Raw genomic sequence first — 102706 nt, 5'->3', positions numbered from 1 at the left:
ATTGAATGAAAGAAAGTGTGGTTTGAAGTTATTTGGAGCAAAGAGAACGGAAAGAAAGGCACATGAAAAAGATATAAGGCAGGACAAAATTTTACATCTTTCGTATCTGTTCTCTCCCCCAACCCCGTGGTTGCTACGCCGCTGGCGTGGATATTGAAGTCGCATGTTTTTTCTGACATCATGTATCCTCTCCATTCTTCTCGGTATAGCTAATTTCAGGTCACTATTTCATTCATGAAGTCCAACATGACGCACGTTAACGTATTTTCTTTATGGGGCGGTACACCAGTACACAACGAAACTATTGCTGGAATTTAAAAATATTCTTACCATGTGTTTATAACTGCAATAGTAACCGAGTTGGCCTATGTGCTCTAGACTTTTGCTCCACTCTGTATATATACCGCCTCCTTACTGGGAACAAATACTGTGCTGAAAACAAGCCAGCCAGGCAGCGACATAGCAGTTGGAAGAAAACATTAGATTCTTCTGTAGAAGTTTAGCTGTTTAAACGCTTTTGCATCAGACCTAAAAAAGGCAACAATACTAGTGACAATTGCCCTAGAGTTTTTTTTTTTAATACAAGGTACATCTGAATATAACCGTCCAGTGAGGACACCTTAGATACTTGAAATCGCATTGAGGAGAATTCGATGTATTAAAATAATGTGCATAATTATAATTATTTCTCAATTAACTGATTCGTTACCTATCAGGTAATTGAGGGCAGGTTTTTTATAAAGGTAAAAATAAAAAATGCCTGCTACAGAAAGTCCACGCAACGTAAGTGCGACATTTCTGTGACCTCCAAATATCCGCTCTGGTTACATCCCATGTGAAGTCGCTGGGATAATCGATGCAATGTCGCTGCGATCTCTAAATGTATGTTTTGGTTACATTTTTGGAATATCCTACAGGATGTTCCTGCGATATCCACGTTACCTCATTGGAACATATATTGTCACATGTTCCAATGGGGTTGCACTGTTAACTACAAATGTGTGGCCACGCCGCGCATGTGTCTCGGGGTGTGAAATGTATGTTACGAAATTCAAACTGCATACCAATGGATTAATAATCGTCACCTGCCAGTTTTGAAAGCGGCTCTATTGGATTTTTTTAAGAAAATAGGAAAAGGATTCAAGTTTAGACATCAACTTCAACAAGGAATTGTTACCAATTCTTTTCGTATTTTAAAAATAATAAATCCAATATAGAAACTTTCAAAATTGGCAGGCGATGATGGAAAAGACACTAATATGCAGTTTGAACTTCGTAAGGGCTCATAAGACACCGCAACATAATGCACGACGTGGCTGCACAAAAATAATTAAAATATTTGCCTTGGATTTATATATTGTGTCACAAACGCAACACACTGAAAAGCATGTAAAGGGTAAGGGAGACAACAGCTACAACTGAAAATTACATACCTAGATTGTAACTTAATTGCGAACATTGTAACATGTTGAAGCAGTCACACTCTTAATTTTAAAAAGCATAGATTCTTATAAATATTAGAATTACAAAATACATTTAACCCTGAAATACACAGGGGGCGCTGGTGCACCTGGGACGTTATACTCATCGCCGTTGTAGCTCTGTTCTCAGGAACATTTGTTGGTGCTTCCGTGTATTCTCATTTTTGAGCATAGCGTTCACGGTGGTGGGTCTGAATCAAATTGTCTCGTTTCAGAAGAGAATACATTCAACGGGTGGGGTTCTTTAGCACCCCACCTGTGTATTTACGTATGTGAGATTCAATTTTTGACGAAATTCGCTTTAGATACTTTACGTGCATTGCATGATAGCGAAAGTGTGTGTAGGTTGAAGCAAGTTTACAGACTTTGCACTGAACACATTGGAAGACGATTATGGTTCTGAAGGTAGTTTTAGTGAGTCGGATGACAATATTGAAGTATAATCGGAAGTCGATACTGAAATTGATCCAGCTATAAGGGGAGCCTCTATATTAGGAAGAAACGGTCATAAATGGAATTCTCAACCAGCCGTTCGGAGTTTATTAAAAAAAACTGGGTTTGCAGTTAGCTAGACTCTACATGCTGGAGCTCCTCAAGAAGAATAGTCCGACTAATGTGTCTATTGGTATCAGAAATATCCTTGGAATTCAAAAAGAACTGTCACATGTAATTTATTCAACATCTAGTCTTCCGAAGCAAGCACGATATCAAATGTGCCCTAGAAATTGACAGAAAACTAAATATTTTTGTTTCAGATGCAAAGAGGCTGTTTCTCCTAAGCACAGAAAGGAAGTCTGCATTTCGTGCAGTAAGGAATAGCTGTGTCTTCAAAAATACATACAAACTCCTAATGTGTATTCTTGTGACTGCTAAAGTAAAATAAATATATTTAAGTTCATGTATTATAATTTTAGTAGCGTTTAATAATATGGGATGCGCTGGCACCGCACCTGTGTATTCACGTAAGCTTTTTTGTCTGTATTCCAGGGTTAATTTATTTAACACTTTGCTGTAACTAAACATCTGGTTCACTTATAACCGCCAGCAGGTTATAGATGTATTTTTTGTGGACGCTCCGTATATTTCGTAAAGACAGTGATTATTTGTTCGATTTATACTTTATTCTGCTACGCAAACAAGTTCTGTCTTCGATGAAAGATGTTTTCCTTCCCATGCAACTGGACACAGAAGTCTTTCATTTATATATATATATATATATTTAAAACATCCCTTTGTGTTGAGAACATTTCAGTAAGGGACAAACCTTCTCAGTCTTTCTCCCTGACTTATTAATATAAACAGTATATATTCACAGGAATTCAATTAAGTGCATTCTTTAATCGTTTATGGAAACATTGCAGTAGATTAGAGCAGATATGAGTAGACCATATGTCCAAGCGTCAGATCTTCGCCAGCCACATCGCTCTACCTGTTCGTTATCTATACGTTCACACCCCCGATTTATCGCAATGTCTTGTGCGTCGTGGTCAGTGGAGGAAACTTAACATCAATTCTTTTCCATATTCTGTTTGCGTGTACAAAAGGTAATTTAACCTAAGTGTTTTTAAGAATGAATTACCAACCTTGATTAATGGAACAATGCAGTTCGTATGTGGAAGCTCTTAAGTTCGGGGAGTGTTACTCCATGTTTCGAAGCAGCAACCACGCACGTCGATTCGAGCATCAAGTATAATATTGTGCTAAGGGGCACAAGCTATTAGCCGGTGAAGGACGTTTTCTTACGGCTAGCCCCAATCAATAAGTCCCAAGTTCATATACCCTATGCGTTAAAGTTATAAACGCCCTTCAACATTAGCATTCCATTTTGGAGACTATGTAATTCTGCTGAAGACTCGTGTAGACTCTTCAGGATTGTTTGTAGCAGCAACCAGATTACTACGTGGGATTATTCCGGGAAAATATTTCCCCTGTGCTAATCCCCCAAGTTCATCAATGGTGTGAGAAAAGTATTTATAGTGAAATCTCCATTATAATCTTCGGTATATATATCAAAGTGATTAAGGTCTACCCTATAGTGAGAAAGTAAAGTGTTAATTTGTTAATGAAAATAATTATACATATTCAGTGTTAAGTGTTGTGATAGTGTCTCCATTATTTTCTTTTTAATAGTATTCTAATATATAAGTATAGTGTCATTTAATCCAGTGTGTTTTCGTTGTTTGTATGAGTGGCGTTTGTGTGTGTATTGGTCTGGGTGACCGTCTGATCGTCCGTGAGGTTTCCGAGACGAGACATCCGAACCTCTCGGCGACGAATGCTTATCATGTCATTGAAACCAACGAACAACTTGAAAACGACCTTATAATCCTTTCTTGGAGACGTTCTTCAATGTCTTACAAAGGTAATTCCAGGTCTCCAGAAGATATTCATTGGCAGGACCGCGGAGGAGAGACCACGACTAATTGATTACAAGTAAATGGTACCCAAACAGCTTTCCGACACTGTGTGCGATTACAAATTAATGGCAGCCCGAACAGAGACGACGAATCGATTACACACTCTCTCAGTCGTGCTACGTAAATCGAAAATGAGAATGTTACAACTGAGACATATAATGTCAATTAGCAGCATAGAATAGAACAAAAATCATCAGAAATATTCAAAAAGAAAAATAATAATTAGAAAACGTGACAGTATTTCAATTGATGAAGAACTAGCTTCCCATTCCCAAGTCTCCGTTCTCAAATTTTAGTCCGATCATTCTTTTTCCCTCAGTCGCACGAGGTGAATACAGATATAGTTACTAAGGCCTTGATGACGGCTACCTTTTCAATTTATTTCCCACGATGCAGGCCATACATACTACTTTCCCTTATACAAATGAATAATTTTAATAACGTTGCAATATAAAGAATAAAAGAAATCGCGAAAGTAGGGTTTAATCATGAAATGCTCAAGGAAACTATAAACATGGCAGAACAGTTCAGAAAAGGGCTGAAATATACTTTAGGCTTGAGCGAATGATCCCCAACCTTAAAATTATCCCTCCAAATGCCATAAAACTACTATAATTTGCACCAAACTAACATTTCTTTTCTGTAAGACTAAGATTTAGAAGCATTTTTTTTCAACGGAAAGAGCAAATCAATCTTCTTGTGTCAGCTTGTGACAATCGCAGGTACCTTACCCTTGTAACGTTGGCAAATTTGACTCATTATCTGTCAGCATGTAGCCTTCGCGCCCTTTTGATAGTTTTACATACATATTCATCTTTCTATCACCGACATACATACTCAGCTCTCTCTCTTCCACGGACGCTTAAATTTAACCAGTCATTTGAAGAGGGGAAAGTTGTACATTTTTCCAAAATGAGGATTCCGGTCTTTTAAGCGTTATAACATGCTTTTCCAAAATAAAGTTTACAGGAAGATGTTTGTTACAAGTATTCATGACACAATACACTAGACTCTCTAACCCGGCCATTCTTGGCAAATATGGGTGCCGGATTATTGAGCGTCAAACATTTATTTGCTTTATTTGTTTATCTTGTTTTTCATTTATTTTGAAAACATAGGGTATATACTGTACTGTACTTTATTAAATGGAAGGATATAATTTTAAAACTTAAAGGATATACTTTATTAAATCCAAAATGTACATTAATTTTCAAAGGAAACTTAGTCCTTGTGTAGTATCACTCACTATGAATCATGTCCTTAATTTTCAACCGTCGTAATGATGATACGCGATGGTTGCATGCTTTATCACGTAACCGAACTGTAAAGCATGCTACAATTTCGAATATGTACATTATATAAAGCGTTGTTTAAATAAGCGCTGTTGAGCATACGCACGATAATTCATTGTGCACGTGTTTTGGTTCGATGTGCGCCGGATTATTGAGAGGCCGGATTAGCGAGAGTTTAATGTAGCATATATTTAAAGCGAAAAAATGGGCATGAGAAAGTTTCTTTAAACAATAGTTTAAACATAGAGTATCCCTCTTCAAATAACAAGTTCTATTTTTTTTTCACTCTGAAAATGAGATAAAAAATGAGAACACTTTCTCTTCCGCTTTCCCCTCCCATAATGAATAATAATATACCAAATATATTTGGACGTTTTCCACCAGTTGATAGGCGGTATGTGAACAAATATATTCACATATCCCCTAGCAATAATATTATTTAACAGATATGAATTTCTTCTTCAACCCCCACAGTAATTCAAATACGTACTAAATAGAGTATTTTCATATTCAATTTTACGTATTTATGTTCATACATAATATATTTACTGTATATTACTGCATACAATTAACTGTTGTGAGAAATTTTTGTAACCTCTCTGTAGCGGAGGAAAATTCATGTCCCATTGGTATCCATTATTCAGATGGTTCACTGTATAACAAACGGTTCTGCGAACTCGAAATATTTTCACCGGTTCTAACGAACCAGTTGAATAGCACCACTGGTTATAATGAGTTCACCTTATATGACTTATAGTGACAACAAATTAACTAAAAGAAAATAAGTAAATTACCTGTCACTTCACTTCATTTCGCATGCAGTTCTTCTGCCAATGTCCCGTGCTGGCCACTTTTGACAAGCTAATACAAAAGAATACTTGAAGCAAAAGTTGAATGAGCCGTTTACAATAAACGTATGTGCCTAACTTAGGCCCTGTGGGTTATTATGAATCTGTAAGCAAATATTCGGCCATGCACCAATCAGGTAACATTTAGAACTAGCTCAACATACCTGCTTCACTGTGTTAGACTAACAAATGAACACCTTTCATTATAATACACGGAAGTGTCAGAAACTCGGACACGTGTTTGCTTTTTTCTACCTCTTTTCTCTCTAGATGACCATCAGCGCACCTTATCTTCTATTCAAGGACCTATATTTAAAAATAACGCTTAATTTCGTATCTATTTTTTTTTCAAATTAGAAATCAAATACCAAATTCCATGTTACTACCCTTCAAACGAAAACTTTATTGTTTTCCCCTCTTTTCTTCCGATTTTTACTAAATTATTAATAAACACTGAAACAAGTTCAAATTATTTTAAATTAGGAGCCTAAATACAAAAGATCAAGTTTCTAAGCCTATGGGATTAAGGGATATGAAAATCTTATTAAAATACTTCCCACCTCTTTCCCTGTCCTGACCCTTTTCTTCCATTCTCGGTTGTATGGAAAAAAAAACTGAAATACGAGGCTAACTATTTTGAATGACAAGTACAAATAAATCTTCAAGAATCTAAGCCTAAGAGATTTAGAGATATTGTCACATTATTAAAACACTTTCCACCCCTTATTCACCCTTTCCTGTAGAATTCCTTAGCGGTACCATACGTCAGAAATCCTATGTATTGTCCAAATTTCAAGTTTATAACTTAAGGGGCTTGACTGGTGCGAGGATCAGTCAGTCGTCTCTAAAAACTTTGAATTTTAGGTTCTGGTTTACTTTTGACGCACCACACTTTGGAAGACCTACAGGCAAACGATTCTGCGAAATTTTGACACATTTCTTGGACTTTGCGGTTTCATTTTGGACAACATGCACTAAATGAAGAGCTCAAAGAGTACAATGCACAACATAAACCAACTAAAAAGCACCAATGCTATCTAACCGAGTTAAGGCGGAAGCGCGGCAGGGGGGCCCAAAAGGCAGCAAGGGGATGCGTCCGTAGGAAGCAGGCACGTCATCGACGGGGGGGATACGCATAAACCAGGATGAGGAAAACACTTAAAATACCTGTAAGAATTCTTATCTTCGAGCACACCTAATTTCGATCCTTTAAGAAAAACTCACAGCTGATACACGAGTGTTAGACTGTCTTCCTTTCTAATCTTTACGACAGAAAATAGTAAATGTAGGCTTATTGTCTCTGTTCTTAATGTTTACCTCTTTCCCACACTTTCTACATTTGAAGGGTAAGGGGGAAAACGAAGAAATATCACGAAACTGCATTTTTGAGAAAACGAGAGTTTTAATATTGCAACCACGTACGAAATGAATAAGGGTTGTCAAATTTTTTACCCTTTTTACATGTAGCCTACATTTCTACATCTACGCATGCATAGCATATACTGTCAAATAGTACGAAGAGTGACCAACAAATAGGACAAAGCACTCGTTGAAACACACACATGGACATTCCTTATTTCTTCTCATACCCTTCATTTAATTTTACGCTTAATCATACCATGACTCTGCAGAAACTTTATAATCCTTCTCTCTTTATCACATTTTTTGAAAGTGTGTAAGTATTACATGCATCAAATATGTCCATAACCGACGTTTAAACCGGAAATACCCGCCGTTTCCTTTGCCCTTTAATAAATGACAAAATGAACTTTAGAGGGCAATAGTTCCAAAAGATCTTACCTACAGTAGTCGAGTCAAGACTTGATTTAGGATCTAATATGTGCATAATCAAAAAATACACGTTTCACAATCCTAAGGTACTCACGCAACAATTTTTATGGAGGAAGTTTGGTTACGGGCATAAAATTTGAAGTACTCACTAACTACATTTACACAAATTGTTGATGAAGTTGAGGAAGGAGATATTTGGATAGGGCACATATTATTCCTAAGTGAAGTCTTGACCCAACTACAGTAGGTAGAACAATTTTGGTGTTAAGGACCTTTAAAGTTCATTTTTGTAATGTTTTGGGCCGCCTATAACACCGAAAGGAAACTATTGTGCACCCAGGTTTGTATATGCCTTTAGTCTTGCCTTGGTGTCAAGAATCATCTCCCAAAATTTGTCGGTGTTGTTTTGAGACACACTGTCTTTACGTTACTATAACTTACGTTTGTATTATTTTGTACCATTTTTTGAAAGAGAACGATGAAAGACAAATAATCAGCTACGTATATATATATATATATATATATATATATATATATATATATATATATATATATATATATATATATATATATATATGTATATATGTAATGGCGAAAATATATTAATACAACTGAGGAGAAGTTCCTCAGTTCATTGCAGAGACAGTACGGGTGCTAGGACCATTATGTGCTTAGTTCCACGGGATTGAAAGTCATCACACATCGCGAACAGCTGCAGCAGAGCAGAACAGAAGTCTTCGCCATATACTGTTAAAAAGCTTGACTGAACCCTGCAATAAAACATAACCTAGGTGACTAATGGAAAGTGTGCCTTATACCACACTGACAAGGTCAGACTGTATATATTAATGAAACGTTAGAAATATAGAAAACGTAGCTGGGAAGTCTAAATGCATCTACTATTTATCACAAATATGATTGAGTTAGACTATTACTTGTTTTGGTCTGCAAAATATCCGAATGGTAATAGTGTAAAAAGAAGCCACAAAAAATGTAGATGACATATATTAATTAGGAAAAACCAAATAAGCGACGTGATGGGATTATAGAATTTCCGAAAAAATCTCAAAACATAATTGAAAATTGTTATTCATCTATCGTTTCATAATGATATTCTCCAATCACAATAAAACCCTTCTTGATTTTAAGCTTCGAAAGCTCAATATCTTTAGATAATCTAATACTAAAAAAATTAACTTATACGTGCTCCGTGTTACTACATTCCCTCTCCGACATTGTATAACTTCGTTAGGTTGATTGCTTGATTAATAGTTTCGGATATAGTACCCGTTTCTAGCACTATTTATGTATGAGACAATTTACTTTACAGTATAATACGATTCAGTACCCAAATGGTAATTCAAATTAAACATCTTCCTTTACGGAAGTCGGTTATGATACAGAGCAATTTTAATAACGTGTATATATAACCATTGTTTTCAACAAATATTGCAATTTTGTCATTTCATAATGTATAATAAAACAGAGTACACAATCTAATTTGTTGGCAAAACTTGTTTGATGATTTTGTGCTGAGGTGTAAATGATAGTGGTTGGTTAATTAGAATTTGGAGGTACACTATACTCTCGCTAATCCGGCGCACATCCAACCAAAAACACGTGCACAATGAAATATCGTGTGCATACGCAACAATGCTTTATATACTGTACGTATTCAAATTTGTAGCATTCTTTACAGTTCGGAATCTTGTCTTTTAAAAGGAAACACGTTGCGCTAGACCTTAAGCACAAATTCGAAATTTTAGATAAGCTAAATCGAGTTTGTTCGCATAAAGCCATTACTGTTGAGTTCAATGTTGAACGAACAACAATTGATGACATCAAAAAGAAAGAACTCAATAATCCGTCACGAATATGTGCCATAAATGGACGGATTAGCGAGAATCTAACAACAAATTAAATTGCGTGTAATTCAACAACGAACTCAAACAGGTGATCCGAACCACATTAACCCTTACTAAAATTCAAATCATAGTTTCTCGAGAGCATAATATAATATTAAATCCATATATTAAAGGAGTTGGTAAATATATACACTAATAAACATTATTAGTCTCCGGATTAGGTTAACAAGAACAAGGAAAAACAATAACTCTAAGTTACTGGGATCTGAGCACACAGGTAAATTATTTGTCAATATTCCCTCAGATATTTCTCACATTAACTCAAACCTATTGTGAATGTGTTTTCCGTTCTTTAGTTCGTTTTGTTCACAGTCAGGTAGGACTGCATTTGCTGAGAAATAATTGGAAGTTACAGCAAACACTGTATATACGTATTTTCTGGACAAGTTACACTTTCCCGTATATCACAATATCTGATAGAATACATATTAAGCATGTGAACAGAGGGATTCTGAAAAAATATTTAATAAAAACACGGCAAAATCATAAGCGCGGTAACAATTAAATAACTATGTTATAAAACGTGATTGAGAGCGTTATTTTACTAAATAAATTATTATAAATATATCTTCATATATAAAACTACATGTACTGACATAAAATAACGGGTTCTTCTTGTTGACATGGAAAGTTGAGTTTTGCGTGATTATAGCTTTTCTGGAATAACCAATAGAAAATTTGCCAAAAGTAAATATTGTTAAATTTAAGGGGTTCTTCAGACGGGATGAAGGGATTTCCTCTTATATTTAAATGGGCTTTTCCTTACCTACAATTGCATATTTCAGACACTTGGGGCATGAATAAAAGCTTGCCATTCGGTATGTTTTCACGTTTTTGTTATCAGTACCTAGGAAAATCACCAATAATAAGCATTCCCAATTTTAGAGTGGTTTTGTAGGGAATTGAATAATCTATGCTTTCTTATTTACGTATACAGTACATCTACACCCTAACATTATTGGCTACTCCCTAGAGGGTTACAATGATTACATTTAGCATGATTGTAAGTTTTTGGGACGAACAAACAAAAATCACATAATTGAATATATTCAAAAAAAAAAAAAAAAATTAGGGTGTCTAAATGTCGATGAAGAACATTCTATGTTATTTAAATAGTTCGTTCTTGTACGTAAAATATCATATTTAAGGTACCTGAAATTGGAACAAAAGTTTGAAATTCGTTATCCTTATATGTTTATGTTAGCAGTATCCAAGTAAATAAGAAAAAGTAAAAATTTCCAACTTCAGATGTTTCCCATTTCGGGAAGCAGAAGGTCTTTGTGAGTTTTGCAATTTTGACTAAGAGGAGCAAACCTATGTTGCACATCGCACGTCCTCTTATATTTAGGATATCACACAGATTTGTTTCTGCGGACCCTGTAATATGTACCACTTATGCACAGTAGCCAAGTGAAAAGAGGCCCCGTGTTGTACCGAAAGTGAAATTTGCAGCTTTCTGAGGGTGGTTATTTCTTAACGTTAGTGCGGCTTTCAAGCGGCGTCATGTGATCTTGAGTGCGTCTTAGTGACCAGTGTTGCGTTTTCAATAGCCAGTTTGGAGCTTGTTGTACCACTTAATACAGTGCTGCTCAATGTATCTTTCAGTCGAACAGTGTTTATTGTTGAAACTTATTATGCATGTAAAACATTTAAAACATTAAATGATATATTCACAATGAAATATCCAAAGACACATGTTTCTGCAAAAAGTGTTTTGCAGAAATTGGTTACTAAATTTAGAGCAACAGATTCAAACTCTCACATCAAACGTAACTCTGCAGCAACAGCTTGTTCGCCAGAAATTATATAGTGTGTGTTGAGACTATGGTAAGATGTCCATGAAAATCAATTAGATGGCTCTACTCCCAACTAAACATCAAAGGAAAGTCATGTCAGAACATGTTGCAGCAGTTACATATACGCGCATACAAAGTAGGAGTCATGCACACATGACAACCTACAGATTACACACAACGACAACACTATTCCCAATGCTTACTGACACATATAACTGATGGTTATCTGCATACAATTTTTAACTTCATGACAGGTAAAGCATTGTTTCAAATTTGCGAGTACGTGAACTCTCAAAACACACAATGTTATTCAACATACTACCTCAGGAACATTTTGACTTGCCTCTCCATGATTGGGAAATAAGCCTTTGGTGTGTCGTTTCAAGCGAACGGACTTTAGGCCCCAGTTTCTTCAATAACAACGTGAACTTCACGTGTAAACAACAGAATTGTTGCAACCATTCATATCGCACCTAACGGGGGAATAACGAGAATATGCATTTTTTTCCAGCAAGTGGCGCTCCGGCGCATATTTTACAGTTTCCCATACGTCCATGTAACTTTCGGAGAAGAACATGCAGTTTCCACGGTTCACGGCCTCCCTGATCGCCCGATCTATATACCTGTGACCTGTGACATATCTGTCTAAAGAGGAAAATCTTCAGTAACAACACGCATTTACTTGAAGAGTTGGAAACAAAGACTTGCAATTCGACTCTGGAAATCACACCAAATGAATTGGGAAAAGCTTACAGAGACACGTTGAGACGTGCTGAATGGTGTATCGAAATTTATGGTGAATATTTTCAGCACCTGTTGTGAACTATTGACTTTTTGAATATCTAGTATCTATTATATTGCTTCATTATAAGAAATTACTGTTCTGTAACCTGTATTTACAAAAAAAAAAAAAAAGTTTTGAGACATAGGTTTCTTTTACCTTTGCTAACCTGTACTATGTACAGAAGTAAGTTAATCCGCAGGATTAACGTTTATGCAATCCTACATGCACTAAAGAATTTGCATTTTCCCTGCCTCCCATGCCACTATAGACAGTATTCGAATATTTATGTATGTAGAGACCTTTCATTCCTTTAGATGTGTGTCTTTATGTGTCTTTTTGATATTCCAAAATTGAAAATTTCGATATTTTTAATACTTTCATACTATGTCTTCAAACGTTCTCAAGCTAGAATCTAAATAATTAGTAAATGGCCTCATAAGATATTAAGTCATTTTATACATAACACGCTACAATAATTCGCCATGAAAAATATATTAACCACCCTCATATTGGGAACTTGGTTGTAGTTTATAGTATATAAATCGTCTTAGTATATGGATTTTCTGCTATATTAATATAATTTTACTCTTGTTCTGCTGCACGTATTATCTTATAGCATTTACCTAAGGAAATTGACACAGTCGTACTTAATATTACTGAAATAAGTAGTTCGCTAATTTTACATTTTTGTTGCATTATGTAAACTTACAGTTTGTCGCCTAAATTATTCAGAATAACATTTATTTTTAATAACATTCTTTTCAATTCAATAAATCAGCATACCAATGTGGATATGAATCAATAGGAAATGAGTCTTAAGCGTTGTCTGCATAGTAAGTAAATGAAGTTCATTTCAACCCACAAAAGTCACTAATTAACAGTAAGGATCATTAATTAAACAAATGTATTATTTTATCTGTCATTAATAAATGTTTACGTTTTATGCTTTTATTCATGTATTTGTTTCTATTTGTAGGTGAATTTTGTCTACTTCTTACGCTATGTGGCCTCAGTATGTTTCCTTTCATATACGCTTTAAGCTTCATTATTTCGAGTTTATTTATGATAGTTTTGATTATATATGCTGCTACTGCCGTACTTCGTAAGTGATTTTTATTTATTAATTAACCCATTAAAGATTACAATAACTGCACTTTTCTAAGTTTTCAGTAAATTCGAACAGAAATATACGTATTTCCCTGCAACAAAATGCAACGAAACATATTCAATAAGGTTTATTTTCCGTCTGCAGGTACAATGCCAAAGATAAACGATCTACTTACCGTTCTATCGTATGATACCAATTCATTCCTCCTAATACCTCAATTTCAACAAAAAACATTGCTTACCGTTGCCTTTCTACTACACTGAGATGTACATATATCCTGGATATTTCAAATTTTTGGAATCTCATTATAGTTTAATACTTTAGCATGTCTTCAACAACAATTCGCACTACAGACGTAAGATGATCTTTAATTTTACGAACATTTTGAAATATATGTGATTTGTACACAATGAATTTGGTTTAGCCCCACGTGAAATACAAGTTAAATCAAGTTATGTTATTGGCCAAATTGAAATCTGTAAAAGTTCAATTCACATCCCATCCAGATTTGATTCAGTGTTTCAGTGGTAGAGCGTTCACCTCTGGTATTTAGGGTCCCGGGTTCGATCCCAGCCCTCGCAAAGTGAACTTTGTGGTGGACAAACACCGTGTGCGTGGGTTTTCTCGGGGTTCTCCCGTTCCCTCCCACTTTCTTCATTCCACCATTTCATTCATCACTCATCATCACCGTCTCCTTTAGCCTAAACGGCATTACCGTGGGACGTAAAACTCACAGATTTCATTTCATTTCATTTGATTCAGTGTTTCCTGAATGTTGTGTGTATTCGCAAACGTAACATTAGAACGAAAGTGCCAAGGAACTTCATCCAGTTAAGATACAAAGCTGCATTATCACATTCAGTCTCTTGAATAATAATTCACTGAGTAAGGAATACAGAAATAATTGCGGAGTTAGTTTCTTCGGATAAAAGTAAATTTTCTTTTGATGAATGACGCACAATTATAACGATGTTATGATACTTCTACAAACTCAAATACTATACGTTCATTCTTCTCGTCATAGAATGTGACATATCAGTGAATCACAGCTTGGTAAAAAGAAAATAAATAGACTTAATAGTAATACTCTTGGAATAACTCCACATTAATTACTTTAAGGATAATTATTGGTTTTAGTTGCAATATGAACACCACCTTGTACAGATACATCTCTCAACGCCTCTGTACTACGCGTAACATATGTATTTAAAGTTTTTGCTAGCTTTTGCTGCAGGCTTTTTAGGATTTGTTAAAAGAAGCTACAACTGTCTGGACATCTGCCACAAACGTGTAAGATTTATCAGACATTTTTTCCTCTCAATCCTTACATTGCATACAAACCTTGATACTGATTCATTTCTTTGATACTGATGTTTATGCTATTTATACGAAATCCACTTTTAACATTCACATCGTAATCCTAACGTCTAATTGTGGGCCGTAAAGTGCCCTATCTGCATTACAGGTTGAATATTCCAAGTATTCCATCTGGAGAAATAATTTCGAACTACTGCTATCTAACCAAACATCGTTTGAGGTTGAGGTGTAAATTACTTTAATACAATTTTAATACTTAATGTAATTTTAGTTTTTTAACATTGTGAACCCGCATTTATTGATAGTCTGATGAACGTTAAGTTATAAGACAGAAACGTAATATAAATGTTTCATTTTATTTTCCTAACAAAGTGCTTTACAGAATTTATTTACTTTTAATAATGTGCATTAAATCTCTGGAATTGTATGCTGTGCTGTACATTTGAAGTACAAATTAAGATTTATTATGGAATTTGTTTAGAATCAATGTTGTTAACTTGATGGATATAAATTAAATCATAGGAGGAGTGGATATAGATTAAATCGTAGCCTAAAGGTCCACAGATTCTTATGTTGAAATTTTTTGAAACACGCTGTACATATTTGTTTGTATAAATGTTTACTTAATTTAAGAGTTACCAAAAGATCTTTCTTACAAGGACGGAAGGGAGACACATCGATTTGCACCACCAATGGTTAACGGAATTGCCTCATCAAACAAGCAGGCAAATATAATCCATCAGAGCCGATATATTCATTAATAACATTTCAAAACCCTCAGCATTGTATAATCAAAATACTTTAAAACAGACATTGTGATGCGCAAATGGATTATTTACATTGTTTCATCTATCCTGGGAACACAAAGTTAATATACTCTTGAGCAATAAGTACATGATGACGGAATGTGATTTTTTAATTTTACAATGTACTGAAGGAAATTAGTTAACATTCTCGAAATTTGAAAATATTAAAAGAAGGCCTCATTGTTGCAAAGGAACTCAAAAGCTTCAAACAATGTTAGTGAGTTAAGTGTTAGTTAACCTGACTAGACGTGTGTGATATAGAATATTGCCATCGATTCTTCTTCTTAGTCTGAGCGCACAAAACACAGTTTATGTGCTGACAATTATTTTTCACAAACGTATTTATAAGATAGACAATCTTGTGGTCAAATTCTTATTTTCTAAAAATGAAAAATATTAACAATGACTGTTTAAACTTCTCCCAATTTTACGTTTCTGAACTCAATACCTTAGGAATTTAAACCTTAGAAAACTATTATTAATTCGTTATTTATGTTTTAATGTTCAATGACGTCTAAATTAGAGTAAGCCTCCGATTCAAAAAAAAATAATAATTAGTTTAACAGTGGAACGAAATTGATAAAAAAGTTAAAAAAATAAAAAAAATAGAATGAACCATTAAGGATAGTAATAAACCACATTAGCATTGGGAAACATGAGTATTATTATTGTAACTGAATTAACAATAAATACTGCTGTTAAAATGTATTTCTCCTTGTGATAATTATTTAGTTTTCTGAAGGAGGTGGCAGCAAATAGAAGAGAGTAAAAAATGAAACCACAAAGCTGATTTTTGACTAGACTTTCGTTGGCGACTTTCTGCGTCTTGTGATTGTTGCGTAACATTAAACAGATATTTAGAAATATCATGGTGATTGAAAAGTTATATCACTAATTTCATAAACAAATGACAAAGTAGCAAATGCATATGTCTATGATGGATAGCAATTGTAAAAGTCTGTTTAGAAAACAACGATGTGTATCAAACATCTTACATACCTGAAAGACGTAGAATATAATCTAAGTCTGATATTGATGCTCACAGTGCCATTAAACATACTCGCATTTACACATAACCTCTTCAGCTTAAATCAGCAAAAGTAGATCACATGCAATTAAAAAAAACAATATGAAGAAATTAGTATTTTAATTTGGAGTCATTTAAATTACTCCATACTTCATTTTTTTAATACAATTAACTAAATAACCTGAATTAATGGAAAGCAAACTAGAACGACAAATTTAGAAAATGAAGCACTCAAGGTTCAATTTTACAATTAATTTTAGTTTCCTATAATTCTTGATTGGTATAATCATCAAAATAAATCTCTTATTATATTTGAATTTAATATCTTCAATAACACATGTTAAAAAACAAGGTAACAATAATATAGTACATAACCACAACTCACGTATCTAGTTTCTTGTATACTACGTCACAAACCTTTTAATTAACAATGTATTACTACTTTGCCGTAATTTACAAAACTTCATAAATGTAGAAACGAAACTCTATTTGAGAACAATATTAAATTCGGAAATTTTAATTTACTATTCTTAATTTATACAAGAAGGTGAAAAGGGCAATTATTCTGCTAATTTCACTTTTCACTTCGAATGGCTTAACCGTACTTGAGACAGACTTTCAAAGTCAAGACATCCAAAAAATCCGCCTGTAGCGCCAAAGCTACATTTAGATGGTCGGAGTTGAATATCTAGATTATTATTTATTTATTCCTTTATTTCTTTTATAGTGTGGAAAATACCCTTCATGCGTAAGAGTACTAATTAAGGATATATGACAAATTCAAGTAAGGCCTGTCTAAAATCATTTCATTTCTTTGTAATGGAGAATAATTCACATAACTTTTCCCTTTATTGTAATTGGCATTGTTTCAAGATTTTATCAACCACACACAGCAAACATTCTTTTCAAAGGAAAATTCTTACTAATAGATTATAGTCAAATTTCCTTAGTGTAATATGAAGTCGTAACGTTTCGAGAACGTATTTACTAACTTGATTCTGTTTAAAATTAAAAAAGAAAAATAATTAGAATAGTCATCATACCTTCAGATTTAGGCAATCAATTGGATATGAAAATACAAACGATCGATAGATTTTAATCTATTAGTGCTGTCGAATGAACATATTTATGATTCGACTGGGGAAGAATTGAATCCTTACGTTGTATTCGTCAATGAATTTTCTATCACCAAGTTATCAAAAAATCGTTGTTTTTATAGCTCTTATTGAGATTATGTACAAATTAAATATTTTACAACAAGTTTTTTAGATCCTATTAATGCTAAATAACTTCAAAACATTATACAAATAGTTGATTGTCCGTGCTAAAAAATCCCCAGCATAATTACCTTAACGAAAGCTAGTGGAGTGGCAAACACCGGGAAAGGACTATAATCTGTCACTTCAGAAAATGAAGATACTGTAAAATTAAGATTCAGTTTCAGCGTTTTGCACAGTGTTCCAATGCCACTATATTAATTATAATTACTTCGAAATCTCTTATGAGAATGACCCTATTGAAGCGGGCATTAGGCAAAACAAATCAATGATTTGATTCGTTTACTCACAGTTCTAATAAGTAATGCTGCCGTAATATGAGGTGGGAGAAGATTTAAGTGTCAAGGCGGAGTTCTTCCAATAGAAACAAAATGCATTTCCGTGAAGATACATTAATTTCACTTTAACGTTCTGAGAGAAAGGTCAACCGTTGTCCCAGAGACAATATTTTTCAAAAGATGGAACATTCATTTTTTTCTAGAGGCCTGCTGTAAATGAAGGAAGGGGTCAATTGGATTTGTTACCAATCCACATTAACAAACTTTGATTATACACTTACCATTCTTGTCATCTCATATCCTTTCTTCCAGACTCTTACTCTGAAAGCTAAGTGAATTTAAGAAACGATGAAATCCAACGTGTTTAGCAAATAATTATAATGTGCATTTGCATAACATTGAACGTTTAGTTAGTTACCACTTTGTTCTTTAAAGTAAATGTTTCAGACGATCTACGAAATAGAAAGGAATGTAGTCTGATACGCTAGATTGGTTCTATAATTCAACTCCTTTATTATATTTACTTCCATAGTATATTATTTGCAATATATATATATATATATATATATATATATATATATATATATATATATATATATATATATATATATATTAGTGCTCTCCAGCTACATTCGAGGCAACTTCTGATTCTGGTTCCAAGCTGACGTTAATGTTATACCCAGGTATAGGCTCAATGTTTAATAAGGAAAAAAAAAAACTAAAATTCAAATACTAATTTTATGACTTGTACATAATGCTGATTTTCTAGTGTCGTTCATTGATTTTCTTACAGTTTTCTTTCCCTTCTTTGTTTTACTCATTTAGAATCCTGTTGTGGTTCTCTTTTCACGTTTACTTTAAGAACATGTATTAAATTAAGGTCTCTCAAAATCCTCATAGAATATTCTGCGCTACGCGTGGAAGTTGCTTTAAAAATCATTTTATGGTATATACAGACCAATCAGTAGCTATGAAGATACCAGAGTACCCTTTTAAGCAATTTATTACACTAAGACAGCCATTCGTTTTCGACCTCCAAGTTTTTTTAATCTTATCCCCTAAAATTATCCTATATCAGGTCAACGCAATCCATGCTAAAAAAAGGCCTGAATAAAATAAAATAACATGGTGACAAAGCGACTTGATGTTTTGAATCCATTCACAGTATAATAACAACACTGAAATGCATCTTTCAAGTATACAGAGGATAAGGGAAGTAACACCATATTTTAATGGACTTAATGGTGGTAGAACTGAATATATTACTGTATAGTACTATCATGGTAGCAGTCTTAGAGTTCTCCACCTTGGATTCAGGTCCAAATTTTTAAACATAAGTGTTCATGCAACATATGATATTCGAGTAGCTTCTCTGTATAAATGAATGCTATTTCAATCTTGTCTATAATCTTTCAAATAATATTCATTAACTTACAATCGTTTTCGTGAACTCGGAAGATATCTTTATCCCAAAAATGTCTGATATTGCATACTGCATATACACGCATTGAAATATTGAGTTCGCATTTCATACAATTTAATATCATTCAATTCATTTAATTTATCTTCTGCGTTACTTTATATCTGATATAGGTTGTGCGAGCCAATGAAAGTTGGAAGCAAAATAATATGGAACACTAACATTTCAAATTCGCTATCACTGCTATGATTAGACACTTTGATACGGAAACTACTCTGATAGATTGAGTGCTGAGAATCACAATCTCAGTCAGTCGTACATCAGAGTATTAATTGCAAACCTTGATATTTTTAAGTAAATCATCAGTGGCCAAATTCATTCCGAGAGGGAATCAACTAATTTCTCAATATTTTAATTAAACATTCGTGATGCTTTAAAGGAACATATGCGACAACTATCACGCAAACGGATACCAAAGTTAAAGCATCAAGTCCTTTCCATTCTTTCTTATACTTTTTTGCTTTTTTTATCTTTGTTTTGTACTACAGAGGTACAAAATAAGAATTAAAATTGTAATGGATGTTCTATCTGATACTGGGAAGAGACAATGTTAGAAAAATACAATGTTGTAGAAAGTATTGAAGCGATAAAGTATCCATTATCAAACGCGGGACTAGGTTTTAGTTCTCTAAAAGTAAAACGATAATATTTGTATTTAATACTTTTGACGTTTCTAAAAATCCGTAAAATTCTTCACTTACAAATTTTACCATTCCAAGTATTTCCTCATGCAAATGATGGTCGTAGTATTTTTTATTTAATTTGGTTAAGGCATATACTCATTGTAATTCTAACATTTTCTTTGAAAGTTTTTACCTTTATACACCAAAGAAATGCCAAGAACGACATTTGCTATAGTTTTCACTTGAACAAATCCATTCACTGTTGTAAAATTAGCTATTTATTCTGAGTCTTCCTAGAGCTGTTGTGCTTCACTGTCTGCCAGAGATACAAAACTTCATTTTATATCTTAGTCGCTTCTCTAGTTGAAGTAACTATTGTATCATCTTTATTATAACTAACATCAACGTTGTTACTGTATTCTCTCATTATAGCGCCAATACTAAAGACTGGTATTAGTCGGGCTCATAGCCAGCTGAAAAATGTAGTGGGGGCCCGATCCATCCATATTTAGTTCATCACCATATAATAGTTTATAACTATTCTATCAGGCCTTTTTCCATTTTGTACTAATACACAATCACACTGAGCACAGCTATGTGATAATATGTAAAAATCACTATCACGTAACAGTTTTAACACAATAACTTTGTCTTGATCAGACTTCAACTCCTTCTCAAGGGTCTGGTATTAATTAAATTTTGACGCTTCACTTAGGAAGGAACCTATGAATAATAGGAATTGAAGAAGTATTTTCGCACTAAAGCAGCGAATTAATGAAAACTTAATGAATTACAATATGTTAATTGGAATGTTTTATTAGGTCAACCCAGTCGTTTGCGCTAACGGCTTCACGTCAATAATTGGCGTCACGTCATTAATCAATAGAATGATTTCCATTTACAATGTGGCTGAAATGGCCATTAGAAAAAGTCAAAAAAGTTATCAGGGAAGAAACAATATATGATACCTTTATACGGGTTATCCCGCGCGAATTAGATACCAACATACACAATTCATAAGGGATATTTAAAATACCTAGTTATTTCATAAAAACGTCAGAAATTTGAAAATACTATATAGGTAAAGCGTTTATGTAATATTGCTGTCCTTTTTAAATATGATTCATGGAAACTGATAAGTACTAATCAGGTTCCAAATGTTTCATTTTGAGACTGTATTAAGGCTCGGAGTCTGAAGGGTAACTCGTCAATGGAATTGGGAACAGTGTCTATGGGGAAGTGGTGGGTTTCATGTGCCACGACTCGCTATAGGAGTTATTATTCTGCACATTAGACCGTTTCTTGATGTTTCTTCGCTTTGTAGTCGAGCAAATAAAGATTCGGTTTCTAGAGGAGAATCTGATGTACACCTTGTCTCAAAAATGTTGAGCGCATTCTTTATAGGTGTTTTGAGGCAAATTTTTTTAAAGTCCAACTTCGGGTATCTTCGGAAAAAAGTAAGCCAGATTCGAACCTCCAAGCCAGCCTTTGCAATCGGGAAAAAGTTTGCAGATGTGTTTTTTCTTCTTTTAAATATAATAAGACTTGTTATCAAGTGTAGAAAAAAACAACATTGATTGAAATACTTAATGATATAATATTTCGAAACCATGTATTAATGTCTGCACATGCTTGTTTGTCATTTAGCTCTCCATACGTAATGAAACATTTAGATATGTAAACGAATGTTTCCATATGTAAAAGAATGCTCAAAGTTAAGACATAGAACATAATTATCGCCTGAGTACTAAAATAAAAGTCAAAGTAGAACAAAAACAGCGTTTGTAGTGGATATGAATGTCATAATTTTCTAGAGAATCGGTATACATCGCTAAAAGCATGTTAGCAGAAGTCCTTGTGTTAGCTCACTGGTAAGTTGTAGGATTTCAAATCATAAGGTTGTGAGTTCGATTCCCATGTGGGTCAATGCTTTTTTAAAAATTATATTTTCAGCAATGCATGAAAGATTTTATAAAATAATGACATTAAATACATCAGTTGTATATATATATATATATATATATATATATATATATATATATATATATATATATGAAATAATCATTGCAAAATATTATAATTATTATGTTTAAAATATAACATCTGAAATATGTAGGTGTTCACAGTAGGTCGGTATTATATATATGAGAATGTTAAATACAAGTTAAGAAATTCGTTCAATAGCAATAAATAAATCAGGCAGTGTAGTAATTTGCAGCTATTTGTCATATAGAGGGTAATTCTCAACATTCATAATACAGCATGTCATTTATGTTCTTGAAAAATTATTCGATGCATAAACACAAGGTTTAAACAGAGAATCTAAAGTCGCAACGCGCGCAAGAAATTCATGAACCCCAAAGGTCAGTGAGCAGACTGGAATTGTCCTTATGAAGCATGCCACAGCAGAAAGTCTTTACATAGATTTTCAATTCAATTCCTGATATAAATATTTTGCGATGTGGAAGTGGTGATGCCTTGAGTCGCTGTGTCTCGCTCGCTCGCTCACTCTCTATTTATACAGAATATGAAAGTGGATGTATGTGTGTGTTTCAACATAGTTCTGATATATCTAGCGCAATTTTAACTATATTTCTTACAGTTTGGAAAAGAGTACTGCCGGGATACATGTCAAAAATGCTAGAAACGGGTCGATATTAGTATCGAATCCATAGCTTCGTGGTTGCTTACGTGAATATTTCTACTTCCAATTCAAGTCCAATTAAGCTCCCATTAGCAGCCAGGGTGGTTACGTAGCGACATAAAAATAACGAAATCAACCGATATTAGAATCGAATCGTAAGTTTTCAGCGCCGCTAACAGTGCCGCATTTCCCATTAGTCCACATTAGTCCACATTTCACATTAGTCCCATTGCCTTGAGGGAAACATATTTTCAGAGTGCAAAGTTTAAAACTAGAATAATATTTTAATTTTTTCGGTATGAAAATGTTGAAAATCAAGAGCAAATACATTATTTCATGACCAATCCTCTTTTACTATTCTAATATGTTTAATAATAGCGTAAGAAATCTAAAAATAATTCAGAACATGTTTCACATTTGTTATTTTTTGTTACGTAGTTCTAGCTGTAGCATGTAGTGAGTGGTATTTAACTGTAATAAATTCACTAATTAACCATATTCGAATTAAGTTTATTTTTAAGTTAGTGATGAAGGCCGGAGAAATGTGTAGTTATTGGGGGCGCCGAGAGCAAAAGTGCGTAGGGGCGTCGAGCTTTAAAATGCAACACTGGTCGTTAAATTAATAGGTAGAAATTTTAATGTCATTTAAGACCAAATTTAGTCCTAACGGTGGCAGTATCCGTTTGCTCTTCCAGGAGAAATGAAAGGGGCTCACATCAAAATTATATATATATATATATATATATATATATATATATATATATATATATATATATATATTAAGACCGACATTAGTGTCGAATCCATAATTTTCGGGGTGGATTAGATAAAGAGTGGCACTCCTGGTGCTTAATTATATAAAAAAATAGTTTTTCTTTCTTTTTTTTTTACGTTGGTCTACTTTTCCTAGATTTGAGACTTTCAAATTTCATCCTATTTTCTACTGAAATGTGTCTGTAAGGCAACAAAAAAATGATTATATATGATAAAATTAAATTCATTTTAATTCGGAAGGTGAGAAACACTTTGCCATTATATATCGTAAAGGTCAGATCCACCTGTATTGTAACAGAGAGGTGATGAGCCATAGACGGTAGAAATTCGAACTCCGATAAGTGATAATTTCACAGTCTTGTTTTATTACAAGTGTAACCTCTTTAGTCAACGGAGAAGATGACGTGGATCATGGGTCAGAGTTGATGTCGATGGGTGTTGGTGGGTCGGAGATGGTCGCAATGGTTCAGAGTGGTTCATAGTTGGTGGTGGCTCAGAGTGGATCACGATGGATGATGGGTCAAAGTGGGCCAATGTGTCATTTGTGTGGTGGGCGACAGTGGGTCATGGGGGGTCGTGGATCAAATTTTCATTGACCCACACCATCTCTGGTTAAAATTGTACTAGAGATAAGAGGCCGAAGATGCATGTCGGCTATTATGCTCAAATTTTGCACATAGATAGTACCCCACCAGAAAGCAATAAATCTGAAACGATTCACGGTATCACCTCCTAGGGATTTGTAGGGATTGCGAGATGTAGGGATTTGTCTGATTTGTTAATTAAGACGTCAATGATTTATCCCTCAACAAGCGAGCTTTTTGTGATCGTTACCGTGGGAAACTTATAAGAACACGTGCCTAGTAATCGTAATATTGATAGTTCGCGTCCACCCCATGGTATTTGTTTTGTGTTTTTTTGACTCACCTAAATATAAACAAATCACACATATAGCCATTTTAACATATTTTGGGAGAGTAATCTTGTGGTTCGTTAACGTTTCATCGCGCCTCTGCCGCTGGTAGTAAAGTTTTCAAAATGAAACTGGGGACACCGCGGATTGTCGCTGCGGGGCCACCAATTTTTGGCGAGAGTTCAATATTTGACCATCTGTAGTCCACCGACGCTTACAGCTTAGAGTAATGAACTATGTCTTTGCTTTGTAGACTTCATGACTACCGACGTCAGCAGTTAACTAGCTTTTAGTATTCCTTTACTAACCAACTATCGTTCATGTTTATACACGGTGATGTAATAATAATAATAATAATAATAATAATTATTATTATTATTATTATTATTATTATTATTTGTAGTAATAGTAATATAATTGATAATAGAATAATTATATTGTCTATGTAGGACCGCACACAGGATTTGGCTCGTTTTGGTTCGACTCGACTCTGATCCGAGTCGATTTGGAGGATATCTTTCGCGCCGAGTCCTAGAGTAGACCTCAAAGATGTCTGTTTCGAGTCGAGTCGAGTTTCAAAGAAAAGTCACTCGTGCCCATCCCTACTAATGAGAGCTTAATCGGAGTTAAGCGAAATCGAAAGTCACACTATTTATTTAAGCGACCCCGAAAACTATGAATTCGACACTAATACCGATCATTTTCTAGCAATCTTTTATATGTAACCCACTCCCATTCACCATAGGTAACCCGACAGCACTCTTTTTCAGACTATAAGAAATGTGGTTAAAATTACTCTAGGCCAGTGGTTCTCAATCTAATTCCTATCACGATCCCCTTTCACCACATCCCCTTGCCAGCGACCCTTTTATAATTTGTGTTTTATAATTAGTTTTTGTGGGATTTTTAACATATCTATTTCTATAATAGTAGAATCCATTTCTTGTTTATAGTGAACAGTGCCGTGGCATTTAAAAATATCTCTCGGGGCGAGAGTATACGACGATGTCTCCGTACATATGAGTGACGTCGATAGACTAGCTGCGAAGCGCCACCATGGTTGGCACGAAGCTCAATAAAATTTTCAAAAGTAAACCCTGCCTTTTCTTGATTTTAAGCACATTTTATTACGTTTTTCCTTCTATTTTATACATGTGCCCATGCACTTTCTTAATATGAGTAACACACTTCCTCCGAAATTTGTGCCCCCTTTCTTCGGCGCCCGGCATTGACAGTGGATACGGTAACTGTAATATCTATATTCCCAACGACGAAGGTGCTGGTTCAAGATGGATGTTAAACTCCTTCATTGAAGAGGCCATTAACGTATCTAATCTAAGCCCACAACTTCTTGACCAAATAATAGAATGATCATGCTACAAGTCTTTGCAACTGGTTTTCTGTAACGAAGACTTGGACAAGTTCTGCCTGATGAGGAGAGAAGAATATCCTGGTCTGGTTTATGCTGCTTTAAAAGAATAATTCCATTTGCTACATCGTACCTGTACAAAAGTGGTATTTCTTCCATGGTAAGCATTAAAATAAAGACAAGAAATCACTTATCACTTTAAAATAACTTGATAATATGCGTCACGAAGATTGAACTTGGCATTGCTGCACTAGTGAAATTACACCATGCTTAGGTATCTCATTGGGTTCAATTTTAATTGTATTTCAATGTGCAGGTTTTCTTGCATGTGTATTTTTCTAGTATTTCTGTATACAGTTCTCATTAGTTTCATATCATAACTCTTTCATTTAAATTCATTTTTAAACAACTCTGCAACAAATGTTCAGTAGACTTATCTTTTATTGTCCTTTACAGTATGTATAAAAAATAAAAGTATGCCTATCAGAACAAAATTCAAAATAATACTTAAAAATAATTTTCGGTATTAGATTCTAACTATATTTATCTCTTGCGCTTATCTTCGCGATCCCCTAGGGGTCACGACTCCCAGGTTGTGAAACCCTGCTCTATGCATACATGAGTTATGTTGGAACATACATACATACACTTTTATATGTATAAATCCAGATAAGAGAGAGTTGAGAGAGAGCGATTAAGGTATTACCGCTCTCAATCTCTTCACTTTACTTTTGCGATTCGTGAATTTCTTACGTGACACTTTGGGGCTAGTTAGTTTTTTTGTCTTGAACCACGATCCGATTTTCGATATGCTCTACCTAAATGCTGTAATGCGAATATTGAGAAGTTACCTGCGTATGAAAATAGCTGCAAATAAATACATTACATAACTTATTTATTGCTATTACACGATTTTCTTAATTTGTATTTATTATTCACATATAACATACCGACGTTCTGTCAATACCTCAAATGTTATATTTTGAAGATAAAAATTGCTTATGTCGTGAAATGATATGAATATATATATTCAACTGATATGTACAACTGATGAATTGTAATGTAACTATTTTACATAATTTTCATGTATTGAGGAATGTAGAATATCAAAAAAGAATCTCACCTGAACGGGTATCAAACTCACGATTTAAACGTTCGGGAGTGTTCCACTGAGCTAACATGACCGCTTTTCGGAAGCTGCTTCTGAAATATAAGTGAGCTCATACGTAAATGCTCTTTTCCGTATGGAAATCACAATGACGAAACAAGAGTGTGAATACATAGTTTCGAAATATTGTATCATGAAATATTTCAATCAATTTTACTTTTTTTCAACACTTAATACCATTTCAACATGTCTTATTATATTTAACAGAACCAAACAACATATCTGTACATTTTTTCCCGATTACTAAGGTTGGCTTGGAGGTTCGAACCAGCAGCTTTAATTTACTGTTTTGAGGAGATACCCGAAGTTGGAGTTCGAAAATGTTCGTCTCAAAACAGCTATCATTATATCGCTCAATCTGTTTGGTATACGGTATGTTTTTATATGTGTAAAGTCAGTATAACAATTCATTCTTTAAACAGCTTTTCGTATGTATTAATATTACTATTTAAAAACTGTTTTTAATATTATTATTACGGCGCACCATTTTCAGATTTCTTTCGCGAATCGTTGACCAAGTCGTTCCCCACAATAGGTGTGTCGTGCAAGTAACCAATCACACGTCTGGTACTAGCTTTTACCTATTGCTTCCTGCTCACAGCTCAGAACATTGGTAACTATGGATAGACGTACAGCAGTAATTACTTTATGCGAGTTGGAAAGCTATTCTGCAACTGCAGCTAGCAGGCGAGTAGGTGTCCCGGCCTCTACAGGAAGGCGATGGTTTCGGAAATATGGTGCTACACGTCAAACTGGTAATTTACGATCTCCTGGTCGTCCGCATGTGTCAACCGAAGCTTAAGATGCGAGATTAGTAAACGAAGCCCGGTTAGACCCACTAAGGACGTCTAGACAGCTAAGAGAACTTTCTCTCTTTCCTGGTAGTAAGCATACAGCTCTGAGAAAGGCTTCGTCATGCTGGGTTACGTGGCCGTGTTGCTGCCGTTAAGGAAAATCTCTCAGACGACTACAAAATTTACCGTCTCGCGTTTGCACAGGCGAATATGGGTCACAATTGGGAAACCGTAGTTTTCTCAGATGAATCCATATTCACAACATCAAATGAGGGACGCCGTTTTGTGTATCGTCCGAGAGGCACCCGATATGACCTTGGATATGTGGCTGCTTGAAATCGCAGTGGTCATGTATCTATTTCATGTTGGAGTTGGATTTCCAGTCGCGGAGCAGTACAGCTTCACATAATTGAAGGACATCTGGACAGTGCTCAGTACTTAGACATTATGAGTAATATCATGGTGCCATCTGTACGAGTATTTCAGCCTGATGGTGTAATTCAGTTCCAGCAAGACCAGTCGCCAATACATACTTCCCGTGTGGTTCAGGAATGGTTCGCAGGGTAGTCTGAGATTAATTTAATTTACTGGCCGCCTCGTGGAGCAGACCTCAATCCCATGGAAAATATGTGGGCAGAAGTGAAGCGTACTCTAAGGGACAGTTGGCCTGAGGCAGATCCACCAAGAACCCAGGATGACCTGTGGCATCTTGTTTCCGAAGCATGGCCGGAGCTAGAGGAAGGATATAGATTTGTCACCCATTTAATAGATTCCATGCCCAGAAGAATGGGGCGTGTAATAAATTCAGAAGGGTCTTAGACACAATATTAATGTTCCGCCTTAACTCCCGAAAACAGCCCTTTTCAGGGCTACCTAAACGCTTCTGAAAATATTTGTAGAAGTAAACCACTTCCTGTATCCGATTTCTGTGCACTTCTACTAACATAAAAAAATGATAATTCTCTGCAGGCTTTAAACTCAAGACGACCTCATTAACAATCCCGTACTCTACCAGTGAGCTAACATGGACACGCAAATCCAACCTGAAGAAACACGACTTTTCATTTCCGGTATTCCAGGACACTGATGTTCATATACTTTGCAAATGTTGTATTCAACTTGGGATATTCCGCAACACACATACACACATAAACAAAGCGAAAGAGGGAGAGAGAGAGAGAGAGAGAGAGAGAGAGAGATGAATACACAAAAGCATATTCTACGTATTCGAATTAGACTCTAAGTAACGACATTCCGTTCTAAAGAGAATTTGTGTTTCTTCCCGTGACGTTAAGGGGATCAGGAAGAGTTATGTGTCTTGAAGCAGGATCCGACTTTGGATACTGTGTTTATACACTTTCTATATACGTAGGAATATACTGTATTTCACGAATGTAAATGACATGCTGTAATGAGAATATTGAGAAGTTACATGTGTATGACAAACAGTTGTAAATAAAAACACTACATAATTTGTTTATTGCTATTAAACGATTTTCCTAACTTGCATTTAACATTCTCATATATAATACCGAATTACTATGAAAATCATCTCAGATTTCATATTTTGCACATAATAATTACTATCTTCTGCAACGATTATGTTATATATATACAACTGATGTATTTTAATGTAATTATTTTATATAATTTTTCATGCATTGCGGAAAATATAATTTTAAAAATAGCATTGACCCACATGGGAATTGAACTTACAACCTTATGATTTGAAATCCTACAACTTACCAGTGAGCTACCACAAGAACTTCTGCTAACATGCTTTTAGCGATGTATAAACGTCCTCAAGATAAATATGACATTCATATCCACTACAAACGCTTTTTTTGTTCTACTTTGACTTTTATTTTAGTACTCAGGGGATAATTATATTCTATGTCTTAACTTTGAGCATTCTTTTACATATTGAAAGATTCGTTTACGCATCTAAATGTTCCAATACGTATGGAGAGATAAATGACAAACAAACATGTGCAGACATTAATACAAGGTTTCGAAATATTGTATCATTAAGTATTTCAATCAATGTTGTTTTTTCTTCTACGCTTGGTAACAAGTCTTATATATTTAAAAGAAGAAAAAAACACATCTGCAAACTTTTTCCCGATTGCAAAGGCTGGCTTGGAGGTTCGAGTCTGGTTTACTTTTTTCCGAAGATACCCGAAGTTGGACTTAGAAAAATTTTGCCTCAAAATACCAATAAAGAATGCGCTCAACCTTTTTGAGACAAGGTGTACATAAGCTCCAGGACGTAATCATTTCTGTGTAGATAGTGTCTTATGCGAGGAAGCAGAATATTATTGAATCTTTCACCATTGGTAGGGAAATAACGTAGTACGCAGTCGTTCCACACCAGACTCCAAAGCTGTAATTTGCTACACTGTAACTGAGTTCTTTAACACTAGTTTGCGAACACGCTGCCTCGTTATGAGTCAAGTGCACACAACTTGCAACAGCATGACTTATACTTTGTGATAGAATATTGGACTCTAGAAATATGATCACCAGCTTGCAGTGATGATGATGCCTACACGGCTACTTTTAGTACTAAAGAGTTAGCTATCTATGAACAGCTCTTAACAAAAAATTGACATGTGTCCATTTCCTGCGCAATAGTTTGTGAACTTTGCATTTCAGCACTCTGCTGGCACTAGTAAGAAAGTAACCAGGGCGTTGTTTGTAGGCTCTAAGAATGATTCTGATTGAGTGCTTGTGATATGGCTGGTTTCGAAACTGAAATCCCTCAGCTCATCAGTGCTTGAATACTGATAGATATTGACGATCCTTACAGTTATGATATAAACTGTTTGTGGTGTCTTCTTTGTGTGTGGTCGACCCCTCCGCTGAGGGTCATTGACAATTCCCACTTTTTGTATTGTGCGGTATTCATGTTATTCACTGATTCGTATGGCTCCAAGCTGCCGAAGATCCGTGATATTGGCAAGTCCACCTTTTGTAGCGCTATGCCTTTAGTGCGATTCTGCTAGTCGTCCCACTGAACTGCTACAATTTCCAACAGCAACACTTATTACAGACAAATGAGCAGATCATTGAAGCATTTTGCATACGATACCTAGACTGCAGCACTTCATAATGTCCAGCATTGTCAAACGGCGGTCAATATCTCTGACAATATTTATGAAATAATTAGGTATATAGTGCTTCTTCTGACTTGTGATTTTGAATACTTTGTGTTTATCTTAGAGGAATATCAAGTGATGTAGTTATTTTTGTTTTAAATATTTTTGGTTTACGTCTAGGAAATGCTTATAATTCTGAAAATGAGCACATTTATTTATTTCTATATACGTGTAATTTCAGTCGTTTTAGGTTTTCTCCACAAAGCTTTGATGATATTGACATACTTTCTTCCAACTTGTATATTTTTGAGAAGTTACAGTAAACTTTTACGCTATGCATTCGAGACTAAATACTGTGATATAATGTTGCTGAATTCGAAAAGTGATAAGTGTGCTCCAGGAGCCCAAGGTTTTATTGCTCAATGTTGTGGTAAGTTTTTCTCTCATTATTCAATAGCAATTTTACTAGTATAGCAAACATTGTAAATTAATAAATTTACCATACATACTAAACATAGGATATTATCTATTTTTTTAAACATATCAAATATCTCAATATTTCCTTAGAAAGTTTAGTTAATCCAATGGCCATTCAACGAGAAGGAATTTAGTAATCGCGTGGATAGCTAGCTATTAATAACGGAAAGACGCTAACAAATGGAAGGACGCATATAAAGGGAGTAACAATAAATAATACATATTAACGTGATAGCTACACATCATGCAAATTTATTTTCGAAGAATATGTTAATGTTATATATTCTTAAAGTAGCAAATCGTGCATAACAAGTATGCTTGATGACTTACTGTAATCGACATATTCACCAGTCTGAATTTCTCTATACAAACACTGGGGAGGAAAAACGTTGAGACGAATCGAGTCAGACGGATAATTTACATGCAATTATGTTCCCGTATGACATATTCTTACTCCCATCTTATATGTATATTCAAACCTGAAGTTATTAAAATTAACGATTTCTGGAGTTAACGTTGACCTACGTGCAACAAAACTACCCTCTCTCTCTCTCTTTCTCTCGCTCTCGCCCTCTCACACATACACATACACATACTCTTACGAAATTAATCATCGTCGAAACAATAGCTTTAATCTCATTGGCTAATCTGTATTTAAACACTAAATTAAATAGAAGAAACGTGTCTTTTTTCAATATTTATCGATTAGGACACTAAGAATGGAAACAGTTACAGCATTTCCTTTAAACTATGCAAATATCAAGAATATTTACTATCCTTATCCTTAATGCTACACTAAAAGTGTAGTGGTAATTTTTCAAAGACAATATTGACGTCCATAGAGGGTGTTCAAAATATCTCTTTGCACCTGAACTAAATGCGTATAATTATGTAACATGTTGAGATATTTAAGATTTCAACTTCCTATCCTGATCATTGATACAGCAACCACATTCTTTGAATTGTCACGTGACTGCCCACAGAAGGAGGAGTGCAAAGCATATACTTCGACCTGTTTATTGTATTGCCTTTCCGCGTTTGGTGAGAAAGAATGGCAGAACCAGCGAATGGAAGTACAATGACAATATCCTGTAACTAATGGATAGGATTCATGAAAGGTTCGGAAAGGAGCCATTAAGTCGTCAAACTTTGAATACCTAAGACAAGAAAGTTTTTCGTTTGCAAAACTGACCAGAAGGCGTCGTGCAGAAATTGGAATTTCGAGGAGAACAATATAGTTGGAAAAGTAAATAATACAGGCCTGCGTTCTTTGCGGCCAATGGGAATGATTTAACAGATGATGATTTAAACGAGCAAAGCAAGCATTTAGTATCTGTTTGAAGGCTTTCCCCTCCATTTCTGCTCGTAGATGTCTTCTTTTTGTTTTCTTAATATGATATTTATCAGAGTCCCGGATCTTCGTGTGGACAAATAAAAGCCCATAGTTTTAGAATTAAGTTTGAAAAAATCCTCCGCGCTTCATACCATTGAAGGGAATTACTTGAACAACACATCTTTGAGCCGTATTTCTTTGAGAGATCCCTAATTCAGGTTACTTATCTGAAGATTTTGAGACTGACGTCTTCTCAGTTGCAGAATCTGGACATCAGTAATATGATGTTTTAGCAACAGAATGGAGCTGCTACCATGTTCGCTATTGAAGAGTAGGATAAAAGAAACAGGTAGATTATTTTTTTAGAGAATTGGAGATTTTCACAAGGTTTCAGTAGGAAAAAATATATCTATGTTCTGTGCAAGAATCTTATGGATCCGATGATCATGTTCAGTGTTATAATGCAAAAGCAGATACCTACATACAGTGCCATCGTAAAGTTATAGCAAGAAACAGGCATCTCCGGAAAAGTTTCTAAAAACGAACATAACTTGTTCTAACATTCAACCCTACAATTGCTGTTCGTGAACTCGTGAATGCACTATTGCATGGCCTTTGGATAGGGTGTGGCTTCCTACATTAAGCAGTTGTTTATCCTGGCCGCCTAGAAGTTAAGCCCAAACGACACCAGAATACCCTGTAAGGTATCAGCAAATCACATGTCAGGGATAAATAGTACATAGACAATCATGCTTACAAAGGAAGTTGTTTGAATCATTCCAGCTTGTGACACCGCAACTGCTAAATCGTATGTGTACGAAAACATGGGGTGATATCAGTCTACACATGGATTGTGGAAGTACACATACAAACGTTTTGTCGTATAGCTGCAAATATTATTTTGTATTATTATTAAAGGTGTAAAATATGTTTCACTTTCCCACATATGTGAAAAGTGAGAAATTTAAGTGGTTTTTGAATCATAAATGTACTTACATACTGTTCAAATTGTTTCAACCTAAGTTTAATAAACTAGATGGTTTATTCTTTAGGATATATTTACACATATTCTGACACAATCGAATATTGACGTCCACTATTTTGAATCATTGTTCGAATAGATCAAGTTATATAAATCCTATGGCAAACGTAGAACATCTAGTCTTTGATTACACTGTTCAACAAATTTTGATCGAAAGTATGTAAATTCTTTGAAATTGCGATTTTTACATTCATTTAAGCACAATATGAAAGGAAATGATACTAGAAGAATTTCCTTAGCTCAGGTTGTGAAAAAACGCCCTTGTACAGCAGTAGCTGTATATATACAAATGTATTAATATTTATAGAACATTTAAGCAAAATCGTTGTAAAAACCTACATTTCACTTTTTTTATCTATTTCACTGTGATGTGATAAGCTGGGGAGTTAAGAAGTACCCTAACCTATAGCTTTCTATACCATTGTACTTCCTTTTTCAAAATTGCGCAAATACCAGTTTCACAGCGATACAGAAAATAAAGTAACCGTGGTCAAGTTAAACATTAACAATTCCGTAATAAAAATCAGTATTAACATCAAAACATGAAAAATGTGTACAAATATCTTTCTGTGCAAGAACTACGCTGCAATGTAGACAAAAGTTTCAAGTGATCCCTTGTACAGGATTATGTTTATTTTATTTTGAGCGTCTTTGCTTGGCTTGCATTTTGTAGGTTACATCTGGAGCATCCCTTGCAATTGTCCAACGATAGTCGGCCAATATGTCAGAACTCCACTTTCCCTCATATCTCTTCTCCATGGCTACAATATCTTGATGGAAACCCTCACCATGTTCGTCACTTACTGCTCCACAATCTTCGGGAAAGAAGTCTAGATGTGAATGAAGAAATTGGAGTTTCAGAGACATATTGCAACCAATATTTTCGTAGAACAATAACAATTTTGCTACCAGTTGTTTGTAATTTGTTGCTCGTTGTCTTCCCAAGAACTGTGAACAAACACTCTTCAAGCTTTCCCACGCAGCTTTCCCCTCACCTTGGAGAATTTCGTCGAACTTGTGATCTTTGAATAGTTGCCAAATCTGTGGCCCTCTTTAACTTTAGCATCATTTAATAGAGGGAATTGTCCTCTTAGGTACTTATAAGCCTCATGCTCTTGGTTCATGCTCTTAACAAAACTTTTCATAAGACCTAACTTGATATGTAGAGGGGGAAGCAAAATTCGGTTACGATCTACCAGCGGTTCATGCAGCACATCTTTCACTCCCGGCTGAATAGTTTCTCTGGTACTCCAGTCACTTTACGGTAATGAGATCCACGATATCTACTGTCCCATTCACATATAAAGCAACAATACTTTGTATACCCTAACTGCATACCTAGCAATAGTGCTATTACTTTAAGGTTACCACAAATGAGCCACTGAAAATCGTAATATTTAATGGCATGAAGTAAACCTTTCAAGTTTTCATAAGATTCCTTCATATGAACTGCGTAACCTACAGGAATTGAAGGACGTTCATTTCCAATATGTAAAAGCACTGCCTTTAAACTCACCTTGGACGAATCTATAAAGAGCCTCCACTCCGTAGGTTCGTAATTAATGTTAAGTGCCCTCATGAGACCATTTACATCTATACATGCCACAAGTGTGTCTTCCATAGTAAACAATGAAGTGAACATCTTCTCCCTATTCCGATACACTGAAATATTTACTTTTTCCTGCAATAAATTCCATTGCCTTAAGCGTGACACTAAAATTTCGGCTTTGCTTTTCGAGAGGTCCAAGTCTCTGATTAGATCACTTAGTTCCTCTTGAATAAGTCTATGTGGTTCACATTGAGGTTCTTCTACAACAACGTAGGGTCCTTCGAAGTACTTTATTCAGGAGCTTCAACTTCTTGATCACCATCAGAAAAAAGATCGTATTCTTTAGATGTGTCAGGAACAGGTAGTCCTTCTCCATGTGGAACAGGGCGCATTGCAGAAGAAATGTTAGGTTAGATCAAGGCCCGCTTCTTCTTCGCAAAAATTCCCTTCTTGACGGAAGGAACCATACAAAAATAAGTCTCTGATGTGGTCGCTTAACTCCCTCCAAATCATGGGCACTGCAAAAGGCATTAAGCGCCCCTTCCCATTAATCCAATTTCTGAGATTGCTGGCACAAGTGTTACTCACAATGTGGGGTGCCCAAGATTTATCTTGGTCTCCAATTTTACAACCAAAGTAATATTGATAGGCTTTTCTTATTAGTGGTGTTATAGTCTGCTTTTGTGAGGAAAATGTCACTTTTCCACACACGTAGCAGAAGCTATCCGCACTGTTTACACAATTTCGCGGCATTTTTGTTTATTGAAATCCTCAAAATGTCACTTGAAATAGTTCCGGCAACTATTTCAAAATATACATTCGAAATACCAGTATTTTTGCGTACTTGTAGTTGTATTTTTATGCCCTGCACTACACAAACGTCACACCAAAAACGGTGATAACTGTACTAAACCTGTCTTTTCTGACAATAGCAGAACACTACTGAGATAAGGAACACAATGAAACCAAGCGTTCATATAGTTTCTCCAGTGTTGTCGGATCAGTGTAACATTTTACCCCAAACGAACCGAATATATTTATTTTTAAAACGTTATTATTAGACATGCCTGTAAAACGAAAAGTAGAGCTAATATTCGAAAATAACTTTCAAATTCGTGATCAGCACTACAAAATCAATAAGAATTAGCTGATTTTGTTCAATTTACATTTTCGCTGTTGAACAGTGTTACACACCATATTTAGAAGTCCCATTATATAGAGTTAAATGAATGATATTGCCAGTGTGTTGTACCCAGAAGATATTAGCTTTTTGTTGTGTTTCTCCAAAGCTTTTAACATGGTAACATCTTCCTCTTTGTACCAATGCGATTTCTATCTTCAATTTTGCTCCTTGAAACAATTTCACTCAGTAAACAAGTCTGAAGAAGGAGACACAGTGACATTGTTACTAATCAAAGCTACAGAATGATACATAACAGTGCCAGTTCTAGAGTACAAAATAAATAAATAAATAAATCGACGACAGCTCGTTTGCTCTTGGTTTATTACTAGTTTGTTTCAAAGCATTTTTGCGTTCACCCTATAAGCCGAGAAGCACTTTTCGGAATTATTCACTGTTTAAGAATAGTTTCATCTATTCTGTTAACATACCAACATTACTGAAAACGAAAGTGATAGAAAGAAATTATTCGGGTTACAACTTTAATTCTAACAAAGCGAAAAAGGACTATTACATTTTATTCCGTTCACTTGATTTGTTGTTTTAACAAAATCTTTCATCCTCTCCTAAATGAATTCCTGACTAACCCTATCAAAGGCTACCCTATTTGGTCCAATAAACGAGAAGAGAAATAAAATGCTAGTGTTTTACATTGAACATGTTGTAGTGTATCATCACACACAAAAAAGAAAAAAAAGTTCCCATATATCGTAACTTCAACGTTTTCATTAATAATTGATTTTCCTTGAGACATTAATGCTTCTTTGCGCTTTTCATAACAAGACAGTGTTGTAAGGAATAACTATTTATGACTGGAGAAAAATAAAGTAAATTAGGATAATTTGAAGCAGAAAACTTTTGTTATGATGAAATCTTGTTCGGGCAAATATTTACGCGGAGATTCTTCCAGGGAAATTTTGAGACAAAATGACTCAATACAGTTCACAGGTCTTTAGGAACACTTACAAAGATGTGAAGTCGAAACGACAGAAAACTACGTATTTTAGCGGTTATCATACAATTCACACATCATGCACGGTTTCAATATGCAAAATCAATCAATGTATTCAGCCAATGTCAATGAAGCAGAAAATGGCTATTTAAAACACTAAAGTGTCAAGCTGCTCATGGAGGTTTCTAGCAATATTACAAATCATTCTTGCACAAGTTGCATTCGTGGTCAAGCGAGTTTGATAATGATTTTGAAGTTCTAGAAATAACGAGCGGCAGCTTGAGCCTTAATTCTTTCTCAATATGCAGAAACTTTCTAATTAAAATATAAAGCTCTCTTTTGAAGTTCTTGAAAACAAATAATCAAATGAAATGTCACGTTTCGAAACTCAGTCATATTTGCTATCAAAATACATCATTTATATATGAAGATGTTAAAATGAAGAACGTTCAGAGTGTTATAATGAGAACAGGTTTCTACGTTATATACTAACCTGAAACCACACACGTTAAAATGAAAAGTAGTCATGCCCCTTGATGAATAACCCTAGTATCTGTATCGCACAATGACTATATACATACATTCATACACAAGTATACAAACACACACACACACACACACAAACACACTCATATATACTTGTGTTTTTCATTTAAAAGTTACTGCAGTTCATAATCTAAACTTTTAAGCGATTTGGACAATCATTGAAGTAATGCATAATGCTTAAAATTGAATAAATTCGCAATTCCAATAGCATGTAACATCTTTCTAATTTATTTACAACAAATGATCACTTTCTTTATGCTTTGTAGCGTGAGTATTTTCTGATATGTGAGACACAATTACGTGTCTATAAAATGAATTTAGTTAGAAAATCGATATATTTAAAAATTGATACGATTGCTATAAGAAGTAGTTTACGAAAATGAAGTGTATAATAATGATTGTATTTAAAATATTTTTTGCGTAAAGGTCTAAGAATCGCCCCCCCCCCCACTCAATACTTTTGTAACAGTTGGCAGTCCAAACTGTTAATCCCATCATTGTACTTATTTCGCTTCAATCTTCATGGAACTTAGTATAAAATTAGGAAATATTCATTAACCCCGTCAGTGATAAGGAGTCAGATTTAACATATTTACTACAGTTTGACCTCGCTTTCCGGTGGAACAGATTTCAACGCATTACGAGGGTTTGGAACACTCCTTTTAATAGAAATACAACTCTCAGAAACACTAATGTTTAGGGACGTTAACTTATAAAGCAACTATTATCTTAACCAAGAGACTAGCACCTTGACTTGGAATTGATCTTCTCAATTTCGATTCTCGACTTCCTTGTTGAAACTGTTAACTTTTGTAACACGCAATATTTTAATTAAACACACGTAATCTATCTCGAAGCATTAATATTTGTTTCAATAATTTAATTTCTAATAACATGTCCTCATGTTAAATCTTGAGCGATAAAACCTGTTTTGGGGTAAGAATTTCAATATCATTACATGGTAATTACAATCTACAATACAGTTTGTAATAAATACATTGGTTTGAACTGTTTTAATATCCTGTTAATGTAACATTTGCTTTAAAAAAACCTTGATAATATGGAAGGAAGGCAAAGGTGAATTGCCAATCTTTTTTAATTCAAAAGGAAATTGCCGATCAGCTCAGGTGATAGATTAATTTAAATATATAAAAGCAGTAAACTGTCTTGGAGCCTTTTACATTTAAGTGCTTGGCACATTAAATGGTAACTCCAAAAAATGCTCTACTACATTTTATAAGTGCATTTTAGAGGAGTATTCCACCAGTATTGCACATACTAAAATTAAAATAGCGCTGCCATACTAAAGTTTATCACCTTTAAAAGCGAATCCCCTAGTGATGAAACATATAGCAGCATGGCTGCTACTTTTTGGTTTGAAAATTAGTCCTTGAACTGTAAGTTAGTTTGAATCTGCCATGTGGAGAGGATGTGATTTATATGAAATGAACTTTTTACGATCTTAAGTATGGTTTAAGACAAGAACAACGCCATGACAATTTTAAAAAATTCTTGAGAACCCTACTACTTTACGTGCTAATACTTTGTAGATTTATTTGCGGATTTCAAAGGCGGCCGGGGAAACCTAAAAAGGTGAGTCACTTTGTAGTGCACTGAAACTCTTTGTTCGAAAGTGAACAGAGAACGGAACGGGGTTAAAATTTTGTGGAATGTTTCTTTCTCTAAGAACTGCCACGTAAGAACTATATAGTTCGATGATAGACGTTCAGTAAGATTAAAGAGCTATCATCGAACGTAACATATTACCTTCCCAGTTACCTTAAAGCTTGGAGATCTGTCCATCCAAAGTATCCACTCTCTCATCTTTGTCCTCATCACGAAAATATACAGCCACAGACACCAGATAAAATATTTTAGAAGAAAGTTTTAATCTGTATTCGACTGCACCCGGCTTATTTTCCAGATTTATCCTAAGGACCCTGCATTCAAAGAATTGTTAGAATTGTTAGACACAAATAATAATTGAATTTGTGATATTACAAAAATCAAATTTTTATAAATACTTAACTCATGATTTTTAATAGTGCAAAATTTAATGTTTCTGAGCAAAGCAAAGCAAAGCAAGATTCCAAGAGCATATCTTAGGTTTCCAAAAAAATACGTTAAAACATTCAAACTTTCGCATGCAACTGCTGGATAGTCATTTGGTATTATAGTCACAATAACCTAAATTAACCAATAAATTGAGTAACTGAAAGAAAATTGGAAATAGTTTCTCTCTGACCGCTTTCATTGGGAAGTGGCCACATGACGGTGACTCCTAAATTGATAAATAAACTCGAATCACTTTTATTAGATAATCAAGGTCACTGAATTTATATCTGAAATCAGTTAATACCTGTCTTCACCATGTGGAAGACATAGTCGGATCGACAGCAAACCTTGGCAGCATGCCGTCAAAAATTTGGCGCGCCGATTGCGGCTAACGCGGTTGTACCCTTATGACAGTACACCAATGCCGCTTTTTGCCGATATGGTAGTAGGAAGGTGGCATCCGCTATTTCAACTCGTTTAGACCACTAGTGCACTTGAAATCATCAGTACGGTTATTAACCAGAAACATGGACTCTTTGCTGACTTCTTGAATACTCTCAGTTTTACCTACAAGGTGTTGCATTGGTATTTATTCACTGAAAGTTCTAAACGAATACATGGTTAAAAACAAAATAACTACGACAGTAGCGTGTTACTTGAGAATTTATTTTTTATTCATTCTCTAGCGGAAGGTTAGCTAACTTGCGGAAGTTTCGTCCTCTATTCGGAGTGTGAGGTGCAGATACATTGGGAGAAATGTTATCGGAGATGGTCAATAGGAAGTGTGGATAAGAGTAAAGAATCATTTACGTTATTTCTACATTATAATGACAGTATATGTTTTTATGACATTGTATTGTATTCAATTGCAAAGGACATAATGAATTTTGTTCATAATGATGAGGACGGAAAAAAGATAATAATAACGGTTAAATGCATATCACTGGACAAATCAAGGAAATGTTAGACGAATGCTGATTATCTTCTTGTCCCGGATTTGCTCTGGACAGTAATGTGGACATGTGGATCTCTGTTAGCACAATAGTTTACGGTACAGGGTATGTAGGTGACGTATGAAGTGAAACACCAAACGTTTTTGATGGTATACCCGTTTAAGAGGTCTTGCCCTTTGTTCGGGATCACCAAACATATGGTCTTTCAAGCATATCAGAAGTAACTAGTAAATATCAGTGAGATTTTTAATTGGATTTTATTGTTTGCAATTAGATAAGCTCTACGCAGTACGCAAAGTACCATTATGCTAAGTATCAGTTTAAAATTTTTGCTAAGTAACGAACAACGTAATATGTACTGCTGTAATCGGAACGGAGGTAGTTCTGTAAGCAAATGCAAACAATGCAAAGTTTTTCATTACTATTTAATACATCTATGGTTTTCTGATATATATAAACTAAAATCCGTTCCTGATCCAAAATCCGTTAGAAAATCTTGCCTACTAGCAGTTTCAGCACTTATAACTAAGGTGAGCACAATATCAAAAGAAACAATGTGATTTTCACCCACTTGGCGAGGAGAACTATATTTGGTTTGTTACTTCACTATATTTCTTCTCTCGTTCTCGTTATCGCCACTCTTTAACTCTGGTTTCCTACGTTTCTTTATTATTCTGGCTAGAATAAAAGAGACAGGGATATTGAGAAACGAAGGAAATGGTGGAATGAAGAAACTGGGGGGAAACCGAGAAACCCTGACAAAATGCTCTTATCTTTGGTCGGAGAATATTGCCCCCTATCAGTCGTTTGAGAAGAGTAATCTTTATAACAAGAAGTATCATCGACCCATACCTAACAGTTTATTTGAACGTCGAGTACATATTCAAATAAGCATTTGGGTGCATGAGTTAGAAACAATGTGGCAGGAATTACACTATCGGATTGATGAGAGGAATTAAAGATGCACTCTTATTGATAATCTTTGACCTATGACATAATGCGTATGTATTACAAATTGGTTATTCTTTATCTAAGTTTCATGTTCTTAAAAATAACTAAACGTGAGTTATTAAAATTGTAAAAACGGAAATATTATTTACACTTGCCATGTCTATATAAATATAATCATGCATTGCATTACCACTGCCGTCCGTGCATGTAACTTGAGATCACATATTCTGCAAAGTCATCGCAAATCCATATTTTGACATAATCACTGAATGCATCTTCACCGAATACTTAAATGATCTTTTTTTCGTTCCCAGATAATTTCCAATTGTAGTTTATTCTTTGAGTAATGTTTGCGATTTACTGATTTCGGTCGCTTTAACATTTACTTTTTTTTTAATAATGATCTATTTGTATTTTCCTACACATTTCATTTTTAACTATATCCACTATTGGCAACAATATGTTTTCTCAGACTTTAACTTATCTTTTATGAAACATTTTACGTAAATAGCCATTATTATTTTGCCATCGCGTGTAGACCATTTTTACATCTTCCTTTCAATTCACTCATGATGTCCTTTGTAATCTAGTAGCAACACATACTCACCTCAGCATATTATGATTTGCTTGACTAATACCCATGAACAATAATGCACAATACTTGAATACCATGTTACTAATTATATTATACCCAGCTGTGATGATCCTTACAGCAATTCCAAAAGTTAGAGTTTGGAATAATAAACGTAATATAGAGACTAGAAATAATATACTTAATTATGATTCACTTTTTTAATGTCTACACCGAAAATGAAATCCATATTTCATAGCAGATTGAATTGAAGATTGAACTTTACAGCTTAATCTCGAGAAGAAAAGATATGAATATTCATCAATACAGCGAACTCATTTTACTGTCGTTAATTGCTAATCTTCAGCTATGATTCGAGAGAAAATAACGACATTCTTGAATCTAATGGAGACTGAGATTCAAAGAAATTTTTGGTTTCATAAATATGTGTTTCGAGAAAGAGTTACGTGACTGTGCTCTTCACCTCCCCCCATCTGTTAACTTCATTTATTGTCCTTTCCCTCAATTTAATGTAAGCAATAGTCAGTTTTATAATGGATATTTTTTCATCGCGTGTGCAGTTTAATGGTAGAATATTGTGGCTGGTATCATTTCCTTAGCTATAAGGTACAGAATGACAAAGGTGATGGTGGTGAATATGTGAGACCAGCGACTGGGAGGATGGAGAGGGTGGGGGGAAAGTGATGAGTCATTGCTCGCTTAACCCCTTATAACTTCGCTCCTGATCATTCGATTTTTATTTTCTTTTTAAAAAAGAAATGTCTAAGTACGTTCTACGCATTATGATATTAGCACATTTTACGTATATGTAGCCGTTTTGGTTAAAATTTCAAAAGAGGATATATTTCAAATTTATAAAATTACCATTTTTCTATTATTTATCTATGCCAAATAGATAAACATGATATACGATTAAACTTTTTTATTTTCAAAATCATTATTATATACGATTAAACTTTTTTATTTTCAAAATCATTATTATATAAAATGTTATCAAAATAACAGTGTACAAAATCTAATATTTCACTCAAGAGAAGCAATTAATAAATTTTAATGTTCATTACACCTATTCCTACTATTTATTATATTATGTGATCAATATTAATAATAATTCTGTAGATGTTCATAAGTATTTTAGAAATATGTTTTAATTATCACGGAATAACTAATCCAATCATGTGTTTCCTTACTATGTTCATTTACTTAGTACACTTCACAAACCAGAAGTTGTCCTTCTTACTTACATTGATTGTTCTTATATTTTAATATATACTGCACTACACTATGATCCCACATTCAGAACGTACTAAGAAGTAACAAGAAATGGTTAAAAGAGGGACGAAGGAAAAACTCAAACACTTCCTGATTCCCGTTTCTTCATGCCACAGGGATTTTACGCTATTCAACCGATCGGGAGTAGATTGAAAGACGGACGGACTGGTTCACGAAAGAATAGAATAAGAAGTCACATAACAAAGGCTTTCAATATGACATTGCTCAGTTTCTTCTTGTTTCACGAGAGTTTATCATTCTTCGCATTATTCTAAACACAGATTACCTGTCTGCGTATCCGCTTTGGGGTACTCATAACCATGATTCAAGTTCATCGCTGACAAAAGCTCTTTTGGTCCACAAGGAATATAACACATGATTGGCTCTTATTAACCTTTCCCATTAAGAGTCTAACACCTGTCAGTCACTGTATCTACTTCAGGATTTGTAATATATGCTTTACCCCATTACCCCAGGGCTCTCTGCGTCTGGCCATAGAAAGAGCACATTTTCAGATTTGACCGCCTACCTTGGTCGCAGCTGCTATCCATTTTTTTAAAATTCGTTTGATTCTCATTCTTATATCTAAAACTTTCTAAAAATGTTACTTCTCACTTTTATAAAAGCACTTAGACTTTCACAGATCTTGTAGAGGGTTAGTTACAATACTGGTTTTGTGCATAGTATTATGAGAAAATTAGTGTAACAGATAAGGAGTTTTACGCACTGTTTGAGCCCGTGTTTTTACAAATCAAACAAACAATTCCCGGAAGAGTTTCTTTTCTGAACTTTAGTTCAACACGTTAACTCAAATTGAACAAATGTACTCCATAAGCTACTTAAAACCCGTGCGGGCAAATTTGACCCCCCTGGTCCTTCGCGTAGCACACGGGAGCATGGCCTTTTTTAGGGCTAATGTGCTTCATGTACAAAGTACATTAAAAGTAACGAAATTTAGTGTTACTACTAGAAATAGCTTTTTTTCTGTGCACACTGAAGTGGAGGTAAACCTTATGTTTATTTGACGTTGTAGACACGTTATTCTCTATGAAACTCTCACTGCATTCCATTGTGCATTACTCCACGGTTTTTTCAATAAAGTACAAACATATTGACATTTCCAGCACATGTATCACTCGACATAGTGAAGAGTTTTAACTATTTCAAAAACGTCCAACCTCATCCTACCTCGTTTTATTACATAAATATTTCGGTGCATTCATTGAAATAAATCTTCAACACACAATGTATCATTCTTATTTTAATATCCAAATTACATCGTGTTCACCTTTTGCGTATCAAATAAATGCGTGTTTCAGTAACAATCACATCATCAGGATAAACTTAGCAAGGACTCGGAACGTATTCAGTGAGGAATTTATAATTGAGTTTTGGATTTTTCCAGAAGTACATATGATTAAGTAAATGAAATAATTCTAACTGTTGTTTTATGTGTAATTGTAAACTTACATATGCTGACAACAAAGAAAATAAAATATAGAGCGATATCAAATTCATTCATTTCGGAAATAATAGTAATAAATATCATTAACACACGACTCTATTAGACAAATAATACAGACACCACTTATTAGCTTCCAAATTGATTTTGTGTATCACTGTTTATTATATTGAACAGCAGTTCTCTCTATTTAAATGTTGAATGACGAGATTTTGAATTTGTGTCAATTCTTGCCTAAAAAGAATAACATATATTATTTTTTGATCGTTTTCAATGTATTCTAAAATTGTTTCAGATGACTTGTGTAGTGCCAGGAATAATTGTTACGAACCACCTCAGTCATCATTGCTATCAAGATTAAAAGTAGAAATAGGCATGTATTTTGCAGATATTTTTCTATACACAATACTTTTGCTTATTCTTGAGACGGAATTTTGTACGAAATGTTTGGAAGAGTGTAAAGAGAAAGCTTGCAAGAAAAAGATTCCCCTCTCTTTAGAAGAAGAAAGTATAGACAACGATGACATCCGTGAAGAAGTATTAAGAGTAGAAAGTCAAATTGCAGGTAAGAGAAATTATTTCAAATATAGTCATCTAACACAAACTATAATAGTAAAATATAGATTATTAGAAACAAGTAAAAGCTCTTAATGCTATTATTAGATTGAAACTTTGACAAGAACAGATACGTATCACAGCACCGTTGTCATTCCTTAAAACACCTGCCGCAACTAAAAGCTTCCGTCCTCCAGGGTTTTAAGCTAACGTCTTGGGATTAACTTCGATTTTTTGTGTTTGGATAACGTCTGTGAACTATGCATCTTTCTTCCTCATCTTTCTACGCCTCTTCTCTCCCACCTTACCCTCCAGCATGTCTCTATGATGTAGTTTCCGTTTAAGCAATGGTTTAACTAGCTTTCCTTCATCTTTTCACTGATTTTTAAGATTGTTCTTTCCCAGCATTTTTAAGATCCACTCATCAAGTTTTCACTCAACCCAAGTGATTTTATGAATTTTCCCCGATACTAAGGTTTCGAAAACTTTCAATCAGTATTTACTACGTTCATTTACGTACAACATACAGTACAACACTCCACAAGAAGCATTTTATGAGTTCATTAACTGTGTTTTCAACAGTCTACTAAAATATATTTATTCCTCCTAAAGGAGTATTTTGCTATTCGAAGCTTTGATTTTATTTCACCTTTTCACTTTACATCATAACTAATTACTCAATCCAGATATTGAACACTACTCATTTATCCTCCTTACTTACCTCTGAATTTCTCTTCGAAATCTTCATTCCATTCATTGCGGTTTCAGGTTTCCTAACTTTCTTTCCATCCAGTATTTGTCACAACCCTTTATGAAGTTTCTAAGGTCTTTTTGGTATTCCTCTCAGATTCAGCCGTAGGGCATTATTGACTTCAAATTGTATTCACCTAATTGATGTACAATCTACCGAAATGCCGTGTTCATTAGCAAGGCTCTTTTCCACTATCTATTCCATAAATTTTTTTTAAAAAAAAATGGTAATTAATAGTATTAGTACTCCCTTTTATATTTATTTCCTTCCTTACTCTAATACTTACTTGTTTGCTTATATAAGAGTTTCTTTGAGTTTTCGATCTTTACGTTCCAAGGCATTCTTCTTTAGAGCTCCTAGCTATGAATCCTAATAAACACAGTCAAAATACATTTCCAGATTAATACATACAACATACACTTCTTTCACATTTCAAAAAAAAACATTCTGTGATCACCCTTAATAATAAAATTATGTCTCTTGTTCCCTTACCACTTCTAAACCTGTACTTCTCAATATTTTCGTTTCCTTTCCACACAGCCTTTGTTTTAGTATTCGTGGTAAATATTTCCTGCATACTACTTGATACTAATAGTTCAATACGTGACTATGAACTCGATTTCTTACCCATCAGTTTCAGATTGTCCTTCGGAAATATTATGCCACTCCTAAATCATACACTTTATTCCAGAGTCGAAACAATTAAATCTTGCCCTTCTCTCCCACATTGTTATGAATTACGTTAGTATGTTACTTACCCGGTTATATTTGACTCATCCCCGGGAAAAGAAGGATAAATCAAAAACGTAATTTTACAGGGGAGCCTTTTTTCATTTTTCAGAAGTATTACTGGTAAAATGAAGCTAAAATTAGTAATTATACTTACCTTTATGCATAATGTTTTATTTAATACTGAAAACAAATTATAATTATTATTTATTACAATTTTAAGTGACTTATCTGTGATTGACCAATGTTAAGTCCGACATATCTTCTGCTAATTCGTAAATTTGACTTATCTGTTATTCTGGTAAATGTGACTTAAAACTCTGTGATCATTATTTTTACCTTTTATTGATACAGAAAATGAAACAAAAATTACTATTTACTAATTTTTCTTGAAATGCACTTAAGGAGTTGATACAGTAATACGAATATGACATCAAACATGGTGACGTGAGTGATATGCAAATAAATATTCTTATATGGAAACAAATAGCAGTGCCAATCACAAAACTTTAAAATGATTATTGACTGCTAGTTCTCATCACTGAGTCCGCACCCACAAAGCACACGACGTCTCTAGGACGTTCCACTTTTATCCTAATTATTCTATATAGTTCCCAAAATTATCGGGACAACGAGTAGACATCTCATGGACATCCTGCATGGGACTTCCAAAAGGATTTCCACGTAGCATGTCCATGGGACGTCAGGGATGACACAGGAGATCCCACTGAAATCCCACGCCGGAAACACCTAGAACCACATTATCCGACGATTTATCACTGGACATCCATTTGGGGCCCTGCTTCATATCCAGTTTCTCGGTATATTAGCGGATTGCTGGATATCCCGCGAAGATCCTATGGATGTGCCGGGAGCAAATTCAGATGATCCCGGGATGTCCCGTTGACCATGGGGATGAGTCTTGGATATACCGTGGATATCCGTATGCTATGTGGGCATATTATTAGAAACCCAATATGAGTTGCTACAGTAATAATGATATAACATCAGGTATCATGGTGGCATGTGAAATATGCAAATAAATATGCATACATGAAAATAATGAGAGATCTGTACGAAATACCCATCACTAAACACAAGACTTCAAAACTGCAAGTCCTCATCACTTTGTCCATTATTGTTGAAACATTATATGAGTTATTACAGTAAAAAGGATGTGACATTAAATAACATAAATAATACTATACTAAATATTTATATCATGAAAACAATAAAAGAGTTGCTCCAGTAGCTAAACATTAGACATTAAAGTTCTTGACAAGGGATATGAGTGTGGATCACACTCTTTAACGTGTGAGTCGTTTGTAAATTTTGATAGAAATTTTGGAATATATGATCTGTAAATTGTAGCAGGGAGAGATCATTCTTCTTCTTTTCCAAAATTGGGTTGAGTCCCTCATAATACTTCTTAATTTCAAGACATAGGTTTTTACCTCAACATTGCCTGAAATTTAATTCATGGAATACATCATTTTGGTCATGTGATTCCCTGTATAGAATAGTGCCATAATTATTAGAGTAACGTACACACTTTGCGTGATAACATATAAAGTGTTTCCCTTCCTAGTTCTTCTTGCGGACTAGTGACTCCTTTAAAAATGTTGAAAAAATCAAGAAAACATTCATTTTTCATTTCAGTCACCGTAAATGCCTTCTTGACAGATGAAATCCATATAAAACCAGTCACTTTGGTGAAAAATTTGAATATCAGTTTTCTTCTGTTTCCTTTAAGCCACTGAATGGTCATAATCACATTCTATATATGAATGTCCAGATATAAATTTATAGTCTACGGTTTCCAAATGTTGGATGTTTTATAGTGCAGTGTATAATATTGTAACATAATATAATTCCTATTTTGACCACCACATATATCGCTGTAAACTGTTACATGCTTCACATCAGGAGGCAGGTTACATAAATGTTGTAAAAGCATGATGATATTTCATTTGCGCCTCTTGTATCTCTGCAAAACCTTCATGCCACATGTAGCAGGTATCTTCTTTCGTATTGCTATCGTGAATAGTTAAATTATAAATCCATAGCTGTCTTTTGTAAAACGAAACGTTTGTTTACAAATTTGTTGTACCTGCAGCAAGATGTCTCATAGACTGCAACTCAGTGTAGTTCGACTCCAGAAATTTTCAATGCTTTATATAAAACAGGAATAATTTTGTTGGCAACATTGTGTTACATTGTTGAAACCTGACACTTATAAAGATTTTCATTGGTAGAATATTGCCAAAATTTGCAAGCAAAGAAGCTCTAGATCGAAAATATTATTCACTACATAGTAATGAATGGTAAATTGAGTAAAGGACATAACCGATTTTTCACATAGAAAGCGGCATTTACTTACTGTGCAAACCAAGATAATTGTATTTAATTGATTTTTCCCAAGTAAATTTATACATTCAGACTTAGCTGGTTAATGACTTAACCGTTTTCGCACGTAATCTTTCGTGCAAGTTTCTTGGAATTTGTCTCAGAATATGCGGAATGGAAAGGTGAAAATTTTCATATCAAAATCTCATTTTCGAAAAAAGTTGACTTATCGTGTTTTTCCCGTGGATGAGTGACTTGAATTCTAAATTTAGGATATAGCTCAGGATAGCAAACTCATTTTGGAGAATACTTAAGTCATTCACGTGTATTTATTTATTCTGTTTGAACATCTAGATAGCAGTCCCTTCCCTACTATAAGAACGCAGTATATTCTTTCCAACTTTCTAATATTTCATTTCTCTTGGTGACTGTCTTCTAATCCTTTTCCTGTCGCAATTACTCCTTCCAGCACTAACCAGTTCACTTGTGAGTGTCATGGTGTGGTAAAATGTGCGACCTGACAGACTTCCAAATATGCATGATCGAGGGTGCCCTTCTGGTTGGAACTTCAGTGGCAAAAGTGACAAACATTGTGGGGGTTTGGAAAGGCAATGAATCCAATGTGAAGAGGGTATACATAAGTTTTGAAACAACGACGTCTGCGAAGCACGACAGTGGTCGAAACACAATCCCGTCAGATAGGGAAATGAGGGCATGGTAGCAGCTAAAGGAAAAGCACTACAATGACAATTAACCCCGAACTCAATTCCGGCCTACATAACCCGGTTTCATCGAAAACAATACGACAAGAACTTCATAAAATCAAAATTCATGGCCGGAGCGCTATCGCCAAAACAATGGTCACAGCAGTAAATGCGAAGAGGCGTATCCAGTGGTACAAGGACCACAAGGCGTTTAGCCATTGTCAGTGGAAACGCGTAATGTGGTCCCATTAATCGACCTTCACCTTGTTTCCAACAACCGGTCGTGTTTATGTATGGAGAACAACGCCTCAGAGACACGAGACACCTATGATACAGAGTGTCTGCTCCCAACTATAAAGCATGGGATTCGTTCTGTTACAGTATTGGCAGTGATATCGTAGTATTGTGCAGGTACCATCATAGATATGCATGGAATGATGAATACTAATACGTATGAGGCCATTTTGGGGGATCGGGTTCTACCTATGGATCAAATATTGTACCCTGATGGTGATAGCGTCTACCAAGATGATTTGGAACCTTGTCACGCTGCAAAAACGGTCAAACCATGGTTTGACAAGCACGACCAGGAACTAAAACACCTATTCTGAGTCCCACAATCACCAGATCTGAACATCATTAAGCCATTGTTGCCTGAGTTAGAAAGGTGTATTCGGATTCATTATCCTTTAGAAGCTTCTCTTAAGGAACTGGAGCATGTTTTGTAGGAACAAACATACAAAATTCCACACACCACAATTCATAAGCTGTATACGTCTATTCGACGTCTGTCCAAGCTGCTTTGTAAGCAAACGAAGGGCCCACACCATATTAGATATGATTTTGATGCCTTTCCAAACGTTTTAGTTTTTTCACCAAACAGTATATATATATATATATATATATATATATATATATATATATATATATATATATATATATATATATATATGTACATAATTCACTTGCATTGATTGAGCCAAGTGGTTTCTACTACTACTTACTTCTGTCTACAGAAATTGACAAGCCGATCACCCCTTCCATTTCTTTCTCCTAAACCATACTTGACTACGAGATTACCTTCCTGTTTTTCTCCACAACTGCATTGAACTATTTCTTTACAATTACCCTAGTAATCAATTTCTCCCTGTTAATGGGTTTTGTATTGTCTCATAACTTTCCAGTTCTACTTCTCCAGTTATATGCGAGATCCTCACTGAATATGTTTGAATTTTCACTTGGTCTTTTTTTTACCTTCAAATCTTAATATTATAACTGTGGCATCAACACATTCTGTTTTCAACCTGTGTGTTTTAAGCACTTATCAACTGTTGTTCATGCATCATTATAAATGCCCTTTTCACAATCTGTGCCAAACATTTCCTATATTTCGCCTTTCAACTGACGATTATCTTTCCATCTCAATTCTTTATTTCTTATTTACGATTTTCTTACTCACTCCTGTAACATGGTAAGTGCTTTCGATGTTTCTATTCTAAATATATTGCTTTTGCGTGTTTAACCTTCACTCCCTATGCTCCTCATATTGTAATTCTCTCGTTCAACAGTTCTATCCAAGGCACTTGCATCTCGGTTATCCGAATTTTAGGATATTTTATCTCCTAAACTTGCTCTTTAGTAAATGATTGAAATTCGAGGTAAAAAAATATATTTAAGACTATGTATTGAGTAAGTATATAAGCAAGACTTAGGAAATGGATTTTCAGATATTAAAATAGATATAAAAAATCATTTACATAATTTAATCAATATTCAAGTGTTAAGTAAAGCATTATATAACTATACGTGAAGGTATTAAAACTACTTCACCCACAGTTTTATTTAAATATTAAAAACTTTTACTTACAATGTGTACATGTATAAGTGTAACGATATGTTCTTCGACAAAATTTTATTTGTGTGCAATATAAGTGCCTAGCCTTAAGAAGTATTCTATGGCATTTATCAACCAAGCTCGTGATATATATTATGCTTCTGATGATAAGGTTGTCTTTCCAAACTAAAAACTCCTTACTTTTGCAAAGGGAAGTTCCAAAAAAACAAAAATATTTTGCAATACTTGGTCACTAATTGTAATTGTATCTTTTCAAAATGTGTCATGAGATTAATGCTTCAGAATCATGATTAACTAAAGATGTTGAAATCAGTAAATATACTTTGTTAAATTACCCATAGTTATATTAGTTGCTACTCTTATATGACCAAGTATATCATTAATTTTTTAAAATCAAATAGTAATAATTTGAAATCTTAAGAAATGTGATACATACTTACCCACAGCTTACGCAGTTTCAATGATACCTCGCTTTAGTAAAGACGTCTCATAGTTCTTTGGAAACATTTGAAGGCTGAAATCTTCTCCCACGTACTTGATACTATAATATGATTTGCTTCTTTTGTACTTTTTCTTACACTTTCGAAAATTAAATGTAATCTGACAATGAATCTCAGTTGTTAACTCCTGCAAGCACATATCGTATGTCCATGGCACTCCAATTTACACTTGTGCAAAGTTTTAATTTGTACGTATAGCTTCATAGTTACTCTCTTGTATTGTCCTTAATGGATTTACAACAAGTTACAAACTGTCGGTAGTAATACTTCTTATAAACGTATGTGAGTTTGAAGGTTAACTATAGAATAGCCGTACCAAATTAAATCGGAAAACACATTTCTCAATATCTATCATATCTATCTATTAATATCATACATATTAATAGATAGATATGATAGATATGATAGATAGATATATATATCTATTAATATATCATCATACATATCTATCAATTAACTATAATTTATTGTCAACTGATACAATGAACTCTTAGTGCATAGTTTGTTAATAGAACCCTGGATCCCTTTATTAATTACTATGTAGAAAAAGGCGAACACTTACTTTTGAAAGACAAACTTGTTTTAAATATAAATTACAGCTACAGGAGATAATCGAGCATAGATGCAATAAATACATATACTGTGGCAATGTGCCTTTATATAGCATGCTGAAAGCACTCTGGTATATGTTTTCTAATGCAATTAAAGATTGCTTTAGGCCTGTATATGGCTACACCAACACTGACATGCAAATTATAGTAAACGAACTCCCCAACTAATTGTCAATGGAAGGGAAGATATATGCAGATTTTTGATACATTTTAAGTAGATATTAGTTTTGCGACCTTACCTCTAAGAGCATCACTGACTTTTTGAAACGTTATCTAACATATAATTTAAATTTTTATGTAAATTCAGAATCATAACCATTCACAGTTGATTGGCTAAGTTTGATAACCATATTGTACGACAAAAAGCGAATAAACGTTTTCACAATGTATAAAATACGAACGCTGCTTTCCAACAAATTAGTAACACAATTAGTGATGTGTTGTCCTTCGCACTCCAACAACCGCAAGGAAACAACAGGGAGGCTTAGGTACCCGAATTTTACAGTAACTTGTAGAAAACTGCAAGCGAGCATTAGGAGTGACACGTATTCAATGTCAACCATGTACTATAGCGAGAAGAAAAAAGTTCTCGATTTCAGTGGGCCCTCACGTCCCTAACTAATGGTTAAACGTGATCAGTTATGAAAGTAATAAACATGAAAATTATCATGAGTATTATCAGTATTATCATGAAAATCAGAGAAATATTTTATTTAATTTGAGACGTAGTATGAGGCTGCTAAGATACATACATTTATATCTGATATTAATAAAATAATGCATCATTTCAGAAAAATCCACAGCTGAATTAGAAAAAGTTACCAGCGAATATATGGAAGCACCGGAAACGGACAATTTATTGGTTGACAAGGTGGCCAAGCGATATTTTAATTTCGTGGCTGTCCACGGTGTTTCCTTTGGAGTGAAACCTAGAGAGTGCTTTGGTCTTCTAGGAGCAAATGGAGCTGGCAAAACGACAACATTCAAAATGATTACGGGAGAAGTAATACCTACGAAAGGCAACGCTTATATCGACGGATATAATTTGGCTAATAACAAGCGAAAGGTAACGTAGTTATTGTACTTACCACATTTCATAATGTGTACGTTATGAATAAATATATCATGTAGCTTCCTTATATGAGTTCTAAGGTTTGTTTGATGACACAGGAAAGTGAAGCAATACTCAGATGATCAAATTATAGAAAAAAGGGCTAAGTTTAGAATTATAATTTTTCAGGAAACAGGTATAGGTGAGTTCCCATTTTTATTAACATTACAGCATTTATCACCCTTAGTTTAAGTTATAAATTTATGTAATCGCATAGCGTTGTGCAATATGATATACATAGATCTTTCTGTTTGTATATTTGTTTATTTAGATATAAAAGTACCGTAAACAATTTTAGGTTTTATTTTTCTAATTAAACCATCCAATCCCAATTTATTTGGTATACAGCTAGGTACTTTAGAAAAACATGGTTGTAAACAATATTCAATTTTTGTATATAAGTAGTTTAACCTATTCTAATTTTCTCAAAATACAAATTATTTTGTACTCCCATTTGTAACACTCCCCTGAGCGTCACGGCGTTTCAGACCGGAATTTTGAAGGTTTATTATCCGAGAAAAGAAAAAACTCAAAGGTCAATCCATGATAACTATACAAAACAGGCGTTCACGGAATATGATCCAGCTAGAAGATATTTTACGTTGAGATTCCATTTATAAAACAGTTCAACCATTATAATGTTTATTTGAGGCTGCAATATTCAAAATAAATATTAAATTCCAATGGTAACAATGTATTATTAACACTTTTCTAAATAAAATCCAGAATACAAGACAGATACTTGATGAAAATTTGAATATTAACGATCGAATTCAACATCAGACTTAATTACCCCCGTTTATATTGAAATTCCAAAGATTACTGAAAAATACAGAAAAATACTGCGATATATATATATATATATATATATATATATATATATATATATATATATATATATATATGTATATATTTCCTCCGAATGATATGACAAGCTCGATTATATTTTTATTTCTCGAAATTCGAGAATTGAATGCAATCATAGCTGGAAGATACGCAACACGGGAACTCAAGTCTTTTGCCGATGACTGCAATGCAAAAATTAATTTAAAAAATCAAGTTTTCATAATTTGGTTAAAATTGTTAAACTCAGTAATTTTGACTCCGAGCCATGAACAACAGACAGTTTAAACGCTATTAAACCTCAAAATATATTAAGTGTTATATCTCTAGTAAAAACCCTAAATACGTCGCTCTTCGTTGTAAGTGACAATTTTCAACAGAAAAGGCCTGGATGAAACTTTAACTTTACACCTGCAAATTACTTTAAGCAAGTCTTATATTAATTTCTAGTGGAATCTAACCGGAAATGAGCTAGTGGTTAACTGCACGACCAAAAGTGTCGGAGTTGAGACAAACGTAATTTAGTCCCAATGAAAAAATACAAAAACACACAAATATCAATTAATAGAATCTGCAAGAAGCGAATTTAAATCAGAGTTGGGCCTCAAAGCCAACTTTAATCAGTCAAAACAAGTGGTCAAACTGAACCGTGAAACAAAGTGACAGTCTTACAAGTTGACCCAAAGCTAATCAAATATTGTTAATAATGATTACAATAGGAAGCTAAAGAATTTTTAATATTGAAAATAAAAAGAAAGTAAGCTACTACAAGAAAATATAATTTTCCTATCTTTTCCACACCAAGCTGTCGGTCCACGTCTCAAACAAAACAAGAGCACAATTGTCTTACTAACAAAAGTTCGAGAGAAACCTCAAAATCACTTACGATTAGTAAACCGAACGTTCATATATATAAGAAACCAAACTCAAAGAGTTAAAAGCTATTAATATGATCCAATTAGCGACTTCTTTTTTTAAAGAAATTGTTGCACGCGGTTAAGATACTGGAATCCGAACTGGCTCACTTCCTCTTCTACTGACAATTCTCCGATCCCGGTGGCTTCCTCCGCTGAACTAGTTGTTCAACCAAGCAGGCACACACCACAAGGCGCAACCAGTGTTACAATGTAACACCTGGCTATTCAGATTTTTCAGATTACAAATTCAGACATTTTTGTATATTTTAATAACATTTCCAGCATCGGTGTAAAGGTTCCAATCTGTTTACTCAATGTAAAAGCATCCTTCCAAATAACAATTTATCATATTTAACATAAATATACATATAATTTCTAATAATTTCTTCTTTTTAACAAAACATTCTTTTCACTTCACTTTTGTTCCTTTCATATTCTTCATTTTCTCGGCACATGACAGCATCACATATACGATAATCTGTAGTAGCTCCAACGCTAGTACAATCTCCCCCAGTTGTAAAAAATATTACGAAGTAGAATTTTTTGATCCATATCTTCGTGTGCTTTCTCACCTCTAAGTAGTTCTCACAAAAATGAAAAGCAGTTAAAAAAAACAAGCATTAACCCTAGATGGGTATATTATTAAAATTTCACGCATTCACCTTGTATTTATGTATGGCACTGCGCACCCACATCGCGCAGCAGGCTATACCACCAAGAATGCCTCCACTGTAGAAATCTCTATATGTAGCCGAGAGAACTTGCCAGTCTTGCTTCAACTGCTGCCGTCGCTGGGTCTCTTCTGAAAGAGAGTGATTAAATTTTACGCATATCTACCCTTGCACGAATAAATTTATCTACGTATTTTTTCGCATGTATACCTTAACCCGAGAGAAACGGAATGGAACGTGTGCCTGACGAGAATGTGTTGGCGATATTATTTGGCGAAGATGTGTCTGAAGAAGAAGATAACGTTATTAATGACCTAAGCGACCACGATGTAGATGATCCAGATTACGAAGCACCTGATAGTCGAGCGGAGGAGGCTGACGAACTCAATGAAGTACAAGTAGAAGAATGGTTGTTAGAGACTCTCTTCAGTGTAGCAACAAACGGAATAAAGAGGAAAAGATCAGATACTAATCTAATTGGTATAGCAGACGAAGAGTACATACTAAAATTTCCGAATTCCCATTTTATAGGAAGAAATGCATATGTATGGAAAACGGAAACAACTCGAGTTGCTGGCAAGGTTGCTCAAAAGATCATAGTCCACATCTGAGCAGGCCCCACGCAGGATGCACAACAAGCTAAGTTATGTCTGACCTAATGACTGTTTTAAGTTATTTTTATCAACTGATGTTTTAGAGAATATTGAGCGCTGTACAAATCTTGAAGCCGAAAGTAGACGTCAGTCATACTCAAAGAAAGATGACCCTTCCATTGCCGATATGACTTTGGATGAACGGCTTGATTTACTGGGTTTGCTTATATTATCAGGAGTAACAAAAAGCAATCACCTGTCATGTGAACTGCTGTTCAATTCTTCATATTGCGGCTCACGATGTAAATCAACCATGTCTGAAAGAAGATCCAAATTTTTGATCAACACACTGCGAATTGATGATAAAAGTACCCGAAACGAGGGGAGAAAACTCACAAAATTCGCTCCTATATCAGAAATCTTCCAAATATTCATTGAAACCTTCAAGAAAATGTACGACCCAGTTCTTACCTTACCATTGACGAACAGCTCATTGGATTACATGGCCCGTGCCCCTTCAAAATGTATTTGCCATCTAAGCGAGACAAATACAACATAAAATAGTTGCAATACGTGACAATGCTACAAACTACCTGGTGAACGCCATTGCATATCTGGGCAAAGGAACGGTGCCTGCTAACGAACCTGCTGCTAATTATTTTGTAAAGAACTTTTTATCAGTAGTGAACGGAACTCATAGAAATATTACAATCGACGATTGGTTCACCACTATATCATTGGTAGAGTCTCTCCTTCTTGAGCATAAGCAGACTTTAGTAGTTACAATCAAGGAAAAACAGAATATAATTTCCCGTAAAGTTCAATGATGTGAAGTATTTGGGAAGAAAAGTGAATTCATCTGCTTTCCTCTGCGGTGAGAATGTCACTGCTGTTTCTTACAAGACAAAGCACAACAAACTCGTCAAGTTGATTTCAGCAATGCAGGACACTAGAACAAAAAACGCAATGTCAAAAAAGCCAGAAATTGTCATGCACTGTAACGCCACTATGTGGACACTATGGATCAAATGTGCAAAAGCATGTGTTGCAATAGAAAGACTCAAATGTGGCCAATGTGCGTATTTTATATGATCAACATTGCGTGCATTAACGGTTTTGTAATTTACGTACATAATTACTACAGAGAGAATAGAAATAAGAAACCACTAGGTCGCCAGAATTTCTTGTTGCGACAGCACGACGAGTTAATCGAGGAAAAGCAGCAAAGAATATTGGAAATCCCAACTCTCAGAACGTCATTGAGAACTACCATAAAGGAGTCCCTTGGTAGACCTGGAGGAAATTCCTCAACAGCAGGATCCGAAACTGAAGGCAACGTCTCCCTTGAGAAGAAGAATTATTGTCCTTTCCACAGTTATAAAAAGCAGATACATACGACGACAGGGTGCAAAATCCGCAAGACACCTATCTGTGGTGAACATCAGCTGAAAGTGTACTCTAAGTGCGCTATTTAACTGAAGATGTAAAGAAAGAAGATTGGACTGGAAACCCTTTTTCGAACAATTATCTAATTTCTGCTACTGTAAAATTGTGTATACGTTTTTTTCGTGCAAGAATAATATACTTGCAATTTTAGAGAAAGTATGATGTAAGTGTGGTATTAAAATGAAGATGTAAAAGAGACTGGAATGGAAGAACTTTTGTCACGATTGTCTAGTCACTCTGAAAACAAAACAACAAACGACAAATAGGTAAATTGTACGCATCTCTACCCTTTACGTGATATTTATGAAATCTACCCATCTAGGGCTATTAAATACATTTTATAGTTCACACATTTAAGTAAAATAGTTGAAATTTCATCATGATCACAATCAATGAAAATTAAAATTCTTAGAAACTTTACCCTATTTTCCAAATTACCAATGGATTTAATATTTTCCCAACAAGCTTTATTTTAAAATTAATATAATCAGAAAATATGTCTCAGATAAATTTTTAATTCATAAATTTACTAATTATAAAAGTTTAAGCAAATCTACTTTCACAAAATTTTCGATTATCACTATATTTTCAAAAGTATTGAATAGCAATTAAACTTTTTATATTTCTAAAAATAACAGAACATATTCGTACAAACTAGAGTAAAGAAGAATAGTTCAGGTGGGAGTTCTTTTACATTGAGTAGTAGGAAAATGTTTCTTAATATCTGACACATGCGAACGTCGAAAGGATTCCTGACTAGTGTTCTCATCAGATAACAAAACCGTATTGGGAGTGAGGAATCTTCTAACAAGCAAAGATCTGAACCATTGATACTTAGAAACTTCCTAATTATATCTTTAAGAGGTGATTTTACATGAGACTTAACAAGAACCATATCTTCAACCAAAATATCTACTTCCTGCTTCTAGCCAACATAATCCTTTTCTTCCTATCACAGGCTTGTTCCATGTTCTTGAGAGTTTCTTTCCAAAAGAAAGAGTTCTTAACATTATTAATATCGAAACTTCAAATCCTCCAGCGTAATTCAAGATGTGTTGATATCGGGAGTCCTAAAAATAACGCATCTGAAAAAGATTTAAACTCTGAATGCTCACAAATATTGAGTGTGAATTGCACCTCCGAAATAGATTTAGACCGGTCTCCTTGTGACTGAAAAATGTGATTTAAGGGAGTATTTCAACATTTTACAAACCTTTCATCAATGTTCGCCTCCGCATGATATGGACTGGTTTTAATATGCTTAATACCACGTGCGTACAAACATTGTTTAAACTGCTGGGACAGAAAGACAGATGCATTGTTAGTGGATAGTCTCTGGAAATCCTATAGGAAAAAATACATCCATCAATTTCTTGCAAATAGCTTCTGTATTCAATAATTTTATCTTTCTTAAAATAACACATCTAGACGCATTATTTTCGCCTATCAAAACGAATTTAAAGCCAGCCGAATTTGGGAGAGCTCCAATAATATCAATCATAAAATTTTCACTACACGACTGCATACTTTAAAGACTAAAGGTTCCAATTTTTCTATTATTATCTTCCTTCACGTTCTGGTATCTATCACAGGTCTTTACATATTCCTTTATGTCAGCAACTAAAGATTCCCATGTATAATACTTCATGATTCTTTTAGTGTCCGATAAGTCCCTCTGTGCAAACATGTCATACACGAATCATGGAAATATTCAATTACAAATTTCTGAAGCTGCTTACGAATATCTACCTTACAGGGACAATTCAATGCCCTACTCTTTCCATAAGGACATTCTTGTTCAATTTGTAATTACTAATATTTGGCCACATTCAATCCCCTGAATTATCTCCATAGCATTATTATCCAGACGCTGTAAAACGTCCAGAGGTTCTTTGATCATAAATAAATTTCAAGTATTAGCCATTTGGAAATTTCTTCTCATAATGACTAGACCAACTGGTCTATTTTCTTGTACGAATTCGAATCGGATAAGCATTAGAATCATGAAATGTTTAACTACATTTTCGCCCGATCGAATATGTTTAATCGTAAATGAGAATTAGTGCAATGTCTTAACAAGCGGATCATATCGGTACAGTCCGCGGCATTAAATTTGTTACAAAAATTCTAAGTCCAAATGAATAACAAACTCTTGCCCAGTTTTCTTATGCATTCCCGCAATATGTGTATCAATCGATTAGTTGCTTCTAGTATTTATTCCAACTCCTCCCCGTCCTCCACCTCTCCTTGTCTAAAGCAGTGTGTGTAACGTAGTACACTCTTTCCATTCAGCTGAAAAAGAAACAGGAATCAAGTTTACAACATTATAGCTTTAAAACAGTCTTTTCCATTCGTTTGTTCTGAAATATTTCTAAGAGCCTAAATTAAAGGAAAGTCACACAATCTTCCCAGAGCTTCATAAATATCTTTAGTTTCATTCTTTTCTTTCTTTAAAGAGTGCAAGCTAGTAAGATGCTCCCTAAGAAATCTATAGACATTGCCAAGAGCTCTAAAATATCTACGGATAGAAACGAGTTTTATTCAATGATTCATTTAATTTCTTTTCAGTAAGTGGAAGGAAATGTTTCAGGGGCGTCATTTGGGCAGGACAGGAGGGTGTAATTCCCCCTCTCTTGAGCTTCATAAATACGTATTTTTTGATCAAATGTATAGTAATACACTAATAAAAAGTTAAAATCTTATGTCGCCGGGAAATCTCTTCCTCCACCCCCCCAATAACGTCTAAAAGACACTGGTTTTAACAACAAACCTATAGAGTTACGATAGCACATTACTAAAGAGCTTACATTTGGTTTCAAGAGTCGAAGGTTTGATCTCAAGTCATATGACTTCCTGGGGGACATTGAGAGAGAAAGAAAGAGAGAGAGAGACAGAGAGAGAGAGAGAGAGAGAGTGGGATTCAAGTATGGAGACAGAGAGGGATGATTTGTATACATAGATTTAGAATTGGGGAAAAAGTGATCGGACAGCATTCGTATTATGACGAAAATTCTGATTTTGTGAAAGATAAGAAGGGAAGTTTTCGAACTGCAGGGATCACATTAGGCAGTTTTCGAATTAATGTGGAGAACTCTTATTAGAGTTGAGTTGATTTTAGTTTAGCGTCCCTTTCAGCAGTGAGGCTATATGAGACGTGGACCTACTGATTAACGTGGAATCCGAACCACATGAGCTCTCGCCGGGAAGCGAAAACTCTTATTAGAACATCAGATGATTACGAAAGGAGAGAAAGATCTTCAGAACTGAGGAATTAAGATTTTAAAAAATCTGATTTCGGCGACGGGTTTCGAACCACGAACCTTTTGGCTATCGAACCTTGACTTTATCCATTCTGCTACGGAAAATTCTATGACTGGTTCACATACGTTTCCCTTAGCTGCGTTGAAAGCTACCTTAAGGGGATATTCCAAAAGTTGACTGTTGATGCGCCGTTTAGATAGAACGTAAAGCTCTTGTAACTTTGTTACAATGTGCAAAATGAACTTCCTCTTCTTCAGGACACTTTTTAAAGCTTTGAAATTTGTTACTATTCTTTTCATTATGTTACATTTGATAGAACCATCTGATAAAGTAATGTCAAGCCCTGTGCGTCATTGTCTGTTAGGTGAATGGTTAATGTAAGTTACTTCTACTTGGATGGTCCGAGCTACCAATCAAGACCATTTTTATTGATTATTTTATTTGAGCTACGCTCATACTGTATATTCCACAAGATCAAGTTTGAAGTAATGTAGTCACAGCTATTTTAATTCGAAATAATTTTCCAATATTATATTTGTTACTAAATTTACATGGCACTCCTCACTGTTTGTAGCACTGCATAAATGCAAAGTTGTTTTAAAAGTATATTGTAGTTTCTATTGCAATCAAGAGAGCTTTGGCCCCCACGAAATCACTACTTTTCTTTGTAAATTATATCTAATTTTAGAGATGATGATAGCAGGGGTGAAATAAGGGGAATGCGTTCGGGCGATCACGTCCCCCAGAATAGGGAACAGTTTATACTTTTTATTTTAAAAATAAAACATATCCTAAGTATTTTTCATCTTTGTATTATAAACTTAAATTAAAACCTAAAGTAGATAGGCCTTACGTTCTTAAGAAAGTTACTTCTGCAGAAGAGCTACTTCTCCTTTTCTAAATTTCTTTTTTCTTTTCTTTTCTTTTCTTTTGTTTTTTGCAATCCGCTCTTACCTTGATTTGACTTTGAACGACCGCCCCTCCCAAACAATCACCCTGGATCCGCCCCTGGATGATAGACATTTTAGTAAAATATGCCCTCAATCGCTGAAATAAATTCCTGTCATGCTTTCGATCCCTGAAATAAATTTCTGTTCACGGCCCTGCAAAACAGTGACGATTTTAAGGAGTGATCAATTAGTAATGCCTCCCTGGACGAACGACACTTCACCAGAAGTCATATCTCCGATAATTCAGAATGTGATTTGTGCATTATCACTTTTCACTCTCAATGTCTTGAAACGCACCAAAAAGGAACTGTTCTTAAGTATTTACTGGTTCTCCCTATAACCCAATTTCAATATGGCCAACCTTGGACATATACACATCTGAAATATCACCTTTTATGTCAGTGATCCCAAGAACTATCCATTCGACACAAATATAGGATATTTTCGATTCTTTATCCCTGTCACCCTCCCATTTTTCAACTCGAAGCCAATCAAGGCATATTTTGGACTTACGCAGCATTCACAGTGTCACTTTTCATCTTTGCATATGAATTAGACACTGATTTCGTTCGTATTTGACTACTTTTACATGTCACCTTCACCTCTTGGTAAGGATTTTTTCAGTATCTCGCCCCCACAACTATGGAGAAATTTCAACCAACTAAGTATAATTATAAATTATCATCTGAAACACAACAGTACGGGTGATCTTTTTAACAGAGAAAAACGTTAACTACTGTTTCAATATCAATGTATTGGCTTTTTTTTTGCTCTGCATGCTGGAGATTGCCAAAGAGCTAAACTTCATTCTGTACTATTGTGCTATGAATATAGTGGTTTAATTCACTGAATACTCGCTTAGATGATGCTGTCGTCACAGGAAAGGTGAGATACAGTTATAAAAGAAAAACGAAACGAAATATTTAAGTTTTACATCTTACGTTATGCCGACTACGCTAATGGAGACAGTGATGGTGAGAAACGAAAGAAATCGTTTAATGAAGAAAGTGGGAGGAAACTGGAGAAACCCGAGAAAACACATGCACACGGTGTTTCTCCGTAATAAAGTTCATTCAGCGCGAGCTGAAATCTAACCAACAATTCCATGCACCATAGGTAAAGTTATAAAAGAATAGGCGTCTAAACAAATACGGAACACTACTATCAATGAGAGTTATATAAGATTAGATTTTTATGTATTTCAATCTAAATTGAAATTTCAATCAATCTTGATCTTCATTACTGTTCGAAGTCCGGACCAAACAGTATTCCCTACTAGGGTAAAGATTAATTGATAGCCAACAGAAATCCAAAATCCTCTGTATAACCCCACGTTCCATTATTCCATATAGACAATTAAGAGTCCAGCGTAACCTACCAGTTAATAAGTTTTCTTCTTATTATTGTTATTTTTAACACCTCAAAAATATAGGCTCATAATTGAACCACTGATTGGAGAAAGGGAATTAGTACATAAAAATATGTTTTCCACTTTTAAGCTTTTCTCACCAATTGCACTGCTACAATACAAGATTCTTCTTCTTGTCTTAGAGTTTGTCAGTTCTTTTGCTACAATTTATAAGTTAGACACTTGTTGAAACAAATACAAATACGAATCGGGAAGGTTTTTTTAGCGTTTCTGGAAACTTAGGTCTGATGTACTTATTCCCTTTTGTTGGAAATAGTTGCTGCAAATGGTTGCTGCAAGGACATGATAAATCTTTTCGGTAGACTTCACAGTCTATAGCTCCTTCACAACTTCCTTTTCATCTAAGGCTAAGTAGTTACATTTTAGACATTGAGGAAAAGTTTGAAATTAATTAAAACCTTTCAAAGTGGTTACGAACCTTCAATGGACCCCATTTTGCTGTTGGCCTCGCTCAGCGCACTCCCGCCACTGTTGAGGGTACACGAAGGAGTTTCTTCCTTTCAGGAATACTTTCTAAGACAGTACTAGTTTTTTACAGCTGTTTCAATTGAGTTGTATTTGCTAGAACTGTCGGTTAAAGGAAACAAAAGATCCTATACTCAAACACAAATCATCTCTCTAGAAGCTCTAATGGAAAACGAAACGAATCGTCGTAAACATGTTACGTTCTTGAAGAGGAAAACAGCAAAACATTGATTGCAAAAACGTATAATGGTATCATTTGCTTGCAAATTTAAAACTTATAGAAGTTAATGACTTGTAAGGTGAGGGGTTAATGGACAAGATTTTTGTACTAGTGGTCCAGGGTCGAATCTCGTCCGTTCTTCTTAGGTTTTTTTCTTTAAGCTACACTGAGTTTGTTCATTACAATTCTTTAAGCTTGAATTAAATCTAATACCAGTTAGTGAATTAAAAGTATCTAACATTATTTTAAAATACGAGACGTTATTACATGCTTGTCACTAGCTCACAATACTCAGCTTTGATATAAACTCTTGTAGCTTTCATTTAAGTCATTTCTTGACGTGTTTTGTTACAAAACTCATGAATCATGGTGAACAAAATTGCTTTACCAGATAATGGTGACTGTTTTGAAACCAAATGACAAGTATGAGAATTAAACGTATCATATCTGTAGTTTGGGGTGGAGAAGAAACCAAATAACGAACGAGAGGTTTAAGAACAACCACGTTATTAATATAAACTATGTCAAAGATTATTGACTTATATGATTAAAAAAATCGAAAGAAATTTTGAAAGAACAAAAAATACTAACTTAGAATTTTGTAACTGGAGGCAAGGAAATCTAATTTAAACATACTAAAACATACCATTTAGCGCATATAGAGCGTGGATCTGTGCTCAAGCTAATAATCTGGAGGTTCTCAAGTCGGAACCATGTGTAAATATTTTGTTTAAATTTAGAAGTGTTGGTGATCATTAGTCGGCGATGACACACGTATAATTGCCTTAAGGTATTTGAATATTTTGATCTTTCAATATTTGAATGATCAAACCTTCAATAATAATAATAATAATAATAATAATAATAATAATAATTATTATTATTATTATTATTATTATTATTATTATTATTATTATTATTAGCAAAGTAATTCAATCACACGTTAATATCTTTAATTATTTCTCGATAACTACTCGAACTTAAGACGTCCTCGAATCTAAGTCGCACACAGATTTCGCTGGGCTAAATTAAAGAAAAATAGTAATATGTTATGGTTTTACTATTACTAAAGCACTCTTTGATATTGGTCATTTTCGATGATTTTATGTATCCTTCTCCCCTCTCCATGTTGGGGGCACGGTATGACAAAAATTATCCCAGGCCCAAATGTCATGTACGTTGAAAATTTGATCGAAATCTGTTGGATGATTCAAGAGTTGTTAAGTTTTATTCATTTTTATAGATATCTCCCCTCCCCTTCCCATACCCTACGTTCTACCATCAAAGGGATATGATAAAAACCACCCCAGGTTCGAACTTCATCTATGTTGATAATTTGATTAAGATCAGTTCGGTGGTTTAAGCGTGATGAAGTCCAAGACAGCATTTTTATTTTTATTTTTTTACATAGTCCTCTGAATACGTTTCCCGTTCTGGTCGAATGGGACATGTAACTTTCCACTGTCGGGCATGGATATGCAAGGCTGCAAATTTCGGAGGAATCTACAGGATTCCTGGTCGCCTAAACGCCCACAAGTATGTGGAACATCTGGATGAAACGCTTCCGGAAATAAAAGCTCATGTAGGTGACGGCATTTATATTTGCAACAGGACAATAGCTCGATACATAACTCAAATGTGGTTCAGACATGGTTGCAGAGGCAACCTGATGTCGAAATAGTTAACTGGGTTCCTCATGGAGCAGATCTGAACCCCATTGAAAATATGTGGGCCTCTGTTGCAAGAACATTGCGGGAAATCTGGTCGAACAATCCTCCACGAACATCTAATGATCTTTGGGAGCGTGTTGGAGATGCGTGGTCGATCTGTTGCACCCAACGCTATATCTCTCGCCTGGTGGATTCAATGCCACGGCGTATGGCAGCTGTAATCGAGTCCCAAGGGGACTATACACACTATTAATAAATGCTCGCCCACAACACCATCAGCCCTCTCGAGGGCTACCTAATTCGACCCACTTATTAACAAAATGTTATGAAATACATTACGCGACACCAGTGAATGTAAGTGTCTCAGTATGTTCTACATTACTAAAGAGACTAACGTGCGAGACTTGGTGGCCGAGTGGTATTATGCTTGCTATGTAAACCAAAACCGCCTGTAACAGTGGTTCGAATGTAGTGAAGAAGACCCCTACTTTTTATCACCGGGGATATTTGCAATACGCCTTCTGCTATGTCCGCCTTCGTACGGTCTATTATATGACACATAATGTGGACCGCCATAAGTTTTTACTTAGTAAACAATTTATAAATATATGAACAAATACCTAGGTACAATGGAGTAACAATGGAATATAGTACTTTCGTCCGACTGACTTCGCTCTGCAAATGTTCATTGTATTACACCGGACGATGAATTAAATAAAGACTGGAAAATTTGATATAAAAATTGATACGTAATAAGTTAAAGACAAAATATGTAATTATAATCTCATATTTGAAACTAATTTCGACTACAATTAATTCTCTTCCTGCTTTCATAAATAATCCAAACCAAACTTCGAGGTTTGGAATGCATAAACTAAGTGTAGCTAAGAGAAAAAAGTAACAAGAAGAGCAGAGATTCGAACCCACGACCACCAGCGTAAGAATTCCTTTTACTAACCCTTCATCTATCAAACCATGATGTGAACATGACTTTTGTAAGTTATAAATTTGTATCCAAGAAACACCATTAAGCGTATGTGCAACTACTGCTTTGCTCTTTTTCTCTTCAAAAGCGTAACATGTTTAAGACGATTCGTTTCGTTTTCCAGTAGAGTTTCGAAAGAGATTATTTGTGTTTGAGTGTAGGATGTTTAGTTTCCTTTAACCGACACTTCTAGCAAATACAACTTAATTCACACAGCAGTTAAAAAAAACTCGTACTGCCTTAGAAAGTATTCCTAAAAGCAGAAGCTGCATCATGCATCCTGAACAGTGACGTTACTAAGGCAGGGCGTTGAGGTAGCCAATAGTAAACCGGGGCCCATTGAAAATTCGTAATTCCACTATTTTTCCCCGATGTTTAAAATGAGACTACTTTAGCCTTACATGAGAAAAAAGCTGGGAGGGGACTGCAAAGTCTACTGTAAAGATTTATCACGTCCTTGCAGCAAGAACTTTAAGTTTTCGAACAGTAATGAAGAACAAGATTGATTGAAATTTTAACTTAGAATGAAATAACTAAAAATCTAATCTTATATAACTCTCATTGATGGTAGTGTTCCGTATTTGTTGAGACGCCTATTCTTTTATAAATTTACCTATAGGGCATGAGGTCCTTGGTTCGATCCCAGCCCACGCCGGATGAACTTTATTATGGACAAACACTGTGTGCATGAGTGTCCTCGGGTTTCTCCCGTTTACTTCCACTTTTTTCATTAAACAATTTCATTTATTTCTCACCATTACTCTCTCCATTAGCATAGTCGGCATAATCGTGGGACGTAGAAATTAGAAATTTCATTTCATTTTTCTTTTATAACTGTATATCACTTTTTCTGTGACGAGAGCAACATCTTACCTTTCGAGGATTCAGTAAATTAAACCACTAAAACCTATATTCATTGCACAATAGTGCATATGAAGTTTAGCCCTTTGGCAATCTTCAGCATGGACAGCAAAAAAACCCAATACATTGCTATTGAAACAGTAGTTAACGAATCCCTCTGCGAAAAAGATCACCCGTACTATTGTGTTCAGATGATAATTTATAATTATACTTAGTTGGTTGAAATTTCTCCATAGTTGTGGGGGCGAGATACTGAAAAAATCCCTACCAAGAGGTGAAGGTGACATGTAAAAGTAATCATATACGAACGAAATTAGTGTCGAATTCATATGCAAAGATGAAGAGTGACACTGTGGATGGAGCGTAAGGCCAAAATAAGCCTTGGTTGGCTTCGAGTTGACAATGGGAGGGTGACAGGAATAAAGAATCGAAAATATCCTATATTTGTGTCGAATGGATACTTTTCGGTATCACTGACATAAAAGGTGATATTTCAGATGTGTATATGTCCAAGGTTGGCCATATTGAAATGGGGTCATAGAGAGAATCAGTAAATACTTCAGAAGAGTTCCTTTTTTGTGCATTTCAAGACACTGAGAGTGAAAAGTGATAATGAACGAATCACATTCTGAATTATCGGAGATATCAGATCTGGGGAAGTGTCGTTGGCATTACTAACTGATCACTCCTTAAAATCGTCACTGTTTTGCAGGGCCGTGAACAGAAATTTTTTTCAGCGATCGAAAGCTTGACAGGAATTTATTTCAACGATTGAAGGTAAATTTTACTAAAATGTCTATCATCCATGGGCTGATCCAGGATGATTGTTTGGGACGGGCGGTCGTTCGAAGTCAAATCAAGGTAAGAGCGGATTGCAAAAAAAAAAAAGAAAAGAAAAAAAAAGAAATTTAGAAAAGGAGAAGTAGCTCTTCTGCAGAATTAACTTTCTCAGGAAAGTAAGGCCTATCTACTTTAGGTTTTAATTTAAGTTTATAATACAAAGATGAAAAATACTTAGGATATGTTTTATTTTTAAAATAAAAAGTATAAAATGTTCCCTATTCCGGCGGATGTGATCGCCCGAACGCACTCCCCTGAATCCGCCCCTGCTATCATCATCTCTAAAATTAGATATAATTTACCAAAAAAGTAGTAATTTCGTGGGGGTCAAAGCTCTTGATTGCAAACGCCTGCATCCTGTGTATGTCCTTGCTGCTCTGAATTGTCAAAAGCTCCTCTTCAAAGGTAAGACATAAAATATAAATAATAAACGTGTAACATAGAAAACAATATAAATAGAAAATATGTTATAATTAAGAAATAGAAAATAAATATAAAATAAACTTGAAGGACAATTAAAAAATACAATAAAACTTGAAAATAAAATATACTTTTAAAACAATTTTGCATTTATGCAGTGCTACAAACAGTGAGGAGTTCCATGTAAATTTAGTAACAAATATAATATTGGAAAATTATTTCGAATGAAAATAGCTGTGACTACATTACTTCAAACTTGGACAAGTGGAATATACAGTATGAGCGTAGCTCAAATAAAATAATCAATAAGAATTGTCTTGATTGGAAGCTCGGACCATCCACGTAGGAGTAACTTACATTAACCATTCACCTAACAGACAATGACGCACAGGGCTTGGCACTACTTTATTCAGATGGTTCTATCAAATGTAACTTAATTAAATCAATAGTAACAAATTTTAAAGCTTTAAAAAGTGTCCTGAAGAAGAGGAAGTTCATTTTGCACATTGTAACTAAATTACAAGAGGTTTACGTCCTAACTGAACGGCGCATCTACCGAGTCAACTTTTGGAATAATCCCTTAAGGTAGCTTTCAACGCAGCTAAGGGAAACGTACATGAACCAGTACTAGAATCCTCCGTAGCAGAATGGATAAAGTCATGGTTTCGATGACCACAAGGTTTGTGGTTCGAAACCCGTCGTCTAAACCAGTTTTTTTAAAATCTAAATTCCTCAGTTCTGAAGATCTTTCTCCCCTTTCGTAATCATCTGATGCTCTAAAAAGTGTTCTTCACATTAATTGGACAACTACCTAATGTGATCTTCGCAGTTCGAAAACTTCCCTCCTTATCTATCACAAAATCAGAATATTCGTCATAATACGAATGCTGTCCGATCATTTTTTCCCCAGTTCTAAATCTGTGTATACAAATCATCCCTGTCTCCATACTTGAATCCCTCTCTCTCTCTCTCTCTCTCTTTCTTTCTTTCTTTCTTTCTCTCTCAATGTCACCCAGGAAGTCATATGACTTGAGATCAAACCTTCCACCCTTGAAACCAAATGTAAGCTCTTCAACAATGTGCTATCGTAACTCTATAGGTTTGTTGTTAAAACCAGTGTCTTTTAGACTTTATTCGGGCGGGGGGGGGGGAAGGAAGAGATTCTCCGGCGACATCAGATTTTAACTTTTTATTAGTGTATTACTATACATTTGATAAAAAAAATATGTATTTATGAAGCTCAAGAGAGGGGGAATTACACCCTCCTGTCCTGCCCATATGACGCCCCTGAAACATTTGCTTCCACTTACTGAAAAGAAATTAAATGAATCATTAAATAAAACTCGTTTCTGTCCGTAGATATTTTAGAGTTCTTGACAATTTCCATAGTTTACTTAGGGAGCATCTTACTAGCTTGCACACTTTAAAGAAAGAAAAGAATGAAACTAAAGATATTTATGAAGCTCTGGGAAGATTGTGTGACTTTCCTTTAATGTAGGCTCTTAGAAATATTTCAGAACAAACGAATGGAAAAGACTGTTTTAAAGCTATAACGTTGTAAACTTGATTTCTGTTTCTTTTTCAGCTGAATGGAAAGAGTGTACTACGTTACACACACTGCTTTAGACAAGGAGAGGTGGAGGACGGGGAGGAGTTGAAATAAATACTACAAGCAACTAATTGATTGATACATGTATTGCGGGAATGCATAAGAAAACTGGGCAAAAGTTTGTTATTCATTTGGACTTAGATATTTTGTAACAAATTTTATGCCGCGCACTGTACAACATTTTGGGATTTCCTAATACCCAAGACAACGCCTTATTGTCGGTATAAACCGCTAACTCGTTTACTAAAAAGTATTTATACCTTTCAATAATTCGTACGGGACTAACAATCTTGATAACATAAATACTACGATTTCGATCAGCTTCAGAAAGTTAATTCGAATGAAACGCTACAGGTCAAAAGGTTTTTGGCACCGTACTAAGAAACACACCGCGCGATGTCCTTCACTCGGCCGTCGAAATGTGCAATAAACTACATATCAGAAGTTTTTAATACAACAAATTGTACTAGTACATTTTTCAACTTATCCATGGTTTTCTGATATTAAGGCAACTACTTAAAAGGCTTCTCATTAGTATGTAACTCGCTCAATGAGCCAATGATTTCTTGCATTTCTGGGACAAACTTACCAAAGATTCCGCCGATCATTAGTATTCTGCGCCTATTACGAGGGAGAAAGATATTTTAATAGCTGCTTTAATTACAGGATCTAGGATCTATATCAAAAATTGTTTCAATCTGAACAAATCCTAAATACTTAATACGATTACAAAAAATTACTTTTCACCATTTCTCCTGAAACTCAACATTACTTTACTTAGTGCCGCGTTGTTCTTTTATTGTGCTTGTAGAAAACGGTTCCTCAAAATACACTTTAACACCCAAATCATCTGAATGCCCAAGGATTATTTTCCATTGCACCTCCCAAAGGACTACTACCAGTTTTCATACCAATCGTGAACCCTTGTATCATATATTGAAAGTTACTTCTAGGAATAACAATAGTTGTTATATGTTCTAGTCTTAATGTACTTTTAACTGATAATAAGCTTTCTTCGAGTCTAACCTGGAGTACGCAGTCTTACCAGCTAAACTGGTAAAGCATTCTTGAGTATTTAGTGCTGTAGAAACACTATTAACAATGAGCTCATTCGCCTTACAAAAATTCCCGACTATTCTTTAAGATTTGTCTTTATTCCCAACCTAAAAATCAACTACTAGCAAAGTTCGAATGATCAACTTCTATCAAGATGCCACTATCAACTAGTTTCTGTATATGATCTGAAAAGTATTTTCTTTCCCCGTGATACTTGGAAGAGATTTTCTTTAAATGTTTTATGGTCTTTAATATACAACCTTGATTCAAAATATTTTAAACAATCAATCTTATTAGAGATAGCATCCCCTTATTCAGTTTTCTATTTGTCTCCAAATCTCCGAACTCTAACATCGGTATATTGATCGGTTAACTCTGTGTCAGGAATATTACCAATATTGTTGCTATCGTTTAATTCTTCAGTCACTTTTCAGACAGATCAACATTCGGCATTATCTTCTAATTTGTGAGGATGATTAACTGTCTTCACAACAGAAGAGTCATTTTTCCTATTCTGGACTCCATCAACAGAATACCAATCCTGATGGACACGCTGTGTTGGATGCTCAACACAATTTACCTGTATCGATCCTACACCATTTTCCAAATTGGTTGATTTTGAAACAACTTTTTTTTTCTTGTATTCATTTTCTTCTTTCTTCTTTTCCGTTTCTGAAACTTCTCACCAAAAGAATCCAATGGAATACAGACTTCTTCTAACTTCTTAGATTGTTCATTTTTATTAACCCTCTCTTCCAGTCTAGCTGCCAGACAGCTTTCAACACAACCCGCTTCTTCTTCATCGATGATTAAACTTGGATCAGCTGGAGATGGTGTGGCTGTACAATCTGAATTATCCACCATATTGGATAACTCATGGACGGATTCATTAGAGTAAAATTTCCCAATCGCTGACAGACAAGATAAATTATCGGTAGTACGAGAAAACAACCTCGAACACCGCTGAATAACTTTCAAGCTTGGTCCCCCTCAACTAGGTTGGAAATATTGTTCAATTGAAGATCAGAAGGAAAAAGCAGTCGATCAATATCTCGTAATTCGATTTCCCATTCGATGCATATTTCTCGGGAGGATTGAATAGCACCACAGCTTTTGAAGAGCAAATTAGTTAAAACATTTTTTGGTGGTTTCTTACACACTTGATTTTTTGCCTTTAGAGGAAAATTGTCCGCCATGACCAATCAATTTAAATCCCGATCCAGGTTTCAATCCAAATCAATACTATTGGCCTCATTATACACAAACTGCATGTTAATAATCTTCCTATTTTTCCGCAAAGAATTTATTATTGACAAAGTATAAGGACGATGAGGTCGATCACGAAAACGGCATCTCAAGCAAACAGTCACAAAGCAATTGCGAAACTACTTTAAACAACACACGCTCGAACCAGCTAGAAAAATTAAGGGTTAAAATAATTTCATTACACCTGGAATAGATCGATCATAAAAGAGCAATAATAGTTTCATCAGTAATTGCTACTTTATATGCACTGCCCCACACTTGTTTAACAACTATTTCTTAAATAAAACGTAAGTTGATTCATACTACACATAATTATTTTTCAACACCGTTAAGTTTCCTGACAGCCACTCTAACATTAAACAGGAAAGGAATTAATTGTCGACGATTAGAATCATCCTGAAGACGACCGGAATGCGCAAACGATTTAGAACTGAATTTCTTAACAACTTTACTCTCCATATTTTCTTAACAGCAAAATTATTTCTATTCACATATTTTGGAGCATTACTACCAATCAAAGAGCAAGGTGAATTAGCCTTATCCTAGCCTACAATGAAACTCATTATAATCAAAATATGACTAGCCAACATAATCATTTTCTTTCTAGCCCAGGAGCGTTCCATGTTCCTGAGAACACCTTTCGAAAATTAAGAGTTCTTAGCATTATTAACATCGAAACTTGAAATCCTCGTGCGTAATTCAAGAGGTGTTGATAACGGACGTCCTAGAAGTAACTCAGCTGGAACAGATATAAACCCTGAATGCCCACTAATATTGAGTCTAAATTGTTTCACTGAAATCGATTTAGACCAACTCCCTGTGACTCTGATAAAAATGATCAAATGGAGTATTTCCAGCTTTAAAAAACCTTTCTGCTATGTTCGCCTTAGCATGATATGGACTGATTTTAATATGCTTAATACCAAGTCCGTACAAAAATTTTTTAAACTGCCGGGACAGAAATGGAGATACATTATCAGCAGATAGATTCTGCAGAAACACTATGGGAACAAATACATCCATCAATTTATTGCAGGTATATTGTGTAAGCAAACTCTTAGCTTTTTTAAAATACATATCGAGATCCATTATCTACGCCTATCAAAACGAATTTAAAGTTAGCCTAATTAGGGAGAGGCCCAATAATATCAATCATAAAATTTTCACAAACACGACTGCATACCATAAGGACTAAATTTCCTATTTTTCTATTATTATCTTCCTTCAACTTCTGGCATCTATAACAGGGTTTTATATACTCCTTTATGGCAGCAAATAAGCATCTCAGGTATAATACTTCATAATCTTTTTAGTGTCCGAAAAGTCGCCGCGTGTCCACCTGTCAAACACGAATCATGAAAATATTCAATTACAACTTTTGTAGATCCTTAGAAGTGTCCACCTTATAGTGACAATTAAATGCCCTACTCTTTTGAGTATGGACATCCTTGTTCACTTTGTAATTACTAATATTTTCCCAACCTTCAACCCCCTTAATTATCCCCATAGGATAATAATCCACACACTGTAAAACGTCCAGAGGTTTTTCGATCATATGTATATTCCAAATATTTACCATTTCGACATATTTCTCTTAATCCCTAAACAAACGTAACAATTTACTTGCACGAATTCGAAAGGGTTATACATTCGAGTCAAGAAATCTGCAACTACAGATTTGCTCGATCGAACATGTTTAATCGTGAATGAGAATTGGCACAAATTCTTAACAATCGGACCATACAGGTACAACATTTTGGGATTTCCTAAAACCCATGATAACGCCTAACCGTCGGTATAAACCTCAAATTCGTTTACTAAATTCGTAAAGTTTGTATTTATACTTTCAATGGTTCATACGATACTAATGAACTCGATCTCATAAATACTACGATCAACTTTAAAAATTTTCTTTGAATACAACGCTAGCGGTAGCAAGCGGTTGTTCCATCATTCTGAGAAACATACCCCTCGACGGCCTTCCCTCCGCCGTCGACATGCACAATAAAGTTCTTCGAGATATCAGAAATTATAAATACAACATTTTGTACTAACATTTTACAACTTATTCAGTGCCTTCTGATGTTCAGGCAATTACTTAAAAGTTTTCTTAGAACGTAGGTCGCTCGATGAAGCCATTATTTCTTGCAATTTCGTGACAAACTTATCATAGTATCCAAGGTTTCCGCACATCTTTAATACTCCGTACCTATTACGAATAAAGGGATATTTTTAATAGCTGCTATCCTTACAAGATATATTTCAATACTGTTTCCATCTTCCACAAATCTTATACGTTTAAATACTTAATACGTTTAAAAATATTTACTTTTCTCTGGATAAACTGTTACACCATTTTCCCTCAACCTCATTAAAACTTTACGAAGAACCGCTTTATGTTCTTCCCTTGTGGTTGTAGATATAAAAAGATCATCAAAATACCCTCTAACACCCAAATTTTTGAAATCACCAAGGTTTTTTTTTTCAATGAAAAAAGACAAAATCTCAAACGTAAAACCATAATGACTGTACAAAAGTGGCGGTCGCGAAATATAATTAAGCCAGAAGAAATATTACATTGAGATTCCATTAATAAAACAGTTCAACCATTATAATGTTTATTTGAGGATGCAATATTGAATAAAAATATTAAATTTCAATGGCAACAATTTATTACTGTAAATAGGATCGAGAATACAACTTGATGTAAATTTGAATATTAACGACTAAATTCAATATCAGACTGTGTTACGCCGTTTAATTTGAAATTCCAAAGATTTGTGGAAAGTATAGGAAAATACTATATATATATATATATATATATATATATATATATATATATATATATATATATATATATATATATATATATATATATATGCATGCTCCAAATAATATGAGGAACTCGATTATATTATTTATTTTCCGAAATTCAATAATTGAATGCAACCACAACTGGAAGGTTTGCAATACCATGAACTATTTTGCCGGTGATTGTAAAAGTGAAAAATCAATAAAAAATTTCAGTTTTTGCTCACAATTTTTAAAACTAGTGACTTTGACTCCGAAGCATGAACAAAAGACAGTTTCAAGGCTCATAAACCTCAAAACACTAATTTTTATGCATCTCGTAAAATCTCAAAATACGTAACTCTCCGTTTTCTGTAACAAGTTTCAACAGTAAAAGCCGTGAAGTGAACTTTACACTTCCAAATAACTTTCAACTATTCATATACTAAATTCTAAGGAAATCTAACCAGAAATGAAACAAGTTTACTGCACCACGAAATGTGTCCGTGCTGAGACAAACGCAATTTAGTCGCAATGAAAAAATAAAAAATTCACAAATAACGATTAATAGAATCTGCAAGAAGCGAATTTAATTCAGAATTGGGCCTCCAAGCCAACATTAAACAGCCAGCACACGTGGTTAAACTGAACCACGAAGTAAAATCAGTCTAGCAAGTTGACTAAAAGTTAATCAAATATTGTCAATGGTGGTGAAAATAAGAAGAAAATAAGCTCCTACAAGAAGATACACTTTTCTGATCTTTTCCACACCAAACTGTCGGTCCAAGCCTCAAGCAAAACTAGAGCCCAATTGTCTTCTTACCAAAAGGTCGAGGGAAACATCAAAATTCTTTATGATTAATAAACTGAATGCGTATATATAAGACACCAAACGGAAATGAGTTAGAGGCTATTAATATGAGGCAACGCGCGACTTTTAAAAAAAATGTTACACGCGTTTACGGTACAGGAACACGAACTCTCTCACTTCCCCTTCCGCTGACAATTCTCTGATCCTGGTGGATTCTTCGCCTGAACTAACTGTTCAACCAAGAGGGCGCATACAGCAAGGCGCAAGCAGTGTTCAAACTAACACCTGGCTCATTTTTTTAGGTTAGAATGTCAGACATTTTTATATATTTTAATAACATATATTTTAATAACATTTCCAGCATCGATGTAAATGTTACAATCAGTTTACTTAACGTAGTATAATCCTTCCAAATAATAATTTCTTATATTTAACATTTAAGAATACATATAACTTTTAATAATTTTTCCTTTTCTAAAAAAACGTTCTTTTAATTTAGTTTTATTCTTTTCATATTCCCCATTTATTCGGCAAATGACAGGATAATTTATAGGATATTCTGTAGCAGCTCCAACGTTGGTACACATTGAAAGTGCATATTTCGATACATTTTATAAACGTTATTCTAGTTGCAAATGCTAGAAAAAGTATGTAATTTGCAAAACTGTACCACCGCTAGTTTCCAATATAGAATAATAGGATGTAGTAATGAATGTTTCTGTTTAGCATGCAGATTAGAAATATGCATGATTTGGAGTAGTTCCACTAAAAACAGTACAATGCCTTGCTTCGTTCTTCAACTTTTGTTAGTGTATATAATGTTGTGCAGTTTAATGTTGGAAAAGTAAACGAAGCAATGGAGAAAATAACATTTAATTTATAAAGACTGAGTAAAGGCCTGTATCTTACATTGCACTTGGTCTAATGCATATTCACATTATAAAGAACAAAGGGAATGGAAAACAAAAAGAAAAATTGAAAATAAAAGGAATGAGTGCAGCAGGAACATTGAAAATAAATAATATTTTAAAGTATAAAAATCTCAATAATACTAAGGAAAAATAAAAAGAGTACGTATCATAATTTGTGGTCGCTATATTGGATTCATAAATATCTTGATCAGGCTACTTTCTGATTCTGGTGAAAGTGAGAATTTTGAAGAACATATCACAAGAGAATAATTTGTTTCGTACAATGCAGCATCCATCAGTGATATTACGGTAAATGTTCTCTACTTCGAAATTTGGGAAAATCAATCGATTCAACGTGAATCCTTAAATTTTCATAACGTCAGTGTCTGTCAACCAATCTAAATTAACTATAAAAGAAACGAAAAATAATGCAACACTCTCCAAAACATTATAAGACGTCTGTTTCGATAATCCTAGCCATTTACTTGTTATTGTTTTAAAAAAATATGAGTAAACCCCCTCAAAACAAATGAAATAATTCAATAATTTATGTATGTGTTAATTTCAGTGTCAGGTAAGACTTTTTGCTCATTTATAAAACCCTGATATTATCTAGGTCGTTTAGCTTTCAAATCGTGAAAATTGGACTATTAGTTAAGGAGATATGGGACTTTAAAGCCAACACTATGGGTCCGTAGATTCAGCCACCTTTGATAGCCGCCATATTGGATTCTGGTCACCTGTTGGAGTGGGTCCACTTCTATTCTTGCTTAGTTGGATCAGGGGTACAACATATCTTAGTGGCACATTTTAACACAAATTGCAGGATACTTCTCGTAAGCCAACGTACTATCCGTGTCTTGGAACTTCTGGCAGATGTTGCTGTCGAGCTACCTCTTACTTGCAGTTTTGGGATTTCTGCCGCTTCTACGCTGAAAGTGCTTCAACCAGCGATCAAGTTCTATTTGCGCAGTTCAAGAATGATATTACCAGTTACCAGGAATATCGCCAAGATATCTCTCTTTCATCGTCTCATATCCTAACTTCCGCTTCTTCTTTATCGATGGCGTCAAACTGAATGACTCTGTTTCCTGTACTTTAGTTCTGGAGGTCAACCGTTCTCGAGTTCACCTCATCCCTTCTGCACCGTCTACACCGGAGAATTGGTCGCTATTTTGGAAGTCTTTAAGCATGTTCGTCGCCGCCGGCTTCGCGCTATTGTGATCTTCTCTGATTCCAGCAGTGTCCTTCATAGCCTTGCCGATGTATCGTCTCCCTATCCACTTCTCCAGCAATAACTACTTCAGTGTCAAGGCCTACTTGCTGAGGGCTATGCTCTTTAGTTTTATTTGGTGCCAGGTTATGTTGCCATCCCTGGAAATCAACTGTCCTACACTGCTGCGAAGGATGCTGCTCTTCATGGTCGTCGTTGCCGCCTCCCTGTTCCCAGCACTGATGTTCATCCCGTCTTTTCTCGTCTTCTGCATCAGTGCTGGCAGTAATCATGGTATCAGCAGATCAACAACATACTCCACGCTGTGAAGCCTACTCTGGAAGTCTGGTCGTCGAGCTCCCCCTTCACGATTGGAAGAGAGGACTTTGGCTCGTCTTCGGATTGTACATAGTAATATAACACATAGACATCGTCTACATACAACTCCACCTCCTAACTGTCACCTCTGTGGTAAACGCTTGACTATTCGTCATCTACTTGTGGACTGCGTGCCTCGTGCGCCTTTGTGGGCTCAGTTTGACCTCCCCGCTGACCTCCGTACTCTGCTCAGCGATGATCCAGGTATCGTCTTGAATGTGTTCATATTTCTGGGACATCTGCAAGTTTTACCCACCATTTGACTTTTCTGTATGCCTCTGTGACTGTGCAGTGTTCTGTATGCGGATGCACCGCTTTAAGTGTTGCATGCATTATTTACTATTTTACCTTGTAATTTTCTTTTTCTGCACTCCGCCTATTGTTTGCGTAACTGTTTGTGTGTTCCCTATCAGCCTCTGTTCTACGGACAGTATGATTTTTAGCTGTGTGTGTTTGTGACTCTTCGCGTTTACTCTATGTCGTCCTACCTAGTGATGGGTGCTAAAAGGCCCCGGCCCACCCACCCCAATCATTTCAATACAATTCAATATCCACATACTTGGTCATACGGTTTCCTTGAAGAATTATAATAGTCCCAATGTCCACACATGTGGATATATTTTCATTTGCTACAGCTTGTCAATAATTAAATTTAATGTACTTATTTTAAAAAATCTTCCGACGCGATTATTATAATACGCCAATACATTCGAAACCATTAACAAGAAATTTAAGCAAAATATCAGACAATAATTACTTGGAGGACGGAAACATTAATCAGTTATTCTCCTCATTATATTACCCGCTGCTGTAGTTGATTTCATACAAGTGCAAAGATCAGTGATTTTCTATTTTGCATTGTGTGATACATTAGAATTCAACAAAGAATACTACAAACTTCGAATAGATGTGTCTAGAAAACAACAAAATATTTTGTCTACAGGTCTTAACATTGGAACGGTAGAGAACTGTGAGATATTCACGTCACACATTTGATTGCATTCACATCTATTTCTTGCAGCTTGATAAATTATTCAAGTGTCGAAAGTTAACTATATAACAGACGCAGGCATTCTGATTTCCTTGTGGTCTATTCCACATATGTTAACTCGAATATATGTAACTCAAATTCGTAAATTTTATTCTACAAATGCTATGATTTTCAGCATGTATAGTCAACGTATATATATATATATATATATATATATATATATATATATATATATGTATAGTCAACGTATATATATGTATAGTTAACGTAACTCGCCAGTTTTATTAAAGGACCCTATTAATTTTTACTTTATTGAAAGCAGGTTAAATTACTTTATTTAGTCTTACATATGACATATCATTATAGTACGTTTCTAACATAATAATCATAGATGAATTATAGAGTTACATTTATTCTGATTTATTTGAAGGTTGTTTTATTCTGACCGAATCTCATTCTACTGCAGGTGCTAATTTAATTCTATTGACCATTCAAAGTTTGATTGACTTTTTCAGTAATAAATTTGCGCGTAGTCTGCCTATAGATTATATTTTTTGCTTTGCGTATAAGTTTTGAAAGATTATGAGTACATAATAAGTAAAATAAAGAGAACAACACTCTACCTCGGAGTACCCACTGTTGTAAAAAGAACTCTCAACATATATTGAATCTTCATACATTAATACTGCTTGATGACAGTTCAATATATATATATATATATATATATATATATATATATATATATATATATATATACTAGTAATGCTAGTAGTAAAGTTAAAATAAGAAGTTACTGTAGTAAAAACACACAGAACTTTTCAAGAATTTACGCACCCTATAGTTGTTAGTTTCCTTTATTCGGATGTATACCATATACCAACGGATACTTTCAATAGAGCTATAGGAGTGCTATGATTTTTCTTAAAACCTAAATTAGAAGAGATTTCATTATACCATTTTCTCGTAAAGTACTTGCTATCTGCTCGTAAGTAATTTATTCAGAAATTTATCATATTTCTTATGTCTTATTCACGTACAGAATCTGTTTCCATTGCTCAGAAAATATACATCTATCGATGCTTATGTTACTAATGTCACATAAAGGGTGTTAATATACTACAAAATACCAAACGTAACGTTTGCGGGAATTTTCTGACAAAACGAGAAATTCATAGTTGTGGTGGAAATGAGAGAATTTCCCTCAAATAAAATTAGAAAACGGGAAAACTCTTCTTGTAGTCTTCACTCATTAGTATACTATATTAGATCAGGGAGGTTTTCTTTTACTCGGGTTTTCTTACTTTTACTTTCCTCCTATATCCGTTCGCAAAAGCACAAATTTTCTTTTCGGGGAGTATCGGTGTCCTTGATCTTCATATATATATATATATATATATATATATATATATATATATATATATATAGATATATAGATAGATAGATAGATAGATAGATAGACACAAAAATAGACAGATAATTTGGGTTATATAACGCAGTTATATAATATTGATGTCTGACCGGCCCCCTGGCCACAGTAGTTTAACCACTGCCTGTATCTCTCCATATTTTCTCGCATATATGCCAAATTCTTCATTTACATTGCAAACTATATTATTTCAATTCGCTATATAGACACTCTTTCAGATTTCTTGCATGTGTGCGTGCGGGCACAATTTGAGTTCTGAGGGAAATATTGAATCAGTCCGGGAAATTTCGTGCCTTGAGACGAAAAATGTCTGTTGACTAAACCGGCAATACTGGTTGTTATCAAACTGTACTTTGGTTGGAGGGAAGTAAGTTCGTGATATCATGGCGGCGCTATCATCTAAGGAAATTCCTCAGGAAATTTTCCATTCCAGTGAGGACGTAGTTGCATCAGAAATATCGGATATCAGTCCACAATGACGAATCATCTTCAGAAGCAGAAAGCGAATGTGAAACCGTTGATATGAGTAATTCATTGCTGTCAAAGGAGAAAACAATTGCTTGGAAAACGCAACCGCCGACCAATGTAGGAAGGTTCACTTCGAGAAATATTTGTTTGACTTCTGGAATTATTAGATATGCAACAGGTTGTATTCATGATGAACAGTCTGCTTTTATGTAGCTTCTTTCTCCTGCTCAGCATGTCATTTTGAAATATACAAGCGTAGTAGAACATTGAGTATATGACGTCAAGTGGAAGAGCCTTGATGAAATAAATTTTTTCGCATATGTCGGTTTGTGTATAAATAAGTGTACTGTGTATAAAACTAATAACGAATGTTCTGAATCCTTGTGGCATTCTCATAGGACGCAGTGTTTTCTCAGAAACAATTTCATTGAAATTTTCCAAATGATTTCCCTAGCTCTACGATTTGACGGTCGTGGTACAAGGCCACTGTGAAGTTGAATGACAAATTCCCATCTATTAGAGAATTGTGGGAAAAATATGTTGGGATCTAACCAAAATTTCATAATCCAAAAATGTTTGTTACAATTGATGAACAGCTTGTGGTATTTCGAGGCAATGCCCATTTCGCCAGTATATGCCGAAAAAACTGATGAAGTAAGGTATCAAGTTTTGGGTAATATGTGATAACGGTTCCAGTTATGTTTGGAACATTCAGCAGTTTAGAGAAAAGTGTGACGGTGATGAAAGAGAAAAAACATGGGATATTGGTTGTACTGGATTTATCAAAGCTCTGTAAGGACATAACGTAAGATGTAACATTTTTTCTACTTCTTACCAACTGAGTCAAGAACTGTTGAAGAGAAATCTTACTCCTGTTTACACATTAGCGTTTACAAAGGACACAACCATACATTCCTGTGTTAGTAAGAAAATTAAATGGGTTATCCTACAAAGTACAATGCATAATGATAAGGAAGTGAGCGATAAGCAAGAGAAAAAGACGGAGATAATTACAACTTATAACACAACTAAAGGGTCTGCCGATATTTTGGACAAAATTATTTCTGCATATTCTTGTAAGAGGGAAAATAACAGATGGCCAATTGTGGTGCTTTGCAACATGTTAGATATTTGAGCTGTGAATATGTAGGCACTATTCTGGTGTGTAAATCCATAATGGAGAGAGAAATATTTGATAGAAGAAGAGTTTTCTTAGAAAACCTCGGAGATAGCTTTATCAATAGATTGAAAGAAAATCGGAACTACCAAGAACATCACCTGCAAAGAGCATAGCGCAAAAAAAATTCAAAAGGAATCCAACATTTTACAATAGTCGCAAAGCTCGTTGTCTGGTACTCAGTCAAGTAAAGGAGTAGGATGTCATTTGAGTGTAAATACAGAGAACAGAGCACGTTACAATACAGGAAGTGTCAGAAATTACATGCAAGAACTATGCTAATTATAACTGCACAACCTGTGTGTAGAAAGTGTTCAATTGTTAAATGATTATATAATAATGTAGGTACCAAGATATGTTTATAGTGGAAGATAAACGTTACACAAATGTCTCGTGAAAATATAAGTTATGTAATAATTTCGTGCTATAGATGTACTTGTTCAAATATGTCGGTATTGAACATTATCCAAAATGAAAGAACAAGGAATAAAAATATGGTATCTTCTTGTCCCAAATTATCATTTATTATATGAAATATAACTTTGTTAAGGGTTTATAAATTTAAAAATATTTTATCATCATAAAATACGTTGAAACTTAAAAAAATTGTGCGCTTGCACAATTGTAAAAAGATTAATTTTGTTTGAGACATATTTTTCAGAATGGTTGGTAAAGTGTGTACATCTAACTTTCTAAAACGAAATTTGTATACCATTATTTCTTTTGCGGAATGTAAATATTTTCAACTAGTAATTTTTAAAGCTAGTATGTTGGAATATGTAAATAGGAACACGAATGAAATATAAATATAAGTTTATTACATAAAGTAATACTTTTAACGAACTGTGTAGAGTGATTTTGTAATCACAATTTGTACAAGGGCTTAACAGTGAAATGTGCAAATACATAAATCATATTTCCTTGTACAACGTGCAAGATTTTAGTACACCAGTCCAGATGTTTTCATAATATAGCGTAAATAAATAAAATAGGTTTATTTGTCCAACATTTAAACTTATACATCAAAAAAGAAACTAAATGCATAATGGGTCCAAATGCACCCGCAGACCTTATGTATAAACTCCAAACGTAAACTTAAGAGGGTTAATACTTCAGTAATATAGTAATATTTATTATTTTATTTTATCCTTCGCTATAATTCGGTTTTGTTTTCCAGTTTTTATAAATGAACCTTCTCTAAGAAAACTTCCTAAGTGCTATAGTGCGTCCAGTAAGAGAACGTCTCTGACAGCTCGCAGTGACATTGCCACTACTCGCGTATCAAGTTTTTTTTTCGGTGCAGCTGTAATGGCAATTTAATTAATGGTATAAGACAAAGTGATCGTAGTTAGTAACACTGGTATCCAAGTAGGGGCTGCAATGTCCTACCGCATGTGGTAAGAAACACGAGAGACAATCTCTTGTTGGCAGTGCTATAAACGCTGATGACGCGTTGCTTTTGTTCTGAATAGTTCAATTTAATTTAATATATATTGATTTTTACATTCAAGTACAAATCTGAAATATTACAGAAATATGTGTTAGAAAATATTTCTGAGATATATATACTAGTACGTAACAGGAAATATTTTTTTGACTTTATCCACAAGGAAACGTTCCCAAAAGTTTGGGTTTAATGGTATAATAATATAGTTAGTTTAAATTCCTTGAATATGTGCCGAGATGACTGTTTATCTTGACAATCATAAAAAATAATAAAATTGGTGAATCCAATGCAGTGCACTTCTTTAACTCTACAAAATTCATCTTCGCCTTTAGTTTACAAGATGTAATTGAGAAGTACTATATAAACTATGAAAAACATTGTATGGGATATTATGTATACAAGGACAAGTTTAGAATGAATGGAACTCTAAGTTGTTATTAACCTAAATACATAATGAATATTGTCAATAGGGTTTTATGAATTATAATTACTAGAATGATTTCACATCTATTATAGAACTTTATTGATCATTAGAAGTATCTGAACAGTGATATTTTCATTTGCTTTTGTATGATGTGTTTATAATAGTCTTAATTTGCTATAGATTTATATCTTCACTGATTTATTTTCGTTTTTGTAGCGATATTTTCACAAACAACAACGTGCGATTTGTTTTTGATAATCAAACACAGAGTATAATTTCATGAAATTTGCTTAGATTTTGGAACTGACTGATTTCAATTAATATCTTTAATTTTTAGTACATGATGCAAATTGGTTATGTTCCACAAGAAGACTACATATTTCATTGTTTGAGTGGAAGAAATATGGTGATATTGTATGCTCGTTTGATGGGATTTCCACGCAATTTTCAAAAACCTCTCGCAGACAGCTGGCTTAGTCTAATGGGTAAGTTTAATAAAATTATGTGATAAGAATTTCTACAAGTACAATAATTTATAGTGTAAAGGGTATTTTATGAATTGTTAAAGATATGTACTAACGATTATGCATATTCAATTGTTAACCTTTTATCTAGATGGAATGCTCCTTCATCTTTTTGATATGAATTTAAATGAAAGTACAATGACAATAACTCGAACAATATTTTTCTTTTGACATATATTTAAGAGTTCTAACAACTTCGGACACATTTTCTGTTAAGACTAATATGCTAATTGTTAATAGTGACCAGCTAATGTTAAAGACCAGCTCGATGTAGCTCTAAGTATGTTGCATAATTCAATTCAGCAAGTAATACGTCTGTTCTTCGAGATAGATCACAAATATCATATAACATTTTTCAATGTCAAAAAAGTAAACTATACTAAATGTTTCTCTTACCAACTTACCACTATAGTTATCATAGATGCTCTACCACATTTTCGCTATTTTCAATGATAAAATTATATATGAAATTTGATATTCATATCTTGAGGACTTGTTAGATTCTCGTTACAACTTGTCTCTGCCCTACCAAAGATTTTCAGGACGGCAAGAATAGCAAGAGTGGAAGAGCGGAAGTTGGATTACCTTCCTTTAGGCATATCAGAAGTGAAAACCATTTACATAACCATGGCTTCAAGGATATGTTTTTCTCGCTGAAAGGTTCTACTTCAAACATAATCATTACCGCAGATCAAACAGAATTGTCACCCAATGCTGGTGTTTCTATTATATTGTGTGACGCTGATACAGAAGGGCTGTATTGTTGAACACCGCTCTGCACTATGACTTTCAATGCCTGAATTTGCACATATAACAATTGTATTATCACACAAATACGTGTCTCCGAGATAGTTATACTTATAAAATCCGTTAACACTGGGACTGTAGGTTCAACGTTTGAGGAGATAATATATATTTTTTAAATATTCCGAAACAGTTCGGAAATTAGCCTAAATCTCGGCGACTTATCTGGAAAGCAGATACCGATACATTATCTTCCAACTATTTTAAATCATACGCGTATCACTTGATTTTTTTCTAGCTGAAGTGCAGATATATAGCGGTCATGAGTGAACAACAAAAGCCCCAATCTGCGGAATGCTTCGAAATCTGTTTGCTGTTGCGGGCGTATTATTTCCTTACTCTTAACAAAAGATCAGTCAGTATCTTAATTTAGAATCACTTTTTTTTTACCTATTCCACAAAATTAATATAATCCAATGTCTAAAGTTCCAGAACACTAGATATTTGAACTAGAAAATATAAGACAGGCAACTCAGAAATAAAGGAAAATGCATACCTTCAGACACTTACATGGCAGTTGACTCCAGACACTTACGTGGGGTACCTCATTAAATCACTCAAAAAGAATTGCACAGTATTCGAATATTCCCAAAACAAAATCATATACCGTATTCTCGAAACTAAACCCCGAGTGGGCGCGCCCTATTTTGTAATGTAAGCAGACACGTAGGTTTCAGATACCTAAATTAAATATTTTGTATTACTTAGTTACTAATGACACTATTAATGAAATATTTTTTCAAAGGTAATCTTTAAGCATGTCGACTTGATAAAATATGTAGAAACGTTTTGTGTTCCAAACATCGATAGTAAGTTTGACGAGTCTTTGAATGTTTTTATTGGTTGATGTATGCAGACATAATAAAAATAAATTACGAAAGACAATATTACTTTCAACATAGAAAAATGAATAATTATTAACTCCACATGTATGAGTGAGAATTAAATCTATATGAAAAATGGTAACATTTTGTGTCGGAATATGTGCTCTTAAAAGCTGATTTCACAGAAATATTAGTTGTAAGAGTATCAGAATTTTTCAATCTTATATTTAATTTCGTACAACGTTTGTAGTATAAACGTAAGATCTTACTTCTTCCTAGGTAGTATATGGATTCTTATCCTACTTATTATTATTATCTATTGTAAAAAGCAAAATAGTAGTACACACTATCACATTTTTCTTATCCCTTTACTATCTATTTAATTAATCAAACCACACTTTTATGAAAGATTTTTACTTAAATATTAATGACTTATATAAGGCGATACAAAGACAAGTAGTCCTAATTGAATATCATTCGAAACTAAGATATCGCAATATTTATTTTAGCATGGTATGGAATATCACAACTCTGCTACCAACCATATATTTAAGAAAACTACAAAAAGTACCTAATGGTATACCGTAATGCTACGCGCCTACTTTTGGGTTAAGTGTGAAGGCAGTGGTCTTGATATTTGCAAAGTTCATGGTATGTTCCTGAATTATACATTGCCCAAACAAAGCAAACATATGAAGATAATAAAGTGAAAAATGACTTTGTTGAACAATAAACTTAGGTGGCAGGCCTCGAAGTTAATACAATTTTCACAGCACTCGACAATAGATTAAGTGTTATTTTATATTTTCTGTCCATGGGCCATAAGAAAGCAAAGCGGTACGCACACCAATAGTGGTCAAAATTACATGATTTCTTTCCTTACATCAAGAGGATGTGCCTAAATGAATTATGAAAGCTGAATATGTATTTTTAAAGTATTTATTTCACTTGTATTGCAGATTGATTTGAAGATTTTTTTAAGGAAATATATTAAATCGATAGTGTTCAACTTCTTAACACCTCAAGATAAAATTCTCACATTTAAGTGAGAATAAAAATAAGGATGGCTTATTAGTTAATATTTATATTCAAAAGTCGTCATACAGAGGTTTTGAAGCTATAATCTTCGAAATTCAGAAATTATCTTGTCTGACATTGAAATTGTTTTATTTAGGTTTGCTTCGATATGTAAAATCTGAAAATTGTAACGTTCCTGTGATTGATATCATATCAAATTTTCAACTTGCAAAATTATACATTTATTGAAATTACGGTCTTGAATTACATCTACACTTCTTCCTTGGTGTAAGAGAGAAATACGAACAACAATTACATCCGATCTTTCCCACGAGCGACTAGTACCAAAGTCAAAATTAACTGAAAGTATATTTGATGTATTTGGTGTTCTATTCTTAAAGATACATAAATTGTATTTACCAGTATAAACGAAGAAATTGTTCTATATTGTATTTTACAAAATTGAATATTAGTACTTCTATCGATCCACGCTCGCGCCAAGTGAGGTGTGTGGTGGACAAACTCCATATGATGAGATTTCTCGTGGTTGTAAAGTTTCCACCCACTAATTAATTTTCACCATTTCATTCATTCCTCATCATCACCGTCTCCTTTAACGTATCCGACATATCTATGGGACGAAAAACATACAGGTTCCATTTTCCAATTATGTCTTATACCGATATTAACTACATCTGTTAAACTATTATATGTAATTTAGGGCTCTAGGAATGTTAAAAGATCATTCTCTTCCATGTGGGGCACGAATGCTGCTTATGTAAATAAAAATTAAACTCATTATTTACTTTCTTTAGATATGAGTGATATTGCTAAGAGAGCCTGCGGTAACTACAGTGGTGGCAACAAAAGAAAGCTACTAACCATTATAGCTATGATGGGAAACGCGAAGGTAATTTTACTAGACGAACCAACCAGTGGTGTAGACCCAATATCTAGTCTGAGGATTTGGGAAGTTATTCGAATGAAGAAGGAGTCGGGGAAGTCGTTAGTTCTTTGCTCTCACAGGTAATCAATAAGATTTACTTTCTTCAAAGAATTTATGAAGTGCGCACAAAAAGTACATGCCCTTTAGTTCTAATTTTAAAGACCAAAGCAGTACACGGAATTAATATGTTATATTTCTTGAAAAAACTTTCCACCTTTATTTACATACAGTCGTATTGGCTCATTTCATTGTGTGTTACATATAACACGGTCTTTTTGAAGTTATGCATTATATTCTGGAATACATTCTTCGCTGGGATGATATAATGAAAAAATTGTATCCAGAAAGATTACCTGTAAAGTTTGGGAATAACCAAAAGTACCTCAGGGGTAGATCTAGTGAGGAGGGTAAATGCGGCAGAAGTCTAGTACTGTGGATTGCAAATATTGACATCAGAATATTAGCATAGTGTGACAGTGCGTTTTCTATGTGGGGGATAAAATTGCGATTTGACTTCTGTGCTTGTTTGATTGTCAATTTTGACAAACTTGTTATTAAAAATAAAACGTAAAGAGTTGCTCGTAATTATATGACCTTTCGGAGCAGACTTGTACAATATCTCTTCCTCCCAAATCCAGATAATAAGACAGCAGGTTTGTCATTTGATGCTATCACATGAACTTGTTTCGGCTGGTGAATACGCGGTTTCCACTTCACATATTTTTCTTATTTAAATAATGGAATCAGCTATTCATCCAGTATACAACACTTCCAAGAAATTACATCCTTCTCTTTCGAAGCTCGTAAAATATGCAGCATTTTATTGAAGCTTTTCCTCGTTTTGATCGTATTTAAACATTCGTGAAACCCAGTGTAAAGAATTTTTCTCAGTCCTAGTTCTTTTGTGGTTATTCATTCTACAATTAGTACTACTAGTAAAAGTTTATTACAAATTTCTTCCATGGTGACTCTCCTATTTTAGCCCAACTATATCACAAATCTTCTCCATTGTCACTCTCCTATCTTTGATGTTGAAATTTTTAGCACGGATAATATTCGCGTCCGTTGATATTGTTTTTCGACGTACATACCTCTGACAATTTTCCACACTCGTCCGCCCTTGCTTGAAACCGCGCACGGACATTTGGTCAGTATTTTGAGCAAAATCAACATCATCTCTCCAATTTACGACAATTACCGCATGCATAACTTCCAGTTACGGAAACAATGTCACGATTCCCGTTGCTCTTGAACTGAAAATTCCTTGTCCGCTGGCAGTATCAGAAAGACATCTTACTTGTTCGGACAGTGTGACTAAACTACTGCCACTTAGTAAACAAACCCTTTATGAGATGACACATTTCTCCGAAATGAGTTATGTGCTTTCTTGAAATACCAAAAACGTGAAGTTTTGAATCAAAGTGCAAGTACTTTGGTGTGTACCACATAATAATATTTATTTATTTAATGTTGTATTAAAGAGTTATGTGTTCATACCTGCTAGTAGTTAGTATGTGAGCATTATTGTCATGCATTATGCAATACTTACAGTTTGTGAATTATGTTTCGCGTTTACTCGTGCAATTATGAACTTTAAGAATCCATTATTTCGCTGTGCAATCTTACAAAGTTGTTTTTGCATCTAATAATCTTGTACTTTGTTGAAGCAAGGAATTCTCACTCTTTACTCTTACTAATATTAATCTCAAACTTTCGAAGAAAGATGTAATCTTCAGAATGAAACGCACATATGTTCAACAATTTATATTTGATTTAATTGCAGACGAAATATGTGAAATACTCATAAATGTATACAACATATTTGTTTAATATACTTTTTAACGAACATTATGAGGAGGAAAACGTATTGCTATACTCAGATGAAGAAACCTGAGTTTTCTCTTCGTCTACTCAGTTTAAAACTACGTATGACAATGAAATCAAAAGTGTACACGACATACAGAACACAAAGGATTCAAGTCAAATTTAAAGTTTTATGGAAAAGATATATAAAGTTGTCTGTTGAAATACATGGAGAGGGGAAAACTTTTTCCTCTTACATTATAAGAGCTAATTACTCTGTCTGGACATGGATATTTTAAGGACTGAAAGAGGCATCATGTAGACAGGTTATGAAAAATTAAATAGGAACAAACTTATCAAAAGCGGACCTAAATCCTTTGTCCAGCGAGCTCACGACATGTGTAGTTTTGTATTAAATTATATTAAGTAACGAATTAACCTCGTCTGTGGGTTATGGTGTAAGAATATCTCAATCAACATTCTCAACAGCTTTCTATTTCCTTCTTTTCTTATCCAGTTTCTCTTTTATATTCCCATTTCGCCTAGATATTTTTTGTGCGTACCGTTTGCGTATTATCTTTTGTCCAATGGATTTACCAGTTAGACGTTTGAAAGCATTTCAACTCTCTTCCGTTATGATTAAATTACCTACTTCAACAATGTGTGATAACGGTATACATTAAGCAGTTTCTCGTTATTAGTTTAGGTCATTCCGCGTTCCATTTGCACTTACGTTGAAATATTTGAATTAGGATTTTATTTTTAGATATTTTGAATATACATTTTTCTTTCTAAGTAAGAAGTCAAATTATTAAACGCTTTTTGAACATTTTAAGTTGAATGATAATACACATTCCTTGCTTTTATTTGATATTTGTTTCCTTCTTGAATGTAATTTTAGACTCTTCATGTTGATTTCAGATATTTGAAAGTATCCACTTAAGTCAGGAAAATTATTTGATATTTTAACTTCTCCAAATTTGCAGTATTACGGTCACGGGATAACTTTCGTACATTTGGTTTTCTCTGGGTTTTCTTCTAACTCAATTCTCTACATGTTTCTAATGAAACTTTTACATTTAATTATATTGTCCTTATACTGTTTCCTATTGGGATTACAAGAGCTTAAGTCATTTACACTGGTGAGTATGATTCAGGTCCAGAGTCCGGTTGACATCTTTTATTTCCCAAGAATAAAGTTCATTAAAATGGAGACAACGAAGCCCACTTCTTTGGGCCGCTCTTGAAGTAAGATTCTATACACAAATATTATACTAGGATTTATATTAGGGATTCATTCAAACACATCCTAGTTATTTAAACTAGATGTCTTATTCGATATTCCGAATACGGGAATAGTGTTTCTCACTGTTTCCTTCTTAACAGAGTAGTAAGTCTTGAAGAGTCAATAAATAACTCTTGGACCGGAGCATTGTACCCCATTTGTTCTTGAATATTTGATAGCTGGTACGTATTCCATGGATGGTGATTAATTATGCGTAAATCCACAGTGATAATTTCCAATAATTTCTCTTCTGTATGGGCCCAGTATTGTCAAAGCAATATTATGAAAATATTTTATAGGATGTTGATAAAGATCAATTGTCTCGATAATTATTAGACCTCACTTAGTCGCCTTTTTTGGGTGGTAGAGAAATTATTGTTCTTTTGCACTCATGTAACAATTCCTTCTTCTTTCATACGATGATCATAAGATTTTCCACTCCAGTTAAAATTAGCTCCATAGGAATTTCGTCTTTATTTGAAAATGTGTTTATGTATGTATATCGATATATGTTATGCCCATTTATTCTCCGTAGTACAATTTCCTACCACATACATTTAACTTTCTCCCTGTACAATTTTGGCTACATGAGCAAATTATCAAAGAATCTCTATTTCTCAAACACCATCTCTATCTACGAGAATAGTGCCATCTGTTTTAATTAATATTTACTACCGAAGTGACAACGTGTCATAAATCCCACGAGCTGCTTCTATATCTCCCTTATATTATATTTTTTAATATTATATTCAAGTTTAATAACTTTAAATTTTGTAAAAGCTTTTGAAGCTTTCTGTTACTTGTCAACAAAGTTTTGAGAAGTTATATCATTCGGATTTTGTACCCAAAGTAACTTTGCCTTTTCTTGTACCCTCTGCTGGTATAGTGCATTATTGTTCAAATGATGTAATTTTCCTTCGTGTTTTTGCCATTCCTGATTCTTAATTCACTGAACTTTTAATGCTATCCATAATTTTATCATAAGTATTCTGAAATGTCATAAATATACTAAATATATTTCTAAATTCATAAAACTATTTCTCGAATATAATCAATATAATCAACGTGTCAAACTCTCATTGACTTCTTTCCTAGCTTCCTTTAATTTCTTTAAATTAAAATTTTCGATTTCCAGATGTTGAACATTTCCCTTGTTTCAAGTATTATATCTTATAATCCCTACTAAGAGGTAATGGTTAGTTTTACTGTCAGCCTCTCTGAACAACCAAATACCCCGTCATTGTTTGCGGTATTGAATCCCATAACACGTGATAAATTTGATTTTGTGTTTTTACATCTGGTTGTATGGAAATATATTAATAAATACATGAATAATAGATAACTAAAGTAAAAGGAGCTCGTATTTACATGTAGCAATTGAACGCATTTAGTTTTGATTTCCTTTGAATTTCACTTATATGATATAATACAGTAAGTGGTTTTCATACTCTTTTAAACATTAATATTACTAAATGGATTATATGATACAATAATGATATTAAGTGTTTTTAATCAACGTTTTCGGGTGAAGAGAGTAATTTGAAATACAACATTTTGTTCATACTGTTCACTGATAGCGAAAATGAATAATCGTTATTAACATTTATACTCATTTGATGTTAAACATAACATTTCACTACATGTAATAATTGTTATTAAACGTTATGTTATTTCACTCCAAATGTAAAAACAAAAACAAAAAAAGGAAAAGAAAAGAAACACGATCTACCAGTGTATCGTATGAATAATCATCTGGTATCATTTCTACACAAGGATTTTAGATATAAACTTATTATTAAAATATGTTGCTTTTGTGATTCTAGCATGAATGAATGCGAGAAATTATGTAATAGATTGGCCGTTATGGTAAAAGGAAACTTTAGATGTATAGGAACGATTCCAAATTTAAAAAGCAGGTTTGGCCAAGGATTCATAGTTTCGGTTAGATGTGATAGCAGCATCTCTGCAGAAGATATTAACACCATTAGTATAAGAATGCACCAAGAGTTACCCCCAAGCTCCTTACAGGACGCGCATTTGGTAAGTATTTCTAACCATAATTACTTTCGCAACATTTAAAAAAGTGAATATATCAATGTCGACACCCTTTAAACAAATCTTATACTAGAGTTACTTAAAAGAGATGTTTTTCATATAATTTACCGTTCTGAAACAAAAAAATCTAAAGTCTACCCCAAGTCTACAGAAATAACCTGGTTATTAGATTTGATTAAACTTAACTATATCTAGGTATAATTAATACGGAAGGTAACCGATGCATATATAAAAGTAACCAAGAAAGTTGTCGTTTTACCTGGAGGTGTGTATTCCATTAGTCTTCACAACGTGAGTTGAATGCGAATAGAGAGAGCTCAGTTGTGGGTCTAGGTATGTTTAACATACTACCTGGTTACAAGGGCGCAGATTTCTCTGTAACTTCAGAGAGCCCATTCATGAAAAAGTGCATATAACAATACATATAACAAGAAAAAGTCATACAAAAATACATACATATTCATAAAAATAAGGGGACGCACATGAGCTTTGGGGTTGCCCGCCTCCCCGGCCAACCCAGGATCAACGCTCTTGCCTGGTTGGTGTAGTTCAGTTACACCGTGAATTTACGTAAGAACAGAATGTACGTGTTACCTCCACAGAACGTAATATGGGCGTGTATGCTGTACGAGTTCAAACTGGGGTCAAACAACGCTGCAGTGTAGCGGAAGATATGAAAAGCCTTTGGTGGTAATGTCGTGACAACACGGATTGTGCAGCTGTGGTCTAAGAAGTTTAAGGACGGATACGAAACACTCGAAGACGCACAACGTGTCGTCTCAGGAAAGATCCATTTCTGGACAGGAAGACAGACACGGGGTGACATGTGATGAGAAATGGGTCCTGAACGAAGATTCACGGCGTCGTCATCATTGGTTAGCATCCACGAACTTGTTTCAAGCAGTCGAAACCAACACTGCAATAGAAGAAGGCCTTCCTGTGCCTTTAGTGGACTACTCGCGGCATCGTGCATCCGGAACTGCTACCAGCTGGTCAGACCATTAACAGAACCATGTATTGTCAGCTGTTGAGCCGTGTTCAAGAACAAACTCAAAATTCTAGAACCAGGTCTTCTGAATCGCAAAAGGACCGTCCTGTACAGGAAAACGCTACGCTGACTCAGCACGCCATTCTACGCCTTAGATGGGAAACATTATTTCATCAGACATACTTCCCGGATATTTTGCTGTGCGTTTATCACCTATTCCATTCCATGGCATATAACTTTAGAGGAAGCCAGTTCAAATCCTTAGTACAGGTGCAAAATGCACTTGATAATTTCTTCGCTTGACGGCCCACCAAATTCTACCGCAATGGAATCGATGATCTTCCAGAACGTTGGCAGAATGTCATCGATGCTGATGGGGCCTAATTTTGATCTTCCAGGTACGTCTTAGGTGATATTGCAATGTTCAAAGGTGGTAGTGAGAAAGTGATGGAACTGTCTTGGAAACCTTTATATTTTCTATTTACTGTTATTGTTATATTTTTTCTTTATATCTTCTCTTAGTTTTTACTTTTCTTTTTCAGTAGTATTTTTCTTATATGTTGATATATATTTTTTTAAAAATATTATTTACCACTGCAAACGTGACGGGGAAAATAACCCAGGTTTGACGTGTCCATTAACTTGGAACCATTCAATCAGTGAATCTAGTCGATAGTTTAGGAATTCCGACTGAATTCGAACTCATAATTAATAATAACTTCATATGGATATGTTATCAATGTTGCTAATGGAATATTTGAGGGGATTTTATAGGATGTTAACATGAGAAAAATGCCTCGATAATTATTACGAAGCCAATTTGTTCGCCTTTCCTGTGATTTGGAGCAATCATTGATATTTTAATTCATGTGGCAATTCTTGGTTATGTCAGATAACTGTGTTCAAGATATGTTCATTTTGCAGTTTGGAAATGTCATAGAAGCTAGAGTGTCAAGTAATTTCCAAGTTAAGTTGCCTTATTCGATGAATTTGGTGCGGTAACTCAAAATGCAAATGAGTAGAATTTCAAGTATCTTTGATTAAGTAATGTCGATCTTTTCTTTATGTTATAATGGGATACTGCGTAATTATTTTTTACTCTTTAGTTCTTAATGAATGGTGTTATTAAACACGAAGATTAACAAATATGGATGTTCGAAAGTGGTGGGTGGAAAAGCGACATCACTTTCCTTCTTACCTTTATAATTTATCACTGGAAGTATTTTGTGAAGATTGCCAATGTTTACGCCTATATGAGCTGCGGATTTTATCCATACATGAATAAGAAAAACAAACAATGTAAATTTCAAGATTTGAAATGAACTGTAATTTGGTACTCCAGTGAACTTCATTATGAAAAGGCCATCCCTATATTTATGACACATTCGTTACGTTTGTAGTAACGCTGCAAGTAACTCAAACCTTGAAAATGGATATATATATATATATATATATATATATATATATATATATATATATATACAGTGAAACCTCTCTAAAGCGGGCAGCTGTGGGGAATCAAAAATTGTCCGCTATAGAGAGGTGTCCGCCTTAAAGAGGTTTCAATATTTTCATACGTCAATTAGTAAACAAGGTAATATGCAATTAAAAAAAAATATTTTTGCATGAATCATGTGTTTACGAATATTACAGAAATGTTACTGTACCTGCATCATTCTCCGCCATCCTATACTCTATGTTCGAAGCAGAACATGGAAATAAGATGTCATAGTTCTCTGCACTTTACACTTATCACTACTTCTACGTTTTCCGTATGTCGCTTTAATGTGTGGGTTAATTGCAGTCCAGAAATGTCCTTTTTCAGACAATGTGCCTACCTACGGGCAAAAACCACTAAACTTTTCTTCTGGTTGGTTAGAGATTCCAGCGGGACACTAGCATAACGCCTCATCCCAAACAGCGGGCAACTGTGAATCACTTTTGTGTCTAAAACAGCTTGAGTCGGAGTGGGATGCAAGCAAAGGACTTAAGAGTGTTGTTAAACAGAGACGCTTCGTCTGGGTTGCTGAGCAGGCAGTTGAAGGGGCAAAATGTTGTCTCAATGCTTCCTTGGTGACACATATATGAATTACTAAAAATGTATTTTTAGTATACTTTTCAACTTGCTTCTAGAGAAAGTGTCCGTAACAGGGAGGTAAATAATACCTATAAAAGACAGAAAAGACTGTCCGTGTCCGTACTAGAGAGTGTCCGCTTTGGAGAGGTTTGCCAATATGTTTTTTCCTATTACAATGTTTGGGGATTACAAAATATGTCCGTTACGGGAGGTGTCCGCTTTATAGAGGTGTCCGTTAGTAGTGGTTTCACTGTATATATATATATATATATATATATATATATATATATATATATATATATATATATATATATATATATATATATATATATATAATCATTATTTTTTGTGCATACACTACACTACATTAATGCTTGTTCATAACCTCAGTCTATTCCCTCGTCAATATGGGGTAAAAAGTTTTTAAAAAAATCTATTGTAATCGAAACGTCCTGCAAATGTAAACCACACGTTGTAATTCAATTACTCTTTACAGAGGGCGTAATACAGACGCGACTCTTTTCTAATGAGTATGGATTACGTTGGGCCCTATATAGGAAATGCTTGAGTACACGAGTGTCTAAGAAAGTTCAAAGAAGTACTTACCGATGTAATCGACGAGACCAGTCTACGATCGAAGGTAATGGTGGCAGACAACTTTGTTGATCGAGTGAATAATGTGGGTCGTAAAAGGCGTAAATTTTGATTTCTGAGCTGGATGATGTATGTCTTAAAATTTTTCGTGAACTTTCAAAAACAGTGACTGGTGAGATCCGACTGAACATGACGGTACTTCAAAGGCATTTAATGTTGTTTAAAACACACTATACTTCACAATATCAAAATTATAATATGGGCATTGGTGTGTGTGTGTGTGTGTATGTGGAAAAAACCAAAGAATATGCACTATTTCGATTTATGTTTTGCTCCCCTTAGCCAATATGATAGTTTCAAACTGAAGGTTTTGTGATATGAGCCTAAATTCTCATATTATAGATAAATTGTTATCGTCCCTTGCTCTTATCATGTTGTTTAATATTTTGTACGGCTTTGAAACTTGTTCGTAATTATTTCCTTACGATTGTTCAGTCTAAACAAAGCGGTCACAAAATACATAAAAATAACCATAGTGCCTCCTGCTACTTCCAATGAACACGTCTTGAGAATAAATAGTCAGTAAAACCCTTTTATTTATGTTTTCTTTGATTCATGCGGTCATTAGCTCGACTGAATGTGAAATTATGTATCGGAAACTGATATTTTTAGAAATAAATTACGGAAGTAGAAATTATATTACGTTTTATTAAGAATTTTTATTACGTGTATATTCTGTTGTATAGGGCTTACTGCAGTATCATATTGAAAACCCTAAATACACTTGGAGTGAGCTGTTCTCCAAAATGGAAGCTTTAAAAGATGACTTTGGATTTGAATATACCATAGAAGAGGCTACACTAGAACAAGTATTTTTGTATCTTGCTAGAAATTAACATGTCAATTAAGTAAATGGAAGACATATTTTACAAAAATTGTATCAAGCAAAAATCGTATCAAGTCTAAAAGTAATATTTTGTTTTAGGATTTTCGTATTTTGTATTAAAATTTGATATTTAAAATGAAAATTGCTTTCATGGAAATATATAATTTTTCATCTCAAATAAATGTTAAAAAACACTCTAGTTTTAATTTCTATTTACGTTCTTTTCGAATAAATTTAAATATTGATTTTGTTTATTTGTCTTATTTTAACACATGAATGTTCACTCTTGGAGACTGCTTGGAAATTCGATGAACATTTATAATTCAAATCTAAAAAAACACAATAATATATATATATATATATATATATATATATATATATATATATATATATATATATATATATACCTCAGAAAAGTAAAGTATACTACCTCAGTAAAGTTTCCGTTGAAAGTAGGCTTCTGTTAATCTGAATCTGTTGGAGCAAAAGCCTAATACGTATACAAGAAGTTTATTTTGTATCTAGAAACCACGCAATGTATTTTAGAGGATGACACAGAAATAAAATTGGAATTAACCTTTGGTTTGCAAAAAGAAAAAGTAATTATTTGATTCATCGACGAAGCCTTTATACGTTTCGATGACAGCTTGACATACTTTAGACACTGGAACTGTTCTGTAGGACTTCAAGTTTAATTTTAGTTCAAGTTTCGTGGAAGCACTCAAATAAGTGCATCTCGCTGCCTGGACTTGTGTGGGCTACAGTATATTATTGAGATATCTCTGGTTCTGTTTTGTTTACGTTTATCCTTTTAAAGCTTAGGAAGAAAGTATTTTGTAATTGTGGCAGCATCGCATGTCTGGTCAAAATTTGACATTACTGCTCTTTTGTCAATGTATTGTATATTTCCACTAAATCCACCACCTGATTGTTACCAAAGTACCGCAGCACCAACTAAGATCAAACATGTGATTTACTGTTGGCAAAACACACGACGGAAGCAGACTACCGCCGTTGGATCACCATAGGAAACCTATGAGTTTATGACGAAAAAAATAAGTTTTTACTTTTTAATAAATAATGATTTCTTATGGTCCTTTAGTCTCCATTTATATATGACCTTGCATATAGAGCTCTCTTCTTTTTGTTCTAAATGCATAAGAGTACATAAGACCATCTAAATTCACATTAACTGACCGTGTCCGGACAGATTCGTTGCTGGTCGGTCTTTTACCTTTTTGTTACCTTCAACCTGATTTGGGGAACTGTTTTTCACCTGTCACGTCTGATAGGCACTATAATGCATGCATCATCTATTGTCTTACAGGCTTAGGTTTTAGTTCGTGGATGAGTGCGATTTTGTCCAGTTTTCGTCTATTCGTTTCACAATATCACTCAATGTACCTTGGCTTCCGTCTTCTTCACGCAAAGCTTGAATTGTTGCTCTTGTTTCAATACGCAGTTCTATTTACGTACGTGGCATTATGTCAATTAATAAAGAACAAATTTTACCTAACTTCAGCACACGCTTATAACTTGGTTGCTAAACTTCACGAAGGTACTTTTTAGGGGGTATTGCGGATACAAAATCCGTCAAATGCATACAATTTGATATTTTGATCTGTAACGAAAACTTGCAATTTCAAACCTCAAAACTGGCTAATTTTCACCTTTCACGTCACTTCTCCGACTTGACATTATCTTTGATATTTTCCGTAAGGTTATGCGGCTTTACGTAATTTTCGGTAAGTTTAACTAACGTTTCATTATTGTTTGCCAGTCTTTTTAATCTTGATAGTATAACTCTGCACTGAGGTAAGAACATTTTCTAGTAAGATGGGAATTTAAAAGCAAAATGGAAAGAATTTGAACTTAGGACATTAGTCTTTATCCCATTGTCAAGTCAATTGTGATGTACTGCAACTGTATGTAAAGTAAGTTAGTAAATTAGAATTTTTATTTTCATTAAATAATTTCAGAATTAATTTATGTATGCGTGTAATACTTTCTTTAAAAAAACTGACGTTTAAATTTCTTGTATTGACCATATGCATTAAGACCACGTGCCTAGGATATTCCTCTGATTATCCGCCTTTGCATGTACAATTTGTTTAATTCTAAACAATAACACAGGTCTGCAAGCTGAAACGTATATTGATATGCTCTGTACATGTTTGGTAATTCTTCTTCACTTCAGCGTGCTGACACTGAACCTTACTTCTATTGCCCTGAATCACGACACGAAAATACATTTATCATTTCTTAAAAATCCATCTATTGTTTCGTGTTTTGTGTCAGTTTTAGTTAGTTGCTTATGATCCACCCCGCTCCTAATTATTGTAGAAGGATAAGCCATACCTCTTTTATATCGTTCGAGACCTCACGTCTAGAAAATGTACAAATATTGTTCGTCAAATGTACTTGTGAGAAATTATGGACCGAAAACTGTGTAAAAATATCCTTTTCTTCAAAAATCCGATTTTGTGATACAATATGATTTATACTAAAAAAATAACTTTTTAATACTGATAACATAATCTGTAAATCTGATCAGGGCCGGATAAAACTAAAGTGAGGAAAATACATTTATTTTCTACCTATTTCCTCCTAAAAGTTTTCCCTTTATCCTAGTTAATTCGCAAATTTCCTATGCCCTCCGTAATTGTAGCTGATAATTACATAAACCCTATGCTAACTTATTTCTCTAATGCCATGATTTCAGAAAATATTACAACCATTTCATTACCCAGAACCAGGGGAAAGTTAGATGCCGAGAATTAACTAACTAACTAACTACCTCTATGGCCTATGGAACCCGGAGATATTCTA

The 102706-nt window shown here is 34.4% G+C and overlaps 1 protein-coding gene across 1 annotated transcript; it reads left to right on the top strand.

Annotated features, from left to right (window-relative positions):
* The first annotated feature begins 13308 nt into the window (after positions 1-13308).
* On the top strand, positions 13309-99907 carry LOC145691553 (phospholipid-transporting ATPase ABCA3-like). Its single transcript, XM_081766961.1, has 8 exons — positions 13309-13436; positions 31252-31440; positions 45670-45939; positions 54217-54491; positions 86412-86559; positions 90059-90269; positions 95101-95317; positions 99738-99907. Exons 1-8 carry the CDS (start codon positions 13349-13351, stop codon positions 99885-99887), a joined length of 1548 nt encoding a protein of 515 aa, XP_081623087.1. The 5' UTR covers positions 13309-13348; the 3' UTR covers positions 99888-99907.
* The last annotated feature ends 2799 nt before the right edge of the window (positions 99908-102706 follow it).

This window comes from Thermobia domestica, chromosome 8 (assembly GCF_964235325.1).
Source record: "Thermobia domestica chromosome 8, izTheDome1.hap1.1, whole genome shotgun sequence".
Classification (NCBI taxonomy): Eukaryota; Metazoa; Arthropoda; class Insecta; order Zygentoma; family Lepismatidae; genus Thermobia; species Thermobia domestica.
The sequence above is the reverse complement of the archived record's forward strand: the minus strand, read 5'-3'. Positions and strand labels throughout refer to the sequence as shown.

What these genes read in the sequence shown, in the direction of transcription:
- LOC145691553 (XM_081766961.1), top strand. Translation starts at nt 13,349, where the DNA reads ATGTTTCCTTTCATATACGCTTTAAGCTTCATTATTTCGAGTTTATTT. An exon ending in TGCTGCTACTGCCGTACTTC is followed by an intron (nt 13,437 to 31,251) that starts GTAAGTGATTTT and finishes GTGTAATTTCAG; the next exon opens with TCGTTTTAGGTTTTCTCCAC. An exon ending in CCTTACAGGACGCGCATTTG is followed by an intron (nt 95,318 to 99,737) that starts GTAAGTATTTCT and finishes TCTGTTGTATAG; the next exon opens with GGCTTACTGCAGTATCATAT.